Here is a 132,595-nt window from a genome sequence, read left to right on the forward strand (position 1 = left end):
ACGTAGTGACCGCCCGCCCCTCAGGGGAGAGCGAACGGCAAGCCAGCCCCAAGGCCACTAAGCTGAGCTCCTGCCTGTCCCCCCAGCAAGAGGCAAGAGTGACTTTCAGCCACGGGTGTTCATTCTCGCAAGTTCTGATTCGTAATTTCTTAAAACCTTGACAGCTTTTAATGAAGAAGCAACTTGAAACTTTTATAACGCTTTTTCAGCAAAGCACCCCGTCTCCCCACTTCCCAGAAAGTTTCCGCCGGGCCCACATGGGCCACGCGGGATACCAACGTGCTGTCGGCCCCAGGCGCCCGTGGGGACCCCGCGGCCCCCAGGCCATCATCCCACCAGCAGCCACTGTGGCCGTATGGCCTGACCCGCAGCCTGCACCCCAGCCTCCCCGCGCCAGGCTCTCCCCTGCGGAGGCCCCACCCCACCCGACTCCCGGTAACAAAGAACAGCACCGAAAAGAACAAGGGAGGCCAAAACGTTTAAGTTATTAAATCAAATATACAGAGTGATTCATTTAATATGTACATATTTACAAAAATGCACTTTCACGAGGAGGGGGGCCGGGGCCGGCAGGTGGGCAGCAGCCTGGAGTCCACGGCAGACGCGGACCGTTGCGAGGGGAGAGTCTGTGTGAAGGCACTTGTCGTGAGCTTCGACGCTGCCCCCGTCCCAGGGACAACAGAGCAGTCGGGAAGGGCACTTCCGAAAACACAGTTGAGAGATCTCTACAGCGAGCGCTCCAGGCAGGAGTAGGCGAGGTCGGCGGGCGGGAGGGGCCGGCCAGGGAGCCAACCGGGGTCTGCCCCCGGGGGCCCCGGCCCTGCCGAATGCAGGCCTCTGCTGACCTCAAGCGCCACCGACAGCCACGGGCCACGCCGCACATCACGGGTCCCACCGACAGCCTCAGGCCACACCGACAACCACGGGCTGCGCTGTCAGCCACAGGGGGTCCCCGTCAGCCACGGGTCCCACGGACAGCCTCAGGCCATATCAACAACTACGAGCCACGCCAAGAGCCACGGGTGGTCCCACCGACGGCCACGGGCCGTTGTGTCACCGCGGGTCCCACCGATGCCATGAGGCACGCCAGCAGCCGTGGGTTGTCCCACCAACGCCATGGGCCACATCAACAGCCACAGGTCCCACTGGCTCTTTGGCCTGGAGCCACCGAGAACGCCAAATGAGGAATAATAAGGAAGATTCTGTAAACAGTGCACCACCTCTGCTAACGAACAGACGATTTGGTGAGGACACAGACACCCTTTGCTCTCTCCTGCCACACAGCGAGTGCGACACACAGAAACGTTACAAAAATAGCAACTATCCGAGAATACTCCATTGTTCTCCGCCTGACGGTCATCGAATAATTTATACAAGGTTAAAGAAACGTAGAAAATAAACATTTGTTTTTGGTTTTTGGTTTTTTTACACAAAATAAAGAAACTATGCACACGGCCTGGGCCTCCTTCCATCTGGCGGGTGGTGTGGCGCCCGGTGAAGGGTCCCGGTCGCGGCCCCGAGGGCCGGCCTCCGCGCTACTCCGGGCCGGCGTGGCGCGAGTCACTGGCGCTCCTGACCGCGCGGTTGTCCACTTTGGGGCCCGAGGCCCAGCGGGCCGGCCTCCCGGGCGAGCAGCTGGGGTCTTTGGTGAATTTGTGGGAGAGGAACTTCTCGGCCTCCAGGCAGTCACCCTCGGCACGGCCGGGCTCCTCGTCGTCGTCGTCCTCCCCCCCGCCCGCCCTGCAGCCCGCGGGCCCGGGCAGCAGCTCGCCCACCCGGCGCGGCGGCGGCGTGAAGTTCTTGCACGGGTACAGCGCGTCTTTGTGGCCGCCGACGCCCGGCCGCTCGATGGGGTTGCGGATGGGGTTGAGAGGGGCCCACTGGTTGTTGGCGCTCTCCTCCCGCGGCAGCCGGCTCCTCTCCCGCTCTTTCCTGCGCTTCCGGGTCCACCACACGCAAACGACCACGCACGCCAGACACAGCACGCTGAACACGCCGCACAGCACCGGCACCAGCAGACCTGGGAGGGGTGCGGCCGTGAGAGGGCCGCTGGCTGCGGGGGGGGTGGGGGGGGGGACGGCAGGGAGGGGGCTTCCTCTGGCTCCGGCCTTGTGGGGAGGGACCCGGGGGCTGGGACGGCGGGTGGCAGGTGCAGCGGAGGGACCACCGGGAGGGGAGGGGAGGGGAGGGCCACGGGAACTTGCGGCCCCTCACCCCCTGCCCGGCCCTGCCCCCCGAGCCGCCCCTGGCTCCGCCCCGCCCCCCTCTGCCCCCGGCCCCCCCCCCCGGCCCCCTGCTCACCCACGGAAGAGCCGCCCACGACCACCGTCTCCACTTTGACCTCGGTGATCGCCAACAGCAGCGAGCTGTTGCCCCGCTGGGTGATGGCGGCTACGATGGCGTGCGCCGTGCTCTGGATCAGGCCGCTGTCGGGCAGGTCCCTCGCGGGGCTGAAGGACTGCGGCAAAAACAGCGCGACAGACCCCACTCACCGCTAGGGCCAGGGCCGCGCGCCCCTGGGCCGTGCAGAGCCGGGGAGCGCCGAGGCTCCTGGACGGTCGCCAGGGTGCATGCGGTGGCCGCGGGTGGGGACCCGGAGCCCCCGGGGCTCCCTGTGGGGAGACTCGCTGGAGGAGAATCGCGCGGTCCGGCCGCCCGCAGCTGCCGGGCTCAGGGGAAGGTGGGCTGGGCCCCGACCCCCTCGCACCTGAAACAAGGACGGCCATCCCTCCCAGGAAGGCGGCTGGCCCCACTTGGCTCCGCCCCGGGTCTCAAGGGCTCCGCAAACACGTCACCGCCCGCTGCACGACCCCGAGGGCGCCGAGTAGCCAGCACCCCGGGAAACTACTGCGCCTCCTCTCCGTGTCTCCCCCTCCACTTCTGCCTCACGAGGCTCCCGGCTACCAGCCTGTACCCGATCCCCACCCCGGGCCCAGAGCAAGGCCCCAGGGACACCTGCCTGGGGCCCGGACTGCACATCCCAGGGTGGCCTGAGCCAGGGGGCACCCTTTCTGCACAGACCCTGGGGGACACGACACAGGCAGAGCAGGGGAGCGAGTGAAGCCTGAGCATCACCACCTAAGACCCTGCCCGGCTGGGCACCCAACCCGCCTCTCGGACTCGGCCCCACGGCTGGGACTCGGGGCTCCAGGGGAGGGCTCTTGGCCCACAGCTGCAGGGACCTCCTCGCTCCCTCACTCTCGCCCGGGAGAAACCCTACCCTACCGCTGCCCGCCCCGGACGCTGGCCGCTGGCCTTCCCTCTCAGTACCGCCTCCGGGCCTCATCTGCTGTCACTCGGAGCCGCCCACAGCTCCAGAGACCCCTGCCCGGGGCCCGGGCCTCCGCGGCCCCAGACACCAGACCTGAGAAGTCCGTGAACCGAGTCCGACATCCCAGCCGCCCATCCACCCGCGCTGCCTCCAAAATCCCTGGGGCTGACAGCTGGTGCCTGGCAGGCTCCCGGAACCTGCTTCTGCAGCTGAGCCCGGCCTCCTAGGACCTCCACCTAGCTCTCTCTCGAGGCCCCAGGGGGCAGCACCCCTCGCCCGCAGACCCTTCCTCCAGTTCCACAGATGGAACAGCTGACCCCACCCCACACCCTTGCTCCCGTTCCCTGAGAAGCTGACCCCACTGACCCCCAACCTGGAGCTGCTTCTTGGCTCTTCCTGCCCCTTCAGGCCCCTCCCGCTGCCAGCCTGGCTGTGCAGGCTACCCGTCAGCCCCCGCGAGGGCACACAAGGGCCCCGGCTCCCACAACACACAGCTGCGCCGGGACGGACTCCTGAGTGTGCATGTCAGCCCCTGTCCCCTGCACCTGAGGGCAAGCCTGGCCTGGGCCCTCGGACGCAGCACCTCCAGACAACAGACAGGGTGGGACCCTGGGAAGGGGAAAGCGGGCAGGGGCGGCCACCCCATCTGCCCGGTGCTCACCACAGCCACCTCGACTGCACTGGCCCCAGAAGACGGCCGGTCACAGAGCAGCACCAGCAGGCGGTCACGGGCCACCGCCCTTGTGGCGGGCAGGGCGCGGATCCCGGAGCAGATGGCGCCCACGGTGGTGCCCTGGGCAGAGAGACAAGCGGCACATGAGGGGGATCCCGGAGGCTGGGGACCGAGGCTGCCCCACGGGCGCGTGGCAGGCAAGTCACAGCTCACGGCCCCACAAGGAGGAGGGCGGGGACGCGGGGGGGCCCGGAGGGAGCTGGCTTCCCAGTCCCCTCCTGCGCCCACCGCCGGCAGTCGGGGCCGGGGTGGCGGGGGGGGCCTGGAGGCGCCCAGTCCTCACTCACCCGCCTGCCAGCAGCGGCTCCAGATACAGACCCAGGGCGGGGAGGGGGCCTCACCCGTCCTGAGCCCCCTTCCCGGTCTCCTGGCTCAACCCCCTCTGTCGTCCGACCCCGTGGGGCCAGGATCCCTGAGCGAGTGGTCGCTCAGGCCCTCTGAGAAAGGACGGAGACGTCGGGGCTGTGCAGATGCCCGGGGCGCCCGCCTTCCGGGACCGGACCGCTCACCTGGGGCACTTGGTCTCGATTGAAGTGCAAAGTGAGGCGTGCACAGTTGTTGTCCAAGTGGCTGGAGCGCGGCAAACACAGGGTGCTGGGCAGCAGGGGCTCGTCGGCGCCACACTCGCCCCACGCCGCACAGGGTGGCTGCAGGCACTGGCCGGGGGCCTTCTCCTGGCACCGCTGCCCTGGCGGGCACTGGGCGCTTAGGGTGTCGGGCCGGCCGGCCAGCAGGCAAGGCTTCCGCCCGCACCACACCTGGGTCAGGCAGGCACACAGAAGGACAGACACGGGGGCACGCAGATGAGGACCCGCAAACAGACACGGGCACCGTGCAGGAAAGAAAGACGCGGTTGGGACCAGCAAGGCCCGGGGCTGTGCCCTGCCCCGCCACGGCCTCCCAGGACGAACGCAGAACCAGAAAGGACCCCCACCGGAACAGGGGGGCCCTAAGAAGAATGAGGCTAGGCAAGGCCCATGCTGGGGGCTTCTGGAGCCTAAAAAGAGTCTCAGTGTCCCCAGTTGCACGTCAAGAGGGAAGACCTTCCTCCCAGGAGGCCCAGCAGAGGTGGGGAGTACGGCTCTCCAGCCCCAGCACCAGCACCCTGGCCTCACGGGCAGAACGTCAGTGTTACTACAGAAAGGTGACAGCGTCCCCTGGGCCAGGGGTACCGGGACAGCAGGCCGGTCCGGGAAGCTCTGGGGGCACCCCCATACCTTGCTGCAGTCCCGGCGACCGTCCACGCAGCGGCAGCTGTTACAATCCTCCACCCAGGAGCCCCCGTGCGGGAAGGGTACGCCCTGTGACCAGCAGGACCTCCCAAAGACAATCACTGAGGAGAGAAAAACTGGAGTCGTCAGCAAGCTGGCCCTGGGAGGCCACGTCCATCCACGTCCCGACCTGGCATGACCCCATTGGGCAAGGTGCCCCCCACCTACCCTCCTGGCACCGTGGGCCGGCCCGGCCTGGCGGGCAGCTGCATCGATAGCCGTTGATCTCATCCACGCACGTGGCCCCGTAGGCACAAGGCGAGGACTGGCACTCGTCGATATCTGCAGGGAAAAGTGGCCAGGCTCAGGAGGCAGTGAGGGGGCCAGTGCCCACACACAGGGCCCAGGAGGACCCCCGGGCCGGGAGAGGAGCCCCCCTCCCCACCCCACCCCGCCAGCTCGGGCCTTGGTTCGCCCTGTGGGGCCTTTGTACTGGGCCTGGCCCCGGCACCATCACATCAGCCCGGCTCTGACGAGCACCGTCGTCCTCCGTTCGCCTCTGGACCGAGGTGGACAGAAGCCTCTGGGGAACCAGCCCCTTACAGAGCAGCCCCAGCTGCTGGCACGGGGGTGAGCAAAGGGGGGGCCCGCCAGCAAGACACATGCGACTGAGGCCCGGAACGAGGGCAGAAAGTGACCGGTCGTGCCGTCCTTCCGGTTCACGGATACTGTGGCCCCGGACTCCCGACACCCGGGCCAGGCTGGGAGGAGCTCCCAGGGCTGGGGCCCCACAGTCCCCACCCGCCCAGGCGCCCCAGGGCCCTCACTGATGCGGCAGTCGGGACCCGCGAAGCCAGGGGCACACTCGCAGCGGAACCAGTTGACCCCGTCAACGCAGACACCACCGTTGTAGCTGCAGGGGAGAGGGCGGGCGTCAGGGGGGCCCCCCCGGCAGGCCGAGCGCCCCTGGGCCAGCCAGCCTCCAGGGCTGCCACTCACCAAGGCAGGGGATTGCAGTCGTTGGTATCTGTGTTTGAGGAAAGAGAGGAAGGTCAGCACTGCATCCACCCCCCAGCACCCCCTGGGCCAGCCCACTGGACAAGGCCAGCAGGCCGAGGGCGCTGGGGCCAGGGCAGCGGGGCCAGGAAGAGGTGTCACAGAGGAGCCTATCCGGGAGAATGCCTCAGAGAGCGGCAGGCTGACCCCCACCAGGACACATGGGGATCGGGGGCAAGGCTAACGAGCTGGGGGTGGGGGGCCAAAAGTGACACTGCAGGTCCCGGGGTGCACCAGGGCTTTGGGGCAAAGGCGGGCTCCCACCCCACAGGCCTCCGCCCACTCCCCGCGGCCCCCACCCACGAGCTCACTGTGCGTGCAGGTGCGGCCCTCCCAGCCGTCCCGGCAGATGCAGGAGAAGGAGTCCCCGCTGCCCACGCAGGTGCCCCCGTTCACGCAGGGGTTGGGCAGGCAGCTGCTGTTCTCGGCTGCGAAGAAGGAAAAGAAGAGAACCTTCTCATCTGATCTGGGCAGGCACGAGGCGTCCACTCACGTCCCTGACCTGGCCAGGCCAGGCAGAGCTGGAAGCGGAACCAGGGGCGGGGCTAGGAGCAGGCCCAGGGGCGGGGCCAGGCCCCGCGCGCCCGCAGCCCTGCCTCCTCACCTATGTTGCAGGTGCTGCCCTTCCAGCCCGGGGGGCAGGCACAGCGGAAGGTGTCCCCGCTGTCATAGCACGTGCCACCGTTGCTACAGGTGTAGGCATCACACTGGAACTCGCCTGTGGGCACACGGGCCGCTCAGTAGGAGTGCCCAGGGCGGCGGGCAGACCCCAGCGCGGCAGGGGCCCGGCGGGCACTCACGCGAGTGGCAGGTCTTGCCCTTCCAGCCGTCGTCACAGGCGCAATAGAAGTCGTTGACCAGGTCGTAGCAGCGGCCGCGGCTGTGGCAGGGATCGGGAAGGCAGTCGTTGGGATCTGGGGGCGAGGACGCCGGTCAGCGGGGGTCGCCGGCGCTCAGGGAGGGTCAGGGAGAGCGTGGGGGTGTGCGGAGGTGGCCCGGGAGAGACAGAGGGGCGGGGGCGGGTCGGAAGCACTCGTGGAGCCCCCCACCCACCCCACACAGAGGCCCCTTTGGGCACCACTGAGTGAGCTGCCGACCCTTGGGAGGAGGGCGGGGGCGGGGGGCTTACTCACTAGTGTCACAGAGCTCGCCCTCCCAGCCGCTGGGGCAGAAGCAGCGGAATGCGTCCACCTCATCGATGCACGTGCCCCCGTTGCGGCACGGCTGCCCCAGGCAATCGTCGATGTCTGCGGGAGGCGGCAGTCAGCTGGGGGGGGGGGGGGGGGGGGGGGGGGGGGGGGGGGGGGGGGGGGAGGGGAGGTCCCTGCCGGCCCGCCCCGCCCAACGCGGCCCGCGGCCACTCACTCTCATGGCAGTAGGCGCCCGTGAAGCCGCTGTCGCACACGCAGGAGAAGTTGCCCCCAGGCAGGCTGACGCAGTGTCCGTGGGGACCACATACACCAGAAGGGGCCCTGCCCGCCACTCTGGACTCCGACTCAAACCCGCACCCATCGATCACTGCAGCAGATGGGAGAAGGTCAGTGTGCCCGCCACCCCGCAAACCACAGGCCCCACCCCACCCCCACCTCCGCAGGCCCCGCCCCACCTCCGCAGGCCCCGCCCCACCTCTGCAGGCCCCGCCCGGGCACGACTCCCTGGGCACAGAACAGTTCTTGCCGCCCACGTCGTCAGGGCATGCGCAGTAATAGTCGCCCTCCAGGTTGTAGCAGCGAGCTCCGTTCTGGCAGGGGCTGGGCTGACAGAAGTCTACGTCTACCTGTGGGGACGGCGGGGAGCATCTGTGGAGGCTGGGCCCTCACCTGGGAGACAGCCAGGCGTCGTATCCCCCCGAAGAATCCCGGAGGCCCAGGCCCTGCTCGGCCTGCACACCCAGGCGTCCGCTGCCAGAGCCCGCAGGACCGCCCATCCGACACTGTCCAGGCCAGTCAGCTGGACGGAAACACCTGCAGGCTACAGGCCCCTCCTACCGCCCTCGCCTCCAGGGCGGCCCGCTTCCTCTGCCTCGCCAGGCAGCATCCGGCTTCACCCCTCCTGCTGGCAGGAAGGCCGGCTCCTGACCCCCTCCAGAGCCACCACAGCCACGCCGAGCCCAGTCTGTGGGTCTTTCCCAAAAGCGTCATCACCAGGCTCCACCAGTACAGGCGGGACTTGTACCAGGGACCCTAGGAGGCCCGCCAGTCAGGAGACCTGCCCCTGGCGCCTCTGTAGCCCCAAAGGCCAGGGCAGGTCAGGGCAAGGCGGGGTCATGAGGCACCAGGGATGTCAGCCACCCCTGCTCAGACACACGTGACAGTGCGAGCCCGCACGCCCTGGGGCACCCCATCCCACCCAGGGCTCCTCTGTCACATGAAGATCATTCCCGTCACAGTGACAGGTAGACAGGCAGAGAACCCGGGCCCGCCCCATCAGGAGACACTTGTCAGTACAGGTAGTGACCCTACGACCACCCCCCCCCCCCCCCCCCCCGCCACCGTCCCGGCCCCACCCAAGGCTCTGAGGCTGGGTTTCTGTCCAGAGCTGCATGCAGCCCAACTGCGGCCTGTCCCACACGCTTGGGTGACCTGGGATGATGGCATGCCCCTGAAGCCCCCGGGGCCGCGCCCCAGGCCTCACCTCGCAGAGCGGCCCCGAGGTGCCCTTGGAGCAGCGGCAGCGGAAGCCGTCCCCCAGGTCCTCACAGAGGCCACCATGGCAGGGGTTGCTGGCACACGAGTTCAGCTGCAGCTCACAGTGCCGGCCGCCGAAGCCCCGTGGGCACACACACTGGTAGCCGGTCGCCAGGTCCTGGGGCAGGGTGAGCAAAGCAGGGGTCGGTGAGCCTCCAGAGGCCACCCCCCAGGGCAGTTCCTGCCCGCCCCCCTCCCCTCGGCCTCCGCCACGGGTGTGCGTCTTACTTTGCAGATGCCACCGTGCTGACACTGCCCACGACAGTCCTTGATGTCTGGGGACAAGGGGCGGGGTCACGAGCAGGGTCCGGGATCTCCGCAGCCCCGCCCACCTGGCACCACCCACCCGCCCATACTGACTGATGTGGCACTGATGCCCTTCCAGCCCGGGACGCAATCACAGTAATAGCCACCAATCAGGTTTTTGCAAGAAAAAGCATTAAGGCACGGCTTCCCCTCACACTCATGGGCGTCTGTGAAGGAGACAAGGGGGAGCGAAGGGGCTCAGCCCCACCGGCCCCACACCTGGCCCCCGCAGCCCCAGCAGCACCAGCAGCCACAGCTACATGCACGGAGCACAGTCCATGTACGCGAGGGCCCCGTGGGCCGCTTACCCAGCTGGCAGGTGGCCCCCACCCACTGCTCGGGGCAGATGCACTCGAAGCCGTCCACCTGGTCCACGCAGGTGCCCCCTGCCGCGCAGGGGTTGGAGGCACACTCGTCGATGTCTGCAAAGGGACGGAGGGAGCGTGTGGGGGTGTGGGCCACGTGGGGAGGTGGCGGGGCTCTGGGCCCCGGTGTTCCTGTCACTCCTCTCCTGACCACCAGGCCCACAACTGCACGTGCGGACTCAACCACCCCACCTCGCCCTGGAGTGCCAGCCCAACCCCACTCTCAGATGCCCCCAGGTGCCAGGCGGGAGCCCCACCCATCTGAGCGGGGGCACTCACCGAGAGCACAGGTGGGCCCGCTCCAGCCTGATGGGCAGTGGCATTCGAAGCCAGAGGGCACCTCGTGACAAGAGCCCCCGTTGGCACACGGGTCGGAGGCACAGGCGTGCTCGGCTGCACGGGGAACCAAAGGCGGGGGGTTGGGGGAGGCCGGCAGCCCAGGCCCCCCGCCCTTCCACGAGGGTTCCTCCCCGAGGCCCCAGGGTGGGGGTCGGGGGATGCCTACTGCAGAGAGATCAGAGACACGGGGCCCGCGAGGCTCCCCGGGCACCCGCCCGAAGCCCGTAGCTGGCCCCTGACGCACCCCGCTCACAGTTCTTCCCCGAGTAGCCATCGGGACAGGCGCAGTGGTACTGGTCGGGCTCGGCGTTGATGCACGTGCCCCCGTTGGTGCAAGGGTGGTGGCTGCCGCAGTAGTTCAGGTCTGGAGGCAAGGGTAGGGCACTCAGAGGACAGGCCCCCGCCTCGGCCCCGCCTGCCCCGCCCAGCCTGCCCCGGCTCGCCCAGCTACCTTTGTTGCAGAGCAGACCGCCCCAGTTGGTCTCACAATTGCACTGCCAGGGATCCACACAGCTGCCGTGGACACAGCCAGGGTATGGGACACACTCGTCACAGAACCGCCCCTGCCAGCCGTAGCTGCACCTGCATCAGGCCGAGAGGCACGAGGCCCGGTGGGGGAGGGTGGACTCCAGGAGCCGTGGCCGCTGCGGGGGAGGCCCGGACGTGGGCGCGGTCACGTGGGCCACCCCTGGGGGGCCGGCGGCCTCGGCCTCTGAACCGAGGCAGGCCCCGCGCCGGGCGGGGGTGACGGCCCGCCAGCCAGCCCGCACCGTCACGGGCACTTCCCGGCCGCTGGCCTCGGATGGCCGGCCGCAGCTGCCCAGCCACTCCCCCCACCCCCCCCCCCCCGAGCTATTTTGGGACTCACCCCTGAGCAGGGCCCCAAGAGCAGGCTCTGAGAAAGGAAGGCCCCGCGGGGACCCCAGGAGCCACGGTGCCAGCTCAAGCGCTCCAGGAGCTGCCAAGGCTGGGCGGCACCCGGGGCCAGGCAGGCTGCTGGGACACCAGGGGAGAGCTCCAGGCTCAGCCCCCCCCCGGCGAGACCCCGGGCACAGCGTGTGACCTCACCTGCAACTCAAGGGCAGCAACCTCTCTGCCAGCAAAAGCCTATCGAAGACCCATCTCACAGATGGGGGATGCAGAGGCCCACCCCCCGCCCCGAGCCAGCAGTGCGAGAGGCCACGCTCAGATTCAGAGCAGTTCCTGACCCAGGAGGACTCACCCGCTTCCTGGCAAACAGCCCAGAGAGGCCTCTTGGCTCCAAGGCCACGACCCCAGGCCTAGCCCCGCCTTCAGCTATGGGCCAGCGCTCTCTCTGGGAAGTCCTTCAGGAGAGGCAGGCGGCTGGGGCACAGAGGCCACCCAGGCCACCAGTGCAGTCCCATCCCAGGTGTGGCCCCGCCAGAGCTGAGCCTGACTTGGGGGCACTGCAGTCAGGAGAAAGAGCCCATTGTCCCGCAGTGCACCCCGGGGATCAGCGGGCTACCCTCCAGGCTCTGGACAGGCCCCCCGGGGGCCCCCTTCCTAGAACAGGAAGGTCACGGCACGGTCATCGAGGCAACGTCCCCTCCGTGCTGGCACCTGCCATGTGAGTTTATTTTTGTAAAGGAAGGAGTGGTGGCCTTTTCCCGAGCTGCCCACAAGCCCCACCGCCAAGGGATGCCGACAGGCTCAGCAGGCAAGACACGGGGAAACCCAGGCTGGAAAGAGGGGCTCCACCGCCCAGCCCCCCACTTGCCAGGAGGGCCCGTGCACGCACGGGCTGCACGTCCTCACCCAGAATCCTCCCTACCTACAGGTGACGAGAGGGGACCGGGGCTGCGGGCGGGGCACCCGCCAGGAAGGACCCCGCAGGTCCCGAGGAGGATGTGCTCTCAGCCTTGGGTGGGGCAGCGCTCACCAGGCCCCACCCTCCCTGGCTTCCCTGGCCTGTGGCTCCAGAAGCCCAGGGAGGAGGCGGCAGGAAGGCAGAGCCATTCCCGCAGCATCCGGTGGGGGGGGGGGGGGGGCGTCCTGCACTGAAACCTGAACCCTGAGCCTCCAGCGGCAGCTGCGCTCCACCCACAGGGGTGGTGGGGGGCTCACCTGCTGCTCCCCACGGCCCAGGGCAGCAGGAGGGGGTGGCAAAAGATCCACTTCTCTCCCACCTCCCTCCCACCCTGGTCGCCCGGTCACTGGCCACCAAGGGCTGCTGGCGTGGCATCGAGGCGGTGCATGGCACCAGGGGGCAGCCCTGCTGCACCCCGGCCGCACCCCTCCCCGTGGACTGGCCTGCCCACGGTCCCCACGCTCACACCCATCATACGGGCCAGAGGGCAGGGCTGCAGGGCATGGCCCTGCCCCAGGCGGACCCAGGATACGGCTCGGCGGGGCGGGGGGCCTGCCCCCCCCCCCTTGCCCTGGGACCCTCCGGGCTCTCTTCACACTGCCTCCCGGGCTGGAACCCCCACGGGACACACAGAGGGGTCCCCCCTTTTCCATCTCCCGAGCCAGCCAGCTCTCAAACCGCACCCTCCTGTGCAGACTCAACACTGGGTGACCTGGGAAGTGACTTCTCCATGCTCAACATCCTTGTCTACGAAACGCACGTGACAGCACACCCGCCCCCAGAGTGAGGTCCTGGGGTCAAGGCACCCTGCAGCCAGGGCAGGGCCACCCTCACCCCGACCCACCTACTCGGCCCACAACTGGCAGCCCCTCCCGGGGGCTCCCTGAGTACGTCCACCTGGACAGCCGGCTCCCAGGCTGCCCGTGCACCTCTGCGCCCACCCTCGCTCACACGCCGTACCAGGGCCCTGCTCTACGCCCTACGCCCCCTCCAAGTCACAGGCCCCGGGCCCTCCGGCCTTCCCGCCCCCCACCCCCCTGCCCCTCTGCCTGCCTGCTGCTCCCTGACCCTGTCCCTGGCTTCCCCTGTCTGCAGGAGGCTGATGGAATCTCTCACTCTCCTGGGGCCCCCTCGATGCCCAGCCCATCCTGTGCCATGTCCTGGTGCCCCCACGACCCCCCAGCCCGTCCTGTGTCACATCCTGGTGCCCCCACGACCCCCAGCCCGTCCTGTGTCCCGTCCTGGTGCCCCCGCGACCCCCCAGCCCGTCCTGTGTCCCGTCCTGGTGCCCCCGCGACCCCCCAGCCCGTCCTGTGTCCCGTCCTGGTGCCCCCGCGACCCCCCAGCCCGTCCTGGTGCCCCCGCGACCCCCCAGCCCGTCCTGTGTCCCGTCCTGGTACCCTAGACCCTCAAGCTTGTCCTGCGTGTGCTATGACGTGTCTCTCCCCACGTGCGTGTCAGGCTGGGTCTCTCCACATCCATCCCTCTGCTTTGGCGGTGTCTCCCAGAACAGGAGAGACACCGCCCCCAACGCCACCTCCCGTTCTCTGCCCTGCCGGCTCTGCCCAAGGCCGGCGGCCTCAGTCACGGCAGCTCCCTTGCTCAGCAACTCTGGCTGGAAGCCCTGCGCCCCCCCCCACCCCCCAGCCCCCGACTCGTCTTCTCAGACCCCACCTCAAATCCACTCCGGGACACCTGCACAGCCACAAGCATGAGCCCCGGTGCCCTGTGCGCCTCCTGTGCTGAGGGCACCCGTCTTCGGGCCCTTGCCACAGGCCCCTTGCCACGGGATCCTGAAGGAGCACACAGGCACCCAGGCTCGCGGACACGCGTGGCATCGGCTCTGTCCCTGACATCCTGCTGGACCGCCGTCGCCCCCAAGCACTTACCTGCACTCCCCGGGCACGGCACACCCCCCGTGGAGCAGATTACACCCCTGTTTACACACCGCTGTGAACAGAGAGGACGTGAGAGGTGCCGGCCGAGGCCGGCCCCACCGCCAGCCCGCACCCTGCAGCCCTCCGCCCAGCGCCCCGACGGGCTGCCCCCTCGCCGCACCCCCCCCCACCCCGCGCGCCCCTCGAGTGCTGCCCGCCCGGCCTGCACTCACCCTCCTTGCACTCCTGGCCCATCCAGCCGTCCATGCAGGCTTTGTTGCCATACTGGTCGCAGGTGTAGTGGCCGAAGAAGTCGTCGCGCGGCCGGCAGAACTTGTTGCACGTGGCGCTGTAATAGTTCTCGTCGCAGCGCACGCGGATCTGCAGCTCCAGGTGCGCCACGTGGCCGCTGAAGTGCAGGCTCTTCCAGCGGTCCTCGGGGTTGATCATGCCCGCGTGCGACACCCGCTCGATCAGCAGCTCCTCTTGGGGGGGCGGCAGAGTCAGCAGGGGCCACGGGGAGGCCGGCCGGGCCGCCGCAGGGGCTGCGGGGCCGAGGGGGGACCACAGCTCTGCAGGGGCGGGGCCGGCTGGACTGCCCTCCCTGTCGAGGGTTCGCTCCCCCCCGCCCCCCGCCGCCCCCCACACCGTCTTAACACAAAGCTTCTCCTGCCCCTGAGACACACGTGGGTCCCGTGACCCCACAGCTGGGCCTCACTTCCAATTAAGCCACAAGGGGGTGAGGGGGCAGGCTGACAGCCGTGGGCACACGGGGGGGGGGGGGGGGCAGGGGAGCCACCCCCAACGCTTCTGTTCCGATTTGGGGTTTTCCACAATGAAAGGCTCGGGAGCCCCAGGCACCTCACTCTCCCTCCCGCTGCACCACTCAAGGGCCTGGGGAGCACTCCCGCTCTGGCCTCACAGCCCACAGCCCACTGAGCCCGTCTGGCCAAGGTGCCCGGCCGACCCGTCCCCACACCTGCCCGGTCCCCACCGACCACTGCTCCGAGCCCGGGCCCTCCGGGCAGACGGGGGACCCGAGGGCCCTCGCGACATCACCCTCACAGCGTCCATCCCAGCGATGGCCCTCCGTCCCGCCTGCTCCTCGGGCCATCCCGACCCCACCCTCTCTCTCTCTCGACGTCTACCTTCGGAGTGGCCAGGGCCCCACTCGCCCCACAGGCCGCCCCTGGGCCCGGCACCCAGCGGCCTCCTCCCGGGCCTCCACCCTGGCCAGACAGTCCACCCTACGCGCGGTGGCCTGAGCGATCCTGCCTCTAGGAAAAGGCCAGCATCCTCACGGGGGCCCACGCAGCCTCTGTGACCTGATTTTGGCCTCGCTGGTCTCGTCACCCCCCACCGTGCAGGCCCACGCTGCTCACAAACACATCGGCTCACCCCTGCCACCTGCACGGCTCCTGCCCTCTGCCCTGTCACCATAAGGCCCACAGACCCCATGCACAGGCTGGCCGGCCGGCCGGCACACGAGCCTCAGGGAAGGGCCAGCGAGCCCCCACGTTCCAGGACACAAAGGCAGAGGAGGGGCCACAAATGCAGAGAGCCTCTCAGGGATGCCCACTCCGCCGTGCGCCTGACATGGCCCTGGGGAAAACATCTCATCGGGAGAACAGAACAGAAGAAGCCAGGACTGGGGTCAGGGTCCAGGCACAGCTCTGCACGTCACAAATGTGGCACAGCTTCCTAGCAGCCAGGGCAAAGAGGGAGACAGCACACTAGACCCCTGGGGTACGGGGTCATGGGTCTTTGTCCCCAGCAGGCAGAGGACCAGGAATCTGGCCACACGCATCTGGCTAAAGAGGGTAGCCTCCCCGTGCCCTGAGGGAGGCCCTGCAGGCAACTGGCTGCCCCAGCCCCCCGGCTCCCAGAGGACTCACCATCCGGGGTGGTGTCATTGTCCCAGTCCCAGGCCTCCACGATGAGGGTGAAGGAACGCTGCAGACACAGGGGCAGGCAGTCAGGGACCAGGCGGGGCCCACCCGACTGCCTCCCAGCCCTGGCCACCTCCCCTCCCCAGTGCCCCAGCTCTGCCCCCGGGGCTGTCCCGGTTCTGCCTCCCCGGCGCCCTCCCCGCCTCACTCCTCTGCTCTGGGGACTGGCTTAGTGCCACATCTCAACAGGCCCCAAAATGACCCAGGGGGCGGGGGCTGCCCCTCCAGGCCACGAAGGCTCTGGGGACTTGGGCTCCTGCAGCCCCAGTGGCCCACACCTAGCCAGCTACCCCAGCTGGGTCAGCAGGAAGGGCAGGGCAGTTGGCACACAGACCAGGGTCCCACGGGCAGGAGCACCCCTGGGCACCTCACTGGGGCCCGCAAAACATGAGGTCCTTCTGCGAGCGGAGACTCGAGAGGGACAATGCCCTGTCACCGCCCCAGCTGCCCCTCTACCGGGGCCCGGAGCTGCCCCCAGGCCACAGCAGGTGCACAGTTCAACGGCACACATCCCACAAACCTGCCCCATCCAAAGAGCAGAAGGGAGGGGCCCTGACTGCACAGATGGGAGACTGAGGCTCAGGGACTGCCCACGGATGTCACTCCCCACTCGCTCCTCCCAGGAGCCTCTGGTCCTCGAGTACAATGTGACGGGTAATGTCACCGAGTGAACTCAGGACCCACCCTCTCCACCGGAGGCTGCAGAGACCCCAGCAGTGCTGCCCTTGTCCAGTGCAGGTGTGCTTTCCTGCCGCAGGGGCCCAGCTCCTCCCGCCCAGGGCCTTCCGTGCTCCCGGATGCACACTGCTCAGCCCTCTTCAGACCAGCCATGAACATGCTGAACACCCCTCCATCCAGCCCTGGCTGCCCTGGGTTGGGGGCCCGTGGCACAGGGCCGCCTCTGTGGCCACAGGCTGGTGGCTTCCCCCCCAAGGTGGGGGGCCACGCGGGAGAGGCCAGACTCATCCCGACCCTCGGCACCCCCCACCTTCGCGCCCCTGCGGTCTGGCTGTGCCGGGAAACTCACGCACCTCACGGCCAAAGGCCACCGCGTGGGCTGCTCCCCCAGCCCAGCAGCCTCCCGCCGATGCCCCAACCCGTCAGCACACTCCGGCCGGAGACAGACCCCGGCCTCCCTGGACCCCGGCCCCGCTCCGACTGCCTGCCACACCCAGCCACCCCCACAGCCTCTGGGTCCCTGGGGCACAGCCCTCCTTCGGGGACCCTCTCCTCGTCCCCACTCTAGGCCCGCAACTGTCCCTCCAGAGAGGCCGCACCACCCCCAGCTGTTCCCAGCCTTACCTACACTGCTGACTCTGCCCTGAGCAGAGCCTCCTGGATGCCCCACGGGACCTCACACCCACCCAGGAGCCGTCCTCCACCCCTTTAGAACATTCTCCGCCCACATTGGGCTGTCACTAGGCTCTCGGTCCCACATCTTGGAGTCTCCCTTAAACCCACTCCCCGTGCCCACTACCAACCTCCATCAAGCCAGCTACCGGCAGCCACTGGGGCCTCCACACTCCCATCCACGGGAGCCCCGATGACCCCCAAGGCTGTGTGTCTTCCCCAATGCTCAGAGCCCTCCTGGGGCTCCCCGTGACTCCTGCCCTCTTCCCAACCACCCAGCCCCTGCCCTGCCTCCACCTCAGCCTGCCCACCCTGCCCCTGGACCTTGGTACACACAGCTCCCTCCCTCTGCCTAGAATGCCACCCTCGGGCCAGCCTTCCCCTGGCCGTTCCCACTCCTGCTGACAGTTAGAGTACCCAGCTCTTCCTAGACCTCACTCCACCCAATTCATTCATTCATTCATTCATTCATTCATTCATCCATCGAGCATGCACCAGGCACGGACCTACTACGAATGGGTGAGTCAGCAGAGACCCAGGGGCGGGGTGCTGTTCTAAACAGGGGTCAGGGCAGGCTGTGGAAACGGAGATGTTGGGGTTGAGGCCGCAGACAATTGGGAAGCACCCTGAGCAGGAGGAAGCGCACGGTAGGCCCGCGGGGCTGGGAGAGCAGGGGCGCGAACACGGGGTATCAGGCTGCGCTTAGTCACAGACCCCGGTACCGGCTCGGGCGCCGATGCCGAGACAAACGAGCGGTTGCCGGAGGGGGCAGGGAGGCCACAGACCGCCCGGCAGGGCTAGAGTGACTGCTCTGGCCACTGTGCCAGGTGGGCTGTGAGGGTGGGCGCAGGCAGGGGCAGGGAGCCACAGGCTGGGCACGAGAGGACAGGCCGGTTTGGGGGCGGGGGGGGGGGCTGTGACCCCCGCTGCAGGTCAAGTCCACCAGCAGGACGAGCACCTGGGCTCCAGGTGAGCAGGGGGCTCCTCCTGGCTCCCCAGAGCCCCCACGCCAGAAGCTCAGGTAGGGTTACCACCACCTTCGTCCGCGCCCAGGGCTCCAGTTACCTGCTCCCACAGGGATGCGTACCCGCCCGCCAGCTGGGCTCCCTGCGCACGGACAACAGGAAGTCATCCAGAGAGAACCTGAGCCAGCAGGCGGGACAGCACCCACACCTCCCCCGGTGCCGGGCCCCCAGCCTCCTCCCCTCTACGGGGCTGGCCTCCAAGACTCAGTTTCCCCAGTGCCAACGGCAGCCTCTCGTCCCCGTGCTTCCTGACACGCGCAGTGTGAGCCAGGACAGGGTTTTGTCACCCAAGTCCCCGGAGAACAGGAGAGTCGATAGGTCCAAGCCAGAGGCTCATAAGGTCTCCGGTGGTTCCAGGGATGGGGCAGAGACGATGAGGGCTGGGCAGTGGCAGCTAGGACGGGAGGGGGGCCCCGAGCAAGCAGTCAGAGAGCCCCCGTCCCTCCTCCCAGGCCAGCCTCAGCTGGGCCACCTGCCTGCCTGGCCCCGAGAGGCCCATCCGGCTACCTGGCCGTAGTCCCCGAAGGCCCCACCACACCCCTTCCCAAAGGACTGCCCTGACCCACCTGCACCACACAGGTAGACCCCCGGCCCGGCCATCTGACTACCCCTCCCCAGCTCATACCCCCAAGGCCAGGCCCAAAGCCTTCGTCTGACCCTCAGACGGGGCTGACAGGGCAGCAGCCCAAAGGCATGGGAATGGCACAGGGCAGACACGGGACCTACGAACCACACCCCGTGGCCAAGAAAGGCCGGCACTGGTTTCTTCCCGCAGCATCCCGCATCAGCAACCCAGCCCCCCCCATGGAGCCGGCGCCAGGAGCTCTAAGCACAGATACATTTCCTGAAACCTGAGCCCTGGAGAGGCCCAGGCCTCTGCCGCCATTGTCCCTAAGGAGAGGGGGAGGGGGCCACCTTCCCCCAAGGCGAGGCCGGAGAAATGGACCACAGGTCCACCCCACACAGCAACTCAGACATCCACACTCCACACCTTGCCTGGCTGCGCCCCACCTGCCCCACCCGCAGTCCCCCACCGTGAAGGTCGCTGGCAGCCTGGGGTCTCCCAGTGCCGTGTCACATGGACCTTGTGAGATCCCCGCAGCAAAGCCCCTGACGTGCTGACACCAGTCAGGCCTTCCCCACCCGGGGTCTGGGGATGGGGACCCCAGCTCAGGCCTGGAGATTAGAAAGGCTTGTCTGCCAGCCTGACTCCGTCCCCTCACTGGGCCAGCCTGCACCCCCCCCCCAACCCCCGTCCACACACCACAGAACAGCTGACAGAGCCCCCCACAAAGCCCTGCCACGGGCCCTCCAGCATCCCTGTTGCTCCCCAACCCAGCACCCCCTCAAAGCCTGAGGACAAAGCCCCTGTCCATTTCCGAGCCCTCCACTGGCTGGCGCGGCCCCTCCAGGGTCTACCCCGCACTCGGGCACTGAGAGCCCCGCCCTGCCGCCCCCACACCAAAGCCTCAAACGAGACCCCTGACACCAGCAGGTGACCAGGTACAGAGCAGGGTGCGGCCTGCCGAGTGTCATCCAAGCAAGCCCCTGGTCCCCTCTGGGATGGCTCAAGACAGCAGCCCCAGCGCGCTCTGGGGGTGGGCCCACGGCAGCCCTCGGGTCCTCAGGGCAGGGCACACAGGAGGGATGGAGGCTCCCCACCAAGGGCAGCCGCGGTACTCCCAGACACAGACCCTAGCCTGCAATCCTGGGCGGAAGCACGCAGACGACAGGTTCCCGCGGCAGTTGGGCGCAGCAGGGTCAGGCCCTGTATTCACATCCCACCAGGCCCTCCCTCACCGGCCACAGTCCCTACACACGGCCCTGAGCACACCAGGGCCCCTCTGGGACTCTGGCCTTCTTTCTGTGGGCTCCCCGTGGAGAAGAGGAGACGAGGGAGGCCAGGGAGCAGCCCGGGGGCTTCCACGAGCCCGAGCCCACAGGGCAGCCCTGCCCCCCCCCCTTGTGAGACCCCACCATCGCCCCACTTCACAGGCGGGAAGGCCCCGCACCGGGTCCTGCAGCGGCCCGAGAGCTCAGGTGGCTATACCGCGAGGGTCAGCCCCAGGCCCGTCTCCAGCGAGCCACACACAGTCGCCTCCCTGCACGCGCGACGTGTACAACAAGAGACGCCTACGGGTGGCGTTCTGGGGTTCCAAGTGCCAGGGCCTGGGCCAGGTAGGAAGGGGTGTGCTTCCTGCCGGCCCCTTGCTCAGGACGGGCCCCTCCGGCAGCCAGCTGCTCTGAGCTCACCACCCACAGGCCCCTCCAAACCCAGCACTGGCTCCCGGCCACACCCAGAGATGGCACACATGCACACACGCGCACAGGCACGCGTGACCAAACGTGGCCTCCATCCTGACCGCCACGGGCTCGGCACCAGTGACAACAAGGAGTCACTGAACTCCTGGGGGGCTGGTGGGAGGCGTGGGTCGCGTGGGCCGCATCCTGGCAGGTCTACCCCCACCTCCCAAACCCTGGGCCCACCCGTCCCCAAACACCGAGCCCGACGCCAACCCGCAAGCACACGCTACAGACGGCACGGCCCACGCGGCCGGCTCAGGGCCCACGAGGGCTCAGGACGGGCCCAGGGCAACTTGATGGGGCGAGGCGGGGGGGAGGCGGTGCGGAGCCAAGACTAGCTCCCTGTCCTCCTGTCTCCGGGGGCGGGGGTGGCACTGGCAGCTGGCTCCCTCACCTCCCCACGCTCAAGGCCCTCCTCACACCCCTACTCCAGGATGCCCGGGAGTCCAAGCTGGTCCTGGGCAGGGCCTCCCCCTGCCCCCGCCGCAACCCTCCCAAAGGAAACCCAAATACGGTTCCAAACGCGCCCCGGCTCACAGGACGGAACCGAACTTGCAGCAGAGCCAGGCAGCGTGGCCGCGGGGCTGCCGCCGGCGGAGCGGAAATACCAGGGCGCTGGCATCACCAAACCAGCTGCACGCGGCGGCCAGGATGCACTGTCGGCGGGGAGCGGAGACACGGAAGCCACCCCGCGAGCATGCAGCGAGCCCACGGCCCCGGCCACCTCAGAGCGCGTCCCCTCCCGAGCACCTGAGGGAGCCAGCTCGGAGCGGGAGGAAGGGCAGGGAGACGACACCAAAGACCCAGTGCCCAGGCTCCGGGGCTCCCTGCCCTGTCCCATCCCGCCCCTGGCCGGCCCGTGGGGCCAAGAGCCATGAGGGACACGCGCCGGCCCGCCACATTCCTCCAAGGCCTCCCTGCCCCCCACCCCCACTGCTGCCAACTCGAGCAGAAAAACACATCCTCAGGTAGCGATTTGGAGCCACGCTGGCTCAGGCCCAAGTGCAGATGACAGGCTGCGGGCCCTGCTCAGACCTGCCTGCTGCACGGCTGTGGGGGTGAGGGGGCCGAGCAGATCCTAACCGCCTGGAGCCCTCCCATGCCCGTCCCTGCCTTTTCCAGCAGGGACACAGCTCCCACCCAAGGCCCCAAGGTCAAGGGAGACCCCAGAGGCCAGCCAGGGAACGCTAGGACGGGGCCCTGGCTAGAGGGGACCCCCGCCATCCCTCCTATGCCAGCCGGAGCTCAGAAAGAAGCAGAGACGGGGTAGCGGGGAAGGCTGCCTGGCCTGAGCGTAGGAGGAGGTATCAGAGCAGGGTGAGGCAGGGGGCCCAGCGCCCCCAGAGGCAGGTCCTACCAACCCAACATTGGCCGGCCCGGCCTTAACCCCAAATCGCTCCCAGGACCAGGGCACCAGATGGACACCGGTGCGGCCGACGGTCTGGGGCCCTCGGTCACAGCCTGGCACCCTGCTCCACCCCTCCCCGCTCCCAGACCCTCTAGCAAGCCCACCTCAGCCGGCCCCCACCAGCTCCTGCACACTGGGGTACCTCTCTGGGGCCTTCTCTCATTCCTGCCCCACCCAGACCTGCAGCAGCAACCTGAGTGTGTGGGAAGGGGGAAGGGGGAAGAGGGCAGGCTCTGCTTCAGAAAGCAGACCAATCACCTGGTGCATCAGGAGACCTCTGCTGGCTCGCTCAACTACTCGGGCACATCCCCCTGCCTGCCAGCCCCAGAGCAGACCCCAGGTTTGGACCACATCCCTCTCAGCATTCCCGAGCCCACTTTTCAGCCAGCCTGCCCCCACTGACCCCCTTAAAAACAAAACAAAACAAAACAAAACCAAAAGCCCACAGATAGACGGTGCCAGGAAGATCCCAACACCAGGGGTGTCCTTGGGCCAGCAGCAGGGGTGCGCCGACACTCGCACATTGGGTCCTCCAGGGCCAGCCAGGGCTGCCCCCCACCTCCACCCCCGGGCATCCAGGAAACAGCAGGGCGGGCGCAGGCTGGCCACGGGCCCGGGGTGGCTCCGCCAGGGCCTGCCCCAGACCAGCCCCAGCACGCGCGGCGCACATGCCTCCGCGGCCTGCCCGGGCCCGGGCGCCGCGCCTCGCCTCGCCTCCCCCCTCCCCAGACAGACACGCGCAAGGAGACGCAGGCACACGCCGAAGGCTGCCGCGCACGCGGGCCGCGGCCACCCTGCTCCCGCCCCGCCCCGCCCCTGCCGCGACCCCCGCGCGTCCACGTGGCCAGGCGCGGACGGAGCCCCACGGAGCACGCGCCCAGGGTCGGCCCGCCGCGCGGCGCCCCCTGCCGGCCCCTCCCCGTCCGGGTGCGCGCAGTCGGCATGTAGGGCCCGGCCGCAGGTGCCGGAGGGGCGGCAGGCGCCGAAGGAGGGGAGGGCTGGGACCGGGAAGGGGTGGGGGTGGGGGGGCACGTACCGGCCAGGCGAACTGGAAGGGGATGACGACGAGGCCGGGGTCCTTGTCGCCTCCGGCCCGGGCCCTTGCCCGCGCCCGATCCCCCGCGGCGCCCGCCGGCGGCAGGTAGAAGGAGTTGCCGCCCAGCACGGGCGTGGCGCCGTGGCCGTAGCTGCAGGGCCCCGTGGGCGTCACCTTGGCCTGGTATTCCTTGAGGCACACGCGCACGTACGTGTCGCACTCGTCGTGGCCGCAGCCCCCCGCGCGCGTCGTCCGGCCGTCGCCGTCACAGCAGGCGCCGCTCAGCAGCTCCCCGTTCACGTTCCGCAGCGCGCTCAGCTGCAGCTCGAAATAGCCCATGGGCCGTGCCGCCTAAAAATAAGGCAGAGGGAGAGCGCGTGGAGGCGCGGGCCGGGGTCGGGGAGCCCGGGCGCGGGGGGTGGAGGACCCGCCCGGAACCCCCGCCGCGCCGCGCAGCCTCGAGGGCTGCTAACAGCGGGCGCCCGCAGCGGTGCCGCCCGGCCCCGAGGGGCGGCCCGGTGCGCCCCGTCCGCGCCCCCCGGCCCCCGCTCACCTGCACGCAGAGCGCCAGCAGCAGCAGCAGCCGCCCCGGCAGTCGCCCCCGGGCCTGCGCCCGCATCGCCGCCCCGGATCCCCCCCGCGCCGCGCCCGCCGCCCCGGCCCGCGCCGGCCCCCCCCCCCCCCGAGCCCGCCTGCCCGCCCTCCGAGCGCCGGCAACAGCAGCGGCGGCGGCGGCGGCAGCGGCTGCGGCGGCGGTGGCGGGCGGGGTCGGGGCGGCGATGCGGGAGCCGGCCTGGACGCGGGCCTGGGCGGCGGGCGCGCGGGGCGGCGGCGGCGGCTCCGGCTCGCAGGCAGCGGTTCTCCAGCCCGGCTCCCTTCCTCGCGGCGGCGGCGGCGGCAGCGGCGGCAACGGCGGCGGCGGCGGCGGCGGCGGCGGCGGGTCCCGGCCTCGGCTCTGCGCGCCCGCGCTCCCGGCGCCCGCAGCCAACAAGTTCGGGACGAGACTGACAGCTCGCTCGCCCATTCGTCACCCGCGTACCTGCATATGCATGAGGGGGCGGGGCCGCGCCGCGGGGTGGGGCTGGGTGGGGGGGGCGGCCGGGGGCGCCCGCTTTAAAGGCGGCGGAGGGCGCTCCTGCCCGCGCCCAGACCCGGCGCGCGCTTCTCCAGGCCCCCGGGCGTCGGGGGTTCCGTCACGCCTCCAATGAACCCGGCGTGCGGGGGCAGGCGCCGCCAAGCGGCCTCCCCTCGCCCGAGCCCCGCCGGGTGTCAGGAGCCGGGGGTGGGGCGCCCCTGAGGTCACCGCCGAGGTCCCCTCCCATCAGTGCGCCACCGCCGCGCTCCTCGCCGTCCCGGGGGAGAAGCCGCCTGCTGCACAAATCAGGGCTCTGCCCCCACGCGGGGCGGGCGCGGCCTGGGACCCTTCCTTGGGGAACGTCCCCCCTCCGCGCAGCCCCTACCGCCTCCACGCCGGCCGCAGGGGGCGCTGCTCCTCTCCGACGCCCCTGCCCTCTCTCCGCACGGCTCGCGTGTCGGGCAGCCAGGCAACAGATGCTCCGCGGCGTAGGCTGGGTGCCCAGGTCCGCGCTGGCGCAGGGGTCGCCAGGCCGCACCCTTGCCGAACGCCTAGGCCGGACCCTGGGCTGGGGTGGGGACACAGGGGGATGACCAAGGAATAAAAGACGGTAAAAGACGGTGGTGGACGCTCAAAGGGACCAGGGGAGAGCTGCCCCAAGAGGCTCTTCCTGCTGTCCTGGTCACCAGGTCCCCACGTCCCGTTTCTCCGTCATCACCGTGCTGCCCTCTGCCGGGGTAACCTCGCGCCGCCCCCCCCCCCCCCCATCCGGGGTCAATACCAAGGGCTCCTTGTCTGCAAACATCAGCCCCCCTCCAGCAAGCAGGGTCCCTTCCAGGGCTGGCGGTCGTCTTGGCGGTTAGGGACCCGAAGTCCACAGGGGTCTTCTGACCCCACCCCCACAAAAACTGGGCTATCTTCTCAACTCTGGCTCCTGGAGCGAGTCTGTTGCGGGCCCTTGGGCTGGAAGTACAGCCCCTGCCTGGAGCTTGTAACTGCTATGGGGTGGGGGGAGGCACAGAAGGCTTCCTGGGAGAAGAGGCTTTCAAGGGGGCCAGACTGATGCCGCTCAGCAGTCCCTCTAGGATGCAGGCCACAGGAGCAGCTGGAAGCCCCTGAAGGGATGGGCCTGGCACCCATCCCTGCCGACCTGAGCCCTGGCTGCTGGGATGGGGGGGGGGGGGGGCAGGACGCATACCAAATAAGGGAATGCAAACTGGGTTGGAGCCTTCCACTTACTGCCTGCAGGGGAGGGGTCACGGGGAGGGGGGCACAGGGTGGGGGGCTCCTTCTCTTTGGCTCAGAAGCAGGCACCCACATACTCCTGGCCCCTAGACAAGTGAGGAGACCCAAACACAGCTCCAGGGGCCCAGGGCTCCATCCCTGCCCATCCTAGTCTGTGCCCTCTGCCCCCACTATCCAGGAAAGTTCTAGGCACCTTTACCCAGCATTCAGCCAAGTGGTGAACCCTTGGAGGGGCCCGGCCCAGGCACGAACAGAGCTAGATTGACAAACTTAAAGGGTGAGGCGGGCAGGGCAAACTGGCCAGGGGGTCTACTAAGACCCCAAGGCAGATGAGTCAGCCAGGTGAGGAGCTGGGGAAAGCATGTGCAAAGGCCCTGGGGTGAGGGAGCCTGACCCAGGTGAAAGCCTGTGAGAAAGACACAACGGCAGAGGCACAGGGGGTGAGGGGCATAGGTGAGGCTGCTGGTGATAGTGACTGCCGGCCGTGCTGGGCCTCTGCACTAGTCTTCTGCTGAGACCAAGGGGAAGTCACAGAGAGAAGCTGAGCCGGGTCGGGCTGCACTGTAGAGATTTCCATTTTCACAGAGATCCCTGGCTGCGGGGAGAGGGGCAGCAGGGGTAAAGCCAGGGCAGGGAGGCCCAGGACTGCCAGACCGGGGCCTGGCAGCAGAGGGACTGGGGTGGGGGGGCGGGGTGCAGAATCCCCAGACAAGTGGTGGGCGGAATCCAGCGAACAATCCCCCCACACGCCCCTCCCTCATCCACCTCTGAAGCTTCCTGCCCACAGCCAGCTGCAGGAGGGAAGGACGACCCGGAGACTCGCTGAGCCGCCAGTTCCAGAAGCTGCTGAGTTCCGGCAGGGGTTCTTTCCGTGCTCGGAGCGGTCTCAGCTGGGAGGTACCAGGGAGGGATGCTCACTGCATCTCAAGATTCAAGCTCAGCCTGTCGAGGGGGGTGGCCTTCCCGGGGCCCCTCCGGCTGGCCAGCCCTGCCTCGCGGGCAGAGAGAGCCCCCACCTGCCTTGCAAAGCTAGGGAGACAATGGCCTGGTGCCACCTGCCTCCCTCGGGGCCTTTCGGGAGCAGGGTAGCTGGGTGACCATCGGGGCGGTACCAGGGGTTCGGCAGACCCAGGGTGCCTGTCAGGGGCCAGCTCCTCGCCTCCCTGCCCAGCGTGCCCCACCCTGCAGGGCACAGAAGACTCCTGCCTCTCGCTCCCCCCATTCTCCTTCTGCTTCCCGGGAGCCTCAGCCCAGACTTAATTCCCAGGAGAGGTTCGAGTCACGAAGGCGGCCACTTCAGGCAAGGGGTGGGCCTTGGAGGCTGCCGGGAGAGGGAGAGGTCCTCCCCTCAGGGTGCTCCCCATAGGGGTTTCTGCAGCCTTGGGCCGGAGGGCTGGGGATCCTATGGGGCCCAGGGCGCCTGTATCACCCATGCTGGGCCGGGCTGCCCCGCCTCTTCCAGAGAGACCCCATCCCTGTTCTGGGGCCCGCTGGGCCGCGACACCCACCTCTAGCCTGGGGGCTCCCTCTCCGAGCTCCCCAGTACCAGGGGCTCTCGGGCATGCTCTGAGGTGGGCGCTCGACAAGGTGTGGGAGGGGCGGGGGCCCCCGACCTGGCAGGGGATCTTCAGGGCCAGGCCAGGGTGCAGGCTGCCCGGAGTCTGGATGGAGCCGGCTTGGCTCAGGAGCGAGCAGCGCTTCCGCCCGTGTTCTGTGGTGCTAAATATAGCGGCCAGGGAGGGGAGTTTCCGGTTACAGCCCCCCCCACCCCCCAGTGCCGGGAAATCGATGCCAGCTCCATCAGGCCCAGCGGCACTGCCTGCTGACCTGCCCCATCAGGCTGCAGAGCTGAATGAGGGGGCTGGACCGCACCCAAGTCCGGGGGCTCTGCCCCTCGCCCCCCGCCTGCCGCTCCCCAGCCCCCAGCTGCTCCCCGGCACCAGCCTGCCAGGGCCCCTCTGAGGCAGCGGGCAGCACCTGCAGGTCAGCGAGGAGGGACAGTGGGGCCCTAGAGGGGGGGCACCAGGCAGGCAAGAGGGAGGGAGGTGGGGTGGTTCTAGGCTGGGCAGGGTTCCCGCCCTGCGAGCCGTTCTCCGGATGCACTGAGGCCCAGCGCGGCCCGCTCCTCTGGACCCTGCCGCAGCCGAGCCCTGCCAGCCCCCTTGGTCGCACAGCACACACCTGAGGGCCACTCCCAGCAGTGTGCCACTCAACTGGCTGGGCTCCCTGGAGGCCCCACCTGGGTCGCAGCCAGCATTTGCATACAGGTGGTGCCGCTCGGGTGGGCCCCTTGGGCACAGCCTCCTCAGGACGGCCTCGAATGCCAGGCCCAGGGGCTGTCTGCACTGTGCCTGTCGCCCCCGCCCCCTCCCCCTCCCCGGCTGAAGGGAGGGGCCTTCCACGTGTGCTGCCTGTGTGGGGTCAGCCTGGGGCAGGGCAGGGGGATTACCGGACGGCAGGGTGACCTCAGCCAGAGAGAGTGGCCCCCACCTGGCAGTGGGGTCTCAGCGGGAGCCAAAGGCAGGCCCTTCCTCAGCACCCGCCCCATTCCAGCCTGAGGTCTGGTCCGCGGGGACGCTGAAGTCAGGTTCGGAGCAGAGCTCCCCACCATGCCAGCTCCTACTGCCTGTGACAGCAACAGCCCGTGGGCACCTGGCCCTCCCCCAGCTGCCCACAACCCATCATCCGTGGCACCGCCCTCGGTGGACCAGAGGACTTGGAGGGCTCTGGGGGGGAGGGCCAGGACAGGTCACCAGCTGCAAAGGGGGTCAGGCTGGCCCTCATTCCAGGAGCGTCCCCAGCGCTCAGGCTGGGCCCCCGTCCCCGACCGACCGACTGCCCAACCTGGACTGTGGTGACTGGCACACCCTCGCCACTTAGGACCCCCATCCACCCGCTACGTGTGGAGCATTTACTGGGAGCGTAGCTGAGCAGTCACCCAGCTCTCCTGTGAGCCCAAGTGTTTTAAGGGTCACAAAGGTAGCTCATGCAGCCCCTGACCCTTAAGACAGGCCAGTGTGCAGGGCAGGGGTCCTCCCAGCTTTGTAGGCCACGCCACACACAGGCCAGAGGGCAGAAGGAGTTCTTATCACCGACTCCAACTCCCCAGAGCACTACCCGGGGCGTCGGGGGGGGGGGGGGGCGGTGCTAGACCCAGAGCGGCCCTGGCTTCGGACTCCAGGAGAGGGTAGGGTGCTGGGAGCACGCGCCCTTGAGAATGAACAGCCTGCGGCTCTGTCCCCACCTCCTCCCCAGGGCTGGCTCTGCCACCGCTCTACGGCCACACCATGGCCCACCACTCTGTCCTCCCTGAGCGCCTGGCCTGGCCGAGCCCCCACCTAAGGCCTGACCTTAGCCGTCTGCCGGCCACCAGCTGCCCTCAGCAGTCCCTGCCCTGCCTGCTGCCAGAGGCCTCTTGGTGGAAAGCCCACCCTCCCCCAGGGCCCATCGGGGAAAGACCCGCGGTCCCTCCACCTGCCCCGGCCCACCTGGGGCCACCGCTCGGAGCCAGAGGACACAGGCTGGAGTTGTACAAGCCTTTATTGGATCTGCAGGAGGTGACCGTGGCCGACCTTGGTCCCGACCCCCCGGAGTCTCACCGGGGACCCAGCCCAGGGGCCACACAGCTGAGGAACCACGAGATGCCAAAGAGGACACCAAGGGTCTTGGGGACATCCGGGTCATCCGCGAAGGCCTGGGCCCCATCCAGCGGCAGATGCACCACTTGGATGAGCTCGCCCTCCTCTGCCAGGCCCCCGCCCGGGCCGCTCCGCTGGGAATCGGTCACCTCTGCGTAGAACATGGTCTGGCTGGAGCCGGTCAGTCCCACGCCAGACCTGCGGGTGGAAACAGCACCTCCTGAACCGCCCACACGGGCCTCACGGACACACCTGTCCTGCTTCCTCCAGCCCTCCTTCCAGCCACCCCCCCCCCGCCCAGGCCAGGCAGGCCAGTCTGGTAGGCAGGACTCCGGGGTACACCCCCCCGGGCCCCCCACCCCCAGATTCCTGCGACCTTCGGGTGTAGCAGAAACCTGGCGGTATGCTAGGTGTGGCCTCTGGGATTCTTATGTCACGTGGCAGAGATGGAGGGATTCTGCAGGTGTAACTAAGGGCCTTAATCAGATGACTTTGACTCGTCCACAGAGATCACGTTGGTGGGCCTAACCGAACTAGGGGAGCTCTTCAGTGCAGGTTTGGAGAGGGGAGACGGAGGAAGTCAGAGAGACAAGCCCGTCCCGCAGGCCTTGCGGACAAAGCAAGCTGCCCTGTGAGGGGGCCACGTGGTCCAGGCCCGCAGGTGGCCTTAAGTTGCTGACTGTGGTCCCCGGCCACCAGCCAGCCAGGAAACGGGGCCCTCGGTCACACAGCCCCAGGGAGCTGAATTCTGCCGCGACCGTGTGCGCCGGGAAGGGGGTCCCGAGCCCCAGCCAAGCCCAGCCGACCCTGACTGCAGGACAGCAAAACCCTGAGCGCTGGGCCCGTTCCCAAGACGCAGACGGCTGACCCACAGCGACTTCGAGGTCCTAACTGTGGGCTGACGGAAGCCGCGAGGTCTCTGCCACATTCGGCAGTGCAGACGCCAGGCAGGCCGCTGCCCTCTGCTCACGCGAGCCCCTCAGCCAGGGCCTCCCTTCCCACCCGAGGCTCCAGGCGGGCTGGAAGCAAGGGCCCTCCTGGCGACCCGTGTGACCTGCCCTGTGAGAGCCCCCAACCCCAGCATCTGCAGGACACCAGTTCCAGGCTGGGGACAGCCATGCTGAGGCAGCTGGGGCGTGGAGGGGTGCGGACAGGTGGCCAGAGCGGGCCGAAGGCTGCCAGGAGGGGGGCAGACACCCAGGGGAAGTGCGGTGGCCCAGACTGGCGAGAACGGGCAGCCACGGGAACTGCCGTCTGTGAGGGCAGGGCCACGGCGGGGCCCGCCCACGTCCCAGAACCGCAGGGGAAGGTCCCGCGTGAGTGTGCGGGGGGCGGGGGGACCGGCGGCACCAGGCCAGCCAGACACCCGCAGGGCGGAGGCTGCTCTTGCAGACCTGCCCGGGCGCGGAGGGCAGAGACGGCTGACAGAGCTTCCGTGCCCCACCCCCCAGGAGGGCCAACCCCATCCCAACCGGCCTCACCTAGCTGCTTCCCCCGCCCCAGACTCTTATCTGCCACAGTCCTCTCCCGATGGCCTGTTTACAACGGTGGCCACAGGCCGCGCCTTTGATGGAAGCGCCAGCGTGTGGGGTTTCCGGTCCCAGGTTCCGCCAGCTTGTGAAGGAGACAGGCACAGCCTTTGACCCAGAGCAAGAGGAATGTGCCTTCGGGCCTTGTCACCTGTGCCTGGCAGGTGAGTGGCCTGGTTCACCTCCACACGAAGAAAAGGCATGAGATCTCTCTGCTGTCTGTCCAGCCCCCGGGTCTGCAGGGACAGCTGCCCTGACCTCTCCTCCAGCCCCTCAGTCCTGCCCCCCTGCCACAGCCACCCCTTGCCTCCAAAAGGCAAGTCTTTACCATGCTGCTTGCTGCCTAGAGCCCTCCTGGGCTCCCCAGCACCCACACGATCAAGCCATAGCCCTGCTTGTGGAAACGTTGCAGCCTGGGCCGCGCTTGGGCCGGCCTCTCTGCCACGACTCCGCCCAGGCTCACCTCATCTGGGGTCCCCCACCTTCCAGAGTGCCTCCTCCCGGCTCAACGCCAGCTCCAGATCAGGCCCCTCAGATCCTCTGGGACCCCAGCGCCGAGGAGGACGCCTGCAGGTCACCGAGCCCTGCCCCTCAGACCAAGACACTCAGCCGCTTGGCATCTTATGTTCGACGCGGGGGCTCCCCCGTGTGCCGGAGGTCAGCTCCAGCCCCCCGCCCCTAGGCCAGGGAGACACCGCGACAAAGCCCTGGGCCTGGGCCCCATACCGAGTGGTTCCTGCACTGGGCTGAGGAGCAGAGCTCCCCCCTCTGGGGACGGCTGCCAGCGGCCAGTGCTCAGCGCTGGGGATGGGGTGTCACTGCCAGGACCGTCCTCCTGCTCCCAGACTTCACCAGGGTCAGGGACCCTGACAGCATTCCTGGGGCAGGGGTGGGATGGGCCTCACCCCAACATCCCATCCTGGGAGGACAGCCCCAGCTGCGGGCCTCGTGGGGAACATGGTGGGGACACCCGGGCTCCAGGCCACACGGCTTCCGCTCCCCAGCAAGGCCGGACCCCTGCCCCCCCCCACCCCAGCCTCATTCCTGAGGCGCCGTCTGCCAGCAGATCTGTGACTCACCCCCACCCCCAGCGCCCGGTGCTTAATCCCACAGGAAGTAGAGGTATCTGTCGGCAGCAGCTGCTAGGGCCGCAGGGTGGGGGCGCCGCGTGCTCCAGAACTGCCCCCCAGAGCCCCGGGTTCCGGCCTGGATCGCGACCTGAGGTGCGTGCCGCCCCACCTCCCCCCAACTCCATGTTGGAAAACAAAGAGGAGCCACACACCCGTGAGGACGGGGCGCTCGCTGCCCCCCCGGCGCGTCGCACCCCTGGGGGCGGTGCTGACCACAAGATGCCCCCCCACCCCGGCCTGGCAGGCCCGCGGGCCCAACCCCACTCACTTGTAGGTGGCGACCCGGCGCAGGTCGGAGGGAGCCAGCCGGTAGCCGCACTCCTCCCAAGCCTCCGCACAGGCCACGTCCTCCAGCGAGAGCCCGGGCTGGTCCACGAGGCCAGCGCACAGCTCGTAGGTCACCCCCGCCGAGCCAGGCAGCTCCACCTGCAGCGCCCGGGGTCCATCCTGGGCCACGGCCGCCAGGGACCCGGGGAAGAGGCGCTCCACCTCGCCCACATACACAGCTGGGGGCCGGGGGGGCATCGACCACGGTCACAGCCGTGCTGTTGAGGCCTCCACGTGCCCCGCTCCAGGCCAGACCCCCTCACGGGGCGTTAGTTCCCCCTGGAGCACCCCCCGCCCCCCGCCCCATGTCTGCGTTCGGACCCGATGGCCCTCAGGGGCCTGAACGTGCCCCCTGCAGCCCTCCCCTCCCCCCGCGGCCTGCTCTGGCCGGCCTCACCTGGCCGGAACTGCTTCACCAACACCAGGCTCTGCTGGGAAGAGTTGAACATGAGAATGGCCACACTGCGGGGGGTGGACAGAGCTCAGCACGGAAGCAGCCCCCTCACCTCGTCTCCCTGGGGCCCCTGGCCCCCATGCCCCGTTCCCAGCATGCCGGGCCCACCTCCTCTCCCCAGCACCCTGGGAAAACTGGTCCCTTACCGGGATGGGGAGACTGAGGCCCAGGCAGGGCCAGGGCTGGCCAGGCCCACTGCATTCCAACTGGCCGAATGGGGGCAAGAGGGTGGGGTTAGGGTTAGCTAGGGGTGGCAGCAGCCGAGGCTGGGTGACTGACGGGACACGTGGCCCCCGCTGGCCAGCCACCCACCAGCCACGCTCCTCGAGCCACACTGCCATCCAGTCCACACCCCTGATGCCCGGGGCGGGCGAGGGCACCCAGATGGCCTCTTCCAGGTCCACCGGGGCCTGAGCCGGGAGCCAGAGGCAGGGGTGGGGCTCCAGGCCCCCAGGGGCCCAGCATCCCAGGGGGCAGCAGTCGGGGGCTTCCCAGGCAACCAGGCCAGGCTGGGCTCTCACCTGTCATGTGTCTTCATGAAGTCCCACGACTTCTGAGTACCATTCTGAAAGAAATGGCACAGGGGTGAGGGTGGGCCACGGGGCTGCCAGCGAGGCTCCAAGCGCTCAGGGCGGCTGAGAAGGCCAGACGACCCGCGCACCAGCCCCCGCCCGGAGACCCACTGGAGGCCCACCGAGGGAGCCTCAGCAGGTGGGGGAGGAGCAGGAGCGGGCCGGCCGGGGAGGTCAGCGACAGTCTGGTGCTCCGGTGGGGGGGTGGGGCGAGGCAGAAAACCAGAGCAAATGGTGGAAAGGCACAGGCTGACCTCAAGTCGCTGCAAAGGGACGTATCCTGTCACCAAGTGGAGGGTGGACTGTGGGGGCTGTGGGGGAGAGACAGGCAAAGGTGTCCTTACAGTCAGGACAGGGAGGGTCCCCAGGGCACAGAGATCAGGTGTTCACTGCTGAAGCTCCCTTGGGCCAGGGGACAGGGTGACAGGAAGGCAGGAGGGGCTGGCCGGCCTCCTGAGAGGGCATCGGCACCACCCGAGGCAGGCGGGAGGCGGCCCTGCAGGATGGAGTGATGTAATGACAACGACCGGGTGATAGCCCCTCCCCCAGCCCGGTGTCTGTCTCAGGCCGTCTCTCGCACATCCTGTGGTCCTGCTGTTTTGTCACTGGCCTCCACCGTCCTGCCCCCCAGGCCTGGGCAGCACACCCCCAAAGGGCTCCTGGGGCTCCAGGCAGCCATCAGTGAACGAAGGAGGTGGTGCAGGGCCTGCTGGGGGACGGTCAGGGGGTGCGAGGGGCCCAGACTCCTGCCAGCTGGACACCGCTAGACAAGGTGGGCTCCCATCCCAGGGGCCAGAGCCAACAACAGCATTCCACTTGGCCCTGCCTGCTCCCCAAGGGGCCTCTGCCAACGGAGCTGGCCCTAGGGCCCTGGGGCCCCGCCCCGAGGCGGCCTGTCACCAGCAGGCTTAGCCTAGCCACCCTCAGTCACTGGGCCGGCCCTAAGGCCCTGGAGAGCTGCAGGCCCCACTTTTGGGGCTCTATCCAGGCCCTGAAGACACGAGAGACACAGAATGTGCCGCTGGGGCTACAGGAGAGGGAGGACTTCCTGGAAGAGGTGACAGTGCACCAGGCCCCACTGAAGCGAGCGAAGGGTGTTCCAGGCAGAGGCCCCCACGCTGGTGCAAGAGGAGCGGGGAAAATTGGTTTCAGCTCGGCTGGAGGCAGAGGAGTCCCAGAGGAGTGGTGGGGCCTTTGTTTCCAAGGCGGCGGGAGGGTGGACACCCTGTGGTGCACAGCTCGGGCTGCCTGGGAGGCCGTTGAGAGGCACCACCCCCAGGAGGCAAGCCTGGGCCTGCCTGCCATCTGGCCACCCTGGGGCCAGCCACCCACCCAGGACGGGCTCCAGAGGAGGCCTGCTGTGCCTCCGGCCTCCCTCGGGATACGGGCCATCTCGTGCGAGTCTTGGGCACTCTCTCAGCTCAAGATCAAACTGTCTGTCAGACCCTCAGGTCCAGCCAAGGCAGGGTGCCAGGGGCAGTCCAGGAGAGCCAGTGAGGCCCAGCCAGCCCCTCCACAGGACCCCCGGACCAGCCGGTTGGGTCCTAGGCCTGGTTAATCTTCCAGGGGCCCTGGGAGGGAGAGACAGGACTTCAGAGCCACAGACATGACCTGCCTCTGGCCTGTCTGGCCAGCACGTCTCCCCTGACCAGGGGTAGCTAATGACAGAGGGCTGCAGATGTCCCTCAGTGGCACACACAGCCCAGCCCGATGTCCCCTGGAGGCGTGCTGCGTTGGTTCCCAGGCCTGTGCCCATCACGGCCTCCTCTGCTCTGGTCACCAGCACCCATTAGTGGGAACACACAGACAGGCTACCACACTTCACAGGCACTGGGAGAGGGGCGCCTGGCTGGCTCAGTCTGCAGAGTGTGCGACCCTTGATCTTGGGGTTGTGAGTTCAAGCCCCATGCTGGGTGTAGAAATTACTTAAGGATAAAATCTTAGAAGAGTTCCTGGGTAGCTCAGTCGGTTAAGCGTCTGACTCTTGACCTCAGCTCAGGTCAGAATCTCAGGGGTGTGGGTTCCAGACCCACGTTGGGCTCTGCACTTAAAACAAAAACAAAAACAAAACCGGGAGAGAACTGCAGCCATAGGCCCTAGAGCAGTTATGCACCTGGCCCACTCTGCGCCTACCCACTGCCTCCCGGAGCCTCAGTCCCTGGGGGGCTGCGCAGCCACAGTCAGGCATCCCCAGCCAAAGTCAGTGCCAGGGAGAAGGGCAGCCACCTCCAGGCCCCTGTCTGTCACCTGACCCCCTGCGTCTGTCCCAGGCCAGCACTGCCAACTTGGGCCCATCCCAAGGACGGAGCCAAAGGACTACATGGGCAGGGCAAGCGAGGGCCGCGGGGGCCTCCCTCAGGCTGGAGGCTGCTGAGCGAAGGGCCACGGAGAGGACAGGTAGCCGCAAGCCCAGAGGCAGCCGGGGAGAGGAGCACGGAACACCCGGCCCAGCTGACTGGGAGGCGGGCGGGCGCCGGTGGACCCGAACCACAGAGCTGGTTCTCATTCGCCCCACAAATACTTCTCCCGAACCTGCCTTGTGCGTGGCGCCCAGGAAGTCGGCTGGTCCTGCTCTTCCTGTGACAGGTGGGAGGGCGGGGTGGGGGAAGGATGCCCGAGGGGCAGCCCGCCTGGCGGCCGAGCAGGTGGGGACTCTAAGGTGCCCTCGGAAGCAAGCCCACGTGCGGAGCGCTGGGGCCCTGCCAAGCCTCCTTGGAGGGATGAGTGGTCCCCCAGCGGCGTCCGACCCGGGCGCTTACCCCGGCTGGGAACCCGGCTCGAACCGGAGCCGCACGTAGAGCCGGGGAGCTCGGCCAGGCGCGAGGGGCGGGGCTCCGGCGGGGGCGGGACCTATGGTGGGGGCGGGACCCGGCGGGGGCGGGGCTCCCGCGGGGCCGGGCGGGGTGGGGGGTTGCCCACGGTGAGCGGGGCCGCGGAAGGCGCACGCGCGGGCGGGCTCACCTGGCGGTAGTGCAGCGTGAGAGGCCGCAGGTAGGGCGAGGCTGCGCAGCGGCCCACGGCCGCGCCCTCGATGCGCTCCATGGCAGCGCGCCGGGCAGCCGGGTCCGGGCGGCCACGGGCAGAGTGCGCACGGGCCTCGGGCGCGCGGCGCGTGACCCGGCTTTGAGCATGCCCAGTGCGCGCGGGGCGGGGCGGACGGGCGCCGAGCGGGGGCGGGACGGGGCGGACCGCGGGCGGCACCTGCCAGGGTCGGGGGGCCGCTCAGGTGAGGCGCTCCCACTTCCGCGCGCTGCGGGAGCCGAGCGGGGAGGGCCAGCCCGGTGGACCCCGGCTGCGGCGCAGGGCTGGCGGGCGGGGCTGGAGGGGACCCGCCGGACCCGGGACTTCGCGGTCCAGCTGCGGCGGGATGAGCCGAGCGGCTGTCCCAGCCCGCATGGGTTGACCAAGGCCCGGAGATTAGGTGGGGGTCAGGCCCCAGCCGGGGAGAGGCTGGGCCCTGAAGAGAACGGTCAGGGGTCGGGGCTGCCTGGTGGCGCCTGCGAGAGGAGGAAGGAAGGGGTCGGTCGGCGGCTGCGCGCGGGGTCACTGCGCGGGCGACGGTGGGGGACAGTGTAGTCACCTCCAGGGTGCCTGTTGGCCGGGAAGACAGAAGCTCTGGAAGGAGGGCGAGGCAAAAGAGCCCGGGAAGGGGGCGGGACCAGGGCCATCGCAGAGCCGAGCCCTCCCCTGGGGGGGCAGGGGGCTGGCCTGGGAGGCGCTGCCCACCTGCCGGACTCGGGAGGAGCTGACACTCCCTGTCTCTGGAGCTGTCCGGGCCTCACCTCTGGAGCCTGCTGCTACCCACCCCTTCCTGGGAAGTCCCACCGTGCTGACACCCCTCTAGCTGTGGAAAAGCCCCAACAGCTGGACTCTTGCCTTGGGTGTGGATGTGCGGACCCCTTCCAAATTCACCCACTGCCTCCCCGGGACCATTAAGGTCCGTGGGGTAGGGGCGCTGAGTCCTGCTCTCTGAACTACGGCCCCAGGGCTAATAGCCCAGACAGGTCTGGCCATGTGGCCCCGAAGCTGACTCCCATGTGTCTTTATCCATTGCTGCGTAAGTGCAACAAGGCACCCCAGCATTTTGTGGCTCAAAGCAAGCACCCATTTGTTGCTAGCTCAGTCCATGGATGGCCCCCGCCCAGATGGGCAGCTCTCCCCTCGGGTTTGTCTGCGGTTGTGGTCAGGAGCAGCAGGGCTCCGTGGGCTTACGTGACCCGGATGGCCTCTTTGCCGTGTGTCTGGCCCCTCCCATGGGCTGGCTGGCCTTCTCCCGGTGTGTGACCTTTCCGTGTGTGGCATGGCAGTCTCGGAGCAGTGGGGTTCTCCCACGACAGCAGCTCCCCCAGCACATGGTCACGAGGCCGTGTTTCCCATGACCCACCTCAGATGTCTTGCAGCACCATTTCCACTGTGTCCTGTGTCACAGAGAAAGTCCTGAGCTGCCCGGGTTCCAGGGAAGGGACCTCACAGGGCTCTGGAGCACCGGGCCCCCAATAATCCTGTAGGGGTTTGCCCCTCCCAGCCTTCGCCACCCGCCTAGTGTCCTGGGGTGGGGGGGGCGGCGGGCGGGCAGAGAGACGAACACCAGGGCCCGTCCCAGAAGCTGGCCCCACCCCACCCAGCAGCCAGGTGCACCTGTCCTGCACACACTCCGGGCCCAGGGACGCTCCCTTCCCAGAGCACAGGACAAATCACAGAGCTGAGCTGGCAAGAGCCCCGGCCTGGGCAGAGGAGGGGCCGCAGGGAGCTGCAGGAGCATCTGGGAAGACGCAGCATCTCACAGAGCATTGTTTCCTTCACATTGAGGCGGAAAGCACTGTGCATCACATCAGCGGCTCGTAGCCTAGACTGCGGAACTTACCTCCCTTCAGTACCAGCGAGGTGCTGCTCCTCTGGGAACTTGCCTTGGGTGTGGATGTGCGGACCCCTTCCAAATTCACCCACTGCCTCCCCGGGACCATTAAGGTCCGTGGGGTAGGTAGCAGCTCTGTAGAGTTGCCGTCTGCCCTGCTGAGTGCACTCCCGGCTGGACGGCTCGGGAGACCCTCTCTCCCCCGGCCCTACTGGCAGCCGGAGGCAACGCGCACCTCCCTCCGGGGGCCAGCAGGTGAGCGGTGTGCTCTCGCCCTAAGGGAGAGTGTCTGTTGGGTCATAAAAAGGAGGCAAAGTCAGATACACGGGTGAACTCGGTGTCATGCCGAGTGAGGGAAGCCAGACGCAAGAGGCCACGTCGTATATGATCCCACGGACGTGAGGCAAAACAGGCAAATCCAGAGACAGACAGCAGTTTAGGAATCGCCAGGGGCTGGGGTGGGGGGGCTGCTCCTGGGGATGAGGTTCCCTCTAGGGGCGGAGCCCGAGTTCTAGAGCCAGGCAGTGGGTGGGGAAGACCACTGGAGTGCATACAGGGTGAGAGGGTTAACGTCACATGGATTTCAGTTTCTTTAAAAGGGGAAAAACTGTCTGTAAAACCGCTCAAGGCATCTCCCCCAGCCCCATCCCCCACATGCCCTAGGGCCCTTCCCCTTAGTCCTGGACGTGGATGTGCACCCTAAATGTGGACCTGGGGTCAGGAGGCCACGGGTGGCAGTGAGTCTCTCCAGGAAGGTGTGAATCCAGCCATCGTTCTGAAGTGCCTACCACATCCAGGCGGCCTGGAACCGGGGGACCCTGGTAACAGGCACTGGGCCGAGTACCCCCCTCAGTGCAGGGGGGGTGGGCTGGGGGGCAGTCTAGCCAAGGAGGCGCCGCTCCCAGAGACCTGGAGGAAGGGGATGGGTCAGGACGGAAGAAGCCCTCGGCCCTCAGCAATGGGGGCCCATCCCAAAGCCACCTCCGGAGGCCCTGCTGAGCCCCATCTGGAGGCTGAGCTGGTACGGAGCCCCCGTGTCCGTGCCCCAGCGCCTTGGAGGCCAAACCGGTGGCTTAAGGCAGCACAGATTTTTTATCCTGCAGCTCTGAGGGCAGGGGTCCAACACAGGCCTCACTGGGCTCAGCCGTCACCGGGGCCACTTTCCCTCTGGAGGCTCCCGGAGAGCACCTGGCCTGGCCTTTTCTGCTTCTAGAGGCGCCCATGCCCCTTGGCCCTCTCCCTGACTCTGCTCCCATCATTACGTCTCCTCCTCCCCCCCCCCCCCGCTTCCTTATAAGGACGTTGTGATGACCTGGCCCACCCCGATAATCCAGGCTGATCTCCCCATCTCGGTGAAGGACTTAATCATTCCGTGCCACATACGGTTCCGTTGCCCCAGTGCTGGGGACCAGGGTGTGGACATGGGGAGCAGGGCAGTGGGATGCCGCCGGGGCTCCCGAAGGCCCTGCTCCTCGGTGCCGGGCGGGCGCTGGCGGGGCGGCCGGAGGCTGCCGCTGGCTGCGGCCTCCCACTCTCTGCAGGAGCAGGGCGGGCTCACCGGCTGCACAGTGGTCCCCACGGGGAGGGGGGCTGCGAGCCCTGATGGCCTGGCCAGCAGGGCTTTCCGGTGGCACCAGGCTGCAGGGTGCTCTCAGGCAGTAGCCAACAGCCTGGGCAGATAGACAGGCAGACACTGGCTTCCTCCAAGGTTCAGCCTTTTCGTAGTGAGGGTGATGGGCAAGCCGTGGTCCAGAGAGGTGAGGATGCTGGTCGGGGGCTCCTGGTGGGAGAGACTCGGGGTGGGGGGCAGCACCAGGAGTGAGGGCCAGCGGGGTGGGCCGGCAGGAACAGTGCAGCCGGGCCTGGGCGTGTAGAGCAGGTGCACAGCTAATGCGTGGAGGGGCTGAGCCAGAGGACAGTCAGGGAGGGGCAAGTTCAGGGGCACAGGCACGGGAGCCCACCGGCTCTCAGGCATGAGGATGAGGGGTGGGTGGGGCCCCGAGGGTGACGGTATGGAGCTGTAGGGGTGCGTCTGGGCACCACACACAGGTGAGCAGGGATACCCGAAGGCAGGGAGCAGCTGAGTTGAGGAGCACGCGCCATTGTGCCCCACGTCACTCAGTGGTCGCTGGTGGCCTGCCCGCGCGCGTGTGTGTCCTGACCTCTGTGTCTCTGCAGCCAGCTGTGGGCAGAGGGCCTCCAGGCTTGGTGTGGGTGGGTCTTCTCCGCTAAGCAAAGGGGCCGAGCGAGGTGGGCACCTGTGCAGAGGACCCAGGGGCAGCAAGGCTCCTGCTGGGGCTGAAGCCTCACCTTTCTGGGGGGCTCAGCTCCCCAACCTCCGTGAGCCTGGGGGAGCACCAGGGGCGGCAATGGGGAGAAGGTACCAAACCCCTGATCCTTCCCGGGCGCCCGGAGAAGCCTCTTTCTTCTTTTCACGTCAGTTAGGAAGGGACTTCGGGTGATGGCTGTGTGTTTTGTCTTGGGCTTTTTGCTTATCTTTTATTTTATCATTAGAGAGAGAGAGAGGGGAAGAGTGCGAGCGGGGGTGGGGCAGAAGGAGAGAGAATCTCAAGCAGGCTCCCCACTCAGTGCAAGCCCAACACGGGTCTCAATCCCGTTGCCCTGGGACCGCGACCTGAACCAAAATCCAGAGTCAGACGCTGAACCGCCTGAGCCACCCAGGCGCCTGGCTGTTTGTGCAGTTGTGGGTTGAAGGTATTTTTTCCCCACCACACGGTATGTGTAACGCATTGGTTACGACAGGCTCAGCCACAGACAAACAGGGGAGCCGCCCACAGGAGTTCAGACGGCACGGGGTCGACCATCTCGCGTGAGAAGTCTGCAAGGAGGAGGCCCCAAAGCTGTCCCCGAGCTCCGCCACGCACAGCACGTCAGCCCCGCTCAACCTCACGGTCACAGGGTGGCTACCGTGGTCCCAGCCTTGTCTGCAGACCCCGTGGCATCAGTACACGGGAGGGGCTTTGCAATTGAGAGGAAACCCTTGCCCAGGAGGCCCCGCTCTGAGGACCAGTGACCATTCTCCTCCGAGGTCTGGCCGGGGGACATTGCCTTCCCTGAGCACGGACCACAAGGGTGAGGAGGAGGTCAGGTGGCCGCAGAGCGGACGGAGGGGAGCGTCCACTGCCTCAGCCCCACGGCCGGGGGACTTCAGCTCCTCCGCACGTGCGCGTGTACACGTGCCCGTTTCCCCTCCCGGGGCGTCCAGCTTGGGACCCCCTGCTAACTCGGCACTGGACGTTTGTCTCCTTCGAGGGAGTGTGCACTTTGTAGCACATTCAGAAGAGCGTCTTGTTTGTACCTCCTTCCACGCTTAATCTTCTCATGTAATCATCCCTTCTCTTTCCTTCTCCTGCGATGGCTCGTCTTACGCGTCAGCGTGGCTGTGCCGCAGGGGCCCGGGTATTTGGTGGAACGTTACGCCCGGCGTTTCTGGGTGAGACGGACATCTGACTCGGCGAACTGAGGGAAACGGAGGCCGCCCCGGTGTGGGTGGGCCTCGTCCGATCAGTTGGGGCCTGAAGACAAAGGCGGAGGGGGAGAACCTGACCCCTCTGCCCGTCTTCCAGCTGGGACACGGGTCTCCTCCTGCCTTTGGGCTCAGAGCGGGACCCACGGCCGGCTCTCCTGGGTCCGGTCGTGGGGCCTTGTGGCCAGCACGAGCACGGGGGAACCTGTCCCTAGAGTGACAGCACAGGCACGGGGGGACCTGTCCCTAGAGTGACGGCACGCGCACGGGGGGACCCGTCCCTAGAGTGACAGCATGAACACGGGGGACAGGCCCTGAGAGTGAGATCACAAGCACGGGGGGACCCGTCCCTGAGAGTGACTTTGATACACACAGACATTTATATATCCGTCTGTTTCTCTGGAGAACCCGGGTCAACGCCCCTGGTCATCCTGCGATGGGTCTTGTGTGGCGGCCACCCTGGACTGGTGCCCCTTCTCCAGGACCCAGGGGTCCCTCGTCTCCCTGATGACTTCCAGCCTAGCGTCACCGACCCGTGCCTTCCTCCTCCCTGGTCTGCTTCCTCGTGTGAGGGGTGTCTCCCGAAAGCCAAGTATTTGGTGTCCTCAGCAGCTGAGATCCGGGCGGGTGTCCTAGCTTGAAGACGCGGCTGCCCAGGGCTTCTGGCGTCACAGGAACGGCGGAGCCAGTCCCTGACCCCTTGGGGGGGCCTGTGCCCCTCTGGCTGCGTTTGGATCCTGAAGTCCCATCGCGTCGGGTCTGGGATGGGCTTCTGGATCCTCAGCCAGCGACCCATCTGTTTGCAAACGTGTGCCCTGCAGTTTGTGAAACCTTCTGGCATTTTCTCCCTTCCGTTTGCTCACCGCTCCAGAACCCCGTTGGCTGGATGTCAGATCACACCTCTGTGGTCTGTTGTTTGTATGTCTGCCCTTCCGTTCTGCTGAATGGGAGCGTTTCTCAATTTTAACTTTCAACCCATCTTCCAAACTGCTGCCGTCGTGTCTCTGACCCCGGGGAGCCCGTGCCTCCTCTCCCGCCCCCGCCTTCTCGGCGGCGCTGTCCCTGTTTCCCGACGCGATGTTTCAGCCTCTATCGGGGCGTTACAGGCGGTCCCTCGTGCACACTCGCCGTCCTGTTTCCTGTAACTGTGGCCCCGTCTGTGTCTGGGCAGGTGTGTCACGGATGGGGGGGTCTGGTGTCACCGTCCAGCCCCGGGGAGCCCAGGTTTTCGTATCGGGGTCTTTGCTCTGGCCTGAGCCTTGTGGACGGAGCTCACGCTGGCCCCGCCCACCGCCTCTGAGCCCTGGTCCCCCAGAGAGGCCGGACCGCATGGCCGGGCCGCTCGGGCTTTCTTCCTGCCACTGCCGATGCCCGTGCCAGTGCCGCCCGGTGTCACTGCTGACTTCACGTCTGACTCCACAGTTCCACCTCTTTGCTTTGCCTGTTTTTCTTCAGAATTAGCTTATTTATCATTAACCTTCACTTTTCCTTACAAGCGCTAGAACAAATGGGATAAAACCAACAGGAGGGATTTGAATCGGAATGGCCACTGGGTCTGTGATGACCCGGGAGAACGTGCGTACAGGCTCCCCGCGCCCAGACGGAGCCCCCTCGTGCACCCAGATCTGCCTGGATCTCTCTGGGGTGCCTCTTTGTGGACTCGGATCCCCTGCTGTTGGGGACACCCCCCCCCGCTGTTGTGGATGCCCCCCTGCTGCCCCCCACTGCTGCCAACGCCTCCCCAGCAGTGTTGTGCTGCGTGTGCCTGGGGAAGCGGCACCGCTGGTTTTCAGACGGTAAAGTGCGACATGTTGTGCAAGGAGAAGAATATAAAAACCAGTTAAAAAAAATGGCAAAAGAGACATGCAGGAGCCCGATACGAAATAGCACATTTTTGGTTCCCTGGAAGCCGCTGGGGGGACTGTCCCAGCAAAGCAACTTCCTCCAGACGTCGTGTCCTGTCCCCTGGCTTTTAGCACTTGGTGTACGTCCCCGGCCTACGTTCTCCCTGTTTTGACAAGCGGCTCAGCGGTAGGCCCCCCAGGAGGAGAGACACCGCAGAGCCTCGGCCTCCCAGTCGGCGGGCAGGGACGCAGATGATCTCTGGACGCCCAGGCGCCCACGGCCCGGGCAGGGCAAAAGGCAGGGCCAGGAGGATGGGCTGCCCCGCGTGTCTGCTTCTGACCCACCAGGGTCCTCTGCGCACTCTCTGGCGTAGGTCAGGCACGTGTCAGAGCCGCTGCTCCTGGGGGAAGCTGTGTCCTCAGCTGCCCAGTCCGGATGGCCGACCCTCACAAGGCACAGCTGTCCCGCAGACCTCTCCCCCCACAGCCCTGGGGCTCCCTTCCTGGGGCTCCTGTGTGAGACACTGGGGTCTGCATGCTGGGCTTCTCTCTTTCTTGGTTTGCACGCTTGTTTTCCTGGAGCAGGTCTTTGAGAGAGCACACGTGGCAGATAGCGAGACACCTCGCATGTCTCAGAATGTTTTTTATTCCATCTCATACTCCGAGGATGGCTTGGCTGGGTATGGAATTCTAGGTTGGAACCACTTTCTGCAGCACTAGGGGCAGTGGGCAGGCAGTTCGTCGCCTCCTTGTCTGCCTGCCTCCCGTGTGGCTGCTTCTACTTCCGAAGGTGTCCTGAGGCCTCTTTTGGGATCCAAAACGTGTTGCTTTGGAGAGTGTCCCATTTGTACTAGAAAAGAGTGTGCCTCAGTTTATCGCATTATCCAAATTGCTCACATCTTTGCTTGTGGCTGCTCGAGCTGTCTGTGTGCAGAGAGGAGTTGGAGCAGGTCGCTTGTCATCTGTGGCTTTTTGTTTTCTGAAGCTATGTTTTTAGTGGCATATGTGTTCTGTTCTCTGATCTGAGAGTCATGTCACACTTATTGATATTCCTCTTTGTCCTTTGTGATGCTTGTATTTTAGAATGGTTATAACAGTCCATTTTATGCTTGGTATGTTTTACTGCAATAAAAAAATATAAAATAAAACAATCAGAAACCACGCACTTCCAAACAGGAGAACACGCTGATGAGCGACGTCCCGCGCCTACCATGGCCACACTCAACAGTTGGTCCACGGCAGATATGTGGTCGGGGCCCAAATGCTAGACAACTGCAAGGGAGGACCTGAGGACACTGAGATCCGAGAGACACACGAAGGAGTTACAACATGCGGGCCATGCGCGGGCCCTCATCAGACCGACTGTCCAGGAAACTGGAACCAGACTGGGCACCAGTGTGCTGAGGGCACTGTAGTCCCTTTCTGGGAAGTAGTCTCTTAGCGATACAAACTGAAATATGAAGCCATACCTACGATTCGCTTCAGAACAACCAAGTGGGAGGAGGCGTGTCAGAGGGTGAGGACGAAAGGTGGAGGCCGGAGGCAGGAGGGATGGAGGAGGGTCTGTGTGAGCCGGGTGATAAGAGGCCAAACTCCACCCCCACGGCCCCCGTGCCCCCTGAAAGTCCTCTCCACCCGAGTCCTGCGTCTGTAATTCAGGCAAATCTTCTCTGAAGAGTCCCTTCTCTGTTTTGTTCTCGGAGGGAACTCATTCGTGCCGTCCCTCCTCCGACCGCTGTCTCTGCCCTGGTGCGGCTGCCGGCTCTGCACCCCGCCCTGTTCCAGGAGAGGCCTTGCCATGACCTTCCCTGGTTCCTTCTCTGGGGACACCTCCTGAGCCCCGTGTTTCAGTGGCATCAGGACCTGTGTCTCCACCGGCTCTCTCTGAGACTTGGGCTCCTGCCTCTGGTTTCCTGTGCCCCCCCCCCCTCCAGTCTGTCAGTCTGTCCTGCCCAGGACACCCGGGCCACATTACTCCCTTCTTCCCTCAGGCTGGGCTCTTCCTTGGCCTGGCCTTGCCGACTGCATCACGGAGCCTGCCGGGCTGGGACTCAAGTGCGTGGGCCGGGGGTCGGGGCGTCCTCCTGCTCACACGGAGGCCGCGCCCCCGCCTCCTCCTTGCCACCACCCTTCCTAAGGCCCCGACGCCCACCCTCGGCCTGCCCTCCTGGCTGCGTGGCTTCCCACCCCTCCGGCCTGAGCCCTGCCCCTCTCCCGCCGCTCCTACCTCTAACCGGGGGCTCAGTGTTGGGTGGCCCTGGGTCTGTGGCACCTGCACCCCGAGACTCCCGGGCTCCTCGCTGGGATCCTCCAGGATGTGAGAAGTGGGGCGTCAGCTGTCCACAGCCCTTCCCGGGGCTCCTCGGGGGCTCGTGGGAGCCCCTAAGTGCACCTGCCATTTCCCGTGTACGACTGAGCTGAGCTGTAAGCAACGCCCCGGCCCCTTCACCCCATGTGCCGCGTGTGCCCCGTGTGCCCCACGTGGGACTTGACGTCAGCCCCGAGGGCAGCAACGGGACCGAGTGGCCGGGGTGGCGTCACGTGGGGGCTGCCTGCCCCTCTGCTGCCCGACTGTGTCAGGGTCTCCCCAGGACAGAGTGGCTCGTGCAGCCCAGAGCCAAGGGGCGGTAGGGCCACAGCCCCTGGCCAGGTCTCAAAGGCTGCAGGGGGCGCAGGGTGGGTTTGGGGTGGCCCTCCTGGAGAGGGGGAGGCAAGGTTGAGCTGGAGCCTGGACGGGACCCCGAGGCCCACAGACGGGCAGAGAGCGTGTGGGTGTCAGGCAGAACCCTGGCCCTGACCTCACTCAGGCCCCGACGCTGTGCAGACCCAGGCTCCCGGGACCCGCACCGCCTTGCGGGTGGGTCCGTGTCCCCCTGAAGCTGGTGGCTGCGCCGTGGCCCCATGTTCCCAACCTCTAGGCGCCCCTGGGTCTCGAAGGGAAACGGTTCGGCCAGGAGCCCCCAGAACGCGCAAGCCCCATCGCGGACCGTGCCCACCCGGAAAGCACGAGCAGGGGAACAATGCCCTTCGTGTGACAGACTTTCCCCTCTGTGGGAGAAAATAGAGTCTCATAGAATGGCGATTTCCTGCATTTGTGCCTGGGCCTGAGGGGTGATTCACGCAGAGACCTCCCACAAAGAGGAGCCTCTAGCCAAGTCCGCCAGGGCTGGGTGCCACTGGGGCCCTGCACGCCCCCCACCCCCCAGACCCCCAGGGCCAGGCAAGGTCCGTCCACCAGCCATCCGTCCTCTGAGCCGCAGCCCGACCCCAGCAGCTTCAATGTGTGCAGAGCGGCTGGAGCTAGACAGGCGGCAACAGGGCTGGGAGATGTCACGGGGGGCTTTCTGGAGGAGGGGGACCCGAGCGAAAGGCTAACAGCTATGCAGGGGCCAGCCATGGGCAGCTTGAGGAGAGCGTCTTGGGGGACAGTGGGTCCCTGCGCCAGAGAAGTGAGGGACAGGGTGCCTGTGGGCTTGAGTACCGAGGGGCCGTAGTGAGGGCAGGCCATGGGCACTGGGGGGGGGGGGGGGGGCAGGTTCGAGGCAGGCATGGCCGTGGCACCGCCTGGGCCGCTTCCACAGTGTAGGGCAGAGGGTGGAGTGTGGGGGGCACCCTCAGATATAGGGAGGCTGGGGAGTGATGGCCAGTGAGGACCACCATGCCAGGGCTGAGGCTGAAGGTGGCGCTGGGTGAGGTGACAAACGGTCCCGAATGGCTCAGGCAGGCCCAGACCCTAGGGGATGTCAGACCTGCCTGTCCAGTGGGGACAGTCCCTTGTGGTAGCAGGAGGAGCCCGAGGGCACCCTCTGAGGTCTTTCCCTTGTGGAGAAGAGGGGTGAGGGCAGGGCCTCGGGGCAGGAGATTTGACCCCTGGACCCCGCAGGGGGCAGGGGGCAGACCAGGCGGCCAGGACCGACCCGGGGCCCGGCTGCCGCTGAATTGTTCTCCTTTGGAAACGCAGTGAGGATGCTGGTCTCCACCCGGGACAACGGGGCTGCCGGCTGAAGAGTCCTTTGCTGTGTCCCTCCCACGCTGACGTGTTCTCCAGGGCCCTCGGCCTGTCAGCCCATCTCCTGACTTTATCCTAACCTTTCTGTAGTCTCCAGGGCCAAAGGGCCACGTGTCCTTGAGCCACCCAGCCACTGCCGCTCCCTGTGGACACTCCTTGGTCTTCCCTGGGCCAGACCCTCGCTAACCACCCTCGTGGCTTCTCCTGAGGTTTTTGCCACCCCCCCCCCCTCCGCCGCACCAAAACCCACCGTGGCCAGACCACTCCTCCTCTGGAGTTCTGGGGTCCTGCCGGGGCACACCTTTCTCCCGCCCTTGCCCTCCCCTTCAGGGCCCCCACAGTGCAGGGATAGTAGGGCTGACCACCTTGCTTTGGGTGACACACAGACCTCTCCTTGTATGTCCCCGACACCCCTGCCGGGCTGGCCCACGTGGCCATGTGGCAAGGCTCCGCTCAGAAATCCCGCCGCTGAGCCTGCTTGACACCCTCTGGACCCGGTGGCATTGGCTGCTCCCGGCCAGGTGCCCACCCACCTGGCGGAGAGCACAGCCCGAGGGGGTGGGGGCGTGTGGGCAGGCTCCTCCCACCCCCCCTCTGCTCTCTTTGGGCAGGCACCCTGTGGGGGGATTGGGGCTCTTCCCACCCCTCTGGCCCATTTCTGTGTCCCTCACAGCTGTGTCCCCCCAGATCTCTTCCACACCAGACACCCACTTGGCGTCTGCCTTTCAGACAGGTTCAAGTTGGAGCCTCTCCTAGACCTTGTGACCTCCAGCTCCTAAGGCCAAGGACCCCTGGGGGGCATGGCTCCCCTCTTCCCCTGGTGGGTGCTCAGTTCCTTGCTAAGTGCTCTGCCCTTTGTAAAGCACCTAAGTTCCAGTGCTGAGCTGGGTGCTCTCTGTCTGACGCCTCGCTTCACTTGCACAAACCCCCGTGTGATAGCTAAGGAGTTCAGAGGGGCACAAGGCTTGCCCAGGGTCACAGAGGAGCACCTCCAGCAGTCTGTCTCCGTGGGGACTCAGCCACATGGGGGCTGGGTGGCAACCCTCCCCTGGCTCCTCTGGCCTCGGACAGCAGTCTCCTGCAGCATTTAATTTCCGGGTTGCCCACTGTCCCCTTGGTCCTCTGCCAGCTCGTCCAAGCCTTTGGTCACCAACTTTTCATCAAGTTCTGCCATTGAAATGCCAGCAGTTTTTTCCCATTGAGTTGGGTTGAGGTTGGCGGGGGAAGGCAGCACAGGCCACACAGGGGCTTCAGAGGAAGGAAGTGCAAGAGATTCCAGGGCACTGGGGAGACGGGCAGGATGGGGGCTGGTCAAGGAAGGTCCACGCCGCGTGGGGGGGACAGCGGCAGAGGCTGTGACCATCTGTGCCTTGACTCGCTTGGGCGGGAATGGTGGGCTCTGGTGCTGGGCCAGGTCCCATCTCCCACCCAACCCTAGATCCCACTCCCAGCTGTGGGTGAGCATGTGATCAAGGTCCAGCCAATCAGAGTGCTACACGGGGCTGCCCCCCCCCCCCCTCCGCGCCCACCGGGCCCTCGTGAGGGACCCCAAGAAGACAGCCGGTCCTCTGTGAGCAGAACCGCCCAGCAGAGCCCAGGGGAGGGCGGAATGGGAGGCCTGGCCCCAGGTGGGGCAGCACCTGGGCCACTGTTTCCCTCACTACCCCTCCCCCCACCCCAGGTCACAGTCCTGATTGTCAGCCTGGAGTCCTGAGTGGACTCTCTCTCCTCCTGTAGAGGCAGTGGGAGTTGGATTTCCATCCCCTGGAACCCGAGTCCTGTCTGCTGCTGTTCTGAGCCCCTAGGAGCCGGTCATCCCCAGTCAGGGATGGGGGAAGAGGGCAGGCCTGGGAGGGGCACCCCTCTGCCTGAGGATATCCCTCCGGCTTCCTCTGCCCCTCCCCCGTCTCTACAGGATCTGATCTCATGAGCCCAGCCCCCACCATCACCTCCCCAGGAGGGGACCTTCTGGCCCGTCCACCCACCCTATAGACGGGCAGACTGAGGCTCCGAGGACGGGACCGAGCTGAGCCCTGGCCAAGCCCCTGCATCTGTTCGCAGTCCCCCCGCCCCAAGCCCAGGACGCCCCCCGGGGCAGGTGGCCGTCGCCTCTGACCCCTGGCTGGGGCGGCCTCAGCGTCTGGTCCTCGGCTCGGAGCGTTTCCTGCCCCCCCGCCCGAGCCCGGCCCCGCAGGAAGTGGCCGCCTCCCGAACAAAGGGGCCGGCGGACAATGGCCATTGAATTGGGCCGGGGCGCTCGCGCACTGACGGGCCGCCAGCTGCCCCCGCTGATAAGGCCCCGCGCCGCGGCGCGCGGCGCGGGGACTGACGCCCGGCCCGCCCCTCACGCCGGGCCCGCCCCGCACGCCCGGCCCGATCCGAACACCCCGCCGCCCGACGTCCGCGCGCTTGCCCGGCTCCGGGACGCGCCGCGGGAGCGCGGGGCTGACGGCGGCCCCTCCCCTCCGGCTGCGGACCAATGGGCGGCCGGCCCGCCCCTGCCGGCCGCGCGGGGCCAATCGGAGAGCTCAGCGCGGGAGCGGCCACGCCCCCGCGCGGCCCCGCCCCCGGGCCTTGGTGGTGCGGGACCGCGGGCTCCCCTGGCCGCCTGGCCCTCGCGCCGGCGAAGGGAGACGCGCTCTGCGGGGGGCGTGGTCTTTGGGACTTACCCCAAAAGGCGTCAGAAGTCCTGGCGCTGGGGTGCGTCGGCGCCTCGCTGTGCTTCCGTGGCCGTGTTTGGGTGGGACGCCTGGCCGTGATGGTGGCTGTGGCTTTGGCGGAGGTGGCCGTTGGCTCCCATCCTTGGCAGGGAGAGCGTGAGCGTGGTGACTCTGCCAAGGCCCCCGAGGTTGGGTCGGTGGGGTGACCGTGGTGATGGTGGTGCTGGGATGTGGCCCTGAGGAAGCAGGACCAGCGTAGGTGGCGTGGGGAGAGGTCGCTCTTGCTCATGGTGACATCCCTACCTGTGGGCTGGCGGGTCGTCACCACAGGCGTGGCAGAGGCGCTGCTGTCACTGGGAGTGGCTCCATGGGGTCGCCCACGCAACTTGGGTGCCTCAGCGCCCCTGCCAGCTGACCTCCTGCCCCTCCTGCCTCCCAGGAGCACCCCATCTCCTGGGTCACCATGACCCCTCTGTGGCTGGACAGGTGGACACACACCTGACCTTCAGGTGACAGAGTGGCCCTCAGGTAAACGTGCGCCCGCTTGGCCTGCCTGCCCCTGTCCTGGCCCTGGCCGTGTCCTTGCCCTGGCCACCCCTTCCCCTCTGCCCCTTGATCCGACACCTCCAAGCTGCCGCTGGCCTTCCTGCCCACGGCTGCCGGAGGCTGCCTGTGCCCACCACAACGTCCCCGATCACATCCTCTGAAGGCAGAGCCAGGCAGTCATAGGTCACAATTTGTGTTGTTTTGTGGGTCCTCCAGCCAGGCCATGGACACCTGAGCCTGCATCAACAGATGCCCGCCAGGACCCGCCCGCCCGCCCCCCAAGCGCCACACCCTGCTCCTGGGGCTGCAGGAAGTGGGAGGCCTGGAGGCTTTTGACTCTGGCCCTTTATCAGCTTCCTGCGGCCAGCCCAGCCTGGGCCCCCGCGGCGCCGGGACGACGGGTCAGCAGTGACTCACTGGGAGCCTGGCCTGGGGACACCCTGCCCCCCCCTCATACACACACCACTCCCCCACCTATGCCCTCCTGCTCTCACCCAAGCCTGCACCTGGCTGGCAAGGCCACTCGGAACCCCATTCCCAGGAGCCCTGGCCTGCTCCAGCCCTGCCCTTCTGCCACACTCCACCCACCATCTTTCCCGTGGTTTAGGGTCCGGCTCTGCCCTCGGGAAAGACTTGCAGGTCCCTCCCAACCCCAACCCCAGCCACCAGGGCTGTCTGCCCTCCTTGCGATCCCAAGTGCCCAAAGCCAGTCGGTCGGTGAGCAGCCAGGGTGCAGGGTCCACCAGGGTCAAGCACACACCTCCTCTGCCCACCTCTTTGGACACACACTTGCTCCCCACCCACGGACTCGAGACTCCCCTCCCCGCTCCTCTGCAAGAAACACGACGCCCCATCCTGACCTCCCCCACCCCCAGAGGCTTTGACCTAATGTTCCCCTCCTCTCCACTGCCCTCTGTCACCAGGTTGGTGGCCCACCTGCCTCTTCTGTGCCCCACTGTGGCCTGACCAGCGTCTTCTCCTTTGAGTCCTGGTGTGGACCCTCTCTCCTCCAGGAAGTCTTCCCGACTAACCCCTACACCCCTCCCTCACTTCAGGGCCTCCCAAGGGAGGGATGTCACCACTGCATGGAGCTTAGAGGTCTCCACGAAGTCTGGACCCTCCGCGGGAACCCGGAGGCCGCTGTCTACCGCAAAACCCGCCCCTTACCTAGGGGTCCTGGGGATGCTGTGCGGGTGAGACAGGAAGTGAAGCTGAAGGCTGAGAGGAGAGGGCCCAGCAGGCGGTCTTAGTCTGATCTAGAGGGGCACCTCTGCCTGCATCAGACCACCTGGTGCAGGTGTCAGTGGCAGAGGAGCCACACACCTGGGGGGACTCCTTCCCAGAGAAGTGCCCCCTCCCCCAGGAGCAGGGCTCCTCACGGCACTGACCTACCCACGTGCACAGGCACACACGAGACACCCCCCCCCCCCCCCCACACACACAAGAGGGCTCTCTCTTCCTGCACCCCGCAGCATCCGGAGGCTCCCTGACCCACGGGAGCCCGCCGGGCCATCCTGCAGCGCCGCCTGCTGGCTGGGGCCCAGCAGCCCCCAGGCACTCACAGAGCCCGCACAGGAGTCCAGGGGGTGCCCGGGGGCCGTTGAACCTCGTGTGCCAGTGCCTTCCTCTGGGCCACGTGACCACCACGCCTCTCCCCAGCGTTCCCATTCCCAGCCTGGGGTCCGCGACGGTTTGGAAAATCTGTCTGTGGACAGCAGCCCTGCCCCGGGCCAGGCTGGGGTTGCCCCCGGGGGGCCTGGAATGCCATCCCCGGGCCGACGGGCTCCAGACTTCCACCCCTTTTCTGCGGCCTCCCCGTCATCCCACACTCTTCTCCCAGCCACCTTGCACCTTGTACAGACCCGGTGTCCAGGCCCACGGGGCCCATCTGCTCAGACCCTGCCTGGGCTTCCCGTGCCCCCAGCGGCCCACCTCTCTGTGCTCCAGCTGGCCGCACACCTGCTCTGCGCGTCTCCCACCCCCTGCCTGCTGGATTTCCCCACAGCGCGGAGGCCGTGCCCTCCCCGCCATGTCCCCACGGACAACGTCAGAGCAAACCTTTGCCGTGAGGCTTTGCCGACGCTGGCGGAGTGATACATCTGTGAGCCGACGGCTGAGAAATACACATTCTCCAGAGTCCTGCGTGTGTGGTCAGAGGAAACGCTCCAGGGGCTCGTGTGGGGAGGCCTCAGGGAGATGTGAGGGCGACGGGCACGGAGACGTGAGCGAACATCCCCGCTTCCCCATCACAGACGTGACGAACACGAGGTGTGTGTGTGCACCTGAGTGTGTGACGCACACGCGCCCACCTGGGGCCCAGGTGGGGCTGTGCAGGCACAGGTGCTGATCCTGGCTCCCCCGCCGCGCCCACCACCCTCTGCCGGGACTCGCGATCACCCGCAGTCGGGCCCTGCTGGGACCCTGCAGGTCCTGCCGACGTCTGGCCCTGGCGGCCCCGTGGCCTCCTGCCTGAGGGGCACGTGCCCCGCTGCCCGCTCAGTGCCACGTCGCCGCCGAGGGCAGGCGCGGGGGCCACAGTGGCCGTCCCCCTGCGATACGCCAGGCGCTCATCTTCTCAGGCCCCGCCAAGTGGGTGCGTGGCCGACAACGTCCTTGTTCGCTGTGACCTCCCAAAGGAGGGGAACGAGGACTCGGCCTGGCTGGTGCAAAGGCCCCTGGCGACCAAGGGCAGCCCCCTCGTCGTCTGGCAGGGAGGCGCTGCCTTCCATCCAGTTAGGGCCTCCTGGGTGCTCGCTGACGGGATCTCTGTGGCCTCAGCGGTTTGTTCCCTGTGATGGAAGGTGACCTACCCCTCCTGACCCTGCTGATCAGCTCCTCCCTGCCCACCTGCGAGACAGCCTGGGCTGCAGGGCGCCTCCACCACAGCCCCCCGGGGTTGCTCTGGCAGCGTTCCCCACCCATCACCGCCCCTCCCTGGTGGTGCTCTAGCCCTCAGGCACAGCTGTCCCCTTTCCTGGCCAGGGCCAGCCGCGGTGGCCGTGAGAAGGTGCTGGGGACTATCGGTGGTTGATCAGGGTCAAGGTCAGGTCCCACCAATCTGGGGCCCCCTGCCTTCATAGGTCCCAGCCAGGCCCATTGTATGGGGACAATGGCTTCCTGAGCCAGGTTCCTCCGCCGGCCGGAAAGCCATAAAGACTCTCCACTTTGCCACCGCCCACGTCCCTTTGAAGGGCCTGAGACTTTGGAGCCGGTCCCTTGGCCACTACCCTTTGCCAGCCTGGCTGGGGCCCAGGCCTCCCCAGGGACGAGCCAACCCTCTAGGCACGTAGGCACAGAGAGGCCCTGACCGGTCAGGGACGCTGCTGGCCACACACCAGCATGGCCCCCACACGAAGCCTGGCATCCCCAAGGGGCCAGGACGCATGCACAGAGTGGCCGAGAGTCCTGCTCAAGTGGTGGCTTAGCGCCCGGGTGTGGGCAAGCACTCGGTGCTGGTGCTGGGACTCGGGGGGGGGGGGGGGGGGCGGCGGTGGCACAAGAAGGGCCATCAGTCCTCTTGCAGGGCAGGGGACAGGCAGAGGGTTGTGCCCCCCGCTGGGCAAGTCCTCCCCCAGCCCAGCTGGTCCTAGGTCACCCCCTGCCCCTAGGAGTGCGGCTGCAGGACGGGGTAGCATAATTGGGACCAGCCCCCGGGGGAAGGGGCTCTCTAGGGTCGCAGGCAGCTGGGGGTGTAGTGTCCGCAGGGTTGCAGGCCGAGAGCTCAGACGGTCTGCTGGGCCAGGGGCTGGGAGGGCCTGGGGCGCCGAGGAGTGTCCAGGAGGTCCAGCAGCCTGCTCCTGCGGGGCCTCCTCTCCGTGCCCGTCTCTGCCACCTTGCTGGCGAGGGGGCCCTCAGATCCGGGAAGGGGACAGGCCCGGCGTGTGAAAGATGGCGACTCCGCGTGCGCATGGCGGGTGGGGGGGCCCGGCCGGGCGGGCCCCGCAACGATGTGTTAGAGGCCTTGACACGCTGTGGACAAAGACCATAGGCACTCTACCGCTTCAAGTCTCCTAGTCTTTATTATTCGGGGAATGTAGCATTTCCGGGCTGCAGGGGGAGCGGGGGCCTCAGCTGAACCTGCCTGTGAAGCCAGGCAAGGATGGGCCTGGGCGCCCGAGGGGGCGAGCGGCCAGGGGGCAGGGCAGGGCTGAGGACAGTGACGCGGTCAGCCCGAAGGACCTCATCTCCCTGGTGGCTGTGTGTGTGGCCTGCAGTTCAAGTCCCTGAGTTTGCCCCACTGGAACATGTGCGGCCTGGCGGGGGCAGGGGCAGCCAGCCCAGACCCAGGCCAGTGACAAGAGCCCCTCCCCCCCACCCCCAGCCTCTCACCGGTCAGCCCCTCCCCAGGAAGCAGCCCTGGACCCTGCCTGGAAGGCACCACGGAGGACACCCCCCGCTCGGTGCTACAGCCGCCCAGAGGTGGACAGAGGGGTGGGAGGGCAGGATGCTGGAGGGCGGAGGCGGCGGAGGTTGCTGCCATCCAGGCCCGGTCCAGGGAGGGCGGGACGGAGGGCGACGGCACCCAGCAGGACACCCTGGGGACTGCCCAGCCCCTCCTCCAGAGACCCACACTGCCCTCGGGCCATCGGCACTTCTGCCCACTTAGGGGCCTGACCAGTCCAGAACCACTTGGGGCTGCAGGAGGCACCTGGCGGGAGCAGCGGGGAGGCGGGGTGTGTGAGCCTAGGGCACACGAGGCCTGAGGACACGCAGGCTGGTGTGAGCCCCAAATCACTGGTGACAGTGGCCAGCAGGGCAGGTGTGGGAGGGTGGGGCTGAGCACAGCCTTTTGGAGGAAACGCACCGATGTCATGCTCTGGGGACAGCCCTTGAGAGACAGACGCAGAGGGCTCTCCCATCAGGCCAACCTCCCTCCTTGCCTGCCTCTCTCTGCCCTCGGGGCTCTCGCTGTCTGCCCAGGATGCCTGGGAATGATCTAGCTGGCAATCCCGAGAGGCCGCCCTGCCGGAGAGCCCCGGGTGGGGAAAGGAGTCACAGACCTGTCCCCCCATGCCTGGGAGGGGCTGTGGCCCGCCCACCTCCCTGTGGCCATCTAGAAGGTACCCTGTAGTTCTGGCTCCCGCTCAGGGACGGACTGGCGCCAGGTCGCACAGCACAGGGTGTGGTGGGGCACAAGCAGGTGCCACACACACCCAGGTCTCGGCCGTCCCCCACCCTCCCCGGAGACCGGGGAGGTGCCCCGTGGGAAGCACCAGCGAGAGCAGCAGGCCCACGGCCGTCTGACCTCAGCCAGCACCGGGCCCGCCTGCCCGCCCTGGCCTGGCCCCCCGACAGACCTGCGTGTGCACGTGCACACCTGCGTGGGGCTGGGCCTGTACCCGTGCATATGCTCGCGCGCGGTGCCCCGTCCGGGCCGGCGCTGGCTCTCACCCATCCGGCTGCGCTGCACGTGCTGGCCAGGGGGAGCTGGGCTCAGGGGGCCGGGAGCCAACGGGCACAGCGCTCCCACCTGGAGCCTGCCAGACACGCCTGCTTGCTGCCTCCTGCCCCCCACGAGGACCCCGGCCCCACCGGCAGGCCGCCCAGCTCTGCAGGGTCAGAGGACAAGCGCGCACCGCCAGGCTGCCCAGAACCCGTTTGTGTGCCCACGGGTGCACACGTGCTCACGGCGGCCTGCCTGCCCCCTAGGGACCCCCAGCACCGCAGGGAGCCAGCGGGGAGCCCTGCGTTCTTCTCGGGATGCCTGCTGTCACTGGCCAGGCCCCAGGGGCAGGCATCCGAGAGCGGGTATGGCCAGGCCCCAGCACCCGGGAAGGGGGCGGCTGTCAGGATGGGTCCCAGGGAGGCCACCTCCACGCTGGGTGACCTGGGAAGTGACGTAGGCTCCCGTGCCCCTCTGGTCTCGGCTAAGATTAGGGCAGAACCGGCAGCTACCTGTCTGTAGTGCAGGGGGCAGGGGTGGGACCTGCACGCAGTTGGGGGAGGCACCCAAGGCAGGCCCACTGCCACACACCCCCTTGGGGCTTGATCCCAGCCTGGGTCTGACCGCCCACTGGCTCTCAGCACCTCAGTGACCCTGACCCTCAGACGGAGTGAGGTCCCTGCCCCTCCCTGGCCGGGGCACCTAGGCCTCCCAAGCTTTCTGGGTGCAGATTCCTGCGGCCCAGCCCGCAGGGACCCAGGTTGGGGGGGCGGGCGAGGTGATGCTGGTGCCCTGTCCCATTAGCTGCAGCCCACACCTGCCAGGGACAGCCCCCCACGGCCCCCTGAAGAGAGCCACACCCGGCGACCAAACGTAGGTCATCCTCAGGGTTGGACGAGGGGCGCCCAGGTATGGGGCGGAGGGGCACACGGGCCTGTGTGTCCCCTGCAAGCCCACGCCGGTGGCAGTGGCGACCTGGACACAGAGCACAGGGCTGCTGGCTGCCAGCCCCAGGTCACGGCACCTCGGTCACGGCCCGGGCCTCACTGTTCTCCTCACCACATCCTCTCCAAGGACCCCAGCCCTCTGCACACCCCCACAGAAACCCCATCCCCACTGGGACAGAGGACTCTTCCTCTGTGGGAACCTCCTCTGTCCAGCCCCTCGGGGATGTGTCCTGCCAGAGCCCCGTCCTGAAGCCTGCCTTGCTCGCCCTGCTGGGGAGGCAGCCCCGTCTGCCAGAGGGTGGTTCTGTCACCTCCGTGGCCACAGCCACACCTCCACCTGGAAGTCCCCAGAGCCAGTCATCCATGGCCAGGCTCGGCCCACCTTCTGCTCCCCGAGTGGCTCGGAGAACCCCCCCACCCCGCCGGCCCTGCCAGGAAGCCAGAGCCTGGGGCTGCTCTAAGAGCCGCTGCGGCCAAGCTCTCCCTGCCCTGTGGCCCCACGAGAGACCGGGGCCAGGAGCAGACTCTGGGACTTCCTACGGGGCTGGGCACAAGGAGATTGCTAATGAACCCGAACCACGTCCCCATAGTGCATCTGACAGCAGGGTCAGGCGTGAGTCCAGCCTGCACACTGTATGCTCCTCCCACCCCCACTGGCCGTGGCCTCACTCCTCCAAGGCAGGCCACAGCCCCAGGTGGGAAGGCACAGACCAGAGCCTCAGCCAGTTTCTGCTTAAGCAACGGATCTTTCTGTTTCACTAAACTCACTCTCCTCTCTGGCTTTTAAGGAGCCCCGGGTCCAGGCTGGCTGCAGGGTACAGACACGTGCAGTCAAGACCTCAAAGTTCCCTACCTACAGACTGCTGCGTTCAGGAGGGGTCTGGCCCAGCCCTGGAGACGGAGGGCTGGCCCCCGGGAAGGCAGTGTGGCCCCACTCTGCCACTATGGGGGGGAGGGGCAGGGTGGCCAGGTCTGGGGCCTCGAGCAGCAAAAACATCTGCCCCGCCTCCGTGGCCATGTCCAGAGCAGCAACGCCCAAGCGGAGACCCTGAAAGTGGTCGCTGGGCCTTCCAACGACGAGGCCTGGTCCTTAGGGGTGGTCAAGGGCAGCAGGAACCATCCAGGGCAGAGTGGCCAGGCTTGAAGACCCTCTGCCTGTCATTCCTCTGTGGCCACTGAGCCAGATCCCAGGTCAAGCAAGGAGCACCTACGGCTCTGGCTCCAGTTCCAGCTCTGGCTCTGGCTCCTGGTTCCAGTTCTGGCTCCTGGTTCCAGCTTGGGCTCCGGCTCCCAGCTCCCGGTTCCGGTTCCGGCTCCCGGTTCCAGCTCCTGGGTCTGGCTCCATGCAGCAGGGCCAGCCCAACACCCTGGGCAGCCACCAGAGGCTGTGCGGGCACTGCCCAGGGCAGCTGTGCACCCAGGGGTCATGGAGCCAACGGTCCTGTCGTGGGCCAGAGTCCGAGGTCTGGCGGAAGACACAGCCACAGGCACAGAGTGGCCCTGGCCCCGCAGGGGTGGGGCTGGTGCAGTGCTTCTCAGCCCTGGGGAGGGGTGGGGGCCAAGGCACCCGGCTCCACAAGGAGCCCTCCACTCGCTCCGAAAAGCGGGCCTTCTCGCGCCTCAGTTTCCTTCCACGGGACAAGACACGTCGGACCAGACGCACAGGCAGCGGTCCAGTCCCCTGCTGGGCAGAAACGCTCCCGACGACGCTCCCGACGTGGTCCTGGCAGCAAGTGCCACGGAGGTGTTGAGCGCCTGCGGTGAGGGCTACGGGGCAGGCGGGCCCACCGAGGCCCCCACTGCCAGACGCCACGGCTGCAGGGCCACGGCTCAGTACCCGTCGTCCTCCTCGCCGTCACAACCATAATCTGTGGAACGCAGAAGGGAACCGTGGCCACCCGGGTGCCTGGCAGAGCGCCGTGGGCGTGGGGTGGTGGGTGGGAGCCCTGCTCCCGCCGGCCAGGCGGCCCTCCTGCAACCCGGAGCCTGCGGCCTTCACATCGGGGAGGGCCCGGTCGGTGACCTGCAGTACTTGTTCTCAGAACGGACGGAGCCGAGCTGTGAACGCCCCGGGCCCAACCTCCTTCTGGACAGAAAGACTGCGTTTGAAGCTGACAGGCCTGGATGCCTGGGCGGCTCAGTCAGTCGAGCGCCCAACTTCAGCTCAGGTCACGACCTCACGGTTCACGGGTTCGAGCCCTGCATCAGGCTCTGCGTCATGGAGCCTGCTTGGGACTCTCTCCCCCTCTCTCTGCCCCTCCCCCGCTGGCTCTCTCTCCCTCTCCCTCTCCCTCTCTCTGAAGCACCCCTGCCCCGCCCAGTGCCAGTGTTGCCCCCTCACCGCCACTGCCCATCATCTGCAGGGCGCTGACACAGGGCTCCCCGTCGTCCTCGTCAGGGTCGTCCTCATCGGGGTCGTCCTCGGGGTGGTACGACACGGGCCCGCTCTCCACCAGCACCGCCGTGGGCCTGGCGGGCTCGGCTCCCAGGGTGGACGGGCTCAGGGGCAAGGGCTGCAGGTGAGGGCACAGGCTCTAGAGGCCGCCTGCCCCGGTGGGAGGGGGGGGGGGTCCCTGTGCTCCCAGAGTGGTCAGCGAGGACACCCAGAGCCCCTGACCTCCCAAGTGGCCCCCCGCCCCACCCTTCAGCCCACACCCACATCAGTGCCCAGAAAGCCTCGCCCTGAGGGCCCGCTGTCTGATGACACAGCCTGGCAGTGCGACCCCAGAGTGGCAGGCCTGCTCCTGGGACACTTGCCCTGCCACCTGCAGGCTTCCGGCCTCCCCGGGCCTGGGCCGGCCCGACTTCTCAGCCGCTCACAGCTCGGTATCCGAGGCCCCTGCCCCCGGCTGCGGCCGCATCACGTACCTCTCCTGCGGCCGCCTTCTTGGCCGGCTGCGCGGACGCCATTGGCCTCAACCTAGAAGAGAGCGCATCACAGGGCGTCAGCCCGGGCCAGAGCCACCGGTCGGGACACAGGGGGCCCCGCTGAGATGCGTGGCCAGCCGCTCCTCCGCAAGCACGGCGTGCTCCCGGTGCCCAGCCCCTCCTGCTTCGGCTCCCCCGGCCCCCGGCGGCCCTGACCGCCTCCCCGGGGCCCGCTCTGGGGTCACTCTTCCCAGTGGACCCTGTGGGCCTCAAGCTGTGACCTGCCCTGGTTCCCTCTGCCCTCCGGCCCCTCCTTCTGCCTTTTCTCTCAGTGAGCAGGTCCCCCCCTCCCCCCGCGCCTATGCCGCTAGGGGCTTCTCCTACGCGAACGCGCGCGGCTCCCGCCAGTCGTTTGAACAGGTCGTGCGTCCACGTGATACAGACCCGTGAGGGGGACGGCATCTGTCTCCGAGTCCCCACCCCCAAAGGCCAGGCACTGGCACCGTACCACGCGGGGGCACAGCCGCTGTGCTGGGAATCGGGGCGGGAGCAGGGCCCCTGGCAGAAGCCGGAAAGCAGTGTTCTTTGGCGAAAGCTTCTTTACGACGTTGGCAGCAAATGCCAATTTTAGCTAAAACGCCACGCAAGCCAACAGGAGAGAGCCCTGGGCTGTGACTCACGTCCATCGACATCTGATGAACGCAGACCTGACGTCGGGCTGCCCTCGGGCTCTGCCAGCCTAGGTTCTGGACCGGCGTGTGGGGGCTGCGGGCAGCAGCCAACCACAGCCCTGCTCCTCCCGTGGCTGGATGCCTGGAGGAGTGGGGGCCTAGCCCCCTCCCCCGAGACCCTCCAAACACAAAAGCCGGGACACCGGCCACACTGTCACTTGCAAGGAAGGGAGGAAGGAGAAGAACACCAAGACCCCCCGGACAACCCCGACCTGTCCGGGGCGACAGTGAGACCCCCCGACCTGTCCGGGGTGACAGTGAGACCCCAACTGAGAGGAGGCAGGCTCCCCTCCCACGGCCTGGCCACGGAAGCCATCCACGCTCAGGGACCCTGCCCCAGGGCCGGCAGGGGGAAGCATCCAGACGGGCCTCAGATGACCGAGCGCACCGCACCACTGTGATGTGCCAACGAGCCCTGGGACACTGGGAGTGGACACCAGGGCAGCTCTGACAGGTGGACAGGCCCTCGGGGCGCTCGTGGGAGGTTTCTGCTTGGCACGGCCTCAGGCCGGCGGCCTCTGGGCAGGAGACCGGCAAACATGTGGCCGTGCCGGCCGAGACCATGGGCCTGGTGCAGGGAGGGCGGTTCCCACAGAGGTGGACTCCCGGTCCCCACTGGGAAGCTGGCCTGTCCACCCACCTGGCTGGGGAAGAGTCACGGCAGTCAAGGGCGTGTGGGACGGCCAGCGGGGAGGCGGGGGTATGGGCCAAGCAGCCCGGAGGAGGGTCTGCAAGCCCCTGGGAAGGAAGCATGCTCCTCCCCTCGGCCCATAACCCCAGCCCGCTCACCCTCTCACAGCCCGGGTCACAGACACACTGGCGCCGAGAGGGCACGGCTGACCCAGGAGACGGGGGCTCGCCCGCACGCTGTCCACTGGCGGCCAGAGACAAAGCAACCCCTGTGCGCCGTGGACAGGGCGCCATGGGCTGTGGTGGGGGTGACGCACCTACTCAGCCCGGGGCAGCCTGGGCAGCCCGGCAGGAAGGCCCCGTGCGGGAGGGCGCCAGGTTCCTGAGGGCTCAGGGCGCCACTCTGGGGGTCCAGCGAGTAGGCAGGGGACAGGCTGGGGACACCTCCCCAGGCCCCAGACCATGACCAGAAAGGATCACGGGGGTGGTGGTCTGTGGCAGGCCGCGCTGGGCGCTCGGGAACCAGGGAGCAGAATAACCAACTTCTAGAGAAAGTGTCACGGGCGCCTGGGCAGCTCAGTCAGTCAAGCGTCTGATTCTTGATTTTGGCTCAGGTCACGATCTCACCGTTCGTGGGTTTGAGCCCCCTGTCGGGCTCTGTGCTGACAGCACAGAACCTGCTTGGGATTCTGCCTCTCTCTCGCCCTTCCTCTGCCCCTCTCACATGCTCTCTCTCTCAAAATAAATAAAAATAAACTTAAAAAAAATTAGAAAAAAAGCGTCACAAGGGGCGCCAGGCCGGCTCAGTCGGCGGAGCACGCGACTCTTGGTCTCAGAGTGGTGAGTTCAAGCTCCACGCTGGGTACGGAGTTTAAACAAAGCTTAAAAAAAAAAGGGTCACAGAAACCACGAAAGACATTTAGTCCCACGTGAGACAAAAAAACACACCAAAAACATTTTTACTTCTCGGTTGAGTTAGGGTTAAAAACCGCTAGCGACAGAGGTCTGGGGAGGTGAGGGCGGGGGAGTGGGGCCACCCCGCCCCCGCAGGCCCTCCAGGGCGCCTCTGCGCGGGGCGCATGACGCCCTGCGTGACCCCCTGGGCCCAGGGCGCTGGCCTGCTCTGCCGCTCCCAGCTCCTCCCCTGACCCGCTCACCCCCCACAGCATGTGCTCTCTGCCAGCCCCCCTTCTCGGCAGAGAGGCGTGCAGCCAGGGCACGGGGTGCAGAGAGCCCCTCCTGGAGGACAGGCCGGCTCAGCCGCTCCGTGAGCGGAACACACCCTGAGGCCACAGCCCCTTTCCAGGGCCGGAGCCCCTCGTCAGCGCCCGGCCCTTCGCACAAACGGGAGCGCGCAGGGCAGCGGGCGCAGCGCCAGGCGGACGTTCGTCCCCAGCACTTGGGGGCCGAATGCCAGCCCAGGTCTCCCGCCCTGCTCAGAACCAACACCCGGCCCACCGGGCCCAGTACCTCTTCCCCACGCCGGTCCCGGGGTCGGCCCTGTGCCTCCTGGCGGGCGTTTTCCTCCGAGACAGCTTCCGGGTGGCGGTCCGCCCCTCGGGCTGCGCGTCCTCCTCCTGCAGACCGCCCCCGCCCTTGCTGTTGAGGTCCCGGAGCACGCTGTAGTTGATCTTGCTGGAGATTTTCTTCTGCTCCAGCATCTTCTCGATGGCCTCCCCGGCCGTGCTGGCCTGGATCGGCTCCCGGCGTTTGCAGGACTTCTTGGGCTCAACGGAAACAGGGACGTCACCACCCCACGGGGACCTCAGCGCCCGTAAGCCTGCTAGGTGCCGCGTGGGATGTGGGAGCACGGCCGGCTGGACAGTGGCAGGTGTGTGTGTGTGGGGGGGCTCGGCAACCAGGGTCTCCTGGGGACCCCCGCCCGGGGGAGCCGAGGTGTGCAGGGCTGGGGCCTCCCTGAGGGCGGCTCCCACCTCCTCTTGGAATGGGGGAAGCCGGCTGCACCCCGCTGTGCCCTGGCGGCTCACCATCACCACCAGCCGGGGGCAGGTCTCGGGGCACGGGGCCAACTCGACCGCCCACGAGCCCACCACGCAGATACCCGAAGGGCACACAGGATGCTCCCTGACCTCAGGAGGCGTCACCCAGCGGGGACGGACCTCGTCCTGGGTGCCGCACCACGCACAAGGGCCTAACTGTGCCTCCTGCCAGCTCCTCCCTGCCATGCTGCGGGGGGCCCCAAACCCTGACCCCCAAGCTCCAGGGCCACCCCTGGCCTCCTTCACCCCCTGCCCCAGAAAGGTGCTCCCCATCCGGCCACACGAGCAACAGGCCACGTCACTGTGACCACCAACAGGAAGGGAAGCGTGACTGCAGGTTCCCTCGGGTCCCAGAGCTGGGACAGGGTGTCCACGGAGGTCACAAGGCCCCAATTCAGCCTGCCTAGGGTCTTCCCCCAAGCCGAACGGCACATCTGTCCGAGGGGAGGCCGGCACCGTCAGGGCCCAGCGGCCGGGGGCACAGCTCTGTGCCGCCCCCGGGAGCCCTGGCATGACTTGGGGTGGGGGGGGAGCAAGGCCGGCCCCCACGCGCACCGGGTGCCCCTACCTTGTGCTCCTTGTAGATGCCGAGCTCCTTCTCCTTTGCTATTCTTGCTTCTTTCTCTGAAAAGTCCCCGAATGGCAGGATCAGCAGGGGCCCCGTGGCCCAGGCTCCCGGGCGGGTGGCTGGGCGGGCGCTTACCCCTCTGCTCCCGCAGGTACTCTGCGTTCTCCCGCATCCACAGCTCGGCCTTCACGCGGGCTTCCGCCTCGTTCAGGATGTACTGGGCAGAAGACGGCACCACACTCAGGTCTCGGCCACCAACACCCTTCCTGCTTGTATACACTGGTCAGGGGTGGACCTCTGACCCACGAGGCTGTAGGCTCACTGGGGGGAGCCGGTCGGGGACCCTGTCGCCCTCCACCCCTTCCAAGGCCAACAGCAGGGGCACAGGAGCCAGGCCAGAGTGCGGGGGCACAGGTCCCTGAGGAGGAACTGAGCTGAGGACACGGTGCCCCCCACCCCCGGGAACCGATGAAGGTCCCGGGGGCCGTGTGGTGGCCCGGTGTGGGGACGCCCCACCCGCGGGAGGGCAGGGCGGCGTGGCCAGCACAGACCACTTGCCGCACGGGCGGAGGCTGCACGCACACTCACCCTGTCGATCTCCAGGTCGTCGATGCCACTGAGGTCCAGCTCGCCGTCCCCACACGCGTCCGCTACGGGGAAGCATGACACCGGTGTCATTTGGGGTCAATAACTGGTGACCAAGTGCACACTCCCCCGGGCCGTCTCAGGACTCGGGGGCTCTGGCCGAGGGCGGACGGCGGCCCCTCGGGGGACAGTGCGTGGCTCTCACGCCAGCGCTTGTGCAGGAAGGACGCTAGACCAGAGCCACAGCCGAGGCGGTGCCCCGCCAGTCCCTGCGGCTCCCGGACGACAGCAGCGTCTCTGGAGCAGGAGAGGGGCCGCGGAGAGTCCCCAGTGACACGCTCGGGACGTCCCCAGGCCCCGCTGGCCACTCCCCTCCTGCCTCAGCTGGGTCAACAGCACAGTCTGCACGGCCCAGAAAACGGGGCAGCCGCTGCTCTCTGCAGCCCCCGTCGCCAGATGGTCCTCTGCCGGCTCCTCCCGATTCCACCCGCAGCCCGTGGGCCACACTGTCGCTCTGCGGCCGGGGCCCCGCGTGGACTCCCCCTGGCGCTCAGACACATCGCTCGCACGCCTCCCTGATCTGCCTCAATGCCGGCTCCCTCGGCCCCTGCAGAATGGTCTCCTCCTGCCTCAGGGCCTTCGCACAGGCCCTTGCGGTACAACCTGCACACCGGGCTCGGGCTGTGTCGCTGTCCCTCTCTCCCTAGACATCACCACCATCAGGGCAGGCACGTGCCCGCCCATCGCCACACCTGGCTACAGGGTATGTGATGAACGTCTGGGTGGCACAGCCTCACAGGGGCTCCTGGTCCAGCCCTCGGTGCCCGGAGACGAGGCAGGGCCTGCACCCTGCAGTCTGGGGACACCTGAGGGAGGAAGACGCGGCAGAACCGGGACAGCCTGCGCCCCAGGCCTCTCCCAGCGGGGTGAGGGCAACGCTCCTGCCGGGCCACCAACACCGCCAGCGCCGAAGCCCAACCGGCGGGGACCGGGCCCTCAGTCAGATGAGAAGGGACGGGCGGGGGACCCAGGCCCTGTCCCCGTGGAGGAGCTCGGGCAGGAGGACCCCCGGCCAGCAGAGGGCTCTGGCCAGGACTAAGGCAGCGGGCCACTGGGGAAGGGTTCTGAGGGTGGTGACAAACCCGTGCCGGGATCACCGACGGCTCACACACGGCAGGCGCGGCGCCCACCCTTCCGTAAGGCTGCACCCCACCTCCCCCAGCTGGGGATGGGCAATCTGGACCTGCTATCTGCCGGCCATGGTCCCGCCCACCTGCCCAGAGGAGCCCCCCTCCTCTCCCCAAGGCCCCCAGGCACTCACTGGGGTCCTGGCTCTGGGAGGAGATGCACTCTCGGATGGAGTCTGAGATGCCCAGGCTGGCCGCGGTGGGCAGGGGGCCAAGCAGGGACTCCAGGGCAGGGGGCCTGGCGCCCCCCTCGGGATCTCCGGCCCCCTCGGAACTGCTGGACAAGCCGCTACCAAGGATCTCCTGGTAAAAGTCCTTGTTCAGGTGGCTGGCAGCGGCTTCCAACTCCTCGTCCTCGGCATCGTCTTCCCCAAATACACTGGACGTGGTGTCCTCCACGGAGCCTAGGGACCCAATCGCACACACCGCCTGTGAACCGCGTGGAAAGGCAGAGAGCCCCACCGCTGTGCAGAGAAGCATCACCATCCAGCCAGCAGTTACTTCGTTAACATCAGTGAGCAACCGACGAAAAAGGGGCTCAAAGACGCGCCTCGTCACAGAGGGAGCCCGACTTCCACGCACTTAAGCACGGCCCTCGGCCTATGCCTCACGCTTTGTGCAAAAATTCACTCAAATTTAACACCTAAAAATTTTTTTTAACGGGGGAAAACACCTGTGGCTTTAGGTCAGGCAAAACTTCCTAGTCACATCTAGGAAGCGACTCGGGAAGCAACCCACAAAACATCAGTCGCTTCGATCGCAGCCAGCTGGAGAGCGTGGCCCTCCCGTGAGCAACTGGTGTCCGGGACACGCGGGCGACACTCGAGAGTCCGGAAGAAGAAAACACACGGCCCGTCAGCACCGGCTGCGGCTTCTGCGGGCGCCATCACCCTCCCGCCAGGCCGAGAGTGGCGTCGGGAAGCGGCTCCCACGCCCGGCGGGGCACACACGCGGCGGCCCCTCCGAGACAGGGGCACGTGCCCCGCACCGGCCGGCAAGTCCGCTCCTCGGCGCTCGCCCGGCAGAGAGGAGGTAAACGTCCACGCGGTCACCTGCACAGACGTTCACGGCGCTGTGTGCGCGACAACCCAAACCCAGAAAACACCCCACGTGTGCGTCAGCCCCGGCTAGACTAACGACCCGGGCGTACGTTGGGCCCACCACGCACCACAGACGGGGCCGCTGTGCACCCGACCCGTGCGCTCCCACACAGCAGAGCGGCCAGACACGCGTCAGGACGGGCCTCGTGATCCCACGGAGGAAAAATGCCAGGAAGTACAACCGACCTCTGAGGGCTGCCTGGGATGCGCGGGCTGACACAGGCCCAGGGCGTCGGTGGGGGGCGGGGGGGGGGGCCTTGTCCATCTCACCAAAACACCGCCTTCTAAGTTTGCGGTTTGTCGTGTGTCAGTGACACCTCAGTAAAACCACTGACGAGTCACCAACGACGTGCGTGGTTCCTTACAGAGTTTAAAGTTTACGTGAGACCTCACTCTGGGGCGCCTGGGTGGCTCAGTCGGTTAAGCGTCCGACTTCGACGCAGGTCACGATCTCGCGGTCCGTGAGTTCAAGCCCCACGTCAGGTTCTCCGCTCTCTGCGCGAAGCCCACTTCAGACCCTCTGTCTCTCTCTCTGCTCCTCCCTGCTGGTTCTCTCTCTCAAAATTAAACGTTAAAAGAAAAAAAGGAAGACCTTGCTCCGGTTTGGAACGCATCACGCTTAAAGCTTGTGTGAGCACCGACTGACACGAGAACGTCGCGTCCCAACCGACACAGCCCTGGGGGGACGAAACCACTGATGCCCTGGAGCAGGAAACGCGTGCGGGGTGATGATCCCTCCGGACGAACAGCTCTGCCCTGATGCCTGCCCGGAGGACCCGGCCCCTGCCACCCGCACGGCCCTCCCGTGGGGGCGGGGGGAGGGGACGAGGGGGCCCCCGGCGCAGAGAAGGGACAAGTAACAAGTCACGGTGACGGGCAGAAACCAGCCGCACCTGCTACGGGAGAAAAAGCTTCAGGCCAGGCAACGAGGCAGCGTCCGATTCTCTGCCGCAAGAAGACGACGCACGAAAGCGCCAAGGAAGGGGAGCGGAGCAGCACACGTGGACGGGATGGGGCGTGCACGCAGCCCCGAGGACGGCCCTCCGGACACACCGGCCTGTCAGAATACGGCGGCCGCAGGCGTCGCACCGGGGACGGCCGACACCGGCCGCCTCTGTCCTTGAGGGGTCACTGGGCAGAGCGAGCGAGGAGCAGAAAGTGTGATGACCCAGCCCGACCCAAGCCCACGGGCATCTGCAGCCACAGTCCCGGGCTGGGCCACGAGCACACAGGAGCACTGAGGACGGGCCAAACACGGAGACGACCACGGAAACCAGACTGAATTCCTCACGGAAACCTCGGCCTCCGAGAGCAGCGCCAGCCAGAGGCGTGAGCCCCGCGGAGAGCGGGCGTCAGGACGGCGTCTGCCGCTCGGACGGGCTCACGGGCCCTGCACGCGAGCCGCCCCAAGCGGTGACCCTGAAGGTCAGGACACGGGCGAAGCTGGAAGAGCAGGCGTTCCTGGCTCAGCGACGGGAAGGCGGCAGGATGAACAGACCAACGGGCCTCGTGGGGAACCGCGAACCGACTAAAACACCAGAAAACAACGCTACGCGAGGAGAGGAGAGCGCAAATCCCACAGAAATAACGAAATCAAACGTGTCCTGAGACAGCTCTGCCCGTCTCTGTGGACGGTGCCAGGGACCCAGATGGGGAGGCCCGACGACAGGGTGCCATCCTGGCAGTGGGTCACGCTCACGGAGCCCAGACCCGGTGAAAGCCAGGCCTGAGCATTTCCTTCACGGGGCAAGGTGGCATCTCGACCCAGAGCCGCCCCGTGTCCTGCAGGAGCCTGTGCCCGCTGCCACCCCCATGACTCACGAGGAAAACCTGGGGACCAAGAGCACGGCACCGGGAGCGGTAACGGGATTCCCGACACGAGGGAGCCCAGGGCAGCACCTGGAGACCGCGGTCTCCCACGCACGGCAGCGGTGAAGACGGGGCAGGACACCGCTTACAGCGGCGACGGACGGTGGGTCACCGGACCAGCGGGCGGCTGAGGAAAACCCAAGGGCGGGAAGACGCTGGTCCTGGGGAGGCGGCGTGGGGCGGGCCAGAGGTGCTAGGAGGAAGTGACCCCAGGGAAGAGGGGCGGGCGGTGAGAGCGAGCACCTGGCCCTGGCAAACCAGGGACCTCCAGACAGGGTCCCCAGAGCACCCGGAAGGAAGGCGACACGGGGGCGTCCGGGGGACAAAGGAAGACCAAGTGTACCCGAGAATGTTCACATGAGCCACGACACAGAGGAAGCCCCAGGGAGGCTGAGGAGGGCACAGGGCGGGCGACAGCAGGGAGGGGTCCGGAGGGAGGCAGCAGGACAGTCTGGAAGGAAGATCTGGGTGGCAGGGCTGGAACCTGGGTGGGGGGCAGGCGGGCAGGGGTCCCGGGAGCATCTGGACACTGTGCCCAGCACGTCAGGGCCAGGAGGCGGCTGGTGGCCGGGGCTGGGAGCGGGGCCCTGTGAGGCGGGATCCCTCGGCCACGGAAGGGGTGGCGGCAGGGCGGGGGCCGGCCCCTCGAGGCCGCAGGGGCCCCGGCGGGACTCACCGTCTCTGGTCAGGTTGGCGAGGGCCCCCTTTGCCTTGGGCCGGCTGCTCTCCAGCTCGTTCTCAATCGCGTCCTGGTAGGTGGATATCTCACCTGCAGCAGGAAATTAGAAGCGAACCGTGAATACAAAGCCCCCTGTTCTAAGGGACACGAGGCATCTGTAGAGGTAAGATTGGCTGCTCACCTTCAACTTCCTCCAGTTTTTTGGACAGAACTTGTTCAAGCTGAAACAAAGCACCCAGAACCTTCAGTGGAGACAGGCAGGCGTGAAAGAGGTACGCGGCGTGCACACCCTGCCTCTCCGCGCAGCTCACCGGGCCTTGCCCAGACCCTCCTCCCGGGCGTCATCTGGGGGCCCCGCAGGCTGCACACGGAGCAGGGGCCCTGGACCCCAGCCCTCCAGGTAAACGTTAACGACCAGGCCCCAGAGCAAGGCAGCGCCTGCCCAAGGCACTGTACGCGAAACACCCTGGGAAGGCATGGGGACCACGGCCTGGGGAGAGCTGGCCCTTGTGCCCCACCCACTGCTCACCCACCCATCTGTCCGCCTCTCCCTGCGAGCTGTGTGGACACAGACCCAGTCTAGCCTTTGTAACTAAGCTTCTCGTCCCAAAGTAGGAACGTGACACGAGAGCTAGGAAGTGCCTCGAGGGACTCGAGTGCCGGACGGACACGGGGACTCGCCTGCTTCAGGCGCAGCTTCCGCTGCCCAGCTGTGTACGAAGGGGGGTCACACTCCTCCTCCAGATCGATCTTCATGAACTCGTCCACGGTCAGCTGGCTGGTGGGCGTGTCTTCGAACTCCGTCAGCCTGGGACAAGAGAGTCACAGGGAGACAAGGGCCCTGGAGATGGCCATCGGGCACTGTGGCCCCACTTGCTGGTCACCAGGCCCTGCTCGCCGCCCCCACAGTGGGGCCCTGGGGAGGAAGGCAGGGTGGGCAGGGGTCACCTGCCCTTGTTGCTGGACAAGCGATAAGCTCCCCTTGTCGCTCCCACGGGGAGACTCAGAGGACGCCCAGAAGGAAGGAGGCCAAGCCAGCAGCCCTAGGTATGTGCTGACTCAAGCTCAATTCCCTACATCACACACCCGACAAGATACGTTTTTTTTTTTTTTTTTTTTTAGTTTTTTATTATCTGAGAGAGAGAGAGATCAAGGGCCACCAAGGGGGAAGGAGAGAAAGAGAGAATCCCAAGCAGGCCCCACAGTCAGCCTGACAGGGGCTCGATCCCATGGCTGAAATCAAGATTCAGACCCTCAACTGACTGAACCACCCAGGTGCCCCCAACCTACAAAATGTTCAATAAAAAACTTGGGGGGGGGGACACCTGGGTGGCTCAGTTGGTTAAGCGTCTGACTTGGGCTCAGGTCATGATCTCGCAGTTTCAGAGTCTGTGTCTCCCTCTCTGCCCTGCCCCTACTTGTGTACGCACGAGTTCTCTCTCAAAAATAAACGCTAAACAAACAAATAAACAAACGTGTGTATGTTCCTGGATGAACGAGTAGTGCTCTCTACCTTCAGCGAACCCATTCCGAACAGATTAACTTTCCAAACTACGATTACGTTCACACCACTGTGGCTTCAAATTCTCTAGTGTTACCCACTGAAGAACAACGATTCTCCAAAGTGGAGGAGTGTGGTTTTAAAAATGCGTGGTCAGGGGCACCTGGGGGCTCTGTCGGTTGGGGGTCCAGCTCTTGATTTCGGCTCAGGTCATGATCCCAGGGTCACGGGATTGAGCCCCACATCGGGCTCTGTGCTGACGGTGCAAAGCCTACTTGAGATTCTCTCCCTCCCTCTCTCTCTCTGCCCCTTCTCTGCTCGTGATCTCTCCCTCTCGAAAATAAACATGAAAAAAAAATTTCTTTTTAACTTTTTTGAAGAGAATCAGAGGTTGAACAAACAAAATGCCTTACTCTCTGCCTTTGAAAACTGTCACAGGATACGACCTCCACTGAAAACAAGCCGTCGAATGTTCCAGATCCGTTGTGAGAACAGGCACAATTACAGGTCTGCTGGCAACTGGACTTCAGCCCACATGCACCTGATGCTGAGCTGTGCTACCCCACGAACACCACACCCCAAAGCAGGACCTCGTGGGCACCCGGACACACGGCACAGTGGCCCTCGGCGTCAGCCAGGCGTCCCCCCGGGCCCCCACAGTCCACGTCGACCTACCTTAGAGAGACCCTGCACGTGCAGCTGGCGTGGTGCCAGGACTGACCGAGACGCCCGGGAGGGAGGCGGGTGGCCCCCACCCCGAGGAGCCCCCCGGGAGCTGGCTCTGACCAACGGGCCTGGCTGGGCCCGACGGATGAAGCGTCTGTGCCCCAGGCCACAAACAAACTAGAGCCACCTACCTCTTCCGCAACGTGGACTCGCACACCTTGACCACGCTGATGACCTCTTTGACGGTTCTCCGGAAATCGTGCATCCTGGCTGCAACCAGAAGTGCTGGAGGGGGGCACGACGGGAGTCAGGAATCGGAACAGGTGCGCAGCAGCCCAGCACTCGGGGCCGATGACCTGCGGCGGGGAGAGCCCTGCCTGGGGGGCCTGCAGGCGCCGAGTCCCCAGCCTCACCATGGGGAACGCTTACACAGCATGTGACCGTCACAGCCCCTGAAAGCTGCACACGGCTTCGCGTGCCACCACGCGGTGATCTATCAACGTAGAAAGTGCTCATCACACACCCCGTCCTCCACACGGGGAGAATTAAACTCCACCCGAGAGGGGCGCCTGGGTGGCGCAGTCGGTTAATCGTCCGACTTCAGCCAGGTCACGATCTCGCAGTCCGGGAGTTCGAGCCCCGCGTCAGGCTCTGGGCTGATGGCTCAGAGCCTGGAGCCTGTTTCCGATTCTGTGTCTCCCTCTCTCTCTGCCCCTCCCCCGTTCATGCTCTGTCTCTCTCTGTCCCAAAAATAAATAAACGTTGAAAAAAAAAAATTTTAAACTCCACCCGAGAACCTCACGTCACCCCGCAAACCAGCGAGCTGACTCTCAAGTGACTCGAACAGGCACACCGGTTGGCAGCGGAGGTGAGGCTTCTGGGGACACGGCCCAGGGTCGGGGAGAAAAGGCGGTGGGCCCCACGAGGCGGCCGCAGCCAGGTTGGTTCTCGGACAGGCCCCGAGCGGGCAGTGCTCTTGGAAATCAGGCCCCGAAATGGGAAACGATCCTACTGGCAGCCGAGCGCGGGAACGCAGGCCCTTGGCGCTCTGGGCAGGTACGGAGCCGGTGGGTGCCAGGGTGGGGACCTGCCGGGGAGGGCTCCAGACCCAGGCCCGCGTCAGACCCCGAGACATGGAGGACAGGGTTGCGGGACTGTTTTCGGGCAGCTGCCACCTAGAGGGCAACCCAGACAGCTACCCTTTCGGGGGTCAAGGAGTCAGCCAGAGGGGCCCGGACACCTTCTGCGGTAACGACCGGGCTGCGGGGCCGGGGCAGGGCTGGCCGCGGCCTCCACGAGTCCTGCCCTGCCCCTGTGACTGAGAGTCAGCGCAGGGAGCAGCTGGCAGTCCTCGGCGGCCAGGTTCGCCGTGGAGACAGCCCGCCCACCACCCGCGCACCCGGCCTGCGTAAGTCAGGACGGAGACCACCACCGCGGCCAGCAAGGCCGCCACACCTGCTCCACAGAGGCCCGAGGGGCGCCGGCCAGTGTGCATCCAGTCCCTCTTCATCCTCTGCAGGAGCCTCAGGGCCGTCATGGACACCTCGTGGTTCTTCTCCCCAAACTCCAGCAGGTGGGCAAAGCGTGGGATGTACAGGCACGGGTCTGCAGCAGACACGTGGGCCTCAGTGCTACTGCGTCCTGGGACAGGAGCAGGCCTCGCCCCGCCGGGCCTCGAGGAACGTGCATGCTCCAGACCCGGACAGCGCACGGGCACAACACGGCACGCCATCTCCCCGTCGGGGCGACCCTTCCCAGTCCTTCCGCCGCACAGGCTCCCCGAGCCCCCCCCCCCCGCCCCTCGGCCGGGGCCGCTCACCCACGTCCCTCCCGCAGCTGCTTCCTGGGGCCGGACGCTGGGCCCGTGCGGGCATCCCTCGTGCTTGTGCAGGTGCACACGCCACACCTTGCCGCTTTGTTTGGCAGGTCGTGGACTCCGACTGAGACATGGCACGTTCGTTAGCTGCTCATTTACCGCGTTTACTCTTGTGAGACACGCTGCTCTTCTGGCTACGGGCGTGGGCACCTCTCTTTAAATAACCCCACGGTCCTTAGTAAGGGAGGGCTCGGAGGGACCCGGACATACGCGCGCACACACGCCCTGCCTCGCTCGTGCCCTGCTCTAAGCTCCGAGCTGGAAGACTCCCTTAGTGCCCTAGGCTTACGACACTTCCAGCCCCCAGGGCGGTTGAGACCAAGTAACTTGACGAATTCAGTGGGCTACGGCACTGCTGTGAGTGCACGGATGGAGTGGCACAGGGTCCACGACAGAACACCACAAACAAAATCTCCTTTGGACAGGATCATCTGGGAAGACCTTGCTCAAGAGGGGCCGCTGCTGAGGCCTGAGGGGGCCACGGGCGAGCCAGAAAGCAGGCATGTGCGGTCAGAGGGTGGAGGAGGAGGAAGGGCAGACCGGCAAGGTCCTGGGACTGGTCAGCGGCACTAGCAGGTGACCCTGGCCGTCCACCAACCAAGCACCCTCCTTTGGGGCTCTGGCCCCATCACTCTCCCGGCCTCCCGGCATCTACAAGGGCCTCCCTGACTGAGCTCTGACCCCTGGAAGCCCCATGAGGGCCTACCCGCACCCCCCTTATAAGCACCCCCTCGCATCCTCCGCCAGTCCTGGCTCACATGAGGAAACACAGAGACTGGCAGCTGGCCCTGAGGCAGTCTGGGTCCCCAAGGACTCCAAGGGCCGGAGTGACACCTCCCACACTGACCACAGGGGGGTGCTGCTGAGCAGCGGCTACTCGCCTACCTTTCCAGAGGCCCGGGGAGGCCCGGGGCACTGAGCGGTCTCTGGAAAGGTGAGTCAGTGGTAGCAGCTCCCTGTGTTGGGCACATGGGGCTGGACGGCTGGTGGCACTCCGGTGGCAAAGCACAACCAAGAGGCGCTGCCTGCCACCTCAGCCCAGGCCCTCCCACCATCCTCTGGCACGTCTGTCTCCAATCTTTTGCAAGTAGTTAAGCTCAGCTTTCTAGATCAGAAATCAATCGGTGTCAAAGGTTTCACCTCTAGCTCTGATGTTCTAATTAAAATAGTTCCAAATCGTCACAATAACATCAATTCTTAAAATGTATCTTCCCTCAGGGCACCTGGGTGGCTCAGTCGGTTAAGCACCCCATTTGGGCTCAGGTCGTGCTCTCTCAGACTGTGGGTTGGAGCTCCCTGTGGGCTTTGTACTTGCAGCATGGAGCCTGCTTTGGATTCTCTGTCCCTCCCTGTTTCTGCCAGTCACTTGCTCACTCCCCTCCCCCCAGTGTGTGCACTTACTCTCACTCGCTCAAAAACAGGCTTAAAAATAAAATAAGATGGGGCGCCTGGCTGGCTCAGTCGGTTAAGCGGCCCACTTCAGCTCAGGTCATGATCTCGCGGTCCGTGAGTTCGAGCCCCGCGTCGGGCTCTGTGCTGACAGCTCAGAGCCTGGAGCCTGTTTCAGATTCTGTGTCTCCCTCTCTCTGACCCTCCCCTGTTCATGCTCTGTCTCTCTCTGTCTCAAAAATAAATAAAACGTTAAAAAAAAATCTAAAAAAAAAATAAAATAAAATAAGATGTCTCTTCTCTCCCAATAATACGTTTCTCAGCAACCAAATCACAAACCAAATCAAAGCATGGCCAAGCGTGCTGTAGCTCCCGACTGCCCAGGCACGTGGTGGGGGGTGGGGGGGAGGGTACCAGGACACCTCAACAAGTCCAGGAAAACAGACAATTTGCAGGAGAGGGTAGGTTGAACCCTCTCCCCCAGGGCCGGTGACAAAGGTTGTGCGGCGGCGCCGCCAGCCCGGCACGGGCAGTGAAACGGGCCGAGAGGCAGACTTTACGAAGGAAAGAAAAGCAGCTCACAGAAGACCACGCAGGATGGACGGGATTGGTGAGAAGCGCCAAGAGGAGACTCTAAACCCACAGCGATGTGAGATTCCGCCAGATCTCCCCAACCTGAGAGTGGGGGGAAGGACGGAAAGAGGCGCCCCCCCCCCCCCGCCAGGGACCCCGAGAGCGGCCTCCCAGGACGGAGAGTGCGAGCTGGCAGGCACGCACACGAACAAACCGCGGAGTAAGGCGCAGCCTCCTAGGTAAGCCGCCAGACCCCCGCGTTTAGTTAGCAAGCAGCCCGCACTGCAGGTGGGAGGGAAACAACGGTCCACACGGACGGGTGGACGCCAGCCCACAGGGGCGCGGCGCGGGGACGGGCCCCACGCGGGAGGGACAAGGCCTGGCGCCCCCCGCCCCCGCCTCCCCGGGCCCGCCGCGGGCCTCGGTGGGGGGCGGGTACGGCCAGCCGCGCCGGAGGAGAGCGGACCCCGCATCTGGGAAGGACCGGCTAGCGAGCGTCAAGCACGCACAAACCCTCAACGCAACGCAGCCGAACTCCAGCACGCGGAAACCGGAAGACCCGGGCCCGCGCACAGACACCGGCCACCAAGCGCGGACCGTGCGCGCAGAGCCACGGCTCCCCGAGCGCTCCCGCCTGCGCCTGCGCCGCCGTCTCTCCCAGCCACAGCCCGCGGGGGCGGGACCCAGGCCGCGCGCGCGCGCGCGCGCACGCCGTCGGCGAGCGGGCGGGGCGGCTCAGGCCGCGCACGCCGTCGGCGAGGGGGCGGGGCGGAGCCGGGCCGGCGTGACGCGGCGTGACGCGGCGTGACGCGCGGGCGCCGCGGCGGCAGGGGCGAGGGTGGGCCGGACGGCGCCCCCTGCGGCCGGGCTGCGGGCTGCGGGCCGGCGGGCGGGGCGGGGCGGCCCGAGGCAGCAGCGCCCGCCGCGGCCCCATGCTGCTGCCCCTGGCCTGCCTGCACGGCCGGGTGGCGCAGTGCCTCACGGCGCTCCTGGTGCTCGCAGAGCCGCCCCCCCGGCCCCGGCGCGGCGCGAGGGTGCACGGCGCGCCACCGTCGCGCGCGGAGGCCGCCCTGCCCGCGAAGATGGCCGCGGAGCTGTACCCGGCCGCCGGCGCCGCGGCCGCCACCGCCACCGCCACCGCCACCGCCACCGCCACGGACATCGCTAACAGCAACGCCGCCGCCGCCGCCGCCGCCGCCACGGGCAGGAAGGGCCCGCCCAGCGCCCCGCCGCCCGTCCCGCCGCCGCCCGCGCCCGCGCCGCCCGCGCCCGACAACAACAACTTGGAGAGTCCCAACTGGCAGTCCTTCCACCCGACCCTGCGCGAGAGGTGAGCCCGGGCCGCGCCCGCACCCCGCACCCCGCGCCCGCGCCCCGGCCCGACCCCCGAGCCCCGAGCCGTGTGCCTCTGCCCTTTGCAGGAACGCGCTGATGTTCAACAACGAGCTCATGGCTGACGTCCACTTCATCGTGGGGCCCCCGGGAGCGGCCCGCAGGGTGCCCGCCCACAAGGTTGGTAGAGGCTTGGCCCTGTAAGCCCGCAGAGGCGACTGCCCTCCGCCTGAGTAGGGGCTGCCCTGTACCCCGGGTGCGGCATCCGCTGGGGGCAGGGAGGGACCGGGGCTCAGGGCAGCTCCTGTGTCATCCACAGTACGTCTTGGCCGTTGGGAGCTCTGTCTTCTATGCCATGTTTTATGGCGATTTGGCAGAAGTTAAGTCAGAAATCCACATCCCCGACGTGGAGCCCACAGCCTTCCTAATCTTGTTAAAGTAAGTCTGCTGCACGAGTCCGCGAGGAGGGGGTGGCTCCTTGCTGCCTGGCTGCCGCCAGCGGGCACCCTGCAGCTTCTTGGGGGCATGCCCCACGCAGCCTGAGACACGGTCCCCGCCCCACCTAGGTACATGTACAGTGACGAGATCGATCTGGAAGCCGACACGGTGCTGGCCACTCTCTACGCTGCCAAGAAGTACATCGTGCCGGCGCTAGCTAAAGCCTGTGTTAATTTCCTGGAGACCAGCCTGGAAGCCAAAAACGCCTGTGTCCTGCTGTCCCAGAGCCGGCTGTTTGAGGAGCCCGAGCTGACCCAGCGCTGCTGGGAGGTCATCGATGCTCAGGCGGAGATGGCTCTGAGGTCTGAAGGCTTCTGTGAGATTGACTGGCAGACGCTGGAGATCATCGTGACGCGGGAAGCCCTCAACGCCAAGGAGGCCGTGGTCTTCGAGGCCGTCCTGAGCTGGGCGGAAGCAGAGTGCAAGAGGCAGGGCCTGCCGGCCACCCCGCGCAACAAGAGGCGCGTGCTGGGGCCCGTCCTCTACCTGGTCCGGATTCCGACCATGACCCTGGAGGAGTTCGCCAACGGCGCTGCCCAGTCGGACATCCTGACGCTGGAGGAGACCCACAGCATCTTCCTGTGGTACACGGCCGCCAACAAGCCCCTCCTCAGCTTCCCGCTGACCAAGAGGAAGGGCCTCGCCCCGCAGAGGTGCCACCGTTTCCAGTCCTCCGCCTACCGCAGCAACCAGTGGCGCTACCGCGGCCGCTGTGACAGCATCCAGTTTGCCGTGGACCGAAGGGTGTTCGTGGCAGGGCTGGGCTTGTACGGCTCCAGCTCCGGGAAGGCCGAGTACAGCGTGAAGATTGAACTGAAGCGGCTGGGGGTGGTCCTGGCTCAGAACCTGACCAAGTTTGTCTCGGACGGCTCCAGCAACACCTTCTCGGTCTGGTTTGAGCACCCCGTGCAGGTGGAGCAGGACACCTTCTACACGGCCAGCGCTGTCCTGGATGGCAGCGAGCTCAGCTACTTTGGGCAGGAAGGCATGACGGAAGTGCAGTGCGGGAAGGTGACCTTCCAGTTCCAGTGCTCCTCGGACAGCACCAACGGGACCGGGGTCCAGGGTGGGCAGATCCCAGAGCTCATCTTCTATGCCTGAGGTGGCATGGGTACGCCGCGAGGGGCGCCGGGAGGGGAAGGGACGTGCAGGAGGCCGTGCTACCCCTTCACCCCCCCGCCGACTGCCTCGCTGACGTCATTAAAGACCTTGCTTAGTTTGTACGTCTCTTGTACGCGGTCGGCTGCGGCCAGAGCGGGGACACGCAGGCTGTGCTGCACGGCCACGGCCCTGCCCGGGTTTCGGAGTCCGGGCCGCTGGGCAGCTCTGGGGTTCCGAGACAGGCTTCGGGCCCCTCCCGGTGGTGCCCACGCTGCGTGCCCTGTGGGCTTCGCCGGCTCCCACCCTCACAGATTCAGAGTGGTACTACGCTTAACCTAAAACTTTCCCTTCAAAACCAAAATTGGAAGAAGCCACCTAACGTAGTCTTTCTAGCCGGGTCTCAGAGTTTCAGCAAGACAAGAGCCACCGGCAGGTGAACGTCCAAAGGAGCGTTAAGCCGGGCACGCGCCTTCCCACGTGTCTGTGGAGAGGGACTCCCTTCCAGCACACAGCAAACCCTCCCGTGCTGGTTAGAATCGAACGGCCTCCCTGGCAGGCCCCGTCTGTCCCTGAGCGTGCCCTCTGCTGGCAAGCCGGGCTGCCACCACCAGGGCGTGCTTATTGCTTTAGAAGGCTCTGGAAAAAGCTGGGTGTGTGTGCTTGCGTCTGTACTTCCTAGAGCGTCGTAGCCTCTCACACGAAGCCCTGCTGTGAAGCTCAGATTTGAGGGGGGTAAAGTGGGGCTCTCTGCTGGGTCCACGCCTCCAGACCCGGAGCGCCAGTCTCCTGCCTCAGGCTCGGCAGCAGCTTCCCTGGCGGGCCCTGGATGGCCTCTGCCCAGGCGGGCTTTGGGGTTAAGCAGGCTCTTTGAGCCCCTTGTCTCTATTCTCCCAGGCCACACACTCTATTGGTGGTTGCTTTGTTTCTGAAAACAACCTTATCTTCACCTCCACAGGGAGGGACCGTGTCACTGGCCACAGGAACGTGGCCTCTCGGGAGAGGGTCTGGGCTGGGAGCAGAGAGCCACAGCTGTGTGGCTACTCCATCCAGCAGCCCTTCTGGCCTCCGGGCCTGTCCTGCAAGACCCCTCCCGGCTTCAGGGGACCATCCCGTGGGTTACCCAGCACCGCGCCCCCAGCCCGCCCTTCCTGGCCCTGCACACTGCGCCTCCTTCGTGGGCAAAATCGGGAGCAAGCCCTCCGAGCGGGCTGAAAACAGTTCTTGGTGAGGCTCCGGTGAAGGCGGAATGTGGCTAGGAAAGCGGCACTCCGTCTGCAGGGGTCCTGGCCTCCCCGAGGCACCTGCCTCCAGCCCTGTTCTCACGAGGCGGGCGGGCCCCCAAGGCAGCAGCACCGCTCGCTCTCTGCGCGCTCACCCACAACCGCCCCCCGCCGCCCCCCGCCAGCCCCGCCATACCTATTGCTGGTGCGTTGATGCAGAGCTCTCTCGCCAGGAGGAGGAAGGTCTTCCCCAGCACGTAAACGTTCACCTGTCACGAAAAAACCACTACTGAGAATAGCAATTTAGAAAACGTTTGCTTTTTTCTCTTAAAATATGCACTTCGTTGTTGAGTCCGCAGAGCCCAGGTAAGAGCTCCCTGCCAGCCCCCATGAGCCCACGGCAGCCCGGGGCCCTGCTTCCCAGCCCCAGGCAGCTTTCCAGGCCCCACCACCATCTCAGCAGTGACGATTTGCTGAGGAAAAAAGCTGCCTGAGAGACAGTTAGCAAAGCGGAAGCACGCGGAGTGCAAGGTGTGTAATTCAGAGTGGCGTGAGCCCGCACGTTCGGGGCCTGCTGGCCACGGCATGCCGTGCTCCCAACGGGCCCGGGAGCCATGGCCTCGGCCCCCCGCCGGGAGCAGCTCAGTCGTGGCCGTGGGTCTCCGCAGATCTCGGCGACACGCCGCCCACTCCCACCTCGAGTCCAGATCGGCTGTGGAGCCCAGCACCTGACCAACCGCAGCACCCAGTCACGTACTCCTGGACGCGACCCTCCAGTGCAGCTGGGCCTCGGCCGCCCTGAGAGCCTGCCCCGTGCCGGCCTGGGCACACTGTGGGAGGGGGGCCTCTGAGGGGTGCTTGACCACAGGCATGGAAGAAGCCGGTGCGCTCGGGTGGGGTGCAGAATTGGGAAAAGCTCAGGCTTGGTGCCCTCCCGCCCCTCCCCTGGGACTCTCAGGCCTCAGTATCCTGGCCCTGGCCCTCTGTCTCTGGTCTCCCCAGGGAGTTTCTCTGCCTAATCAAGCCTGGCCTATGAAGGCCCGGATGAGGGCTCTTTCGCCGGGGCCCAAGGGGACGGACACCAGAAAAGGCCTCTCAGGCAGCACAGGCAGGTGCCTGCGGCCGTCCGGGAGCGCTAAGGGATGGTACAAAGCCCCCTCAGAGGACATGGAAGGTGCCAGCTTGGGCAGACCTGCACTTCACATCCAGGCCTCCTCCTGGGAGAAGCCCCGCTTCGCAGGGCTGGCGGCTCACGGAGCATGCCTTCCGAAGGGATTCAGCCCTCAGCCTGCCCACGCGTGCCGCGTCTCAGTGTGTCCGTGTGTGTGGACGTTCTATGAGCGCCCCAGCCTTTGCTGGGCTCCCCCAAGTTCCTGCAACTTGACCCTCCTGACCTCATGCCCATCTGGAGCAGAGTGGAGCTCAGTGTCCCCCTCACCGTCTCCTCCCACTGCCGCACCCGCCGGTCCCCCTTCACGCCTCCCACCCTGCCTGTGTCCCAAGCAGATGAAGATCTGCAGGAAACAGTCCTCTGAACGGACTTCAAATGGAAAGTCAAACTGTTGAAAGGCCACACCCGCACAACACACACGGTTATTGCCAGAGACGCTAACGTGCACCAGCACGCGCCAGGAGCTCTGAGGTGTTTGTAGCTTGTCTCTGTGAAGGCGGCCGGTACAGCCGGGCATGGCTAGCCAGCACCCCCCATCCTGTCCACCCGGCAGATGGGCTCTCCGCCCAGACGGCCCTGAGTGCTCCTGTACCAGCCATGCCTGAGCGGGGGCCGAGCCCGGGGAGAAAGGTCCACTCGGCGAGCGTTCACACAAGAACGGATGGGAGGACCCGTGTCAGCCCCCGGCAGCCAGAGCCCCGGGCGAGACCCTCACCCGACACGCTGCCCCACACCCACAGACAAGCACACAAACACGTCCGGTGTGTGCTGCTCCCGGCCCGGCCCCAGGGAGACCCCGCTGATGGGAAGGGACGCGGCCCAGAGCCTGGGGCCGGCTTGGGGGTACTGGCCGGCTCTGCCCAGGTCCCCCCACACCCACCCAGCAGGCTGGCCCAGGGGCCCGAGGCACACCCCTCCATCTCGGGCAATAAAAGCTCACAGTAAATTGTGCGGGTTCAGCAGGCCGGCGCAGCAGCTTCCCCCGGGGCCTCGGTCCAGCCCGGATGAGCGAGAACACGCACCCCTTCTGTCTGGCCCTGCGCTGGTTTCCCATTTCCAACGGTGTGAAGCAAGAAACCGCCAGAACACCACCCTGACCCATCCAGGCTTTGCCTAAGGGCTTCTGAGCATCTGCCCTACACCAGACGCACTCCGTCCTTTGTGGGAAGTCCCGGGACGGAACCGGGCCCGTGAGGCCACATCCTCCCTCCCCACCTCCCCCTTGGTACCGCACGTGCAGTGTTCCATTTCCACGATCCCAACAGATGACTGTTAGCTTGGCCAGAGCACCTCAGAGGACTCCTGAGAGACGCCATTTACGAGGACAGCTAGGACGGCGAACACGCAGGTGGCATCTGGTTTTCGTGGAAGCCCAGCCTCGTCAGCACTGGGGGGGGGGGGGGGGGGGGGGGGGGCCTGCGGCCCAGGTGCACCGGGACCCGACCACGCTTTCCGCGCAGGCGTGGAATCCATGAGCGCCCTGCACACACCCTCACACCGTGGACGCGTCTGTGCCGTGACACACCCCCCCCCCCTCGTTTTAAAGAATCTCCCTTGTCTCGGACCAAGTACACCTGGGTCTCCCCACTGGTTCTGAGGCCGAGGCCGCCCGGCTCCCAGGACCACAGTGTGACCCGTGTTTACTGCCCCCTCCCAGCTCTGAAACAGATCACACCCTGGCGCATCCTGTGCCCCAGTCCCAGCCTCCCTTGGGAAAAGGGCTCAGGAAGGAAACCAGTCTACCTGGAGCAGATCACTGAGGTCGAGGAGCATGTCTGTGGCAGGAGTCAAGGAACACGTGCACTCAAGCCATGGACCCCCAGTTACCCGACAGCCTCCCAGAGGCACCGACCACACACCCGGCCACCGGACCTTGTTGTGAATCTAAGCTCGGCACGGATCGAGAGGAGTGAGGCATCGGGGCTGCTCACGGAGCCCTCTGTGAACCGCTCCCAGGACAGGGGGAGAGGGGCCGTGAATGCAGTCCTCACAGGCCCCACATCCCGTGTGGCACAGCCCAGAAGCACGTGACGACACTCGGTCTGTCCCTCGAGCACCTACTGACAGCCACCCAGGCACTACGTGTGGCCTCTGCCCCACGACTCGTGGCTCCTGGGGAACAGACACGTGGACAGAGGGCCACCCGCCCTTGGTGGCTGGCAGGCACCTCCAGAGTGCCGGTGCTTGAGGGGACAGCTGTGGAGACTCTGGCACGGGACCTGTGATCACTCTCAGCAGGCGATTAAAGAGTCACCAGATTATGTCCTAAGTGAGGAAACTCAGCTGGACACGTACACAAAAACACAAAACACAAGCCACCGAGTAGGGCGGCTCGTCAAGAGAAGAGAAACTCCATGTCACTCACGGGTCTGCTGTGGCTCTGAGAAGGTGAGGACGAGAAATCCCCACGTGCTGAGTCAGAGCCCAGACCAGGCATCGGGAGGGTAACCCCGGGCCCAACGCATCAAGAAGAAAGGGCTCCCCGAGGCCACAGCTTTGCACAAGGTCCCAGACATCCCGCCCCCACCTTTAAGGTCCTTGACTAAAAGGCACCGTGTTTCTCGGTCTCTGAAGGCACACCGTTAAGCGGGATACGCCAGGGAAGGCCGGGAGCAAAGAGGCCGGGGAGGAAGGGAGACCAGGAAAGGAAAGGAAGTCGAGCTACAGGAGGGAGTGGTGACCCGTGGCGCCAAAAAGGACACAAGAAATGAGCCGAGCCAAGAGGCGGGAACCACAAGACTCCGTGTCCGTGACGGTCGGAAAAGGCAAAGCCCCAGAGACGGTGAAGGCGTGGGAGGTTGCCCGGGTGGGGGAGGGGCGCACGGGTGGAGCACAGGGGCCGTCCGGGGCGGCGAAGCCACTGCATGTGACGTTCCTGGTCGTGGACACGCGGCACTGACCGCACACCTGTTAGACCCACGGAAGGCACCACAGCACGTGACGGGAGCGAGCCCTGGTGTCAGGCGTGGGCCTGCGGTAAGGACGTGACGCTGGGCCGTCAGCCGTGACTTTCGCAGGTGTCTACGCACTAACGCAGGTGTTGACAGGGAAATGGAGGGGTGGGGGGGAGGGGACAGAGGCGCATGGGGGACTCACAATTTTTCCTTAACCTACAACTGCTCTGAAAAATGAAATCTATTACAAAGTAATAACAAAACAAAGGCAAAAAGATGAGTAAAAGTTTTGAACAGACACTTCACAGGGAGAAGCCAGGAGCCAATAAGCACATAAGAAAGACCTTGCAAGAGAAAGGCAAACAAAGTGCCCCCCGCAGCACCCAATGCCGGCCTCACGCGCTCTGCGGGCTGGGGCGCAGCGGGACGGCCCGATGGCGGGAGGCCGGCCGGCTTCCTCTAAGGCTGACCCCGCGCCCGCCTCCGGCCAGCTCCTCCCGGCGAGGCTCTCGCTCACAGCATGCGGATGCGCATCCACACAGGGCTTCGTACAAACGGCCAGAAGGCCAGAAGAGCCCAGACGACCGCCCCCGGCAGCGCCGTGGCAGGGCGTGCACTCCCACACGGAGCGTGCACCACAGCGCGGGCCCGCAAGCTCACCTAGTGACAGAAACCTTACAGAAGAGGCCTTCCCTTCACCTGACGTCTGGAACAAGCCGAATTAGCCCGTGAGAATCCTCAGTGGGTGCCTCGGGGGGGGGGGGGGGCCCTGACCAGAAGGGACCAGGTTGCCCTGCGTCCTGCTGCAGAGACGTACGTCTGTCAAAACCCCCAAGCGTTTTGTTTTATGCCGATCTCCCCTCCAAGGGAAAAAAAGAAACACAGACACGGAGATCCGGTCAATGACTTGGCAGCCGAAGGGCGCGTGGGGGCAGGCAGGCGTCTGCACCTCCCTCTGCTGTGGGCCGAGCATCGTGAGGCTGGGGAGGTGTGCGATCCCCGCAGCAAGCCCTGGGGGAGTGTGTGTGTTTCAAACAGGAGACGGGACTCCAGGCGCAGCCAAGGAGATGCGGCTGCTCTCCTCGTGACACCGGAGGAGACGCGCACACGCGGCCGGTGCTCGCCGGCCGGGCAGCAAGGGCCGCGTGAACAACGTGCTTCCCCACACGGGCGCCCACGCTGTCGTCATGAGTGCCCTCGGGGCCCGGCCCACAGCAGGTCCCCCGGCTGAGGGGCACGTGGGGATGTGCCGGTGGCTCTGGAAAGTCTCACCTGGCCGGCCAGCGGGCCTGTGTCTCCACCGCCTGTGAGGCGGTGCCCCCCCCCCCCCTTCCTGGCACAGGGGCACCAGCCCCCTTCACGTGTGCTGGAATCATAAAAGGTCAGCAGGACGGGGTGCTGGGCACACCTTCCGGTGGCCTGGAGCCTGGTGGCCTCCCCTGGTCCCTGACATGCTCTGCTAGGTGGCACTTCCGCTCAGGGAGCACCAGCTTGGGGTGTCGGCCTGCGAAGAGATGTGCGAATACAAACACTGTTCGCACGGACCAAAACGCCGGCGCTCCCGTGGCCCCACAGAGGATTTTGAGGACGTGTACAGAGGGCTCCAGTGCCACGGTGGGGCGGCCCACGCTGGGCCAGCAACGCCCCGGCGTCCGGATCCACCACCAGAGGGACAGGCGACCACCTGGCTGGCGTGTGCGGTGCCGGGAGAACAATCAGATGAGGCTCGATTTACACGGACACCCGTTTTCAGTAAGTGGGAAAGTTTACAGAGATTCGATGATGGCAGAGCAAACAGTTAAAAGACCATGACATTTGTCTACATGGCCTCAGGTGGGAGTGTTTCCTCAGGGCGCCCAAAGAGAGACGAGGAAAATGGCGTCAGCGTGCGGGCCAACGGGAGGTGTGACAGGTCGAGCACGTGCACAGACACCACACTTCCAGCTCACGGTGGCGGGAACGGTCGGGGCAGCAGAGCTCCCAACCGGCACCGCGGCTCCCGGGCCCCGGCGGGGACAGACGGGGCGGGGGGGGGGGGGCGGGGAGCGCCCGGGGACAGCGGCGCCCTCTGCACCAGGAGCAGACGCGTCCGCCCCACGGAGGCCGGCCTGCCCGGCACCCACCCCCTGTCCCCCGTCCACCCACACCCCCTTCTGCAGGGCTCTGGCCCTGACTGATCTCTCCCCAGGCGATTATTTATGAGCCCGACACACTTCTGCTTAGACAGGAGCTCACAGCCACGCCCCACGAAGGACAAGAGCCACCAGGAACACCCAACACCCTGTCCACTGAAGAGTTGTGCCTGGTAAAGACGGAAGTGCCCTGCAGGGCTCTGAGCGCCCGGTCCCCGCACGCCGACCCTGCTCCCCCCGCACTGAGCCTGAGGCTGAGGCATCCTGTGGTGGGCTCTCCCTTATGTACACGACTCCTCAAATAATTGACACGGGCAGTCATCGTCACTCTGCAGGCCATTCCCACACTCTGGAGGTGCCCACAGCCCACCCTCCCAGCTCCACGCCACGGCCTGTGCCAGCTGCCTGCCCGGAAGAGGTGTGGGAAGGGCCCAGGGCCAGATTCCAGGCCGGCCGTATGCGCTGGCTCACCGCCGGCCCTGCCTCCCCAAGTGCCAGGGAGGTGCAGAGCTCAGGCCCGCACCCCAGCCCGCCCCGGCCCCGGCCAAAGGTCTCGGCTCCCTCCCCAACCACGCTGAGATGGTCCATCCCGCGCTGGCAGCTCCTGGTTCAAGCCCACCTGTATGTGCCCAGGGCTCAGGCTCAGCGAGGGGCTGAGCAGCACAGGCCCCAGACGCGGTCTGCACTCAGGCACCGTGCCCATCTCTGTGCTGCGGGAGGTACCTGCTCCCCCACTGGCTGGTGGCAGGCCAGCCGGCACCTGTGACTGGGAGCTCGGAGGAGGTCAGCACACCTGAGGCACAGGGAGTGGCAGCCAGGAGCTGCTGTGGCTGGGAAGACAGGGAGGGCGAGGGAGACAGGAGCTGGAAGCTGCAGCCTGCTGGCCACAGAGGACAGGGATTCTGTGCCACGGGGAAAGCCATGGAGAGTCCAGGGAAGGAAGGAACAGGCCCTGACTTAAGTGTCGAAAGGCGTGCCCACAGGCTCGAGACAAACGCACCCAGGGGCCCGGCGCTCGGAAGCAGGCGGTGGTTGGGGGTGGGGAACAAGCGGAAAAATAGATAAAAGGCAGGGGAGCAACTGGGAGCCCCGCTGTGGGGAAGACCCTCAAAAGAAGGAGGGCCACGCCAGCAGTCCGTGCTCCCGCTCAGGGGACCAGCTGCCCCGGGACAAAGCACGGCGCCCCCTGGAGGAAGGTGGACTTTAAGTCCGGGCACTTCCAAGGGCAGGCAGCACCTGACGAGGTGGCCGACGAAATGAGGCTGGCAGTCGGGCCCCGGGCGACCAGCCTCTGCTGGAGCAGGGCTTGCTCCCCACACTGCCCGCCCCTACGAGGACAGCAAACCCCCTCAGAGGGCAACTGCCCACAGCCCCTCAAGTTCTCAAACACAGTATCTATCAGTTTAAGAAAAACTTGCCAAACAAGAGAACAGGCATGACCAAATACCCCCAAACCAGTACAACCAGAACCACCGATGATCCTACTGATGGGAGTTACTAAAGACCTTTGTGTAACTACAGAGATGGGCCACTTCACCAAAGACTTAGAATCTAATGAGAAACAGTAATTGAAATTAAGAAATTAAAGAGACTGTTAAAAACTGAGAACAAACTGAGGGTTGATGGGGGGTGGGAGGGAGGAGAGGGTGGGTGATGGGTATTGAGGAGGGCACCTTTTGGGATGAGCACTGGGTGATGTATGGAAACCAATTTGTCAATAAATTTCAGAAAAAAAAAAAAAAAAAAAAAAAAAAGAAATTACTAGACGGGTCTAATACCCGGTAAGACACAGCAAAGGAAGGGTTGAGGGAATCCAAAGGTAGGTTACTGAAAACACTCAGATTGAGACAGAGAGAGGAGAAGAAGAAAAAAAATACAAAACAGAAGGGAAAATGCAGAACCCAAGGTGGGACGTGAGATGTGCATGTGACCCAAGACCAGACGAGACGAGAGGATGCAGGGAACCCCAGCTGGGACGGGACGCGGCCTCAGACCCCCCTGGGACACAGGGACGGGACGGGACGCGGCCTCAGACCCCCCTGGGACACACGGACGGGACGGGACACGGCCTCAGACCCCCCCTGGGACACATAAAACACATGATGCCACCGATTCTAGAGACGCCCCACGGACACTAGGCTGGACAAACATACTCCCTAAAAGCAGGGACGACAGGCTGGCTGCCCTGAGAAACAGAGACAAGATGATGCAGACCAGCGACCAGCCCTGACCGGGGGTGGGCAGGGATGACCCGGGAGGGCCGCAGGAAACACCTACAGGCTACCCAAACAGCTTTCAAAATAAACATGTTCTGGGGGCACCCGGGGGCTCAACCGGGTAAGCGTCCGATTCTTCATCTGGGCTCAGGTCATGATCTCAATGGTCGTGAGATCGAGGCCCGTGTTGGGCTCTGTGCTGACGGTGCAGAGCCTGCTTGGGATTCTCTCTCTCCAGACCCCCACCCCGCCCTTCCGGCTCACTCTCCATCAAAATAAATAAAAATAAAATAAAATAAACATTTGAAAAAAGAAGTAAATAAAAACAACGATGTCTCACACAAACGGCAGCAGAGAGAATCTTCCTTCCAGTGGACACACTAAAAATAAGAGTGGAGTTCCTAAGACGGGAGGTCCCAGATGACGCAGAGAAATACAGGATGGAACGGTCAAAAGTGGGAAATCTGAATGAGCGCTAACCTCCAGCAGCAGTGGGAGCAGTGGCCACGGGGACGCCTGGGCCAGTCCACGTGCCTGGGGAGTACTGGTACCCTAGTCGGAGGTGGAACCTGAGAAGTCAGAGGCACAGGGGCACATAACCTAGGCCAGCGGGCAAAATAACGACAAACACCTGCATAGTGGACAAGGTGTTTAGAGGAAAATAGTATGGGGGCGCCTGGGGGTCTCAGTTGGTTAGGCAGCCGACCGCGGCTCAGGTCGTGATCTCACGGTTTGTGGGTTCAAGCCCCACGTCAGGCTCTGTGCTGACAGCTCACGGCCTGGAGCTGCTTCAGATTCCGGGTCTCCCTCTCTCTCTGCCCCTCCCCTACTTGTGCGTGCATAAACGCTCTTGCTGTCTGTCTCTCTCTCTCTCAAAAACAAACATTAAAAAAATTTACAAAATAAAGGAAACTGGAGTAATAAAACACTTGATTTCTCTAAGACATCATGAGAAAAAAACAACAAAGAACAAATGTAGCAAACAGAAAACCAGTAGCGGAATTAAATGCAAACGTACCAATGAGCACATTTAACGTAAATGGATGAAATTCTCCAACAAAAAATATTTCAAAACTGAATTAAAAAATCAGAGAAAAACACATGACTCTACACTGCTCACAAGAGACACATCTTGGGGCGCCTGGGTGGCGCAGTCGGTTAAGCGTCCGACTTCAGCCAGGTCACGATCTCGAGGTCCGTGAGTTCCAGCTGCGCGTCGGGCTCTGGGCTGATGGCTCAGAGCCTGGAGCCTGTTTCCGATTCTGTGTCTCCCTCTCTCTCTGCCCCTCCCCCGTTCATGCTCTGTCTCTCTCTGTCCAAAAATAAATAAACGTTGAAAAAAAAAAAATTAAAAAAAAAAAAAAAAAAAAAGAGACACATCTTAAACACATCAGGAAGGAGTGAATTTTAAGGTGGAAACAGACCCCGTGAATACTAAGCAAGCAGAAGGGAGCAAGTCCACTTGCGGCACGTCAGACAGGGTACAGCTGAGGGGAGAAGCGCTCAGGAAACAGGTGGACGTCCCGTGGCATCCAGGGCCCACCCCCCCCCCCCCGGAAGGTGGGTCTGCGCCCTCCCCACCACGCAGCTCCGGCATGTGGCGGGCGTTGGTGGGGTCAAGGGGAGAGTCGCAGCCCAGCCCACAGGGGCGGCGGGAGGCCGCCACCGTCCTGCAGAACAAGCAGACACGAGCAGGATTCAAGGCACACAGTTAGCCAACGCACGCGCGACCGCAGACACACATTCTTTTGAAGCGCGCACGCACCCCACCAGAGCAGACCGCGCGCGGCGCTGTGCGCGCCCCGTGGAGCGCCGGAGCGGGGGAGCGCTCGGCGAGTGTCCTCGGACCACACAGTTACGCTGCAAACCGATAATCCAAAGATAAGGAGAGAACCCCCAACCATTGTCAAAACGGGCAACCCAACTCTGAATGGCACGTCAGGACTGAGCCACGTAATTAACATCTGCCTGGAGGGGAAGGGACAGTCTCTAAGGCTCTTATTAGGAAAAACAAAAAAGACTAAAATCAAGAGCCTAAGCATCGGTCTCAAGAAGCTAGAAAAATAGTAAATCAACCCCCCCCAAAAAATAGAAGGAAAGAAAAGGTGCCACACACACAACTGAGTGGGTTGAAAAAGCAAGAGATCCCAACAGTCAAGTCGTAAGATTAATAACTGAATTTTGTAGACTTGGACATAATGTCAACATACAAATCTCAGGGTGCCCAGCTGGCTCAGTTGGAAGAGCACGCAGCTCTCGATCTCGGGGTCATGAGTTCGAGCCCCATGTTGGGCGTAGAGATTGCTTGAATAAATAAGTAAACTTAAAAACATATACACAAGGGCGCCTGGGTGGCTCAGTTGGTTGAGCGCCGACTCCGGCTCAGGTCACGATCTCGCGGTCCGTGAGTTCGAGCCCCGCATCGGGCCCCTGTGCTGACAGCTCAGAGCCTGGAGCCTGTTTCGGATTCTGTGTCTCCCTCTCTCTGACCCTCCCCCATTCATGGTCTGTCTCTCTCTCTGTCTCAAAAAAAAAAAAAAAAAAGAAAAAGCATATACACAGGCCGCCTGGGTGGCTCAGTCGGTTAGGTGTCCGGCTTCGGCTCAGGTCATGATCTCGCCGTCTGTGAGTTCGAACCCCGCATCGGGCTCTGTGCTGACAGCTCAGAGTCTGGAGCCTGCTTCGCATTCTGTGTCTCCCTCTCTCTCTCTGCCCCTCTCCTGCTCGCGCTCTCTCTCTCAAAAATAAGTAAACATTAAAAAAAAATTTTTTTTAAAGCACACGAACTCAACTGTACTTGTACACACACAAGATGCCATCTACGTTAGCACAAAACAGACTTGGGAACAAATCTAACGAAGGACAGGAAAGGCCTCCTCCTCCAAGATAACGAAGCATCCCTGGAAGCACAAAACACCGGAAGAAACAGGGCTATTCGTTGCCTGGAAGATTCAGTACTGTTAAAACGAACGTCACCTTCAATTTCCCACAAATAGATCCATAAAGCCCAGAAAATCCCAGAAGACTTTTCATGGAAACAGGCTGTTTGGAAAACTCACGCAGAAGAACAGAGGGCCACACACGGCGCAGACGCTGAGACAGCTGGAGCTGGAGGCCTCCCGACACGCACGGGGTCCTCAGACTGTGCCAAACCTGCAGCTTCTAGCCGCCCGGGGTCGGCCCAGGACAGGCAAGCGGACCAGAGAAGGGCTCGGAGACGCCAGCATCGGGCCCACGTGCGCCGCGCGCTAGACGCCCCGTGGAGAGGAACCCGACCCTTTCCTCACGACAGACGACACAGTGAAGCCAGCCCCACAGAAATCCCAAGCTCCAAGGGGACACATAAAACCAAAAGCTTCGGGAAGGGACACCAGGAGGGTATTTCCACGATGTGGAACAGACAAAGGCCTCTTAAACAAGTGCACAGAACAGCCATAAAGGACAAGATGTCAAGGTGGCCCTCAGTAAGAGCTCTGCCCACAGAGAGGCCCCACCACAATGGACGCAGCCAGGAGGGGAGGCTGCTGGCCTCGACCCAGGACGCACCTGCACACCGAGCCGGGCAGGACAGCTGGGCCCCAGGGTGGGGACGCGCTCCGTGTCACCCGACACTGGCAGACGGTCCCCAGGGTTCCCGAGGGCGGGCCGCCCTCTTCACGTCAGCCTACCGTGGCTTTGAACCTGCAACTTTCCGGTGCCCGGTGATGCCAGCCACCCTCGATACGTGCCAACCAGCCACCCCAAGGCCTCCTTTCGACCACGGGCTCCCTGTAGGCTACACGGTGACACATACATGTCATTACATGTCGGCCCAAACCCACAGAAGGCACCACAGCAAGCGTGAGCTCCAAGATAAGCCACGGACGCCGAGTGCTCATGTGTCCATCAGTGTAATCCACGCACTATCCAGTGGGGGTGTCCGTTCTGGGGGAGGATGGGGGGCACTTGGGAAATTTCTGTACCTTCCCCTCAGTTGCACTGTGAACCTAAAACTCGTCTAGAAAAGAGCTATTTAAAAACATGTTTTCAACTCCTTGGTTGTCCTTGGGCACACGGGGGGAGGGGCAGAGGGAAGCAGGTAAAGGGGGGCTGGGGGGCCCGTGGCAGAAGGGAGAGTCTCCGACTGCACCGCCCTCTAAAGCAAGAAACGCGGTCCTCGGCTGGGCGTGAGGAGGGGGACACAGGGTGGCCGGAGTCACAGCAGTCAGGCTCTGGAACCCAGCCCAGGCCTGCGAACCAAACCCACTACTAACAGGCCCCAGGGGTCCGGAGCCTGGCAGAGGAGACAGGTCTGCGGTCGGCGGCCGTGTGCAGGGCGCGGTCGGCCGTGGGACGATCCGCGCACATCTGTCCCTCCCACCCGGGGCCCCTGTGGGTGGGGGCAGGTCTCGAGTGACAGAAGCCTCCGTGTGCACACCCGGAGTCGTGGCGCAAAGCCAGCCGCTCACATACAGGCCTGCTGGCAGCTCAGCTGGAACCCGGTAAATGTCACAGGCTTCAACACCTGCTGCGGCAGCTCCCGCGGATGCGTGCGTGACAAACGCGGACGCAGGTCACACCTGATCCGGCAACAGCAAGGGAGCCTGGTCCCGGCCCTCCCCGGCTTCCCTGGTCCCGGCTCTGCCCCAGCCCCCCCGCCCCCCCTCCTGCCTCTGTCCCCCTGGCTCTGCCCTCCCCCGCCCCCCAGGCTCTCCTGGCTCTACCCCGGCCCGCCCCCACCCCCGACCCTGTGGCCTCTCCCGTTGGGGGTCACGGGCCAGCACCTCTGAGGATGCCTCTCTCTGCTCGCCGGACTGGGGCGGGGACCGGAGGTGGGGGCAGTGGGGGAGGGACGGATCCCGGAGCCTGGCCTGCACACCCTCGCCCTGCTCCCCGAGCTCTGTACTCCCGGAGACGCAGAGCCAGCCCGAATGGAGCTCCACGCGCCTCCCCTGTGCCGCCCTCCTCAGAGCTACGCTGGCCGGGCCTCTCGCTGCTCGGTGCACGGGGGCCAGGGTAGGACGCAGGCGAGGCGCCTGCACCATCTTCTGCCGGGCCGCTGTGCTGGGAACCCGAGACCCGTGCCCGCTCAGAGCATGCGTGTGCTTTCGACGTGGTATGCTGGAATGAGAACCTTCCAAAACCTTAGGACGTTTCAATCAATGAAAGACTCCGGTGCTGAGGGTTGCCCGATCGGAACGGCGGCCAACAGGCCCAGCCACGCACGCCACGACCCTTCCAGCAGCCCATGCTTACTTCACAGGCGCCGTGGCTGGGGCCCCCCGCCCGTGAGGGCAGCTGTGACGGACAGGAATCCACTGGGGACACACATGCCACGAGAGGAGCCCGTGAGGAAAGCAGAAAGTAAGCGAGCGGGAACAAAGGACGAGAAGGCCAGAAAGCAGGTGGTGGGCCACCCCGGGCACGAGGGTGACGCCAAGGAAGGAACCGTGAGCGGCAGGGGCTCCGGGTCCGCAGCTCAGAGAGAACAATGAGGAGGTGCTAAGCCCTGCAGGGGACCGCACAGCGGCCTCACGCACGGGGCCAGGGGTCAGGGCGCCCGAGCGCGGTGGGCACCCCCGTCCACATTCCAGAGACCGACGTGCAACCCGCAGCCCGCCGGGCCGTCCCCGAGAGGACAGGCAGAAGGGAGACCACCTGCAGGAAGCCACTGGGGGACGTGCTATCTCGAAACAAGGACACGGGACCAGGAGCAGGGGTCCCACGCAGGACGGGCCAAGGGAGCCGAGTGATGGTGGAACAGACGCACAGGCAGGCAGGGAGGGCGGACAGCCAGGGTGGGGGCGAGCGGCCCCGGGAGGGCTTTCCAGGGGGTGCGACGCACTGAGTTCTGGGCACGCAGGAGCGTCTGCAGGGTCGGTCTCAGTGCAGTAACAGAACACGCCGCCGTCCTCCCCGAGGCGGCGGATCACTGGCCTGACGGCGGAGTGCACTCTGTCCTCCCCGGGGGCCAACGGGCCGGGCGCCTACCCTCCCAAGTGGCGGAAGGCTATCTCGACCCAGGAAGGCCTGCGCTCACCCACTAGGGTGCCTCCACGAAACACGCCAGGATACTGCAACTGCTGAGCCCAACGGAGGGAGGCCAACCCAGAGAGCGCCGAGACGGGGTTCCTCCGAGAGGCCCCCAAACCAAAGGATACGCGGGGTGCCTTCCGTCCGGCACACCAGGTAGAGGCAGGCCGCGATCACGTGGGCCATCTTCCGGCCGCGGGTCAGGTGCTTGCTCACGGCCATCTTGAAGAAGTTGAAGGCTGTGTCCAGGCAGTGCTGGTTCAGCTGCAGCTGGTTCCCCAGGTGATGGATCTGACGCCTCCCTAGGATACAACAGAGACGTTACCACGGATTCCCAAGGTTAGGACAGACTGACCCTTTCCCTTCCACGTTTTTAAGTTCACTTTTTGCGGGTTCTGCGCTTTACATGTGGGCGCGGGTGTGAAGTCCCCAGGGTCCCTAGGACTGTCACCGCTCTCCCAGGGTCCCCAGGACTGTCACCACTCTCCCAGGGTCCCTAGGACTGTCACCACTCTCCCAGGGTCCCTAGGCCTGTCACCGCTCTCCCAGGGTCCCTAGGACTGTCACCACTCTCCCAGGTCCCTAGGACTGTCACCGCACTCCCGGGTCCCTAGGACTGTCACCGCTCTCCCAGCATCCCTAGGACTGTCACCGCTCTCCCAGGGTCCCTAGGACTGTCACCACTCTCCCAGGTCCCTAGGACTGTCACCGCACTCCCGGGTCCCTAGGACTGTCACCACTGTCCCAGGGTCCCTAGGACTGTCACCACTGTCCCAGGGTCCCTAGGACTGTCACCTCTCTCCCAGCGTCCCTAGGACTGTCACCGCTCTCCCAGCGTCCCTAGGACTATCACCACTCTCCCAGTGTCCCTAGGACTGTCACCACTCTCCCAGAGTCCCTAGGACTGTCACCGCACTCCCGGGTCCCTAGGACTGTCACCACTCTCCCAGGTCCCTAGGACTGTCACCGCACTCCCGGGTCCCTAGGACTGTCACCACTGTCCCAGGGTCCCTAGGACTGTCACCGCTCTCCCAGCGTCCCTAGGACTGTCACCTCTCTCCCAGTGTCCCTAGGACTGTCACCACTCTCCCAGTGTCCCTAGGACTGTCACCACTCTCCCAGAGTCCCTAGGACTGTCATCACTCTGTGCCTGGAGAGCAAGGGTCTGCAGCCTGAGCAGTTGCTCCTCCCGAGGCCCCTGTGCTCAGGGTGGCAGCAAAGGGCTTGTGGGCTGGCCAGCCTGGGGCTGCTCCCTGTGACATGCTCCACACAGACACGGCTTCCTGACAGGGACAGACAAGACTGCCCACCAGCCGTGGGCCCCCATGGAAACACCCCTGTCCCACAGCTGAGTTCCCCGGACTGGCCTCCTGCTCTGACAGCCAGGAGGCTGGCTCATGCCTGCCCGGCCTCCCCAGCAGGGCCAACTGGTCTCCCCGCCAGCCTGTCCACCCAGAGCCGCTGCCCCGGCCTGCCGTGTGCCATCGTGCAAGGGCGGGAGCAGCAGCAGGCAGATTTGGGGACGCGGGGGGCTGCCAGGTGACGGGATGGCCGGGACGTCGGCCAGTCTGGGACACAGTCCACACACACCCCTCTTCCTGGACGAGCACATCCCACGAGCTACAGCAGCAGCGGGAGAGAACACAGATGTGCCGTGCCGGCACAGGAGAAGTCACCGCGGGCTGTGTGGCCAGAGCCCGTGGCAGGGACACAGCAAGAGCTGCAGCGTGGCGGGCTGTCCACCCACCCCGGCCGCCACACAGACTCCCCACTCCACCTAACACCTGCTGGCTCCCCAGACCCACTCTTCTGGCAAAGGCCACCCTGAGCTGGGCCAAGGAGAGAAGCCAGGGACTTGTGCTTCACCCACGAACAGCTAAGTACTGTCTGGCCCCCCCCCCCCATCTGGCAAGGGGAAGGCGAGGGCTGTGTGGCTCACGGTCCGGCCCGCCCACCCTAGGCATGCTGCTGACGGCGACCGCCGGCCACAGGCAGGCACCCGGGGAGCCGGCGCCCCGAGGAGCTGGCATCCGGCATGTGATCTGGCAGCAGGGGGACCCGACGGTCAGCACGCCCTCCCGGTGGCACAGCCCCGCCCTGCCTGGAGCCCTCCATTCTGGCTGAACCGACACGGGATCAGGGCCACTGTCCCCAGGGCCACGGCCCTGACTGGACAGAAGGGCAGCAGGGCCTAGCGCCACCCCCCATCGGCAGGCTCTCACTCAGCCCAGCAAGCCCGGAGGCGAGCAGAGCCGCTGGGACAACACAGAGCAGCAGGGGCCCCACCTGCCGGCTCTGTGGGGCTTGGCGGGGGTGGGGGGGCGTGGGGGGGTGTGCTCTCAGAGCAGAGCGGGCAGGAGGGGACTCCCTGCCGGCTTGGGGGCACAGAACTACTGTGATACGTTATCTTATCACAGCTTCATTGCACATAATTCACACACTGTAATATCTTCTCCCCAGAAGTATGATTCGACGGTTGTGGCATATTCACAATTCATCATCCCAAAAGAAACCCTGTCCTCATTAGCAGTCACTCCCCACTCACCCCCCCCCCCCGCAATGAGTTTTTAATTCATGCGAGGTCAGCCAGCACCACGGCAGACTGAGAAGTCACATGACGCAGGGACACAAGCACAAAGACACAAAGATGCGGTAAGCATAAACTTGCGTACAACCGATTCCTGATCGACGAACCATAGCTTCTTCCCTTTAGGCTTCCTCCCAATAAACGAATGCTAAAAGTAAACACACCTGGGGCGCCCGGGGGGCTCGGTCAGGTGAGCGTCGGACTTCGGCTCAGGTCATGGTCCCAGGGCCATGGGATCAAGCCCCTTGTCGGGATTCTCTCTCTCACCTTCTCTGTCATTCTCTCTCTCTCTCTCTCCGCCCTCTCCCCAAATAAAAATTTTTAAAAAAAGGAAACACACTAGCACACAGGTGCCTTCAAAATTTTGGCATTTTGTGAGACGAGGCCCGCGTTTCCATTCAAGCCGGGGGCGGGACGGCATCCTTCCCGGCCCACGCCAACGGCCGGGAGGGCAGGAACACGAACACAGGGCAGGGCCGGGGCAGGGCCAGCGCCCCGGAGAACGTGCGGGAGGAAGGGTCTGACTCCGAACGGCTCAAGAATCTGCACACCTCCATCCACAGGGTGCCGCCACCTCCCAACCCCCAAGGCCAGGAGGACCTCCACGACGCCAGCCAGGCCCCAAGGTCAGGCCGGTGCCGCGGGGACGGGGGTCACACCGACTCCTGTGAATGGATCCGGGCTGCCGGGGGCTGCCAGAGGCCTGCGCGGCCACAGAGGCGAAGGGCTCAGCCTCAGACCTGCGTGTGTGAGCGAGAGCGGACCCTAACGATCACTGACCTCTGTGAAAACGGCAACAAAAGGGAGAAGAAACCCCAAGCTCCACAAGCCGACTGGTAACGGAAGGAGGCCTGTAAAGCCCACGGCCTCCTCCAATATTACAAAGATCTCGGTCCTCCCAGTGGAGCACAGAGTTGAGCATCTGACTCGATTTCGGCTCAGGTCATGATCCCAGAGCTGTGGGATCGAGCCCCTCGCCAGGCTCAGCACTGAGAGCACAGAGCCTGCTTGGGATTCTCTCTCCCTCCCTCCCTCTGCCCCTTCCCCACGCACACGCGTGCACGCGCACACGCTCTCTACAAGAGTTAAAAAATTAAAAGAAAGACACAGCCCTGGAAAATTAAAAGCACGATCACTAAACTTTTTTTCAAACTCAAAATTAACTGGGAGCCGTGTGGACACAGATAAAGACCTCGACAGTGAGCTCGGGCGTGGAGGAAGAGTGGCCGCCGGCGGGGTCCGGGGTGGGGAGGGGGCTCGCAGCTGGCTCGAGAGGCCTCTGCCTCCAGACAGGGGGTGGACTCCCGCGGGAGGGATCATCAGGAAGAACAAGGACGCGGCACGAGGACAACGGACCCCACAAGAAGGACAGCAGTCCGGCAGGCACAGAGCTGAGGGAGGGGCCCAGCGGGCGGTGCAGGAGGCCAGCGGACAGCAAGCGTTGCGGGGGCAGCGGGACGTTATCTCCCTGCAGCCCTGCCAGGCGCCGCGTGGCCCTCGGGACTGATCTCTACGGAGCACAGGACAGGAGAGGGAGGAACCTGGCAGCCTCGGGGCCCAGATGGCCAGCGCCCAGTCACGGGAGGCCAGGTACACCTGGCGCGGGGCAAGGACAGGGGGGCCGCCTCGGCAGAGTCACCCCAAACCCACAGCCAGCTCCAACCCCGGCGGCTTCTACAACAGGCCAGCACTCTCCAGGTGCGTCTAGCTGGGAGAAATGGTCACACACAGGAGGAGACCAGGGACAAGGGCCAGCCCCATAGCCAGGCCAAGCAAGATGTCCGAATTAGGGCAGCCATGGGGGCACACTCGGGGCTGTCTCTGCAACTCTGCTGGGAGACCAGAGGTCATTTAAAAAGAATTAAAAAAAAAACAAAAAAAAAACCCAGAGGGGGCACCTGGGTGGCTCAGTCAGCTAATCATCTGACTCTTGATTTCTGCTCAGGTCATGATCTCACAGTTCGTGAGTTCGAGCCCCGCGTCAGGCTCTGGGCTGACAGTGTGGAGCCTGCTTTGGAATTCTCTCTCAGCCTCTCTCTCTGCCCCTCCCCTGCTTGTACTTGTGCTCTCTCTCTCTCTCTCTCTCTAAAAATAAAAAGAAATAAACCTCATGGGATGTCTGGGTGGCTCAGTCAGTTAAGGATCTGCCTTTGGCTCAGGTCATGATCTCAGATTTTGTGAGTTCAAGCCCCACATCAAGCTCGCTGCTGTCAGTGCAGAGCCTGCTTCAGAACCTCTGTCCCCCTTTCTCCCCGCCTCCCCCACTCCTGCTCTCTGCCTCTTGCAAAAAAACCAATAAACATTTAAAAAAACTAAAAACAAAAAACAAAAAAAAAAACAGAACAGAACAGAAAGGAGAAATAGCAGTCTCTAAATTTGCGGGTTCCAGATGGAGCAAAGCTTGCAGCAATGAACAGCTGTAATTACAAACATCAAAAAAGAAAAAGAAAAGCCTGAAACAGTGGCCACAGCTCCCAAGTTAAAAAACTAAAAAGGAACAAGGGACTGAACAGAAGATGTAAAAGGGAAGAGACAATGGAGAGAAGGCTCCGATCAAGCAAGAGACACACAAACAGGACAGATGACCCCACACCGAGGCTCTGGAGAGATGAATGCAGTTAAGAAAAAAGGGAGAAAGCCCAGATGACCGAGGCCACGAATGAAGACAGGCCGTCCTCCCAAATCAGGAGACCCAGGGGCACAGGGGGAGGGTGTGGCAAATGAGTCTCAGGACAGTCTGAGTCTGAGTTACTCGAAGACAAGTCGAGAAGGACATCTTACCAAAACGGACAAGAAAGAGCGGGAAGATAACTGGTGCCACTGAGAGCCTGCGGAAAGTAGTCCCAATCAAGAAGATGCATCTTTAATCTTTAAGCAGAATTAAAACCTCTCACGAAGAAAGGTCAAGGCCCAGAGGATTTCCCATTCCCACATGCTTAAGAAGACACTGGTAGGTCACACAGGAGCCCTTGCAGAGAGCAAGGGACAATGCAGCGCGACCCTGCAGGGTCTTGGCCAGAGGGGCAAGGTGCGTTTAACCTCACAAACTCAGTGTACTTCATCACGTTAACAAAACAAATAGAAAACGCATATAATCATTGCAACAAACGCAAAGGAGCATGTGACAAAATGCTAACGTGATTCTTCCTGACAACAGGCTGGTGGTCACCATCACACCAAGGTCAGGAGACAGACAGGAACATGCACGGTCACCACTCTGCCCAACATCACCCCAGGGAGAGCGGCCACACGGCAATAATGGGTAACAAAGCCCCGGAAACAAATGATGGTGTACAGATGGGGAAGAGAGAAGTAGCAAATGACTGTCACACATCACGCGACTGTTAACCAAGAAGCAGCCATGCATGACCAGATTTCATGAGTAACTGATCTACAGCGTCCAGGTAATCCCAACCACAGTCTGGGCAAGTTTCCCTGTGGAAACCGACAAGCCGATTCTAACATTTACTCTGCCACGCAAAGGAGCTAGAAGGGCCGAGACCATCCTGAAGAGGGGCAGTGCCGGAAAGCTACACTGTGGGACTTCTGCAACGACACCACGGCGGTCAAGACAGTGTGGCACCGGCACGGGAGTGTGGAATGGACTTATCCCTACACAGTCACTTGACTTGTGACGAATGGACCAGTTCGGCGTCCTGGGTTCAGAAAGGACGGTCTTATTGGCAAATGGGACAATTATACGTCCACATTGAAAAATGTAAGCCTCAACCCCTACCTCACACCATAGATAGAAAATTCTTCCGAGGGAAATCCCAAACCTACCTGCGAAATACAAAACAACAAAGCTTCTAGGTGAAAACACAAGAGAGTGTCTGCAGATCTCGGGGGAGACAAGAATGTCCTCAGTCACAAAACCCCCAACCGTAAAAAAGGCAACATGTTGGGACTTCATTAAAAGTAAGAAATTTCTACTCATCCAGAAACAATGTTGAGACTTAAGTGAAAAGACAAGTCACCAGCTGGGAAAGGGATTCAGAATGTGCACCTCCAACCAAGGGCTCAAATGCAGAATGTATCAAAACATCTACAAAGCAGTAAGAAAATAAATCAGATTTTTAAAACAACCTCACAAAAGAAGGATCTCTGAATGGCCAAAAAGCACACACGAAGGTGTTCCACGCAGCCACTCACCAGGCAAAGCAAACGAAAGCACACACCCAGCAGAAAGACCGGAGTCAGCAAAAGCACCGACACCGCGTGCGGACACGGCCTCTGTGCTCCCGCGTGGTTGCAGCCCGGAGGGTGACGCGGCACAACCGTGCTGGAAAGCCTCCGGCACATCTGCCGAACGTGAGCGCACGCCTGCGGCCCCAGAAGCCCCGCTCACAAGCACACCCCCAAGGGGCGCCGACCGGAGGACGGAGTGCAAGGAGGTGCCCGGCAGCTCACGTACAGCAGCCAGAAAGGAAGCCCCAAACACCCACCGACAGGAAAAGTGGGTGAACAAACTGTGCTGTATTCACACAGCGAAGTCCCAACGGCCCAAAACAAAGTACCGATGTGCACAAGAAAGGGCGTTTTCCAGGATCCCAATCATCTGCAGCAGAAAAACACATAAATCCAACGGACAGCAAGGAGCTTTCTGGGGTTCAAGTATGTTCAGGGCGCTCGGGCGGCTCAGCTGGTTGAGTGTCCGACTCTTGATTTCGGCTCAGGTCGTGATCTCATGACTTGTGGGTTCGAGCCCCGTGTTGGGCTCTGTGCCGACAGCTCGGAGCCTGGAGCCTGCTTCTGATTCTGTCTCTCTCTCTCTCTGCCCCTCCCCTGCTCATGCTCCTTCTCTCTCTCTCAAAAATAAACATTTAAAAAAAAAAACTTTTCTTTTAAAAAGAAGCATGTTCTACCTTGATCCGTGAGGCACACCTGACCTGTGTAAGTTTACAAAGCAGTTCACTTAAGGTCAGTACGTTTTAGGCACCTGACTATGCATATGTTACACCAAGAAAAACAGACACAAAAAGAATAGAATAGAAACGGCTCCCAAATAAAAGGGCTCTCAAGTCAACGAAAAACGCTCCAGCCCGGTGGTGCCTCCAAAGTCCAGAGACGGAGGGAAAACCCACAAGGGGCCGGTTAGGAGAGATGACGAGAGAGATCAAAACTCAGACTGGCAGCGACCTTCCCATGCTGGTGACATCACATCCCTGCGTCCTGCTCAGCCCCCCAACACAGCCCAGAGGAGGTGGCTAACCTGCTAAGCACAACCTGGGTGCGTTCCCAACAAAACCAGAGACGGACCCTGGAAAGGTGTGGGCACAAGGGCCACACAGGAGGGGCGCCAGGAGCCGGCAAACTACGTGAGCGTAAAGAACGAGCAGGGCGCTGCTGGGAGCCGTCTCAGCCCATTTTCCAATTTTCCTGTTTTCTCATCAGGGCAAACGGGATCGGCAACCACCGTGGGGGCTGAGGCCACACGCCCAGACTGCACCCAGACCCACGGCTGGGTGGGGGATGGTCGCACATGCCCCAGGGCACCAGGACGGAGGGGTCGGCACAGCACTTCCAAACCCGGGCCGGGGGAGGGGAGGGACACGAGAAGGAGCAGACGGATAAGCCACGCGGGACACAGCAGGCAGCGATAACGGGAATTTCGAAAGTGAAATACGGACCGCGCAGCGCGAGGCGGGGGCAGCCCCAGCGCATCAGAAGCGTACCGGCCGCACCTCTCAGACAACGTCCGGAAAGCCTGCTGGGGTCTGCCCTTTCCGCCTCCCCCAGGAGCTACGGAAAAGGACAGGAGGAAATAAAATTGCCATAAACTCACCAGGGCAGAGAGCAAAGAAAGATCTCCGAGGACAGGAGGTCAACCCAGTGCAGCCTCACGGCCAGGCCCCAAGCGCCAGGCAAAAGCAGCAGAACCGGGGGCTGGGCCCGCCGGCCTCCCTGTCCCCCACAGCCCCCGCCCGAGCAAAGACCGGATGCCGACGGTGGCGGGAGGGGACGCCTGCCCAGGTGGGCGGACGGTCGGCGGGCCCTCCTGCAGGCGTCCGGCGCAGGCTGCTTTCCGCAGGCAAGAGCCCCGAGGAAAGGCCCGGCCCCTAGGGCCGCCCAGCGCTCCCCCGAATGCCTTGGCCTCAGACCTCGCTGTGGCCCCGCGCTGAGGGTTCTGCAAGTTGTTTTGATTTCTTACTTAACCAAGGGTAACTATCTTCAATAAGATGGATTACTTCTGTCCTGTTAGTCTCCGATTTTGCTGCAGCACAAGACTGTGTGACCGCCTCCCTTCACTCGGGTCCACCTTGAAGTCGGCGCACAGAACACCACCACGTGACGGCACCGGCCACAGTGAAGGGGCGGAGCTGGGCCAGCACCAGGTGGCGGCCTGACCCTCCGTTGTGAAAGGAGCCCCTGGTGCTGTCCCGACCGCAGGACAAGTGGCCACCGACCGTGTCAAGGGACAACAGGTCCTACGCACGGTATGATCTCCAATAAAAACTAACTATGCTAATAACAAACCCATGGCATCAGAGAAAAGAGCACGAAAGAAATGTAAAAGCATCCTGTTACGCAATCATTCCAAGCCCACGAACTGCCCTCCTGGTGGTCGGGCGCCGCGGCCGGCGATGGTGACGGTGGCACGTGTGATGCTGGCCACACCCACCCACAGGGGAGATGGGTCCTCGAGTGTGATGCGGCGCAGCAGACGGCGGGCCGCAGCTGGGACACCCCACGCCACGCACCTGCCCTCCCGGCACGGGCACGGGCACGCCTTGTTGGCACTTCGCAGACGCGGTCTTTACGAACAGAAGGCCCCCGGCAAGACTGTGCCGTGTCTCCAGCAGCATCTGCTCACTTTGTGTCTCTGTGTCACATTTTGGTGATTCTCCCGATACTTCAAACTTTTTCATGATTGTTTTATCTGTTATGGTGATCTGTGGCCGGCGATCTTTAATGTTACCGTTGTAACTGTTTCGGGCCTCCATGAACCCCACCCGTGTAAGACGGTGGCCTTGATAAACGTCGTGTGTGCACCGACACTCCCCCCACCGGCCGCTCCCCCGTCTCCCTCCCTCCCTCTGCCCGGGCTTCCCTGGGCCCTGAGACACAACAGTATTGACATCAGGCCAACTACTAACCCTACGGTGGCCTCTAAGTGTGCAGGTAAAAGTGTCGTGTGTCTCTCACCGTCAGAGCTAGAAATGAGGCCGCTGAGTGAGGAGGGCACGTTGGAAGCCGAGACGGGCCGAAAGCTTGGCCTCTTGCGTCAAACCGCGAGCCGAGCTGCGAGGGCAGCGGGAAAGTTCTTGAAGGAAATTAAAAGTTCCCCTCCAGTGAGCACACGTGTGATAAGAAAGGGAGGCAGCCTCACTGCTGAAGCGGAGAAAGTTTGAGTGGTCTCCGTAGAAGCTCAAACCAGCCCCAACGATGATCCCTGAAGCCGAAGCCTGATCCGGAGCAGGGCCCGGACTCTTCCTTTCTCTGCCGGCCGAGAGGGGAGAAGGCTGCAGCGGAAATGTCTGAGGTTGGCAGAGGCGGGTTCGGGAGGCTTAAGCAAAGAAGCCGTGTCCTGACACACAAGCGCGAGGTGAGGCCGCGAGCGCTGACGATGCAGAAGTGCGGCAAGCTGTCCGGAGCCCGAGCGAGGATCGTGAACGAAGGTGGCCCCGCTAAGCAACAGACCGTCAGTGTAGACGAAACAGCCTTCTCTAGGGAGCAGACGCCATCGAGGACTTCCACAGCTCGGAAGCAAGGTCAACGCCTGGCTTCGGGGCTTCAGAGGACAGGCTGACCGTCCTGCTGGGGTCAAGGCAGCCGCGGACTTGAAGCGGAGGCCAGGGTTCGCGTAGCGTCCTGGAAACCCTGGGGCCCTTGAAGTTACCCTGGGTTCTGCCCGCACCCTATCGACGGCACACGAAGCCCGGACGGCAGCATGTCTGTTCACAACACGGTTTACTGAATATCTGAAGCCCGCTGTGGAGACCTGCTGCTCAGAAAAAGAAAGATTTCTTCCAACACGTTACTGCCCGTGGACAAAGCACCCGGGCGCCCGAGAGCTCTGATGGAGACGGACAAAGAGAGCAACGTTGGGTCCATCGCTGATAGCACAGCATCCGTCCCGCAGCCCGTGGATCGAGGAGGCGCTTTGACTTTCAGGTCTTCTTACTTAAGAAATGCATGTCCGGGCCTGGGTGGCTCGGTCCGTTAAGTGTCCGACTTCGGCTCAGGTCATGATCTCGCAGTCCATGGGTTCGAGCCCCGCGTCGGGCTCTGTGCCGACAGCTCGGAGCCTGGAGCCTGCCTCGGATTCTGTGTCTCCTTCTCTCTCTGCCCCTCCCCTGCTTGCACATTGTATGTCTCTCTCTCTCTCAAAAAATAAATAAACATTAAAAAAATTTTTTTAAAAAGAAATGCATGTTGGAAGACTGTAACTGCCATAGACGGTGATTCCTCTTGACAGATCTAGGGAAAGTACACTGAAAACCTTCTGGAAAGTATTCACCACTCTGGATGCTATTAAAAACATTCATGGTTTGGGGCACCTGGGTGGCTCAGTTGGTTGAGCGCCTGATTTCGGCCAAGGTCATGATCTCGTGGTTCATGAGTTCGAGCCCCACGTCGGACTCACTGCTGTCAGCGCAGAGCCCGCTTCAGATCCTCTGTCCCCCTGTCTCCCTGCTCCTCCCCCACTCACACTCTCTAAGTAAACATTAAAAAAACCCAGAACGTTAATGGCTCATGCGGCTCATGGGAAGGGCTCAGAATACCAACAGGGGTCTGGAGGAAGTTGATTCCAGCCCTCGTGAGTGACCGTGAGGGGTTCCAAACTCCAGGGGAGGAAGTCACTGCAGACGTGGTGGACACAGCAAGACAACCAGAACTGGAAAGGAGGCCTGGAGACGCTACCATCTCATGATCGAACTAGAAAGGATGAGGCGTTGCTTCTGATGGGCGAGCAAAGAACGTGGACTCTTGACATGGAATCCATTGCTGGCGGAGATGACGTGAAGATCGTCGACGCGACAACAGAGGACGCAGACGATCACATCGACTTGCGGATATCGCGGCTGCAGGGTTTGAGAGGCCGGGCTCCCATTTTCAAAGAAGTTCTACTGTGGGTCAAGTGCTATCAGAGAGCATCGCAGGCTACAGAGAAGTTGCTCACGACCGAGAGTCCATCCCTGCGGCAGACTTCATTGTTGCCTTGTTTTCCGAAGTCCCCACGGCCTCCCCAGCCTCCACCCACCGCCTACCTGGTCAGCAGCCAGTACCATCGAGGCAGGCCCTCCACCAGCAAAAAGATGACTGACTGAGAGCTCAGATGACGGTTAGCACTTTTTTAGCAACAGAGTATTTTTAAATTGAGGTATAAACACTGACTTTTTAGACCGAATGCTATTGTATACTTGATACTGAGACTAGAATATTGTGCAGATATAATTTCTATGTGTGCTGGGAAACCCGTTACAAAAAGTTGTGATGTTCACTGTATTGTGGCGGTCTGGAGCAGACCCTGAAGTGTCTCTGAGGTATGCCTTTAAGACCACAGAGCAAGGGGACACACGATCGCTCCCGAGAGTGTCCTCAAGCAAATGTCTGAGAAGCGCTGGCAGAGTGTGTCCCTGCCTGAGCTGACCACAGCTCAAAGCATCCTCAGCGCTGCGAGACTGGACGCTTTCCCCTGGAATCAGAAAAAGACACTTCTCTTCAGCACGGTGCTGAAGGTGCTAGCCAGGGGCCACCGAGGCCGCCCGCTCTTGCCCTCCACCCCACCTCCATCCACCCCCGACACCTGCCCTCCTCCAGAGCCCCCGCCACAGGAAATACCGTTCTGCAGGGTCTGTGCTCTCGACTCCTTCCCCAGGTTCACGTGGAAGCCGCCGCCCAGGGTTGGGGTTTTGCCGGCACCTAGAGGAACAACCAGCCTGATTAGTCAAGACCTGGCAAAAAAGATCCACACCGACACACCTTCCCTGCATGGGGCATCTCTGGAGCCAGGACCCAGCGGGACCAGCATTCACAGCGCGAGGCAGCCACGATCGGGGCCTCTCCCTCTGCCGTGCCAACGGGGTTGCGGCCTCGACCTGGAGCCGCGGCAGGTGGACCACGGCCACCGGCACTCTCTGAGCACGTTCCAGACCACTGCCACATGGCGGCCAGAGAGAGCACAGCTCACCTCCGAACTACAGCTCTCCCCTCGGCCCTCTGCGCGCTCTGGGCTAGCCCGTTCACAGGAGCTACAGCTGCACAGTGACCACTGGCTAGTGCGTCCATCTCCCCACAGGACTGTGGGCTTCCGGAGGGTACGGGCCACGTCCCAGGCCACGCCCTATGCGGCCCAGAGCCTCTGAGCCACCTGGTCTACAGGAGGCACTCACATCTCTGGCCACCTGTGTGCTGCCCACCCCCAGAATGGCAGCCTAGAGAGCCCACCCCGAAGGTGGCCGTAGCCAGGCCTGCGGGCACCCTGCCCTGCATCTCCCAGCGAGGCTCAGATGTCCCAGGAAGTCCCGCACTCTCTGCTCTGCAGACACTGGGGCTGGGACTTCTGCCCTGTCACCCCGTGACAACAGCCAGGCAGAGGTCTGGATTGTGTGCTAGACCTAGAAACCCCGCTGCCGCAGCCACAGAGGGAGTGCTCAGGAAGCCACGAACAAGCAGGGAAATGCTGCCCATCCTGCAGGCCAACGCGTGTGACACCAAAGGATTAGAGGCCTCTGCAGCTAGGGGACATCTCCCGTGCTCAGCCACATGACACAGGGTGTGCTGGAGGGACTGAGACACAGGTGGAAGTGACAGGGAAACTCAGAAATGGCAGGGACCTGGGCACCCAGATCCCTGAAGTCTGGGAGCAGGCCCCCAGGGAAGCACGTGGCCCCCCTCCTGGGGCCAGCAGGGACCTCGGGTCGCCCGCAGGCAGGCACCACCCAGGCAGAGCAGAGTAAGCGTGACCTCCGGCACACCTGTGACGGCGACCCGGGCCCGAAGCAACACGAGCGAGATTCCTTAAGGATCTCAGCAAAGTGGTTCCAAAGTTTAGCCGGCAGTGAGAAGGAGTAAGATTGGCCAAGAAAGCTTTGAGAAGAGCAACGAGTGGGCTCTGTTGAGCAGCTGCTGGGCCACGGGCGGGTGGGCTGGCCGGAGCGGAGCTGGGAGCCGGCTGTCAGGGGGCCGGGCACCCGCACTCCCCACCCCAGCGGCGGAGCAGAGGGGTTGGCGGGCAGGGCAGGTGGGGACCTTCCCCGGGAGAGCGGGGCCCAGGACAGGGTCGCTCACCACCTGCAGACAGTTTTGCTGTCACTGGGACCGTTGGTTCCTACGGCTGCCCTGACAGACGGCCACAGACTTCACGTCCTTGAGAGGCTGGTCGCAGAGGATGGGGAGGGAGAGGGACCGGCTGTGTGTCCTCACGGGGCTGGGGAGGCTCAAGCAGGGCATGCTGGGGGCTGGAGAGCTGCAGGGCCCAGAGGGGCTTCATCCACCTGCACCAGCCGCAAAGGGCTTCCCAAATCGGCCGTGTGCCGCCTCGCGGCTCCAGAGCCCATCACAGGCTCCCTGGACCAAGGTCAGGGCCCCGCGTCTGCTCCCTTCCCGTTTTGGTGGTGGTGCTTTTTACAACTCTAGGATCTTCACCTGTGCAATCTTTCACATACAAGCACCACGGGGGAAGGCCCAGTCACTCACAGCACCTGACCAGGACACCCACATCGTGGCCTCTGTTTCCGGCACCCCCAACTTCTATTTTGGAAAAACAGAAATACCGCCATGTTGTTTTAATTAAGATGCAGGTGTACTTTCAATAAACGATGGGGCTACTGCACGAGGAAAAGGGTGATGAAATGCTGTAAAGCCCCACCTTCTGGGAACAAGGACCCTGGGAGCCAACACCCCCTGCTTAGACACAGACAGAAGGCGGCCGGGGCGGGTCACTCAGGGAGGCTGTGCCTACGAAGAGCGGGGGCTTCGTTCCGGTTGAGCGTTAAACGCATCTCCTTATTCCTGGGGATCTCGCAAAGCCACCCGCCCACGTGCCCCCTCCTCCCCCTCCTCCATTACTCTCCCCTGCACCGTCCGGGAACCCCCACCCCCTCACTGCACTTTCTGTTGTCTGTGCCACCCTTCCCTGCCTCTCCCTGAGGACCCGGTCCCCCTGCCCGGGGCCAGGGCACCTCTGGGGCCGGTCTCCTGACTCCTGCTCACACGGACGCACACGTACACTGGTGCACCCTCGCACGCGCACCGGCCATGCTCCTCGTTGTGTGCTTCCAGGAGACACGGGGATCCGGTCCCCTCCGCAGACCCAGTTCTCTGCAGCAGGGCGGGATGGGGGTGTCCAAGCCTGCCTGCCAAACTGAGGCAAACTGATTCTCGTACTCCGCACACGCTACCCACTGGGGTCTGGTTATGAGAGACAGAGTCTGGAACGCGCCTGTGGGTCGTGCAAGAAGTGCTTATTTAGCAGACCTCGGCCCCCTAAGACCGTGAGCCTAAGGCTCCCCTGAAGTTTGAAACCGGCTGGAGCGCTGCCTCCGCTCACCACTGCTGACGTACGCCGTTCTCAGCCTGCACAATGTGACACTATTCCGTCTACTTGTTTCACGTCGGACCTTTTCTGTAACAGGCTCCTGTGGCAAAAATCCATGCCGGAATCAGCTGGTGGAAGGTACGGCCAGGCCAAGACCGCCCCCTCGTGGACAGCGGCGGGGCGCCCGATGCCGCCTCTGGTAGCGGGAGCAGGAGGGCACTGCGCTCCGACCCTGGAGACGGGCGCACCAGGAGCCCCCCAGGCTGGGCGTCAGGGACCGAGCCAGTAACACCAGGGAGAGAAAGGCAGGGATGAGGCGGGGCCCCGGCACGACCGAGAGGCCTCAGCACCCCAGAGAGACGCTCGTACAGATCCGTCTGTCCCCCGTCTCACCCACAAGCCCCATCAGCACTCTAAGCAAAAACTTCCATCGCTTTCTATTAACTTAATTTTAAGGGAGGGGTGTCTGTCTAACTTCTTCTCAAGAGAGGCCCTGGGAGCGGCCGGAGCCCCCACATGGACACATGCTCCTCTGGGGCCGCCAGCAGGCCCTCGACAGGACCGCAGGGAGTCCCGGGTCCCGGGATGCAGCCTGGACACAGATCCAGGGTGGGATAAACAGCTGGGCGCAGCCCACAGCCGAGACTGCGCTCAAGCCGGCGCGGCTCCCAAAGAGCTTGGGAAACCACGCAGCACGGAGCGTAGAGAACGAAAAAGGCTGCAAACGACATCTTAACAAGAAGAGTCCTCTCTCTCCGTGGGCCTCTAGGACAGCCCGGCCAGCGTTTCCTGCGAAGCGGCACTTTGGCCAGGAGCTCCACGGGGCTTTGAGGGGCCACAGGACAGAGCAGATGCAGGACCTTCCGCCTCTGGGACCAGAGCTCGGCCGGGACAGCACCCGGTGCTCAGCGGCCCGGGACACCGGTGGGCCGTCCCGGGAGAGCCACCTATGGGCAGGGCGCACTAGGCAGGTGGGTGCAGGTCCCCTCCCCCCTCCTTAGGGCAGACGGCCCTCCCCATCCAGGGCCAGGGGTGCAAACACGACTGGGGGTTCATCCACCCCAAATGTGTGTGAAGTGCATCACGACCCTGAACGGTGACGACACTAGCACTTACAAACACCCTGCTTGAAAGACGCGGTCTGCAGCCGGGAGAAGCTGTGATTATGGAAGCTGTGGGAAGGCCCCCCCCCCCCACCCCACCCCCCGCCTCCCTAGGAGGGAGGGAGGGAGGGGCCCCAAGGAAGCAGCAGCCACGGGTTGCCTGGTGCGGAGCCCTCTGGAGGGCTCTGACAACCCCAGGGGGAGGCTGGCGGGAGCCGAGGGCGCCCCAGGGAAGGAGCTGGGGCTTGGAGGCCCTCGGGTGGACACGCGGCACAGGACACTCAGAGTCGACCCTTCGTGCCCTGCAGGGAAGCCCCGCTCTGCCCCTGCGGTTCCGGACACACTGGAGGCGAGCCCCTCCCGGGAGAGCAGCAGGACCCTTCCTCAGGGCCTCGCTAAGACCCCAGCCACTCTGGCCACACTGAACCGCCCGCAGTCCCCAGGTACCCACCCCTTCTGCCAGCCGGTCGCCTCCCTGTCGCCTGTGCCCGGCAGCGGAAGGACTCGGCCCGGATGTCCCTAGCACCGCTCGCGCTGCCACCCCCGGACGCCGGCCTCACGCCTTGCTGGTCTGGGATCCAGGGAATCAGGGTGACTGGAGCTCCAGAGTCCAGGCCCGGCGCACAATGGGCGCCCACTGGGAAAGACCCCTGGACGGCCAGGAGCCCACAGTGGCAGGGCCTCTGCCCACCCGACCCCGGTATCTACTTCACACAGTCCCAGGTAGTACACCCCTAACTGTCCACGCTCGGTTCTCAAACACTAAGAATGGATGCTCAGGAAAGTTGACCGTGGCACCCAGTGAGGGCAGCTCAGAGGGCAAGGTCAGCTCTCAGGGCGAGGGGGGAGTGCAGGAAGACCCGAGAAGAGCCAGCGGGCACTCGCTCAGCGGCCAGGGGACGGGAGTAACCCCAGTCAACGGCCCAGCCACCACTGCCCTGAGGGGGAAGGGAGGGGGCCAGGCGGCAGAGGGGGCTACCGACGCCCCTCCCCTCTCCTGGACGGGCTCCTGCCAGGGAACAGACCCATAGGACAGAGCCAGCCGTGGCCTGGGGAAGTACCTTTGCACCCCCTTTACGGCATGCCTTCCGGCAGCACCGGCTGAGCCCGTGCTCACGAGGCTGTGCCACCAACTTCGCGGCACACGGGTGGGAGCACATCTCTCACGTCCAGGACCGGCGGGGTGTCCACCGCCTCCGCGGCCTGTTCCCCGTCTGCAGGGAGGGCAGGCGCCGTCATCAGGCGCGCGGGTGCCCGCATCAGCACAGTGCCTTCCCGCGGAGAACCCTAAGGGTCAGCTCCTGCCACCATTTGTTCTTACTACTGTCTCGTTCCTCCGCTGACGGGAGGCACCGCCTGACAATGTGTGACAAAACGACAGCAGTGCTGGGGAGCCCGCACCCCGGCAGCCCCGCAAGTTGCCCCAGAACACAGAGACGTGCGCGCTGCACCAGAGGTGATGGGAGAGAGCAGGACACAGGAGTCAGTGAGGCCCAAAGCCACCTCTCTGAAAAGCTCAATTAAAGTGATAAACTTCCGGCAGGGGAGACAAAGGGAGAAAGAAAAGAAATCAGGGACATCACTAGAGACCCTGCAGACATCCGAAGGATGAGGAGGGACTGGTGCCACCTGCTCTGAACGCATCAACTGAACAACTTTGATCGAGGGGGGACCGAATCCTCAGAACCACACACTCACCCACGGGGAAAGACTTAACCTAAAACATGACTACAGCCCACAACGATCCAAGAACACTGCATCTGAAGTTAAAAACCTTCTGAGGGAAAAGCAAAAACAAAAAGCCTTTTAGGCCCAGAGGGCTACACTGGTGAATTCCACCAAACGTTCCTGGAAGAAATCACCCCGGTTCTACACGGTCTCTTCTGAAGAACGAAAGAGAAGGGGACATTCTCCGACCCGTTCCAGAAGGTGAGACACTGCAGGAAGTCTACGCACCGACATTCCACATTCCACGTTCCACGTACAGACTCTCAACAAAGTAGCAGCAGACCGAACCCCTCAGCATAGCCGAGCTAGGGAAGTCTGCCCCAGCAAGGCAGGTGCGGCACTCGAAGCGCGGCCACGGCCACGGCCACGCTGATTCAGAAGAAAACCGCGGGGATGTGAGGTGATGAGAAAAAAGCACTGCACGAATTCCAACAGCCACTCGTGACGAAAACTCTCAACAAACCAGGAGCAGAAGGAGGGCCTCCCCAACTTTACTAAGAGACATCTACCCAAGCCTGCAGCTAAACGTCAACACTGAGTGGGGGACGCTGAGCCCTTCCCTGAGTCCGGCGATCAGGCAAGAAAGAGAAACAAAAGGAAGAAATAAACAGCCCCCTGTTTACAAACAACGGGACGGTCTGAATACAAAATGCCAAGAGACGTCGAGAACTCCCAGAACTCACAGCTAAGTTTAGCAAAGTCACAGGAAGCAGGCCAACGACAAAAACCCGTATTACTACATCCCAGCAGTGAACAATCAAACGCTGAATTTTAAAAGATGGTCCTTAGCACAGCTCGCTCTGTACCGGAGGCATCGGCCCCAGAGAAATGAAAACAGGTTCGCAGAAAGGGCCACACGCTGTTTCCAGCAGCTCCGCTCCTCGCCACCCCAAAGTGACCACCGTCCTCTGACCTCAGCCCGACACCCTGGGTGAAGTCACAGGCACCAGGCTGGGGGAAGATGCCAGTCCCCAAAGGTGGGGACCAAGAGCACATCCACTAGCGGCAGGGCCGGGGACAGGGCGGCTGGGAGAGCCTGCGGGCGACATTTGGAGCTGTGCAACTTTTCTTTACCCCTGAACCTAGCTGCGGTGACAGTCACAGCGCTGGACCCAGATGAAGCCAGCGTTACCGGACGCTTAGAGAGACAGGACCGGACACGGTCATCGTGTTCCTCCCTTTTAAATTCCGTTATTTAAAAAAACTTCGGGCACATAGTTCACAGGGGGCGGTCCTCCGGACCCCACCGGCTACCCGCGCCCCCCCCCCGGTATCCCCTGGCGCGCCCCCCGCGTCCCCCGGTGTCCTCTGGCACCACCCCCGGCGTCCCCCCCCCGCGCCCTCCCGCGTACCCCGGCCCCCGCGCGGACCCACCGTCCAGAGACACGAACTGGCCCACGGCCGACGAGCCGCCGCCGCTGTTCTCCACGAACTGCACCTCGGACACGATGATGTTGTCCTCGAGCACCGACCCGCAGCCGGTGCACACGGCGTCGCCGCGCGCCGCGTCAAGCTCGATGTCCGTGCCGCCGCAGCCGCGGCACACGCGGCCCGTCATGCCGGCGGCTCTAGCGCGGGCTCGTCGCCCGCTCCCGGCCCCGGCCCCGGCCCCGGCCCCGGCCCCGGTCCGCCCGCCCGCGCGTCGGCCCGCCCGACTCTCGCGAGGCCGCCGCCGCCGCCGCCGCCAAGCCCTCCGATTCGCAGCGGCAGATTCGCCGCGAACGCCGCGGTCGCGCCGCCCGCAACGGTCTCTCCCGCGCGTCGGGGACGGGCACCGGGGCTGCGGCGGGGCCTCGAGGACTCGAACCCGCAACCTGCGGACCCGGACGCCGCTACCGGGCCTCAGAACCACTAACCAGCAGGCCTCCCTGGCGGCGCGCGAGCGTCAGCAGTGGGCGGGGCCAGGGGTTGCGGGCGGGGCTTTGGTGCCGAGAGCCTCCGGGAATGGGACCGGGAGCGGTGGGCGGGACCAAGGCGATCGGCGGGGCTTTGAGTGGTGAATGCCCCCAGGGCCGGAACCCAGAGCTACAGTAGGAGCCCTGAGTGGTGGGCGGGGCTTTGGGGGCCCGCCCCCTGGGACGGGACGGGGAGCGATGGGCGGAACTTTGAGTGGTGAGTGCCCCCTAGGACCGGACTCGGGGCTGTGGGCGGGGCCGCAGGTGGTGGGCGGGGCTTTGGTGGTGAGCGACACCAAAGAAGGCTCCGGGAGCGGTGGGCGGGTCCAGGCCGGTGGGCGAGGCTTTGGTGGGGAGAGCCGCCTGGGAAGGGGGCGGTGGGCGGGGTCAGAGCGATGGGCGGAGCTTTGGTTGGGAGCGCCCCCTGGGACCGAACGCTGAGCGGTGGGCCGTGCCCGGGCAGGTGTGTGCGGCGGTGCTGGCTCGCCTGGCGGCGTGGGTCGGGGGTGGAGACGCCGGGCCCGGGCGCCCGCTTCTTCCCCTGCACAGGCAGGCCCGCCTCGCGATTCGCCCCGGCTCCCCGGCTTCCGCCTGACGGTGCCCGGACGCCCCCGTGCGCCCCCTGTCCCGTGCTGTGTGTGCCCCCAGAAGTCCCCGCTGCCTGACAGCTGCTTGTGCAAAATGTGTTACCCGTGGCAGGCTTCTGTGTCCCCCGACCCGCAAATATCTGCAAATATATGCAGTCACCGCGACCCCCCGGCTCCCCTGAGAATAGCCTGAGAAGAAACATGCGGGGCGCCAGTGTTTTAAACTGCCAAGAGTGTCTGTGGGACGCAGCCCGAGCTCAGACCATCAGAAAACGCCCTGTTCCCACTTGGAGGCGACCAAGTAAACACACAAACCGTTCCGCAGGCAATCTGTAAAGTCCATTTAATCCCAATCAAAATGTCAACGAGATTTGCAAATAACTTGCTTGATAAGCTGATCCCAAAGCCATCCGGAAGAGTGCGTTCACAAATATAGTCAAACTCTGCAAGACAAAGGGAATCAGCGCCTGAGTGGCTCAGTTGGTTAAGTGCCTGGTTTTTAGCTCAGGTCATGATCTCACAGTTTGTGAGTTCAAGCCCGGCATCGGCCTCTGTCCTGAGGCAGAGCCATTCTTTGTCTCTGCCCTACCTTGCTTGTGTGTACCCTCTCTCAAAATGAGACACCTTTTTAAATAAAAAGAAAAAAACTGAAGGAGGGGAAAATTGCCCTCTCGTACATAAAAATATTACGTCGAATTACAGGCAATAAAACCACGTGATATTTGTACAGGGGCAGACAAATGGACAAGTGGAATAAAACCAGCAGTCCACAAACAAACCCAACGGTACACAGAAATTTAGGGGCCTCTGGGATGGGCAAGTGGCTCAGTCAGGTAAGCCTCTGACTCTTGATTTCAGCTCTGGTCATGATCTCACTGTTGGCGGATTTGAGCCCCGCATCAGGCTACAGATGTCAGTAGAACCTGCCTGAGATTCTCCTTCTCTCCCTCTCTGCCTCTCCCCCACTAATTCTCTTTCTCTTTCTCTCTCTCTTAATAAATAAACTTAAAAAAAAAAAAAGAAATTTAGGGGCCTTGAGTCATTAAGGAAGAGATAGACTCTTCAGTGGTATTGCATGTTCCTCCAGTTAGAGTAGGAAAAGGGTAAATTGAGCCCCTAAAAATAAATTCCAGGGGCACCTGGGTGGCTCAGTCAGTTGAGCACCCGACTTCGGCTCAGGTCAAGATCTCGTGGTTCGTGGGTTCGAGCCCCACATCGGTCTCTGTGCTGACAGCTCGGAGCCTGGGGCCTGCTTCGGATTCTGGGTCTCCCCCTCTCTCTGCCCCTCCCCCGCTCATGCTCTGTCTCTCTCTCTGTCTCTCGAAAATGAATAAACATTAAAAAAAATTTTTTTAATAAATAAAAATAAATTCCAAGTAGCATTAAAAGCTAAAAGTAAAAACAAGACCAAGGCTAATGGAATCAAATACAAGAGGATATGGTAAGTCTCCTGTGGCTGCAAGTTGTGAGGGGCGGTGGCTGGCATCTGAGACCCTTCCCTGGTGTGCAGTCCTCGACCTCACGGGCACCTGCCAGAGCCCGGCCCGCTGCCCTCACCGCAGGGTGTGGACAAGCAAGCAGCTTGAAAACAGTGCCTGCGTGAGTGATGACAACAGGCACAGCCACCCGGGAGGGGGTTACAGCCAGGAGAACTTCCCTGCTTTGAAAAGCCTCCACTAGTGGCTTTTCTAAATAAAGAAATTTCAAACATAAGTGAAACTAGGGAGAAAACCGGAAAAATCACTCAGCCATACCAAAGTGTGGCATTTTCCCACAACGGCTGCTTGGTTCATCTCTTTGCCTTGTTTTGATTTGTTACGTCTTTGATTTGTTTGTCTTGTTGTGAGGGACACGGGCCCGGGTCTGCTCAGACTCCATTCCCCCACCCTCCCCCGGCCTAGAGATCATCTCAATGCCCAGCAGATTTTATATCACTCATAAGCAGCGGCTTGTAACGCGCACAGAAACAGCCTCATCTCTGGCCTCCTACAACTCCCCCTTCTTTCTCTGAGATTTGCTTATTCTGAGATGTCCTTTTTCACTGCAGAGTCAGGAAACAGGTTGGTGCAGTGGTGATCCCCACCATGTGGGTGCTCCCCAGGAAGACCCCAGGGGAGCACCGCGGGAGCACAGAGTATGCACTCCCTCAACATGGCACATTAATTCTCACTGCTGCGTGACAAATCACCACACAGCTGAGCGGCTTAAAATGGCTAACACCTGTCATCTCGGGCCACTTCTCAGGGCTGGGGGTCCGGGAGAGGCTGGCCGGGCGGATGTGGCTCGGGGTCTCCCGTGACGTTGCGGTCACTCTGACTCGGGTGGCTCGGGCCGGTCCAGCTGCCGGCGAGTGTCCCACAGCCACGGAGCCCAGAACGGGGACAGAGGCTGCAGGGCTCTGATGGCCGACCCCACGGCGGGCACCCACACTCAAGGGGGATGGGGGAGGAGGAGGACGTGGGAACATATTTTATTTTATTTCATTTTATCTTGTTTTATTTTTAAATGTTTATTTACTTATTTTGAGAGAGCGGGGGGAGGGTCAGAGAGAGAGAGGGAGAGGAAGAATCCCAGGCCGGCTCCACGCTGTCCGGCACGGGGCTCAAACTCACAAACTGTGACACCGTGACCTGAGCCGAACCGGCTGAGCTCCCGGGCGCCCCGGGAGCATTTGAAGGTGGCACAGGCCACACACCTCACCCGCCTTGACGAGGCCACCCGCCTCTGACCTGCCACGGCCGTGCCAGGCGCTCAGACTCGAGCCACGGCAGGTTCCCGGGAGGCCCCAGCCGTGGCCAGTGTGGACGAGACCCCCTTGGGCCCGGGGTGGGGGGTCCTGGAGAGTGAAGCATCACCCACACGAGAACAGACGCTAAGCTACGGGGACAGAGACCCAGGGCAAGCCCAAGACTGCAGCCGCGGCGCAGGGGGGTGTCCCGGAACGCGGCTCTCTCTCTCCGCTCTCTCCAGCTACCTATCCTGGGTGCCTGCAGAGAGGAGGGAGGCCGTCCCAGGCGAGGAGGGGGGGTCCCCATCGGTCGGAGCTCTGAGTGGGAGCAGCAGGCCTCCAGAGAAAGGGGCCTGGCTGACCCCGGGAGGCAGCCGTCCAGGCCTCCTGCCGGGGGTCCCTGCTGGGTCCTGTGGGGGGGGCACCTGCTGGGGAGCCCACCCTCTGGAGCCTGGCTGCAGACTTCACAGGGCCAGCACCTGCCACCCTGAAGTAGGGGACGGGGAGAGGGCACAGGGAGCGTCCCTCAGTGTGGGGTCAGGTGGGGCTCCAGGGAGCAGCTGGGCCGCGGGACAGGGGACAGGGGCCCCCACGCAGGATCGAAGGGCGGTGGTGCTCGCCATTCAGCACTTCCAAAACGTCATTGCATTGTCTTCCTGCTTCCATTATTTCTGCTGAAAATTCTGCTGTCTCTTTCTGTCCCAATTTTCCCCGGACGCTTTTAAAATTTTGGTTTTCAGGGGCACCTGGGTGGCTCAGTCTGTTAAGTGTCTGATTCTTGATTTCCACTCAGGTCATGATGTCCCAGTTTGTGAGTTTGAGCCCCGTATTTGACAGCATGGAGCCTGCTTGGATCTCTCTCTCTCTCCCTCTCCCTCTGCCCCTCCCTTCCCCCTCTCAAAATAAGTCAACTTAAATAAATAAAATTTTATTTTTGCAGGTTTTTTTTTTTACTATTTTAGAGAGAGAGAGAGCAGAGGAGAGGCAGAGGCAGAGAGAAAGAGAATCCCAAGCAGGCTATCAGCTTGAAGCCCAATGCAAGACTCGATCCCACGACCCTGGGATCATGACCAGAGCTGACATCAAGAGTTGGATGCTCAACTGACTGAGCCACCCAGGCATCCCTGACTTTTGAGTTTTATTAGGTTTTTTCTAGGTATATTTTCTTTGTATTCACGCTAATCAAAATTCCTACAGTGAGTGTCTTGAATCTATGTTTTTTGTCTTTCATCTTTTTTTCTTTTTAAAAAAATTTTTTTAACGTTTATTTATTTTTGAGACAGAGAGAGACAGAGCATGAGCCGGGGAGGGACAGAGAGGAGGGAGACACAGAGTCTGAAGCAGGCTCCAGGTTCCGAGCTGTCAGCACAGAGCCCGACGTGGGGCTCGAACTCATGGACCGCGAGACCATGACCTGAGCCGAAGTCGGACGCTAAACCCACGGAGCCACCCAAGTGCCCCTTTTCTTCTTCTTTTTTTAATTCTTGGCCAGTATCGTTCCAATACAGCTCCCGCACCGCTGTCTCTCAGCCTCTGCTCCTGGGACTCCCTCTAACCCAGGTTAGACGCTCACTCTGTCCTGTGTGCCTCTCACACTGCACTCCGTGTCCGCCCTCCAGGCATCCAGCTGGCGCTCCCTGCTCACGCAGCGCCACTCCCCCAGTCCCCTCCTCTGCTCCCTGTAACCTGCTGTTAAAACCATCTACGCGATCGTTGATTTTGGTCTATTTTGTGTTTCAGCTCTGGAACATCCGTCTGGTTCTTCTTCTTTGGAGGTCAATCCTCCGATGAAATTCTCCGTGTTTCCCACTTGTTGCCTTCACATATTAATCCTATTTCAAGGCCATCGCAAGGATGCTCATACGTGGTGGCCCGCAGACTCATGAGTGCTGCATATTCTAAGTTTGGGAGAGCCTGCCTCCTGGCACACCCGATCATTTGGGGGTAAATGGTGACCATCTGACGGAAAGCTGCAAGGCTCTGGGAGCTGCTTTTGTCATTCAGAGAGAGCTCGTTTTTATTGTCAGCCATGTGGGGCCAGGGTCCCCTCCTTGATACAACCAGGCTTCGATTGGACTCCAGGCTTTACTTCAGGCTTTGTGAGGGTGCTCAGAAATGTTTGCAGGCGTCACCTGTTAGGGGCCAAGCCGGAAATCTGAGAGTCACCAGGGGCCCGGGACCCTCCAGGACAAGCCTTGAGCTCTGTTGCCTGTGACACCTCCGATGCCTCTACTTGTCTTTTCCTTTTCCTTGCCTTTTATTTAGGTCTTTCTAAATTTCTCCCCAGGATGCTTTCGGGTTTTGTTTACAGCTTTATTGGGATATAACTGGCATGTAGCGACCACACATATTAAAATGTATAATCCGATCAGTTTCCCTTCTGGTTTCTTGTCGGACCCAAGGTTATCTGGTAAGTTTGGTTCTTCCTGTCCCTCTCACATCCCCGTCTCTGGAACTGGCCATTCTTGTCCTCTGTCGCGATCCATCTGGAGCATTCTCAGTGTTACCGACCTTCTCAAAGAAGCACATTTGGTTGATTGATTTTCTTTGTCGTGTTCCCGTTTTCCACTTCATGGATTTCTGCTCTGACGTTTATCTCTCTCTTTGCTTAATTGGGGCTTAATTTGTTCTTTTCCGCTGGTTTTGTAACGTGGGCGACGAGCTCGTCAACATAGTCTCTTCTCCATGACAGAGTTGTCACAGAGCTGGACTTTCCCCTGCAAGTCCTGTTTTTTTTTAGCGAATCCCACAAGTTTTGATGCGTTCAGTTTTCATTTCATCCAATTTGAAATTCTTTCTAATTCTCCTTTTGATTTCTTCTTTGACCCATGGGTTACTTGGTAGTCTGTTGCTTACGTTTGGGGAATGAAACTTGGGGGTTTCTCAGATATCTCTCTGCTACTGGGTTCTATGCAAACTGTTCTCTCCGCGCACAATCCGACTCAAAGCCGGTGGTAACAGGTACTGTTGTCTCCATGGAACCCCTGTGACAGCCTCAAATCACACGACCAACAGGAGACGACGGTGGAACTCAGCCTGGATCCTTGTGGCCGCCAAGTCCTGTCCTCGCTCGGTACATCAGAGGGGTCCCGGGGAAGCTCCCTGTTGGGCAAGGCCGGACTGGGGCTTCGCTGAACAAAGGGGCAGGGGGAGGGGAGGACAACACCCACAAGGGCAAGAGTTTTGAAGAGTGTGGCTGGTTTGGGTAATGGGGAGAAGTGGGTGCCGTCAGGGCCGAGAAGACTTTGCTCAGACGGCCCAGAGTGGAGCGAGCCACCCCAAGGTGGAATGAGGTTATAAAGCGCAGGGCCGGTGCGGAGTGAGGGTGTAGGGAAGCTGCCTCCGGAACGTCTGTCAGGCTCCCCCCGGCACTGCCAGCAGCTGCCACTCAGAGATGCTCAGTGACACTGAAGACTACCAGGCGAGATCCTGTACCGACAAGTTTAGTACGTGTGGGGACACAGAGGGCACCCAGCAGGGCGGGTCACCTGGGCACCCAGCAGGGGCAGGTTGGCAAAGGCAAGCCAGGCGCAGGAAGGTTAAGCCATGATCTCTAGTCAACCACGGAAAGGGCCCCCCGTTTTCTCCTGACCTCTCTGGCTCCAGGGACACAAGAGCAGTCAGGCCAGGCCCAGGCGGGGCCTGGCATGGCTTTAGAGGGGACCCCAGAAAGCAGTGTGGCTGTCAGACTGGAGAGACACCAGCTTTATTTAATCTAAGCTGAATGCCTCCATGAAACAAAGCAGAAAGGGTTTTCTTCTCTCAGGGCCCGAGGAAAACAGCCGGGCCAGCCAGAGTCTGGTTTCAGGGGAAAGACGAGGCTGCACAGATTGTCCAGTCCTGTTGGCCTTTTGTTTTAGTCATGTTTTTAAATTTTCTACATTTTATGATGATTTGATGTCTTTTTTTTTCTTTTCAAATTTTTTAAAAAATGTTTATTTTTGAGACAGAGAGAGACAGAGCATGAACGGGGGAGGAGCAGAGAGAGAGAGGGAGACACAGAATCTGAAGCAGCTCCAGGCTCCGAGCCGTCAGCACAGAGCCCGACGCGGGGCTCGAACTCACGGACCGTGAGATCGTGACCTGAGCCGAAGTCAGCCACTCAACCGACGGAGCCACCAAGGCGCCCCACTTTTCAACTTTTTATTTAAATTCTAGTTAGTTAACATACAGGGCAATATTAGTTTCGGGAGTAGAAGTGAGGGCTTCATCACTTACGTACATCACCCAGGGCTCATCCCAACAGGTGCTGTCCTTAGTACCCATCACCCATCTAGCCCATCCCCCACCCACCTCCCCTCCAGCAGCCCTCAGTGTGTTCTCTATCCTTAAGAGTCTCTTATGGTTTGTTTCCCTTTCTCCTCCCCCCCCCCCCCCAACTTCCCATGTGTTCATCTGTTTTGTTTCTTAAATTTCTCATGAGTGAAGTCATATGGTATATGTCTTTCTCTGACTAATTTCACTTAGCTTAATACCCTCCAGTTCCATCCACGTAGTTGCAAATGGCCAGATTTCATTCTTTTTGATTGCCGAGTAATACTCCACTGTATATCTATCCCACATCTTCTTTATCCATTCATCCATTGATGGACATGTGGGCTCTTGCCGTACTTTGGCTATTGTCGATAGGGCTGCTATAAACGTGGGGGTGCATGTGCCCCTTCAAATCTGTATTTTTGTATCCTTGGGATAAATACCTAGTAGTGCAATTGCTGGGTCATAGGGCTTTAAATTAACACTTCCCCATGGGCAGCCATCAGCACAGGGGTGAGGACTGAGGCTGGGCATGGAGGCTTCCGTCACCTCCCCGTTCCACCCTGTATACAGCTATGGGCAAGCTCTCCGAGTCCCCAGCTCCTCGTCTGCGTACTGGGAGTGATGACACCTCCAACACAGCACTGTCCTGCTGTCCACGGGGAGCACCGTCCTGCTATCCAGGGGGAGTACTGTCCTGCTATCCATAGAGAGCAATTGTCCTGCTGCCCATAGGGAGCACTGCCCTGCTGTCCACGGGGAGCAACGTCCTGCTGTCCACAGGGAGCAATTGTCCTGTTGTCCATAAGGAGCACTGCCCTGCTGTCCATGGGGAGTACTGCCCTGCTATCCGTAGGGAGCACTATCCTACAGACAGTAGTTCTGATTACAGACAGCTCAGAACACACATCCCAGTAGCCGTCTGTTCATCCTGCCCTCACTGTGTGAGCCCATCTTCCTCCACAGAAGCTGAGGCCCGGGGCACTCATTCCCACCTCCGGGACACAGCCTCCTGACTCTGCAACTCAGTCCTGTTCCCTCCAGAGGGGGTTGGAGGAGTCCCCTGTGCAGCGGGTCCCCTGGGCAGATGTCAGCTGCCCCACCAGCATCTCTCTGGGCCCTCCCTCCCTAGACCCCTTTCTACAACTCTTTCGAGGGCTGACTTCTGCAGCCCAGTGGAAAGTTCCTGAGCTCATGATGTCGAGAATGTCCTGAGATATACAGAAATCATATTTCGAATGGGTACATGGCTGTGGCTGCTGCCACATACCAGCCGGGGAGAGGGGCAGAGGGAGGGAGGGAGGGAGGGAGAGAGTCTCCAGCAGGCACCACGCTCAGCCCACAACCTGACACAGGCTTGATCCCACGACCCTGGGACCGTGACCCGAGCCTAAATCAAGAGTTGGACATTCAACCGACTGAGCCTCCCAGGCGCCCTGCAAACAGATTTTTAAGGCCGAGTTAACATGTACCCGGTAAAGATCAGACCTGGCAAATGAAGAGCCTGAAGAGGCCCCCAGTGCTGCATGGCCCCATGCTCTGAGGCCACCTACAGTCAAGGTGTCACCTTCCCTGAGTGTCCCCAGGGCTTCACTGAGGGGCCTGATCAGCTTGTCACGCACAGGGTGCAGAAGATCCCAGAGAGGTGCCTGGTTCCTCTGAGCTGGGAATCCTTGGGGATGGGACCCCAAGATCAAGAACCAGGGTTCTCCCGATGTCCCCGTGTCTCCAAGCCTCGGCTGACCCCGGTGACCCCAACACATGTCCCAAGAAGGGAAGGACCTGGGGAAGGGACATCACAGGGGTGCCATAGCCCCTGAGCCAGGATCGTTCTGGATTAGCCAGATCAGCGTGCACTGTCAGCAGAGTAGCTGGAGCCACGTTTGCAAGCCCCAGTCCATGGCAAGACTTGACAGTAGGTACCAACACATGATCTCCTGGCCGCAAGAGTAGGACGCCCACTAGTTACCCGCTGGGTGATAAGATTTCCTCTCCGGACAAGGGCAGTCCCATGCCTGCTCTCCTCTAGGCTAGCTCTGTCATCCAGAGCAAGCCCAGCCCTCCGAGCCCACCTCCATCTGGCCCACTTGTGCTTCTTTGACTTAAGAAATTCTGTTGCTTTCACGGGGTGCCTGGAGGGCTAAGTGGGTTGAGCGTCTGACACTTGATCTCAGCTCAGGGCAGGATCTTGAGGTCTGTGAGTTCGAGCCCCGTGTTGGGCTCTGTGCTGACAGTGGGGAGCCTGCCTGGGATTCTCTCTCGCCCTCTCTCTCTGTCCCTCCCATGTGCGTGTGCTCTCTCTCGCCCTCTCTCTCTGCTCCTGCCCCACTTTAGCTCTTTCTCTCTCCAAATAAATAAACTTTAAAAAAAAGAGGAAAAACTAAACCAACTGAATTCCCACCATAGAGGTAATTTCTTCCCCACCCCAAATTTATTTACTTATTTTAAGAGAGGGAGAGAGGGAGGGAGGATCCCAAGCAGCCTCTGAGCTGTCAGCACAGAGCCAGAAGAGGGGCTCGAACTCACGAACTGTGAGATCATGACCCGAGCTGAGGTGGGAGGCTCAACCCGCTGAGCCCCCCAGGCACCCCCATTTCTAACTTAAAAATAGGTCTTTTGCATGTAAATGTATACTTGACACGCACATGCATTTACACACACATCTGTTAGCCAAATAGGATCGTGTGATACATTCCATTTTTAGCCACGTATAAACTCACCATCCCTCGTGGCCGTCGAGTGTTTCCTGGGGAGTCTGTGCCGGGCGACCTAACCGTGCCTTGCTCTGTGACCCCGGCTCTCACTCCAGGTGTCAGTCTCCCAAGCTGAGCTGGCTGGGTCTCCAGGCACACACTGCCCCCTGCTGGTCCGTGTGGGTGACCTCGGGGCCACCAGCAGGTGTTGCGACAGGGCTCCGCCACCCGCAGGGTCTTTTCCGGACCCCCCTTCCAGCGGTTCCTGAACAGGGACCTGATGTAGCCCTCCGGTGCGCTGACACCCACCACCCCCTTCCTGGCACCCGGGAGGGGACCCTGGTGTCCACCTCCCACAATTGCCCTCCACAATGGGCAATACGAGCATGTCCACGTGTGGGACTCCTCGCCCGTGACCTTCAGCCGGCCCACCCCATGGACAGGGTGCCTCACCTGGCCTCTGCGCTCGTCCCACCCGTCTGCAGGAAACTGTCATGCACTAAGGATGTTGACCTTGGGCCTGCGATTCATGCCACAGACACGCTCCCTCTGTTTACCCTTTAACTTTGCTGGCAGTGGGTTTATGGCTGCGGACACATCTGACACTTCCAGGCTCTCGGCCAGCAGTGCCCTTCTCTATACTTGGAAAGTCCCCTTGGGTCTCACGGGGGCTTTGCTGCATTTGATGCTTTTTGCATTTCCCTGTGTCGTCCGTCTGGGTTTCCTGCTGGTGTTTTGTGAGGAGAAGGCTGGGACCTGATCTTGCCCGTGGCCCCGAGGAGAGGCCACACGCCCCACACTGGCTCTGTACCTCAGTCTCCTCTGGGATTCTTGCACGGCTTTGGTCACGGCCACCTCGTGAGACATCGTACATTGGTTAAGATTAATCCCCTTCTCCCAAAGCGTGGTAATAATAATGTCTGTGTGGCTTCCAGCCCCTTCCCCCCATGTCACATCCCCTGAGTGTGGCGGGAGGAGAGAGCAGGCGCCCGTGGCTCCGGTGAGAACACGCAGGATGCTTTCTCAGGGACAGCCACATGGTGGTCCCTCCAGGTGGACTGAAATCAGCTTCTCCGGCTCCTTGCAAAAGTCCGGGCTCTCCAGAGACACGGAACCAACAGGATGTCCATATACAAGGAGATTTATGATGCAGTAGTGCGATGGGGCCCTGGCTGGGGCGAGCGCCAGGCCTGAGAAGTCCCACCACCTGCCGTCTGCCCGCTGGGGCCCTGGGGAGCCTGCGGCATGACACAGCCCGAGTCCCGAGGCCTGAGAGCCAGGGGGAGATGATGGTGGAAGTCCAGGTCCTAGGACAGGACGTGAGACAGGGACCCCCACACACACAACAGTGAGGCTGGAAAAGGGGATGAATCCCTCCTTCCTTCACCTTCAGTTCTATCTGGGCCTGGACTGGATGGGGCACCACACTGGGGCCGCCCCGGCTTCACCCGGCCACCAGCCACACGCCAGTCTCCCCGGGAACCCCCTGCACACACCCGGGGGGAGTGTCTGATCTGGGCGCCTGTGGCCGGTCACATGCATGCACGCAGGGACTGTCCCCCTCCCCTGTTGTCCTCTTTGGATCTATACGCGGTCGATCAGTACCCTCACTGAGAAACAACGTGTCACCGTCCACACACTCAAATATTCCTTCACAACACACGCACCTGCCCAGCTTCTGCTACAAGGCTAAGAAGGGGGCTTGCCCTTTTGGGGGGGTCTTACCTCCAGCCCTAAATCAAGGGCTCTGTCCCCACAGGAGAGGAGAGAACAGATATTGGGGCCATCCTGCTCTCTCTGCCCTGAGAGGTATTTTGTTTCATTGTTTGCCGTTTGAGGGATGGACCTTCCCTTGACGTCTTAGGACACACAAAGGTCCCAGCTTTGGTTAGTCACAACACTATGGCAAGGGCTTTCTCTTGTGCTTTGTCAGGATATAACCAAATTCTATTCATGATGACAATATATGGGGCGCCTGGGGGCTCAGTCAGTTAGGCTCTTGACTCTTGACTTCGGCTCAGGCCATGATCTCACGGTTTGTGAGACGGAGCCCCACACTGGGCTGTGTGCTGACAGTGCAGAGCCTGCTTGGGATTCTCTCTTGCTCTGCCCTTCCCCCGCTCACACTTGAGTTCTCTCTGTCTCTCTCAAAATAAATAAATAAGCTTAAAAAAAGTAATGGCAATATAATCTTTTCCTTCCCATAGTTCCTACTAATGTTTTAAGGATTATTGAACCATTTTAATGGGATGTTAGTAATGTTTTGCTAATACATGATGTTGGTCTAAATGCCCCCGATGGACAGCTGGGTAAACAGATTATAGTGTATCCACATCACAGAACACCAAAAGGCTATTGGAAACCACACTCCAGAAAAAAACACTTAAGGTTGTAAAAAATGTTCATAGTGTGTTGTTAGGTGAGAAAAATATACTATGTATATTTCAACCCAGATTTTGGAGAAACGTGTGTATGTATGCATAGACAAAGGGGCTGTAGGCCTCTCAGGACAGTGCTTATGACTCTGTCTCTCCCCTTTTACTATACTCTGTGCCTCCAGTGCAGTGGGTGGGGTGCCCTGTGCCTCTGTAAACACGCTTCTGTGCCTTTGCATATGGCAGTCAGTTTCTGTTACCTATTGTTCAGTAAAAAAACGTTGCCCCAAAATGTAGTGGCTCAAAACAATGGCAGCATGTCACGGATTAGAAGAACAAATATTGTTAAAATGTCTGTACTACCCAAAGCAATCTACAATGCAATGTAATCCCTATCAAAATAACACCAGCATTCTTCACAGAACTAGAACTAATAATCCCAGAATTTTCCCGAAACCAGAAAAGACCCCGAATAGCCAAAACAATCTTGAAAAAGAAAGCCAAAGCAGGAGGCATCACAATCCCAGACTTCAAGCTGTATTACAAAGCTGTAGTCATCAAGACAGTATGGTCCTGGCACAAACACAGACACAGATCAATGGAACAGAATAGAGAACCCAGAAATGGACCGACAAACGTATGGCCAACTAATCTTTGACAAAACAGGAAAGAATATCCAATGGGATAAAGACAGTCTCTTCAGCAAGTGGTGCTGGGAAAACTGGACGGCGACATGCAGAAGAATGAACCTGGACCACTTTCTTACACCAGACATAAAAATAAACTCAAAATGGATGAAAGACCTCAATGTAAGACACGAATTCATCAAAATCCTTGAGGAAAAAGCAGGCAAAAACCTCTTTGATCTTGGCCGCAGCAACTTCCTACTCAACACGTCCCTGGAGGCAAGGGAAACAAAAGCAGAAATAAACTACTGGGACCTCATCAAAATTAAAATCTTCTGCACAGTGAAGGAAACAATCAGCAAAACTAAAAGGCAACTGACAGAATGGGAGAAGATATTTGCAAACCACGTATCAGATAAAGGGTTAGTATCCAAAATCTATAAAGAACTTCTCAAACTCAACACCCAAAAAACAAATAATCCAGTGAAGAAATGGGCAAAAGACACGAATAGACACTTCTCCAAAGAAGACATCCAGATGGCCAACTGACACATGAAAAAATGCTCAACATCACTCATCATCTGGGAAATACAAATCAAAACCACAGTGAGATACCACCTCACACCAGTCAGAATGGCTAACAACTCAGGCAACAATAGATGTTGGCGAGGATGCGGAGAAAGAGGAACGCTTTTGCACCGCTGGTGCGAATGCAAACTGGTGCAGCCACTCTGGAAAACAGTATGGAGGTTCCTCAAAAAACTAAAAATAGAACTACCCTACGACCCAGCAGTTGCACTACTAGGCATGTATCCATGGGATACAGGTGTGCTGTTTCAAAGGGACACATGCACCCCCATGTTTATAGCAGCCCTATCGACAATAGCCAAAGTATGCAAAGAGCCCAAATGTCCATCGATGGATGAATGGATAAAGAAGATGTGGTCTATATATACAAGGGAGTATTACTCGGCAATCAAAAAGAATGAAATCTTGCCATTTGCAACTACGTGGACGGAACTGGAGGGTATTATGCCAAGTGAAATGAGTCAGTCAGAGAAAGACAAAAATCATACGACTTCACTCACGTGAGGACTTTAAGACACAGAACAGGTGAACGTAAGGGAAGGGAAGCAAAATAATATAAAAACAGAGAGGGGAACAAAAACATGAGACTCTTAAATATGGAGAGCAAAGAGAGGGTTCCGGGAGGGGTTGTGGGAGGGGGGATGGGCTAAATGGGGGAGGGGCACTAAGGAAGCTACTCCTGAAATCATTGTTGCACCATACGCTAACTTGGATGTAAATCAAAAAACATTTAAAAACTCTCACAATTCAATAATAAAAATACAAACAACCCAATTAAAAGATTTGAGTAGGCATTTCACCAAAGAAGACGCAAAAATGGCCAATAAGCACATGAAAAGAGGCTCAAATCATTAGTCATCAGGGAAGTGCAAATCAAAGGACGATGAGATGCTATTTCACACCCACTAGTGCAAGGAAAAAGACAAGCGTTGGTGAGAACGTGCAGAAACAGGAGCCTTCAGATGTTGTTGGTGAAAATGTGGTGAAGTCGCCCTGGAGAAAGAGTCTGGCCGTTCCAGAAAGTCTTCTCAGGGTCTTTACCGATTTCTTTAAGAGTTTTAAGTTGTCAAGAGGTACCCTATTACACAGTTCTTCTCCTAGGAATCTGCCCACGAGAACGAAAACCCTAGGTCCCCACAAAGACTTGCTCACGATGTTCACGGCAGCGCTATTCCTATGGCCCCGACTGGAAATGACGTGCACCCACCAGCGAGCGGACAGACAAAAAGCGGACGGCATCTCCGTACGAGGGAACGTTACTCGGCTGGCCACGAGAGAGAGGAGCCAAGTACTCACGGGTGCTGCACAAAGTACCTCAGAAACGTCGCGCTAAGTGGAAAAGGTCAGACACGAAAGATCACATCCGCTCTACCGCCGTCTACGTGAAATGTCCAGAAGAGGTCGGTCTGTCGAGGCAGAAAGCGGACAGTGGTTGACGGGGGCTGGAGGGAGAACAGGGGAAGTTCGGGGATGCTGAGACCGGCCTCCAGTTGTGTGGTGATGGTTGCACGACCTTACAAACGTACTAAAATCATTGAATCGGCTGTGCTAAATGGGGGATTTTGTCGTGTGCTAATTCTACCTCGACAAAGCCGTTAGAAAATCCAGCCAGGACACTTACGTGGTCCCGGGACGAGCACTTGATTAGGGCTTGGCAGGCCGGCTCCCTCTCCTCACGGCTCCAGGGTGGGAAGGGGGGGCTGGGCGCCTGCACGCGCTCACCCAGCCTGTACCAGTGCGGGGCGGGGCAGGTGGAGAGAGAGAACACGAGTCCACTGGAGCCGCCACAGCAAATCCCACAGACTGGCCGCCTTAAACAGTCGTCTGTCTCTCGTGGCTCTGGAGGCCAGAAACCTGAGGTCCGGGAGCCGGCCAGTTAGGTTCCCGGTGAGGACCCTCTTGCGATGCGCTCACAAGGCAGGGAGAGAGAGACAGACAGAGAAGGGAGGGAGGGAGGGAGGGAGAGCTGGGGGGCAGGGAGAGCGCCGGTGGAGCTGGGCGCCTGTTGTGACCCAGCCTCGAAAGCCACGCGGGCCACGTCCGTGGCCGCTGCCTCCTGGCTCAGAGGCCAGCACGGCGTGGGTGGCCATCGGCAGGAGGAGCCCAGGGGCCTTCAGGAAGGGGTGGGAGCCACAGCCGGTCCGAAGTCAGGAAGACCCGACGGGGGACCTGGTGCCGGACAGAAGCCACTGTCTGTGCACACGTAAAGTCTGGAGCGGCGGGCACGCCCCCCCATCCAGAGTGCCCTGTCCCTGTCCCTCGTTCCTGCCGTCATCCGAGGCCTTTTCTCTGTGACATGCAGGTGGGGCCCTGTGCACGTTTTCTGTCGGATCCCGGACCTCCGGTGGCGCCTTCGGAGCTGTGGGTTGGGGTGTGATAATAACTCAGAGAGGGTGCTCGGAGCAGGAGGAGGGAATGAGCTCTTCTCCAGCAAACTTCGGGAAAAACCACAGAGCATGCCACGCACCCGGCTTTGTTTCAGAACCTTCGTCTCTGCTTTCGGGAAGTGGAGCATCGGCCACTGCGTCGAATGCTCTTTAACAAATAATTTTCCTGGGCGCCTGGGGGGCTCAGCAGGTTAAGTGTGCGACTCTTGGTTTCAGCTCAGGTCTTGATCTCACGGTTTCGTGGGTTTGAGCCCTGTGTCAGGGCCCGCTTGAGATTCTCTCTCTCCCTCTCTCTCTGCCCCTCCCCTGCTCACGCTCGCTGTCTCTCTCTCAAAAATAAATAAATACACTTAAAAAAATTTTTTTAACTTTCCTGACCCTGATGGAATTCCTTCGGAGGTGATAAACATCCAGAAAGTATGACATCACACATGCTGCATGAACTGTGACAGTTGGTGACAAGTCGTGGTAGGCAAGTTTTTTTTTTAAGTTAATTTATTTGAGGGGGGGGGAAGGGGTAGAGAGAGAGGGAGAGAGAGAATCCCAAGGAGGCCGAGTGCTGTCAGCGCAAAGCCTAACGCGGGGCTCAAACTCGCAAACCTTGGGATCATGACCTGAGCGGAAATCAAGAGTCGAGTGCTTAACCGACTGAGCCCCCCCCCCCCCCAGGCTCCCCGAGAGGCAAGTTCTTGTGGGATGAGCTCCCTGGCTGATGCCTTCCAGAAGTTTGGCCACAAAGAGAGGAGGGACTCCAGCCCCGCGTGTCTGCCGGCATCTGGGGTGTAAATGCTCCCACCACCGCCGACTTCTAGCTGCCCAGGTGCTGCCCTGACCGTGAGCCCGGCGAGAGGGACAAGTCGCATCTTCAGCGGCACCAACACAGCAGACACGGACAGCTCATGAGCAGAGAGCGTCCTCAAACGCATTCAGCTTAGCAGCAAGCGTGCCGTGTGTTTATTGCCCTGGTTTTTCACAACAATTATGTGACTGTGAATTTATAGAACTTAATTTTTAGAAGGGGCCGCACAACGGGGTCGTATCTTTTGCAGATTTTTCTACCTGGGTCTTCTTTTTATTTACTGATCTGCGAGAGCTCTTTACGTGATAAAAAAAAAAAAAAAAAAAAAAAAAAAAAAAAAAAAAACAACAACAGTCTTTTGATAGATCTTTTGCGGAAAATAGACAAAGTTATGGATCTCATCTTTTACGGTTTGGTGGTCTGCTTGTAAAAGGCCTCCTCGCTCCAAGATCAGAAACTTTGTTTCCAGTGTTTTTCTAGAGCTGTTAGAGTTTCGTGCTTCACGATTAGATTCTTGCTCCATCTGGAATTTATTTTGGTGTGAAAAGTGAGGTAAAGACTACATTTTCGTTGTTGTTTCTCTTTCAAGCTCAGCCCGTTGTCCCGATACCACACTTTGGCGAACGCGGCCCCTCCTCCCTCTTCTCCGCAGAAAGCAGCCTGTCCCGGCCACACGCTCACACTCAGCATCGCACACACATCGGAGAATTAACCCGACCCTTTCCACGTCAGCGTTCTGGTGTGGATCACCATTCAGGCGCAAGCCAGGAGCGAGCCAGCCTCTCTTACTTTCCTCCATAGCACTTTAACACGTTCGAAACTTACAAAGTTCGTTCCCACGTACTTTATTTTTCTTTTGCTGTTCTAAACAGGACGCAAGCTTCCCTGTCATTTCCCACGTGCTGGTGGTTTGCGTGCAGGGTGCCACGCCCCAGCTCGCCCCCTGCCACGTGAGCTCCTCCTCACTCACCCCGCCGTTCGACAGACTCGCGTAGAGCTTCCCCTCTGACCAAGTGGGGCCACGCACGAACGGGTTCCCTTGTCTCCGGGCTTCCCGGTGGATCAGCCTTCTTGGGCTTGGTCAGGGCCCGGCATGCTGCTCCCTCCTTCCCGGTTTCTAGGACTTTCCTTGGCCTGCCTGGGTTTCCCTTACACCTGCCCTCAGGCAGAGGGTGCCACCTGTGCGCTGGAGGGACTTTTCTGGATACACTATGTTCGTTATCAACACTGCATTCTAAACATGCCCACTAAGACCGTCATCACGTGCCTACCGGGTACAGCCTGTCTCCCCCTCCTCACGCCCCGGCCCTCCCCTCCCCTCCCCCTGCAGTGAGCAGCACAGTGACCACTGTCCTCATCTTCCCCGTCCAGTCTCTTCGCCAACCCTGTTGACTCTTCCTTCAAAACCCTGGCCATCTACAGCCATGTCCTTCCTCTCCCTGCCTCCCCTCTGTCCATGTGCCCCAGCGTCTCACCCATCCACTTTTGCCCCCACAGTGCTTTAGAAGCTGGAAGCAGGTGGCCCCTCCCTGCAGTGTTTTCCTGACGCACACTTAGGATAAGACGGGAGGGCGCCTGGAGGCTCACTCGGTTGGGCCTCTGACTCCTGGTCTCAGCTCAGGCCGTGACCTCTCTCTGGGGGAATGTAAGCTCCTTGAGGGCAGGAAAACTGTCTTTTCTTTCCTGTGCTCTCAGGGTTTGACGCTGGCTTACTCATCATTTTTTTTTTTGAATTAAAATGTTTTTTCAATGTTTATTATTTATTTTTGAGAGAGAGAGAAAGAGACAGAACGTGAGCGGGGGAGCGGTAGAGAGAGAGGGAGACACAGAGGTAGAAAGGCTCCAGGCTCCGAGCTGTCAGCACAGAGCCCGACGCGGGGCTCGAACTCACAAACCACGAGGGCATGCCCTGAGCCCGGGCCACCCAGGCACCCCCAGGTCATCATTTATTAAGTGAACCAACACCTGAACGTCTGACTCACCTCTGTGAGGCTCACCTGGGATGTGTAACTTCTACAGCGGTGAGCCAGCAGCCGTGGTTAATGGGGTACGAACACCAACAGCCAGCTGTGCCCTTCCGGTGAGCCCACGCACCCCACGCAGCACGGCTGCCAAGTGCCCACGTCCCTGTTCCGATCCTCACGGAGCGTCTCAGCCGTGCCGCGGGGCCAGCCTTCCTATCCATCTCGGGGCCCGTGCACCTGCCCTGTGCCAGGAGGCTGCCTGGGTCCCTGGGGACCGCTGTTCCTCTCCCCGTAAGAGGCCTGCCTTCCTGGCCGCTCCCGGCCACCTGCCCTGCCTTCTGTGCGAAGTTTCTGCCCCTACCTCAGCACTGGGGGCTGGGACGCACCACCGGTCCACCCAGGGGAGTGGGTGTGACACAGGCCATCCACCCCCTGCCAGGAGCAGAGCCTAGACAACGGCTTGTTCCACCCGGCTTCCCCGACCCGGCTCCGCGAGGAAGAGAAGGCCTGTGCAGCTGCAGGCTGGAGCCGGCTGAGTCCATCCAGCTGAGCG

General features: G+C 63.2%; 5 protein-coding genes and 1 long non-coding RNA gene across 11 annotated transcripts; 1 reads left to right on the forward strand and 5 right to left on the reverse strand.

The window, feature by feature from the left end:
* Positions 1 to 478: 478 nt before the first annotated feature.
* JAG2 (jagged canonical Notch ligand 2) lies at positions 479 to 23,393 on the reverse strand. 3 transcript variants are annotated; one of them, XM_043557118.1, is made up of 26 exons: positions 23,299 to 23,376; positions 22,746 to 23,096; positions 15,569 to 15,626; positions 13,907 to 14,158; positions 13,686 to 13,746; positions 10,420 to 10,550; positions 10,213 to 10,332; positions 9,909 to 10,022; positions 9,573 to 9,686; positions 9,315 to 9,431; positions 9,187 to 9,233; positions 8,906 to 9,076; positions 7,898 to 8,048; positions 7,637 to 7,789; positions 7,405 to 7,518; positions 7,072 to 7,185; positions 6,876 to 6,989; positions 6,583 to 6,699; positions 6,215 to 6,242; positions 6,043 to 6,128; positions 5,444 to 5,557; positions 5,222 to 5,337; positions 4,514 to 4,762; positions 3,933 to 4,064; positions 2,302 to 2,458; positions 479 to 2,020 (listed from the first exon to the last, which is right to left on the reverse strand). In XM_043557118.1, exons 1-26 carry the CDS (start codon positions 23,362 to 23,364, stop codon positions 1,536 to 1,538), a joined length of 3,732 nt encoding a protein of 1,243 aa, XP_043413053.1. In that variant the 5' UTR covers positions 23,365 to 23,376; the 3' UTR covers positions 479 to 1,535. The 3 variants fall into 3 exon arrangements, with proteins under 3 accessions (XP_043413053.1, XP_043413052.1, XP_043413051.1); XM_043557117.1 differs by lacking the exon at positions 9,315 to 9,431 and having other exon boundaries at positions 23,299 to 23,393; XM_043557116.1 differs by lacking the exon at positions 9,315 to 9,431 and having other exon boundaries at positions 3,942 to 4,064.
* Positions 23,394 to 28,587: 5,194 nt separating this feature from the next.
* NUDT14 (nudix hydrolase 14) lies at positions 28,588 to 35,844 on the reverse strand. Of its 3 annotated transcripts, none has more exons than XM_043557121.1 (6): positions 35,677 to 35,844; positions 32,970 to 32,978; positions 32,665 to 32,708; positions 32,087 to 32,151; positions 31,631 to 31,868; positions 28,588 to 28,901 (listed from the first exon to the last, which is right to left on the reverse strand). In XM_043557121.1, the coding sequence occupies exons 1-6, from the start codon at positions 35,755 to 35,757 to the stop codon at positions 28,661 to 28,663; spliced, it is 678 nt and encodes a 225-aa protein (XP_043413056.1). In that variant the 5' UTR covers positions 35,758 to 35,844; the 3' UTR covers positions 28,588 to 28,660. The 3 variants fall into 3 exon arrangements, with proteins under 3 accessions (XP_043413056.1, XP_043413054.1, XP_043413057.1); XM_043557119.1 differs by having other exon boundaries at positions 32,970 to 33,026; XM_043557122.1 differs by lacking the exon at positions 32,970 to 32,978 and having other exon boundaries at positions 35,677 to 35,843.
* Positions 35,845 to 42,934: 7,090 nt separating this feature from the next.
* Positions 42,935 to 50,772, reverse strand: LOC122469605. Its single transcript, XR_006293547.1, has 2 exons — positions 49,580 to 50,772; positions 42,935 to 44,023 (listed from the first exon to the last, which is right to left on the reverse strand). It is a non-coding gene; the product is annotated as an uncharacterized LOC122469605 (long non-coding RNA).
* A 3,344-nt stretch (positions 50,773 to 54,116) lies between these two features.
* BRF1 (BRF1 RNA polymerase III transcription initiation factor subunit) lies at positions 54,117 to 112,778 on the reverse strand. 2 transcript variants are annotated; one of them, XM_043557124.1, is made up of 18 exons: positions 112,521 to 112,778; positions 105,618 to 105,698; positions 93,373 to 93,546; positions 81,734 to 81,765; positions 79,016 to 79,088; positions 72,286 to 72,435; positions 71,022 to 71,115; positions 69,345 to 69,471; positions 68,845 to 68,884; positions 68,661 to 68,753; positions 65,150 to 65,419; positions 63,832 to 63,893; positions 63,379 to 63,460; positions 63,244 to 63,299; positions 62,146 to 62,402; positions 59,315 to 59,366; positions 58,788 to 58,959; positions 54,117 to 58,314 (listed from the first exon to the last, which is right to left on the reverse strand). In XM_043557124.1, the coding sequence occupies exons 1-18, from the start codon at positions 112,702 to 112,704 to the stop codon at positions 58,277 to 58,279; spliced, it is 2,037 nt and encodes a 678-aa protein (XP_043413059.1). In that variant the 5' UTR covers positions 112,705 to 112,778; the 3' UTR covers positions 54,117 to 58,276. The 2 variants fall into 2 exon arrangements, with proteins under 2 accessions (XP_043413059.1, XP_043413058.1); XM_043557123.1 differs by having other exon boundaries at positions 68,845 to 68,905; positions 112,521 to 112,771.
* On the reverse strand, positions 59,657 to 61,329 carry LOC122469608. The gene is made up of 2 exons (XM_043557126.1): positions 60,288 to 61,329; positions 59,657 to 60,257 (listed from the first exon to the last, which is right to left on the reverse strand). Exons 1-2 carry the CDS (start codon positions 60,967 to 60,969, stop codon positions 59,695 to 59,697), a joined length of 1,245 nt encoding a protein of 414 aa, XP_043413061.1. The 5' UTR covers positions 60,970 to 61,329; the 3' UTR covers positions 59,657 to 59,694.
* BTBD6 (BTB domain containing 6) lies at positions 75,531 to 77,721 on the forward strand. The gene is made up of 4 exons (XM_043557125.1): positions 75,531 to 75,998; positions 76,090 to 76,180; positions 76,320 to 76,438; positions 76,567 to 77,721. The coding sequence occupies exons 1-4, from the start codon at positions 75,601 to 75,603 to the stop codon at positions 77,597 to 77,599; spliced, it is 1,641 nt and encodes a 546-aa protein (XP_043413060.1). The 5' UTR covers positions 75,531 to 75,600; the 3' UTR covers positions 77,600 to 77,721.
* Positions 112,779 to 132,595: the final 19,817 nt, after the last annotated feature.

This window comes from Prionailurus bengalensis, chromosome B3 (genome assembly GCF_016509475.1).
Source record: "Prionailurus bengalensis isolate Pbe53 chromosome B3, Fcat_Pben_1.1_paternal_pri, whole genome shotgun sequence".
NCBI classification, from domain to species: domain Eukaryota; kingdom Metazoa; phylum Chordata; class Mammalia; order Carnivora; family Felidae; genus Prionailurus; species Prionailurus bengalensis.

Coding starts and splice junctions, on each gene's coding strand:
- LOC122469608 (XM_043557126.1), bottom strand. CDS start 60,969: ATGGCGCCCTGTCCACGGCGCACAGGGGTTGCTTTGTCTCTGGCCGCC. Junction 60,258..60,287: donor CTCACTGTCACCCCGGACAG/GTCGGGGGGTCT, acceptor CGCCCCGGACAG/GTCGGGGTTGTCCGGGGGGT.
- NUDT14 (XM_043557119.1), bottom strand. CDS start 35,757: ATGGAGCGCATCGAGGGCGCGGCCGTGGGCCGCTGCGCAGCCTCGCCC. Junction 32,152..32,664: donor TTCATGAAGACACATGACAG/GTGAGAGCCCAG, acceptor CACCCCCCGCAG/TGTGGCCATTCTCATGTTCA. Junction 28,902..31,630: donor CGCCGGGTCGCCACCTACAA/GTGAGTGGGGTT, acceptor TTCCACCCGCAG/GTCTGGCGTGGGACTGACCG.
- JAG2 (XM_043557118.1), bottom strand. CDS start 23,364: ATGCGGGCGCAGGCCCGGGGGCGACTGCCGGGGCGGCTGCTGCTGCTG. Junction 14,159..15,568: donor CAATGACACCACCCCGGATG/GTGAGTCCTCTG, acceptor CGCCCCCCCAAG/AGGAGCTGCTGATCGAGCGG. Junction 7,186..7,404: donor GGGCGAGCTCTGTGACACTA/GTGAGTAAGCCC, acceptor CCTCGCCCCCAG/ATCCCAACGACTGCCTTCCC.
- BTBD6 (XM_043557125.1), top strand. CDS start 75,601: ATGCTGCTGCCCCTGGCCTGCCTGCACGGCCGGGTGGCGCAGTGCCTC. Junction 76,181..76,319: donor GCAGGGTGCCCGCCCACAAG/GTTGGTAGAGGC, acceptor TGTCATCCACAG/TACGTCTTGGCCGTTGGGAG. Junction 76,439..76,566: donor GCCTTCCTAATCTTGTTAAA/GTAAGTCTGCTG, acceptor CGCCCCACCTAG/GTACATGTACAGTGACGAGA.
- BRF1 (XM_043557123.1), bottom strand. CDS start 112,704: ATGACGGGCCGCGTGTGCCGCGGCTGCGGCGGCACGGACATCGAGCTT. Junction 62,403..63,243: donor GCATCTACAAGGAGCACAAG/GTAGGGGCACCC, acceptor GTTTCCGTTGAG/CCCAAGAAGTCCTGCAAACG. Junction 59,367..62,145: donor GGGACCGGCGTGGGGAAGAG/GTACTGGGCCCG, acceptor GCTCTCTTCTAG/GTTGAGGCCAATGGCGTCCG.